This window comes from Coffea eugenioides, chromosome 9 (genome assembly GCF_003713205.1).
Source record: "Coffea eugenioides isolate CCC68of chromosome 9, Ceug_1.0, whole genome shotgun sequence".
Lineage (NCBI taxonomy): Eukaryota > Viridiplantae > Streptophyta > Magnoliopsida > Gentianales > Rubiaceae > Coffea > Coffea eugenioides.
The window spans coordinates 14,288,036-14,432,214 of record NC_040043.1 but is presented as its reverse complement, the minus strand read 5'-3'; the positions used below and the strand labels follow the sequence as shown (position 1 = coordinate 14,432,214).

The following is a 144,179-nucleotide window of genomic DNA, read 5'->3' as shown; positions in this document are numbered from 1 at the left end:
TTGCGACTTTTGCGACAGTTAACACTGGTTTTGGACTTACACTTAGTAAGACCCTAACTTTTCTTCCTTTTTTTTTTTGAAGAGACATCTAGGCATTACAAAAAGAAGGGGGAAAATAGAACATAATTTTCCTTGTCATCAAGCAAAAAATAAAGTAATTTTCTTTGCTATGATAACTTTTAGAAACAAAAAATAGGAAGAGAACAAATTTCTTGAAAAGTAATTATGTGTATCTAAGTAATGGACTATTGGCCTTTAACAAACATAAATTTAATAACAGGTAATTTTCTACTGCAAGTGTTAGTGATGAAAATTTTGCACTAAAAGCCTAAGTCAACTAAGCTCTCCCACATATTGGACAGCTATTTACAGCCACCTTGCTTGATGCCTCAACCTCATCACCTCAACGGCTCAACCAGAACATTTTTTCTTTTCTCCTTTAATATATATTGGCTTTTATTGTACTTGTTTTGTCCATAGACTACAAAAAGTCTTAGAGAAAAATAGAATCAATTATTTCAAGTACTTGTTTATGCCATATTACAATATATATGAATCACTTTTTTCAAAAATATAACAACAAATTATTGGAAATAAATCAAGAAAGTTGCAGATCAGCTTTGGCATAGTATTTGAAATCTGTTTAACAGTACAACCTTTGTGGTCTTAGGGTTGTTGTCTTTATTGGTATTCCTAACACTAAACTAAATGGCTGCTAGGGTTTCGGGCTGCTAGGTTGTGGCTGCTAAGGTTTTGACAGAAGCCATGGCAGCAGAGGCTGCCCTCCCACCTCGAGGGGGGGCACCTTGAATCTTTGTCTCCGTCTTTCAGGAAGAAGGTCTTTTCAGAGTTATTCGCTAACATCGCGCCAATGCAGGTTCATGCAACTACATCGACTCATCGGGGTGAGCCGGCAGTGGTCTTCAAGGCTGCTGATATGATAGCAGTATCATTCCCATTCCGATACACTCTGGTAGGAAAGTTCTCAAAGGGTAGGCTGGTAATGCCAAAGCTACGAAAATTTTTCACTACGTTGGACTTGAAGGATGCGGTTACAGTCGGTCTGTTGGACGGCAGGCATGTCTTGATCACTCTCAAGAACGAGGTAGATTTTGTGGCGACGGCGGGCCGTCTGCCTAGCTCTCGCCAGGACTCACACAAGCAATCTAGCCCAAATCCTTCCAAAGAATGACCTAAGCTATTACAACACCGTTTCCTTCCAAATAGACTGATAACTAAATCCTCATTAACTTCAAAGATAATAGCATTTTTAAGATAGCCAATCGTCGACTCTTAAATACCTCACGCGTTACAAACCAGGCAACAAAAACATACAATCCAAATACATTAGTACAAGCCAAATAACAAATCCAGGGTTTACACTTTTCCAGCTTCAAGCGGCAATCCAACATAAAAGATACAATGTCTAACTCAAACTACATGCATAAAAGTGAAATTAGATTTCAAGTCTTGCTCAAGTGCCAGATCTTGTCAAGGAAAACAAAATAACGTGGGGTGAGTTAAAGCTCAGTGGTGCCCCAAAACATGCAATCAAATAAACAAATAACAAGGATTGATTTCGACTAAAGTACACAAACAGGAAAGCGAATAGCAGCACAAGGTAGGATACAGGGGCTCTCAGGAGCCATTCTCCTCGCTTGATCAAAAGTCATCGTAGTTGACCCTCCGTCAACTCTCACTACTTACGGTCCATGTAGATCTTTTTTCTTTTGCTTAACCCGTCACCAATCATACCCCTGTCCCGGGCCCGAACACCAAATAAGAAAGCGGTAATACTCGAGTATACCCTTTGGATAAACTAGTCGAGAGATTCACTCAACGACGTCACGAAATAAGAAAGCAGTAATACTCGAGTATACCCTTTGGATAAACTAGTCGAGGGATTCACCCAACGACGTCACAACACTTGAGATATTCACGAAAATATTTCACACAAGTCACCACTCGAACGGCTAGTGTGATAAAATACACACTGCTCACTTCGATGGATCAAAAACCACTTTGCAACTATCATATATCGAGTCAAGAAAGCACTGTAACCACATAGTCATAAAACAAGCAGGGACACTCACCAAGAGTGAAGTCACAAGTCAAGCTGGGAATCAAAATCTGCGTCCTCGCTAAATCCTAGAAAACCAAGTTTTAAGAACTATAAGTTTTCTATTCAAGTTCTAGGTTTATAAATATAAAAGATTCTCTAGAATATAAATAGTTTATTTTCTCAAATAATTCGACTATCCACTTAAGGTTAAAATTAGTAAAAGTAGAAAAATGTTTCATATGGCTTTCTTCAAAATACTTTTCTTTCTAAAGGTGCAACTAGAGCTACTTTACTGGAATACGTTATCTTGCCGAGCAAGTTTTCCTCTAGAACAACTAGCCTGGGACAAATTTTAAGGAAAGAAAAGAAAGTAAAACAAGACTTAGGGTCTTAGAAACTAGTGAAATCATTTTCTAAAAATAATAAGGCTAGTTTAAGCTAAAGGATGAAATATCGAGTCGGCAAAGTTTAGAAAATCCCTACACAAGAATTTCTAATGTTAACGTATAATACTAAGTTTTATTGTTCAATATTAGAGCGAAGATATATTTAAATAGTTTGCTTAAAACTTTCTCAAGTTCACAGGACCAAAACGGATTCCTTACGATTCCGATTCACAAGCACGTAATATTTCAGATTTGCCAATATAGCGAACTCACATTTCAAATAGAAATCTCACTAGGGCTTCGTCAATCATTAGCCCTAGGTTTCAACAAATTCATTTCTGATAAAAAATTAAACAAAAGACCAAGGCTTCATCAATCATTAGCTCTTGGTATCCAACATTCTCATATCAGATCACAATTGAACAAAATAAATGCAAAGCCTCCAAGCAATTCCGTCGACTAAACCGCAAGGGTTTTGTCAACCAAGTGGATGTAATAACAAGCAACTCCAGCAGTTAATTTCATCAAAACCGTAATGCTCGTAAAAATTACTCAAATAGCCAAGGGTTTCATCAATCATTAGCCCTTAGCATCCAACAATCATTTCTTATAGCAATATAGCCAATAATTCAACTGTTTAGAATCACTAACAGGTACATGAACACAGGGACAAAATTTGCAACACTATCTTATCCAAGATTTCAACCAAAATCTCATTGTTTGTAACCAAATGCAGATTAAACATTTTCCAGCAATTTTTATTCCAAAATATCCATTCCAATGCCAAGAATTTCATCTCAACATTTTAGTCGTAATAAAAATCAAATTATCAATCGTATCAGAAGTTTCACATCTACGCAGCTTACTAGGCTTAAAACACACATTTCTCATGCATTTCTAAACCGTTATATTCCAAGGAAAATTCCAAATCACAAACCCTGGTCCTTCTAAGTACGTTTCAACCAACCACTTGAACAAATTCACCAAAAATTAAATTCTTGCAAAAACTACTCAAATGGCCAAGAGCTTCGTCAATCATTAGCTCTTGGTATCAAACAAACATTCCTTGCCATAAACAACAGAAATCTAACTCAAGTATAAAAGATAAGTCACGGCTCGCTTACATTCAAATAACTCTAGAAGTTCATACTTTCCTTTCTTTGATAATCAAGAAAAATTCTAGCAAATGTCAATTCAAGATGTCTATTAAATCTCCATCTCTTACTTGCTAAGTGCACTAAACTCTTATCATGCAAAAGAAAATTAGCCAACCACGAACTACTCTTAACGTCCAATACGAGAGTCTTAGCTAAAAATTCGAGAGAAACTAGTTAAATGTTCAACCCAAAACAAGAAGAAAAACCACAGCCAACTTGACTCCCAAATAACTCTAAAATTCAGATTTTTCTTCAATTTTTACTTAACAACATACAAAAGGTGATTAGCAAGCTACAAGTAAATCTTAAACATTCCATATGAAAATCTTAGTTAAAATTCAAAGGAAAACTAATTAAAGGCTCAACCTCTTCTTTCGGCCGCAATTCAGCTTTCTTTTCTTTCTCCTTTTTTTTTATTAAACACGACTCATCTCAGCTTCATGCATGATCAAAATAATTAACTATCAATCAGCTTTGATCCAGTCCAAGTGCAGACATCATAAAAAAATCATCCAACCAGAAATTTCATTCCAACCCACTCGATTGACATGCATGCATCCAGATTTTGTTTTCCTTCAAATTTCTGGTTTACACACTACTAATAAATCTCATGCAGGGCTTAATCATCCAGTATTTAGTTAGCTAAACACGCAACCAAGTGAGAATCAAACACTTTCTAGCAAATTTCATACTAGAATACCCATACAATTCCCAAAACAACTCCATCGGCTAAGCTGGAAGATTAGTTTAGCAGTCCAGCAACTTCCAATTAAATTTTCCAGCCATGCAACCGAATTCCTGGCCATAAAGTTCACATGCAACACCAAATAAAGGCTATCTATCAGATTGGGTCCAAAACTAAGCTCAGATCATCACAAATTAACAAATTAAAACTGAAATTTCCAGCTCAAGCTCTCGGCAACTTCAATTCCTTCTCAATCAGATTTTTTTATGACTTAATCTATCATCTAACCACACAACCACCACATGCAAGCCTATAATCAACATCATCTACCCTTAAACAACTAATCTAGTTCCAGAAATTACCTCAGCTTGGAGTTCACACACACGGCTAGCAGTAGAAATTAATTTCCTCCTTCTCGGCAATCCAGAAATGCAGCCGGCTAGCTCTTCCTCTCCCTTGCTTCAACTTGCGACTAGGATGTAGATAATATGGCCCTCAATCTCTTCACCAGCTCACGGATAGAAGGTAAATGAACAGCTAGTCTCTCTCTTCCCTCTCTAGTTTACGGACAGAAAGAAAGAAAAATAAAAGGCTCGGCTCTTTCTCTCTTGCTCTCTACTCTCAGCTCAGCTCACAGCAGCAAGGAGTAATAGAAGTGAGGTGTTGTGGTAATTTGTAAATGATATAGTGGAGTGTGGGGTAGTGGAATGTATATATATATATTGAGGTGTTTTAAATGGAGCTAAGTCGGTACTAGGAATGGAAGGCAATCCGGCAGAGGTGAAGATGTTTATGTTTTAGAGTTGGCCAATGGGCTTTGGTGGTTGCATGGCAAATCCGAGGTGGTGGAGGGCTAATTTGGTCCTTTCACATCTTATCCGAATTTTCACTTAAGTCATCATTCTTAATCTAATTCCACAATTTACCCCAAATGAAATTTGACTACTTACTAGTATACTATTCTTGCAAAAATTCAATTTTTGAGACTTTTACGTCTTAGGTATGCTAAGTGTACTTGTGATGGTTTTGTCTAAAATATATTGACTTCGTCTAGACGCTAAGGTTCCTGTTAACACCTAATTATTATAAACGCTTAAGATTAGCTATCGGAATACAAAGAATTTATTTTAAGACTATGAAATAATCTACCTCACGAGATGTTAATTTAACTTAACAAAACCAAGTAATTTAATATTTTAGCACAATTATATTATTCGTGACCTAAACATTCTTTGTATTTTAGCACAAATATTTTAGTATAATATTTTACACACTTATTTAAGATCAAGTAAAAATAAAAATGAAGTTTAGTAACAATCTAAAATGCAGGTGCAATACATATATTTTATATATATATTATTTTTGCACAATTATATAATTTGTAACATGAGAATTGTTTTCACGTACTCAATTAAGAACAAGTATAAATAAAGCTAGACTTTATTTAAGAATCAAAATGCAAATGAAATATGCATATAGATGAAGGTATGTATGTAGGCATTTTTTCGAGATTCTCACAGATTTCTTACGGGTTTGGTCTAGAAGTATTTGGTATGTTTGCGGTTGCTCCATGAGAGTCTTTAAATGGACACCAAAGTTCCATGTGGACAGAGAATCCTCTTTGGTTCGTGTTTGGTTTAGGTTGCCTAAGTTACCAATTCACTTGTTTGATAAGCAATGCCTGTTTCATATTGTTTCCTGTCTGGGTACCTCCCCTATTTGTTTGATGTCGCAACAGATTCTTACTCTCGATCGAATGTGGCTAGAGTTTGCGTGGAGGTAGATTTGTTGAAGGCCTTACCGTCAAGGGTGTGGCTAGATATGGGGGATTGAGATGGTTTTTGGCAATCGCTACAACCTAAAAATCTTTCGCAGTATTGTACTCACTGCTATAGGTAGGGACATGGAGAGGGTCAATGTCATGTGAAAAACCCGGAGTTGAGGCAGTCTCAACGGGAGTCACGTCACAAGGATGATTTGGAGCTGCCTAAGCCTGTGCTTGAGTCACAGGGTAAGAGGATGCGTGCAACCTAGGGGAGTCAGTCGCCCAATCCGAAGGCTGCACTAGCGGCTGGGCAAATGGCATCCTCGGGTTTGGAAGGTGGAATGATTGCGGAGATGGGTGGGGCTGTCCCTGAATCGCCTCAGATACCACGGGCTGCCCAGTTGCAGCAGACGTCAGTTCGGCAGTGTGAGGCTAGGGTTGTGGAGTCGGTGGGTCTGGAGGGTGGGGAGCAGCCTGCGGCTGTGGGTGAAGCAATGCTTGGCACTGCTGTTATAGCCCAGCGCACAGCCACAATCCTCCCTACGGCAGTAGTGTATTCTGTCATGCCAACCTGGCTCGTCAAGGAGGCTCCTAGCTGCAGCATTGATGGTGCGGTTGAGGTTGGTGAGCAGCGTTTACCGGCGTGTATCGAAAAAGGAGCGGAGCTGGATGGTTTACTCATGACAGGAATGCTACAGGTGGTTTTACCACTTCCGGAGGCGCAGGAGCAGTCCATCCCTTCTGGAGAGCTAAGAGGGGGAGCTTCAAGGTAGGGCGGAGATGGCATTGGAAGAGGAGCTTCAGCTCGTGAGAAATCACAGGAGCTTGTCCTCCATGACAGGAGGAGGTAATGCTAGTAATGCGGAATCATCGTCGTTGTTGGATATTTTCAACCTGGACCCCATAATCCAGCACGTAAAAACATGATGTGCAGCACCTAGAGGTTTCAATTGTGGCGTCCAAACACAAGATTGAAGGAACGGGCAAAGTTTCCTTCAACCGTTCTTTTACGCTCCAAGAGTAAGTCATTCCAATATTCTTATTTCGCAACTTTGTCAGATGATTAATTTCTTTCTGGAATATACGAGGTGTATCACGCCCTCCTAATTTTCGTCAATTGAAACATCTAATTCGACACCATTCTCTGCCACTGGTGGCTTTGTGTGTGCCTAAATTGCCTGCGACTTCTGCTAATATCCAGTCCATTCGTCTAAGACTTCACATGGACTCGGCCTTGATAAATAGTACTGGCTCAGTATGGGTGTTTTTCTCAAGTGCAGTATCTTGCTCATTTGTGGGTGAGTCGGATCAGCACTTGTCCATAAAAATTAATTCCCAGCTACTACCCTTCCTTATGATATTTTTTTTTGTGCATGCTAAATGTACCGTGGCTGAGCGAGAGGGCCTTTGGGCCGGGTTGCCCAAGGATAAGGAAGCGTCGGAGCCTTGGTTTATTGTAGGGGATTTTAACGTAATTACGGGAGAAGAGGAAAAGAAAGGGGGGTGCCGGTTCGACTTTGTGACAGGTGCCGAACCTGTGCAATAATAATAAATAAAACCTAACTACCACCTGAAGTAGTCAATAATCAATTCTAGTACTGGAGCAGGGACTCTAGGTGTGCAATGGGTTACTTGATTCACCCTGTTCCCGAAGAGTTTGCTTGATCCGATATACTTGAATTAATTATTTAACCGAATTCACTAACTAGTAGACAGTGGCAAGCAGGGTCGTCTTCTCAGGGACTAGCAAGAAATTTGTTCCTTTTCAAGTAAAGATTAAAGGGGGGTTTTTGGGATTAAATGCCAATTAAATAAATAAAATGCAGAAAATAATTAATTCAAAGAAATAATTAGAGAAAATCCAGCCAAGGGTACACTTCAGAAATTGTTCAGACACTGATCATCGATTCACAGATAATTCCAACAGTTATCAATAGACTAGTTATAGTTGTCATGCACGCGATAAACAACCAACCTTTCCTTAATTTTTCGATAGCTAACTATTTTTCTAACCCAAAAACAACCCTAGGTATGATCGTAAGATTTAATTTCTAGCTTGCATTAATAATTAGAAAGGCTCAATCCTAACTAACAAACACGCTATGAGGGTTTGTTTAAGTTAGATCGTATATCCCCCTGACATAAATCCAATTACGCCAGTTGCTACTAAGACAGTGATAACGAACAATTACGGATTCAATTACCCCTACTTAGCAAAATAGCCTATATGCAAATAATTAATTATTGACGCACCAACCAATCAACACACAAGGCCAGAATTATAAAAACAATTAAAAGCAGCGCGAACATATCAAAATATCCAATAAATGAAGAAAATAATTAAAAGCGGTTTAGATCTCACAGTAATTGCCGAACCAATTCGTCAGTGCCCCCTTGACTAGAATTAGAGAATCAATAAATGAAGAAAATAATTAAAAGCGGTTTAGATCTCACAGTAATTGCCGAACCAATTCGTCAGTGCCCCCTTGACTAGAATTAGAGAATTAGCCCTCCATTAATGGAGGACAAACTGCGCGTGTGGATTTGGAAAAAGTTTGCAAACCGATTCTTCCAACTTCGGTCAACAACAGGAGAAAAAAGCAAGGGATTTTATTGCGTCCAATTGTCTCCAAAAATCCAACGTAAAAGAGAGTCTGATGCCCTCTTCCAATTTCGGTCAAAGCCAATTGAAAAGCAAAGCCAAAAGGGTCAATAATGGCGACTCAATTGCTTTCTTTTCCTAATTCCTCGCATACATACGGGAAAGGCTTTTGCTTGATTTCTCAATTCGGTCAATGCAATTGGAAAAGCAATTTTGCAAAGTCAACAATTGGGGCTTGTGTCCCCTTGATTCTTTATCGAGATACGGCAATCCAATTCAAAAGCAAGGGCAAAAGAACGAGAAGAAACCTAAGCTAGAAGGAAAATTCCTTCGCTAAAAAAAAAAAACGACCTCTTGGAGTCTAATACTCCCCTCCTTTTGTTCTTGGTCCCCACTGACATTCAAGGAGGGGATTTTCCCTTATCGGAAATTGGTGTTCAAAAATTAAAACAAGACTCCCCAAAATAAAATAAAATAAAGTCTATTACAATTTAGTTTCTTCAGCTTCTCAAGCGGACCCCACTACTTGAAGTGCCCCACGTACGATGAATCTTCTGAATTTCGATTTTAAGCACTTTTCAGCATCAATTCCTGCAATTAGCACCAAAATCATATCTGAGTAGAATCCACCCAATTAATGAAAATATTTAGTCAAATAATTGTGCAATAATGCCCAAAATACCCCACTAAAATGCACCCTATCAATCTTCCCCACACCTAAACTATGCTTGCCTTCAAGCATAATTAACTCAGAAGTGCAATCAAGATACCAAGCAATTCACAGCAGTTCATACCAAAAATGGCATTCCAAATTCCCCAATAACCTCATCGAAATCAAAATATACCAAAATAAACAATTCTCGCAGTTTAAAGTGCACTCATTTACTCCAAATTGTATAGGATATATATATAAGATGGCTCTCAAATCAACACAATAGAATGATACTACCATAAGCTTGCTCATATATCATATCGCCACCACTTACTTATGAATTTAAATGCAGCAATCGAGGGACTTTGCAAGGTTGTAATGGGGCTAGGGTGAGAAGGTAGGATAAAAAGGGTTCAAAAGGTGTAAAAAATATAAAGAAAATGCTCAGAAATTCATTACACAGATTCTTGCACATTTGAAACTTCACAACACCTCAACAATCGCACAAGTGAAGTAAAAATTGGCTCTCGCCACAACCTTCGACTTCTCTTTTTCTCTTTCATCTATTTCTCCTCTCTTTTTCTTTCTCTTTTTTTTTCTTCTTTTTTTTTCAATAAGTTCCAACACCATAAAAATCAACTCCACTTGTTGATTTCTTGCACTTTTTTTTCTTCTTTTCACATTTTTCATTTTTTTTCTCTTTTTCCTTCTCATATACACATTTAATGCCTCTCAAATAATACTCCAAATTTCTATGTAATGAAATCAAAGCACTTCTTTACACGAGATTCAAAAAGAAAGTCTAAAAAGAGGTTTTACGGCTAAAAACTAGGGTCTCAAGCGAAGAATAAGGGTTAAGGCTCAACTTGGCTCCCTAAGGGTAAATAGACTAAGGGTTAGTTTTTAAGAAAGTTAAAAATAGTTCAATTCTAGGCGCTTTATCATTTTAATGCATTAAACTCATTTAGATGTGGTCTTGACACGTATAAACCGAGCAAGTTCTAGAATGACAAACCATGTGCAATAACCACTCAAACAAACGAAAAGTAGGCCCAAAAATCGCACAAATGGTCAAATTTATGTCAAGTTCAGCATATTCATCAATCAATTCATCATCAAGGAAAGTGAAAAGTCTCATGGAATGAACTTACTACTCATGACCATATCTCAATTGCATTCATCACTGTTTAAAGAAAAGAACTACTAGGGCAAAGAAAATGCACATCAAACAACTAAAAACACCACTAAAGCATAGTTAACCCTCCCCCACACCTAAACCATTCATTGCCCTCAATGGAAGTCGACAAAGATCAAAATAGAGTTATTGGGGCAACGGCACTTCCCTTAACACGGAGGAGGGCAGAGGTAAACTAAGGCCATGGAGGGCACGGTAGGTGGAAACCCACGTGGTGGAGGTATTCGCCAAATTCTGGGTCATTCCGGCCATTTGAAGCTCCATTTGCTCCATACGAGTGTCCATGTGCTACATCTGGAACCGAAGGGCTACAAACTGGCTATCGGCGGAGGAAGACGGTGGAGGTGCCGAAGAGGACGGTCCGGGGGATCCGTGGAAGGACCACCGGCCTCTGAGGCAGTGGATTTGGAAGCCTTGCGCTTCGGAGCAACATATATTGGCCCCGGAGGGGCGAACTGAAAAACACCATTTACCTATTGCACAAGACCCATTTTTTCCAAGCAAACTAAATCTAGGGGTTCCATAGTACATGCTTGATGCAGATTATGATTATTTAAATCCAAAACTCCTAGATTTATGGCTAATTGAGTGATATATGAACCCAGAATTAAAGACTTATTCTTCTTACTCAAGACGGTTTGAAAGTGAGAGGCAAACCAACAACCCAAATTGACCTTAATCTGAGCAACCATGCTCTAAATGAAAAAGAATTCGGCTTTGGTCAGAGTACCCGAGCTGTCCTTTCTACCAGAGAAACTACAAGCCATGAATCTGTGCAAATAGTGGTAGGTAGGGCTTTTGAAAAAAGATGCCTTAGACTGGCTAGAATCATAGTGTTGTCGATCAACCGACAACTCTCTCCAATAGCCAGTATTGTGAGAGAAAAAAGGCTCCGTGTAGTCGCATAAACTGTGCAAATATTCCTCACTCTGAGAGTAGGGAATGTCAATGAACCCAAGGGCTAAATTAAATTCAGTGATAGATTGGGTGAACTCTCGACCCATTAATCTAAACCGCACCACTCCCGGAGTAGTAACAGAAAATTCATCGGGGATATTAAACTCAAAAGTAGCATAAAATTCCCACGTCAATTCAGTAAAAGCAGGTAAAATGATAGCAGCATAACGTGTCCAGCCTATGTCGGCTAACTTTTGAGTGACCTCACCCCTAAGGTTCAGAATATCAAGTGTAGGGCCGTGGATATAGTTACAAGAAATTATCTTCCTTGTGCACGTCGAGGCGTACCGCTCTTTGTCGGCAGCCCGGGTGAAGGTCAAATGACCGCCAAAATGGGCCGGGAAGGAGATATGAACATCCCTACTCTGCCTAAGGCGGGTCCGGGGCCCTCCCGGAGCAGTCGCTGGGGTAGGTCCTCCCAAGGGGACCGTAGGCTGTGGGGTGGAGATGAAAGGTTTGTTCTTACCTTTAGTTTTTAGTTTAGTCATTGGGTATCAGTTAACAGGGCAAAGACAAGGTAATGGTGTTCAAAAGAAAGAAATAGGCAGCCACCAAGCAAAGGGTTCCAAACACAGCTCCCAACCACAGATAATTGCAGAAACGGACAATAAACTCACCCCAAAAATTAAGTAAACATGTAAACAGCAGAATTGTACCCAAATACTACAAATTCAACCCCAAAAATTAATTAATTAATAAACGCAGCAAAACTTTCTCAAAAACTAATTAAACAGGCAACTAGAATTAAAACTTCCCCCAAATATCACTGGTTGAGCACAAAATTTAACAAATAGTCAACAATCAACCACAGATATATCACATCACCCAAACAAGCACAAAATTTCTGTCCTCAGCCAGCAAATCAAAAATCTGGCCTCAGCTAAGAAATTAAAATTTGGCATCAGCTAATAAAGAACTAGTAATTTGGCCTCAGCTAATTAGTGACAGAAAATTAAAGAAGAAATCACCGGAGGTTTGGAATAGGCAGTGGGTGATAGTGGAAGAAGCGCAGGGGACAACGGAGGGGGAGGAAGGTGACGTGCGCGTGTCGCACGCGCTCGGGCAGGATGGCTATGAGCTTGGCGCCTAGTGGGTTGCGTCTGCGTGAGCAGGCTTGCACGTGGTGATGGGTCGCACGTAGGCAAGCGAGCGCGCAGAGGCTGGCGCTGCTGCTGCCACTCGCTGTTCTGGTCGCGCGCAGACTGGCGAGCCCGCTTGTGGTCCCCGTGCTGGGCTAGGCTGGAGAAGGGCGCTGGCCTGCTGGTGAGTGTGCTCAGCTCGCGCTTGGCTGCGCGTGGTGGGCTTGGAGATCGCGCGCAAGGACGGAGCTACGCGTGAGCCTGTGGCTGAGCTCGCGCGTGCGGTCTGCTGAGCTCCACGAGCTGGGCTGCTGCTGGCGCAAGGCGGTCGCGCTGGTGCGCGCCTGCTGCTGCTGCTCGCGTGCTGGGCTGCGCCTGGAAAGGAGCTGGAGTCGTGTGCGATGGGCCAGAGAAGGGCGCGCGGGCTTGCTGGTGTTGGTGCTCTGGCTGCGCGCGAGCTTGCTGGTGGATGACGGAGCGGTAGTGACGATGGAGGGTGGACGAAGGCGGCGGTGGACCTTGGCCGTAGCGTGGTGTGGCGGGCGGATAAGGAGAAAAGAAGGAAGAAGAAAAGGAAAGAAAGGGAAAAAGAAAGAAGAAAAAAGAAAGAAAAAAGAAGAAAAGAGAGAAGAAGAAAAAAAGAACAAGTAGGGCTACGGGCCTTGTAAATTTTTTTTTTATTTTAAAAATAATCTTTCTATTTTTTTATTATTATTATTTCTTCTTTTTTTACATCTATTAAAAAAAGGGTTAATTCCACTTTGTCCCCCCCGAATTTTGGACGATAATCCACTTAAGTTCCTAAACTTCAAAATGGGACACTTAAGTCGCTAAACTTATAAATACCTCTCACTTAAGTCCCTAAACTTATAAAATGGGACACTTAAATCCCTAAACCCTTATAAAATGGGACATTTCGACCACCAACGGCATTCAGGATTTGTTAACAATTTTCCTTAAGTGAGAGGTATTTATAAGTTTAGAGATTTAAGTGTCCCATTTTGAAGTTTAAGGACTTAAGTGGGTAATCGTCCAAAGTTTGGGGGGACAAAGTGGAATTAACCCTTAAAAAAAAACCTTGTTTTTCTTTTAAAAATTTTCTTTTTCTCATTTTTTATATTTTTTTATATTTATTATATTTATTATTAATATATTTTTATTTCTTTTTTTTGAAATGAGGACAATCATGTCTTTTCACACCTCCCTTTACATATATAAATATCAAAGAACCTGTGTCTTAGGCGCAGGCAAGCCTAACTGCCCTCTAGTCTTCTGACCAATTTTCGAAAATTGAGTTCCTTAGGCGTACCCACGCCAGGTGGTCATGCCTAACTACTGTAGAGTCTTCTGACCGTGGACGAGAATTTTCTTCCCTTAAGTGTGACCACCTGGCGTGGGCACGCTTAACTGCTATAGAGTCTTCTGACCATCGCCTTTCAACTCTTTTCCTTAGACGTGACCACTTAGCGTGGGCACGTCTAACTGCTAATTTTTTGCCACAAAACAACAAACTACAAAATGATACCAAAACTTAACAAAAACTTCAAAAATGTACGAAAACTAAAACAAATAGCCTTGGGTTGCCTCCCAAGTAGCGTCTTTCTTTAACGTCTTTGGCTAAACATGGCCGGAACCCTCAAGTGAGATAAATTGGATACTGGAGGTGTACAACTTCTACTTCTTCAACAGAGAATTCTTCATAATAAAGTTTGAGATGATGGCCATTCACTACGAACTTCTTCTCTGTCTTTAAACTTTGGATCTCCACTGCACCATAATGAAACACATTAGAAACGACAAATGGACCAATCCAGCGAGAACGCAACTTACCGGAAAAAAGTTTAAGTCTCGAGTAATACAAGAGGACTTTTTGCCCCACTACAAAAGATTTCCTTGAGACTTGCTGATCATGGAAAATTTTACTCTTTTCCTTGTAGATCGTGGCATTCTTGTATGCCTCATTTCTAATCTCTTCCAATTCTTGTAGTTGCAATTTCCTTTGGACCCCCGCTTCTTCAAGATCCATGTTACACTATTTCACTGTCCAGAACGCCTTGTGTTCAAACTCCACGGGAAGATGACAAGCCTTTCCAAAGACTAGTATGTACAGGAACATCCCAATCGGCGTCTTATACGCGGTGCGGTATGCCCGTAGTGCATCTTTTAATTTTAAACTCCAATCCTTCCTGTCGGGCCGCACCGTCTTCTCCAAGATTGATTTAATCTCCCTGTTTAACATTTCGGCTTGGCCATTTGTTTGCGAGTGATACGGTGCAGACATCTTGTGGAGTACGCCATATTTTCGGAATAGGGCAGTGATAGTCTTGTTGCAAAAGTGTTTCCCTATCACTTACCATAGCTCTTGGCATTCCAAAGCGGACAAAAATATTAGATTTTAAGAACTCTGCAACCACTCTAGAATCGTCAGTACGGGTGGCTTTCGTTTCCACCCACTTAGAGACATAATCAACCGCGAGTAAGATATATAAGAAACCAAAAGATGATGGAAAAGAACCCATAAAATCTAGGGTAAAATACATAAAACCCCCCTGTGTTAAAGGAAATTAACACGAAATTTCCTCATTGTTTAGAAATACCCACTTAACCCCCTCGTGCTTTGGACTTCTTAGGATTTTACCTGCTAACCGGCTGGAAAGCTAGCGAGTGATATTGAAGCGACCTAATGGTCACCTGTGACTAGAAGAAACTCGTTTTCATTCCAATTTTGCCCTCCATATCTCTTACAAATGAAACCCACCATAGTTGTAGTTCTGCAAATGGAAAAAATGGACAGAAAAATACAAAACTAAGACAAAAAAACGTCAGAGTTTGAAAAAAACGCAAGGCTGAATTGGCAAATTTTGAGCACACCAAGTTTGGACTTTGCACAAAAAAAAAAAAGAAAAAAAGAAATGGTGTTAGCAAGCTCCAGATTGAGGTAGTGATTGCTAGAATGGCGGCAGCAACTGTAAGGAAAGAACAACAACTAACTAACTACTTTACCTGCCTCTTAAAAAAAAAAGAGTATTCCTCCTTTCTTCATCCAAATGGCAGTAATGTTGTACTAACCAGAATTACTACCGGTGAAGTAGATTAACAAAATCTCTCGGATACAAGTGGAGACCAATCAATGGCCAGCTTATTCATAAAATGAATGAACAAAGCAAGACGAAGAAGAGACAATTTACAGTAGTTATGGTATCAAAGGAGGAAGAAGAAAGAAAGAAAAAACTAGAGAGCCCTCTCCTCTGCCCGCACCAAAGAGAGTCCCAGTGGGCACTGCAGTGGCCCCCCACCACCACCAAAACAAGAGTAAAGAGACAGACCAATCAGTAGCCCAGCAGGCGGCAGTAAAGAAAGGGGAAAGGGTTGCAGACAGACAGCAATCAGGTTGCTCCGATAGTCCCTCTTGCCTTCCACCCATGGCTGAAAGAAGAAGAAGCAGTGGCAGCAGCAATGAATCATCATCATCATCAGGTGCAGCAGCAGCGACCGTGTGCAGAATACCGGATGACCACCTCTTCTCCATCTTGTTGTGTCTTCCAATAGACTCAATCCTCTACTTTGGTATGACTTGCAGAAGATTGAGGTCTCTTACTCACTTCGACGCTCTCTAGGAATCCATCTGCAGGTGCGACTGGAGTTCAAAATATCCCTTTTTTTTTTTTTCAAATAATACTTCTTTTACCAAATTTCAAAATATCAACAACAATTTACTACGAAAACACCTGTCATCAAACAAATCAACTCCTCTGAAATTTAGGGTTCAAATATGAGATTACCTGGTTAATAGCTATGCGCGATTCGTTGCAACCCTCAGCCGATCTGCACAGAAACGCCGACTCATCTTCACTATAACTCAGACCGATCTGCATAGAAACACCTCTTTCTTAGTTGTAGATTTAGGGTTTCTCTTTCTACACATGAAGTACTCTCAAGATTTACTAATTGCATCTGTACCTTTTCAGATATTATAAATGAGGGTATCTTTGTTATTTCATATTGTTACTGGCTTCCCAGCCGGTTAGCAGGTAAAATCCTAAGAAATTCAAAGTACATGAGGGTTAAGTGGGTGTTTCTAAATAATGATGAAGTTTCGTGTCAATTTCCTTAACCATAGGGGGGTTTTATGTATTTTACCCTTTTTATTCCCCATACATCAAAATTTTCAACAAACAACATGGAGATTTGAAACATTTGGTCCTTACGAAAAATATTTCCCATCCTTTGACACCTATCACAGAATTTGCAAAATAAGTATGCATCTTTAAAAAGAGTGGACCAGTAAAAATCACTCTCCAACACTTTGCGAGCTGTTCGCTTGGCCCAGAATGTCCTCCACATGCAAACAAATGACAGAAATTTAAAATGGAGTAGAATTCACCTGCACTCACACACCTTCTTAGCACTTGATCCGAACAATGTCTCCAAAGGTAGGGGTCGTCCCAAATATAGTACTTGACATCACTCTTTAACTTGTCTCTCCTAACCTTTGGCCAACCTGCATGTAATTGATTAGTCACTAAAAAATTTACTATATCAGCATACCAGGGTGCAGACAAATCAACGGCAAGTAGTTGTTTCTCTGGGAACGCCTCTCTCAATGGTTGCTCCTCCTTATGTGCAAGCAAGCGGCTCAAGTGATCAGCAACGAAGTTCTCTGCCCCACTTTTATCTTTAATCTCCAAGTTGAACTCTTGCAGGAGCAAAATCCATCTAATGAGCCTTGATTTTGCATCTTTCTTCATCATCAAGTACCTTAAGGCTGCATGATCAGAGAAAACTGTTACTTTTGCACCTAACAAATAAGATCTAAATTTTTCTAATGCAAAAATCACAGCTAATAATTCTTTCTCCGTCGTAGAGTAATTGAGTTGAGCTCCATTCGACGCCTTTGATGCATAGTAGATTGCATGTGCTGCCCTGTCAATTCTTTGCCCCAACACCGCTCCCATTGCATAGTCACTCGCGTCACACATTATTTCGAATGGGAGGCTCCAGTCTGGAGGTTGAATGACGGGTGGTGAGGTTAACGATTCCTTCAATTTGTCAAATGCCATCTTGCACTTCTCGATAAAGTCAAATGCTACATCCTTTTGCAACAGCTTGAACAGGGGCGCTCCAATTTTGGAGAAGTCTCTGATGAATCTCCTGTAGAACTCTGCATGACCCATAAAGGAACACACTTCCCGTACACTTACGGGGTAAGGTAAGGCAGAAATAATATTGAACTTTGCTTTATCTACCTCTATACCTCTAGCCGACACTACGTGTCTTAAGACAATATCATGCTCCACCATGAAGTGACATTTTTTCTAATTAATGACTAAATTTGTCTCTATGCATCTTTTCAAAATTAAAGTTAAGTTATCAAGACATTCATCAAAACTATTCCCATACACACTAAAATCATCCATGAATACCTTAATAATCTTTTCTACATATTCGAAAAAGATACTCACCATGCATTTTTGAAACGTCGCTGGAACATTGCAGAGGCCGAGAGGCATCCTCCGGTAGGCAAACGTACCAAAGGGGCTGGTAAATATAATTTTCTCCCGATCCTCTGGTGCTATTGCGATCTGAAAATAACCTGAAAAACCATCAAGAAAACAGTAATAGACATGATCAGCTAACCTCTCTATCATCTGATCAATAAACAGGAGAGGGAAGTGGTCCTTCTTCATCACAGCATTCAGTCGTCGGTAGTCGATACACTGTCGCCATCCTGTGGGTTTTCTCACCGGGACCATCTCGCCTTCCTGATTCTCTTTTACCGTTACTCCCGTCTTTTTCAGGACTACCTGGACCGGACTAACCCATAGACTATCTGAAATGGCGAAAACGATTCCCACTTCCAGGAGTTTAAGTATCTCCTTCTTTACCACTTCCATCATTACTGGGTTTAATCACCGTTACGCCTGTCTTACCGGCTTTGCATCATCCTCAAGTCGGATCCGATACATGCATAAGGAGGGGCTAATTCCCTTAATGTCTGCTATACTCCATCCAATCGCCTCCTTATGATATCGAAGAAGACGAATAAGGTTGTCTTCTTGTCTTGGTGACAGGTGAGCAGATATGATGACTGGTAGCGTCTCATTGTCTCCGAGAAATGCATACTTCAAGTGCTTTGGGAGAGGATTGAACTCCAACTCAGGTGCCTGCACAACAGAAGGAAACAATTTCACCTGAGTTTTTGGTACAAAGAGAGAAGTAAGCTCATACCTTGGAGAAATTGGTGGGAGCGAATGCAGTGCTTCAACTGCTCGGTATAACTCATCATTTATTTCTACATCAAGAGTTGCTCCCAACTCAAGATGTTTGGCCAATGCTACTGCCAGTACATCGTCCCCATCCAATTCAAATGTGTCATGTACAAGGGGTTCAATAACACTCAAAGTAAAAATAGAGTTAGCCTCATCCGGGTATTTCATCGCATCAAAGATATTGAAATTTATAATTTCACCATCAAACTCCATCAACAAAGTACCCTCATTCATATCTATTTTTGTCCTAGCAGTGCTTAAAAATGGTCTACCTAGAAAAATATGTGACAGATTTAATGACCTCTCATCTCTCATATCTAGGACATAGAAATCTGTAGGAAAGACTAACTCACTGACCAGTACTAAAACATCTTCAACTAACCCTTCTAGATAAACGTTGGTACGGTCTGCTAGTTGGATTATAATGCTCGTGCCTTTTAATGGCCCAAGATTAAGGGAGGCATAAATTGTCTTAGGCATAACATTAATTGACGCCCCCAAATCCAATATCGCTTTCCTAATTGGGGTACCTTCTATTTTGCAGGGAATGGTGAACATACCTGGGTCTCCACATTTTGGTGGGAGTTTCCTTTGGAGTATAGCTGACACGTTTTCTCCCATCGCTATCCTTTCGTCATCCCTTAGCTTCCTTTTGTGGGTGCATAAATCTTTCAAAAACTTTGCATACTTCGGTATCTGCTTGATTGCATCCAGCAAGGGGATGTTGATCTCCACTTTTCGAAACACATCCAAAAGTTCTTTTTCCTTCTCAACCTTCTTTGTTTTTTCCAACCTGCAAGGAAAAGGAGGTAAGTTAGATTTAATAAGGGGTGGAGGAGTGAATGGTACCTTAGGATCCTCGTGAATGCGTCCTTCTTCTTCAATTTCTTTTTCTATCTCCTCCTCACTTTTGCTTTCGAATTTTTCACTATAGGTCTCTCCAGTTCCTTGCCACTCCTCAGTGTCATGGCACTTACATTTCTGAGATTTACCTCGGGTTGCGATGGTAATTTTTCATAAATGTGGGACTCCAGGTGATTGATGGCAGTTGCCATTTGGCTCATTCGAGCCTCCATATCTTTCATGTCTGCTCTGGTGTCCTACTAGAACTGAGTAGTCCTCATGGTTAAGACTCTAGTTTCTTGCTGGAGTTGAACCATATTCGTGATCAATGATCTGGTCTCCTGCTGGAGCTGTCTAGTCTCTTGCTGGATCTGAGTAGTAGTTGTGGTCAGACTCTTGACAATATCCTCCAAAGAGCTTCTTGAGTTGGAGGGTGAAGGTTGAGGCTTTGGTTACCATAGTTGCTGAAACCCTGGTGGACGATTTGAGAGTGAATTTTGTGGCCTATTCTCATAACTGAAATTGGAATAGTCTCTCCAACCGGGGTTGTACGTGTTAGAGTACGGGTCATACTGCCTACGGGATGCGGGCACGCTTTCGGCCATGTTCACCTGTTCTGCCCCATCCTCTTGCAAAAGGGGACATGTGTCCGTACATTAGTCCATGCTTGTGCAGATTCTACAGACATTCGCTCACTGCACGTTCCCCATGGCTAATTGCCTAACAACCGACGTCAACTCTGACAGCTGCTGCTGAAGGGATGACATCTCTATCTCGTTGACCCTACGGGTGGGGTTGCTCTCACAGAAGCCAAATTGCTACGAATTTTCTGCCATTGACTCAATAAGCTCCCATACTTTCTTTGGCATCTTATTTGCCAGTGCCCTTCCACTTGTAGCGTTAATGATATTCCTGTCAGTTGACTAGAGTCCTTCATAGAAGTACTGGATCAACAGTTGTTCACTGATTTGATGCTACTGGTATCTAATGCATAACTTGTTGAATCTTTCCCAATAGTCATACAAGAACTCCCCGGGATGCTATTTAATGTTGCATATCTCCTTTCTCAAACTTGCAACTCGGGATGCGGGGAAGAATTTTTCTAGAAATTTCTTTTTCAATTGTGCCCATGTGGTGATACTACCTGCAGGTAGGTAGTATAGCCAATCTTTTGCTGCATCCTTGAGAGAGAAGGGAAATGCTCTAAGTCTAATTTGCTCCTCAGTGACCCCAGGAGATTTCATGCTAGAGCAAACCACTTCGAACTCCTTGACGTGTTTGTGGGGTTCTTCACCAGAGAGACCATGGAATGAGGGTAAGAGGTGAATCAACCCCGATTTCAGCTCGAATGAGGTATTCTCAGCCAGAGTTGGGAATGTAATGCACAAAAGCTGGTGAGTCAACTCCGGGGTAGCCAGCTCCCTTAATGTTTGGGTGTTGGTCATGCTAAATTCGTCTTCTACTGACTCGTTTGCAGTAAATAATTACCCTTCTTTTCGTCTCTTGGTCTTTTGTCTTCGCCTACGTGCTGCCTTCTCAATCTCAGGTCGTATGTCAATTCACCTGTGCGAGAAGAACGGGGCATAAACTAGCAAAAATACCAAGAAAAATAAAATAAAATAAAATAAAACTGAATTAAAAAAAGAAACAAATAATTCAAACGCCACTCCCCAGTAGCGGCGCAAAAAATTGACAGGTGTCGAACCTATGCAATAATAATAAATAAAACCTAACTACCACCTGAAACAGTCAATAATCAATTCTAGTACTGAAGCAAGGACTCTGGGTGTGCAATGGGTTACTTGATTCACCATATTCCCGAAGAATTTGCTTGATCCGATATACTTGAATTAATTATTTAACCGAATTCACTAACTAGTAGATAGTGGCAAGCATGGTCATCTCCTCAGGGACTAGCAAGAAATTTGTTCCTTTTCAAGTAAAGATCAAATGGGGGTTTTTGGGATTAAATGCCAATTAAATATATAAAATGCAGAAAATAATTAATTCAAAGAAATAATTAGAGAAACTCCAGCCAAGGGTACACTTCAGAAATGGTTCAGACACTGATCATCAATTCACAGATAATTCCAACTGTTATCAATAGACTAGTTATAGTTGTCATGCACGCGATAAACAACCAACCTTTCCTTAATTTCTCGATAGCTAAGGTACGACCGTTAACTATTTCTCTAACCCAAAAATAACCCTAAGTACGACTGTAGAATTTAATTTCTAGCTTGCATTAATAATTAGAAAGGCCCAATCCTAACTAACAAATACGCTACGAGGGTTTGTTTAAATTAGATCGTATATCCCCCTGACATAAATCCAATTACGCCAATTGCTACTAAGACAGTGATAATGAACAATTACGGACTCAATTACCCCTATTTAGCAAAATAGCCTATATGAATAATTAATTATTGCGCACTAACCAATCACATACAAGGCTATAGCAATTAAAAGCAGGGAACATATAAATATCAATAAATGAAGAAAAATAATTAAAAGCGGTTTAGATCTCATAGTAATTGCCGAACCAATTCGTCAGTGCCCCCTTGACTAGAATTAGAGAATTACCCCTCCATTAATGGAGGACAAACTGCGTGTGTGGATTTGGAAAAAGTTTGCGAACCGATTCTTCCAACTTCGGTCAACAACAGGAGGAAAAAGCAAGGGATTTTATTGCGTCCAATTGTCTCCAAAAATCCAACGTAAAAGAGAGTCTGATGCCCTCTTCCAATTTCGGTCAAAGCCAATTGAAAAGCAAAGCCAAAAGGGTCAATAATGGCGGCTCAATTGCTTTCTTCTCCTAATTGCTCACAAACATACGGGAAAGGCTTTTGCTTGATTTCTCAATTCGGTCAATGTAATTGGAAAAGCAGTTTTGCAAAGTCAACAATTGGGGCTTGTGTCCCCTTGATTCTTTACAGAGATACGGCAACCCAATTCAAAAGCAAGGGCAAAAGAACGAGAAGAAACCTAAGCTAGACGAAAAATTCCTTCGCTAAAAAAAAACCGACCTCTTGGAGTCTAATACTCCCATTCTTTTATTCTTGGTCCCCACCGACATTCAAGGAGGGGATTTTCCCTTATTGGAAATTGGTGTTCAAAAATTAAAACAAGACTCCCCAAAATAAAATAAAATAAAGTCTATTACAATTTAGTTTCTTCAGCTTCTCAAGCGGACCCCACTGCTTGAAGTGCCCCACGTACGACGAATCTTCTGTATTTCGATTTTAAGCACTTTTCAGCATCAATTCCTGCAATTAGCACCAAAATCATATTTGAGTAGAATCCACCCAATTAATAAAAATATTTAGTCAAATAATTGTGCAATAATGCCCAAAATACCCCACTAAAATGCACCCTATCACCTTGGGAAGGGGTTGAGTTGCTATCGTTTATGTCCATGGTTGGGGTGGTGGATACGGGCTTCTCGGGGTCCAACTTTACGTGGTGCAATAATAGACAAGGTCAGGCACGCATTTGAAAACACTTAGATCGGCTGCTCAGTGACCGGTAGGCAGTGGAGATGGGTATAAATTTTAGGGTCCAACATTTGAGTAGGGCTCCTTCTGATCATGCTCCCTTGCTACTGTCTACAGTCCCTCGATTGGATAATTCCTCCAAACCATTTCATTTTTTAAACTATTGGACTACGCATGAGTCTTTCCTGAATGTAGTTCAGCTGAACTGGCATGTGGAGTTTGTGGGGGACCTCCTGTATGTGTTGGCAGCTAAATTGTGCCGAGTTAAAAAGGCTCTTAAGGCATGGTTGAGGGAGTCTTTTGGGGATATTTTTGAGAAGGTGAAGAAGGCGGAGGAGGAAGTGGCACATGCAGAAATTTGTTTCGATGAGGATCCTTTAGAGCTGCACCAGATTCGATTAAATGAGAGACGGGCATTGCTAACCCATGCGCAGGTGCACGAAGATATGTTTTGGAGCCAAAAAGCCAGGGCGGCATGGTTGAACGATGGGGATAAGAATACCAGATTCTTTCATGCGTGTGTGTCTGAACGGAGAAGGAAGTCTATGATCCATCAGATAAGATCGCAATGCGGGGAGTGGCTGGAAAGGGAGGACGACATCTCTAAGGGGACAGTATCCTTTTTTCAACAACTGTTCTCGGATCAATCAGGGTTGAGCTCCATTCCAGTGTCGGATGTGATTCCAAAACTGCTATCTGATCGGGATAACCTTGAGTTGGAACGGCATCCCTCTCTGGAGGAGATTAAGGACGTGGTGTTTTCATTGGATCCCGACAGTGCTGCTGGTCCTGATGGATTTTCAAGGAGGTTTTTTACCTTTACATGGGAGGTTGTTGGGAAAGATGTTTTTGACGCGCTAGGTAGCTTTTTTCTGGATCGGAGCTGCCAAGGAGCATAACGGCTACTTCTATTGTCCTCATTCCCAAGGTGGGCTTTTCTTAGGATTTCTCGCAATATCGACCAATTAGTCTGTGTACATTTGTGAATAAGATTATTTCTAAACAGCTTGCGAAGAGATTGACTGATGAGAACATGAAGATTTGGATTCCCTTCAAATTCAAGGAAATTCAATTGATGATTGATGGTGCAATCGGGTTCAAGAATCATTGAAGATTTGTCATGTTTATTTCTTGTTATTTATTTAAGTAAGTTTCCAGCAATACTTGTTAGTTAGTCTTGAGTTATTAAGCGAAATAAAGGCTAAGGTCATGTTGACCATAGTTAAGCCAATTGAGTCAGTTAGTTTCCTATTCTAATTGAATTAAAGTTTTAGGAAAGTAGTTAATTGCTTCCAAATTTATTTTGGAAGTTATGTCAAGTCAAATAAGAAAGCTTGTATTGTTTCCAATTTCTTGTAAGGCTATAAATAGCCAACTTTATTTAACTATTCAGGCAGATGATATTGAAAATGAATTAAAAAAAAGAGAGTTGTCTCCTTTTATGGAGTTTCTTGAAAGAACTTGAGTTTTTTCTTGAACAGTATCAAGTATTTAGCTTGGATACTTGTGGTGTTCAAGGCAAGATAGTTATTGTTTCCATAATCAGGTCAAGATAGATCCTTCCGCTGCCTGATCAACTTGGTTTTTCAAGACAGGTTCTTGCTGGGTCGTTCGTATCATCTGGTATCAGAGATTCGGCTCTTGATTCAGGTTAATATCCTTTTCTTTTCTTTTTTTCTATTTATTTTTCTACCAAAATCCTAGCCGCCTTTTGATTTAAAAGAAACAAAAAAATAAATTTTGATTCTTATTTTCTTGATTTTATCATTTGAGTCTAACCTATCCTATGATTGATCGAGGTTGGAATTTTTTAGTGTGATTACGTTCTTGAAAACAGGTTTTTAAGGGTTTAACTCCCATTAAATTTCTTCCAAGTGAAGTCGTAACCTTGTGTTGAGTCGTCAAAAGCAAAAAAAAAAAAAAAAAAATTTCGGAACTGTTCACGGCAATACTATTCATCGGCACTGTTCATGACTGTTGCAGTACTGTTCATCCGAAATTTTATTTTTTTACCTTGTGTTTGTTTCTTGATATTTTGAAAACCCTAAAAATCATCTTCTTAAATCCTGAAGTGCGGCTACCTTATTTTCTTGAATTGGCAAGTTAGACAAACAAAAAAAGGAAAAAAAAAAAAGGCAGCCTTGCCTTGAATGGTTTCCAAATCTTGATTGATATCTTGATTGATTTCCAAATCTTAATTGATTGCCAAATCTTGATTGATTTCCAAATATTGGTTTACTTCCAAATTCTAGCCAAGTACAATTGGGTGAAGATATTCTTGGCAAATGGATCATGCAATGGTTCGTGTTCATAATCAAGTTGAGTTGGCGACATGGTTCTTGGATTGCATTTATCAAGACATTCTCCGAGTTACTCCTTTATAAGCAAGCACTCGATTTGAGAATAACTCGTCTTTCAAAAGGAGGGGAATGATGAGAACATGAAAATTTGGATTCCCTTCAAATTCAAGGAAATTCAATTGATGATTGATGGTGCAATCGGGGTCAAGAATCATTGAAAATTTGTCATGCTTATTTCTTGTTTTTATTTAAGTAAGTTTCTAGCAATACTTGTTAGTTAGTCTTGAGTTATTAAGGGAAATAAAGGCTAAGGTCATGTTGACCATAGTTAAGCCAATTGAGTCAGTTAGTTTCCTATTCTAATTGAATTAGAGTTTTAGGAAAGTAGTTAATTGCTTCCAAATTTATTTAGGAAGTTGTGTCAAGTCAAATAAGGAAGCTTGTATTGTTTCCAATTTAGATTAGGGTTTTGAGTCTTGTAAGGCTATAAATAGCCAACTTTATTTAACTATTCAGGCACATGATATTGAAGATGAATTAATAAAAAGAGAGTTGTCTCCTTTTATGGAGTTCCTTGATGGAACTTGAGTTTCTTCTTGAACAGTATCAAGTATTTAGCTTGGATACTTGTGGTGTTCAAGGCAAGATGATCACATCATCTTATTCTTTCAAGCCAATAACCAATCCACTAGGTTTTTAGAGACGGGTTCTCTTTAGGTCTAGCAAGGTAGTTATTATTCCATAACCAATAACCAATCCACTAGGTTTTGAGAGACGGGTTCTCTTTAGGTCTAGTAAGGTAGTTATTGTTTCCATAACCTGGTCAAATAGATCCTTCCGCTGCCTGATCAACTTGGTTCTTCAAGACAGTTCTTGCTGGGTCGTTTCGTATCATCGGGTACAGAGATTCGGCTTCTTGATTCAGTTAATATTCCTTTTTCTTTTCTTTTTTTCTATATTTTTCTACCAAAATCCTAGCCGCTTTTGATTAAAAGAAACAAAAATAAATTTTGATTTTTGTTTTCTTGATTTTATCACTTGAGTCTAACTTACCCTGTGATTGATCGAGGTTGAAATTTTTTGGTGTGATTACGTTCTTGAAAACAGGTTTTTCAAGGGTTTAACTCCCATTAAATTTCTTCCAAGTGAAGTCGTAACCTTGTGTTGAGTCATCAAAAGCAAAAAAAAAAAAAATTTCGGAACTGTTCACGGCAATACTATTCATCGGCACTGTTCATGACTGTTGCAGTACTGTTCATCCGAAATTTTATTTTTTTACCTTGTGTTTGTTTCTTGATATTTTGAAAACCCTAAAAATCATCTTCTTAAATCCTGAAGTGCGGCTACCTTATTTTCTTGAATTGGCAAGTTAGACAAACAAAAAAAGGAAAAAAAAAAAAGGCAGCCTTGCCTTGAATGGTTTCCAAATCTTGATTGATATCTTGATTGATTTCCAAATCTTAATTGATTGCCAAATCTTGATTGATTTCCAAATATTGGTTTACTTCCAAATTCTAGCCAAGTACAATTGGGTGAAGATATTCTTGGCAAATGGATCATGCAATGGTTCGTGTTCATAATCAAGTTGAGTTGGCGACATGGTTCTTGGATTGCATTTATCAAGACATTCTCCGAGTTACTCCTTTATAAGCAAGCACTCGATTTGAGAATAACTCGTCTTTCAAAAGGAGGGGAATGATGAGAACATGAAAATTTGGATTCCCTTCAAATTCAAGGAAATTCAATTGATGATTGATGGTGCAATCGGGGTCAAGAATCATTGAAAATTTGTCATGCTTATTTCTTGTTTTTATTTAAGTAAGTTTCTAGCAATACTTGTTAGTTAGTCTTGAGTTATTAAGGGAAATAAAGGCTAAGGTCATGTTGACCATAGTTAAGCCAATTGAGTCAGTTAGTTTCCTATTCTAATTGAATTAGAGTTTTAGGAAAGTAGTTAATTGCTTCCAAATTTATTTAGGAAGTTGTGTCAAGTCAAATAAGGAAGCTTGTATTGTTTCCAATTTAGATTAGGGTTTTGAGTCTTGTAAGGCTATAAATAGCCAATTTTATTTAACTATTCAGGTAGATGATATTGAAGATGAATTAAAAAAAGAGAGTTGTCTCCTTTTATGGAGTTTCTTGATAGAACTTGAGTTTTTTCTTGAACAGTATCAAGTATTTAGTTTGGATACTTGTGGTGTTCAAGGCAAGATGATCACATCATCTTATTCTTTCAAGCCAATAACCAATCCACTAGGTTTCTAGAGACGGGTTCTCTTTAGATCTAGTAAGGTAGTTATTGTTCCATGCCAATAACCAATTCACTAGGTTTCTAGAGACGGGTTCTCTTTAGGCCTAGTAAGATAGTTATTGTTTCCATAACCTGGTCAAGATAGATCCTTCCGCTGCCTGATCAACTTGGTTCTTCAAGACAGGTTCTTGCTGGGTCGTTCGTATCATCTGGTATCAGAGATTCGGCTCTTGATTCAGGTTAATATCCTTTTCTTTTCTTTTTTTCTATTTATTTTTCTACCAAAATCCTAGCCGCCTTTTGATTTAAAAGAAACAAAAAAATAAATTTTGATTCTTATTTTCTTGATTTTATCATTTGAGTCTAACCTATCCTATGATTGATCGAGGTTGGAATTTTTTAGTGTGATTACGTTTTTGAAAACAGGTTTTTCAAGGGTTTAACTCCCATTAAATTTCTTCCAAGTGAAGTCGTAACCTTGTGTTGAGTCGTCAAAAGCAAAAAAAAAAAAAAAAAATTTCGGAACTGTTCACGGCAATACTATTCATCGGCACTGTTCATGACTGTTGCAGTACTGTTCATCCGAAATTTTATTTTTTTACCTTGTGTTTGTTTCTTGATATTTTGAAAACCCTAAAAATCATCTTCTTAAATCCTGAAGTGCGGCTACCTTATTTTCTTGAATTGGCAAGTTAGACAAACAAAAAAAGGAAAAAAAAAAAAGGCAGCCTTGCCTTGAATGGTTTCCAAATCTTGATTGATATCTTGATTGATTTCCAAATCTTAATTGATTGCCAAATCTTGATTGATTTCCAAATATTGGTTTACTTCCAAATTCTAGCCAAGTACAATTGGGTGAAGATATTCTTGGCAAATGGATCATGCAATGGTTCGTGTTCATAATCAAGTTGAGTTGGCGACATGGTTCTTGGATTGCATTTATCAAGACATTCTCCGAGTTACTCCTTTATAAGCAAGCACTCGATTTGAGAATAACTCGTCTTTCAAAAGGAGGGGAATGATGAGAACATGAAAATTTGGATTCCCTTCAAATTCAAGGAAATTCAATTGATGATTGATGGTGCAATCGGGGTCAAGAATCATTGAAAATTTGTCATGCTTATTTCTTGTTTTTATTTAAGTAAGTTTCTAGCAATACTTGTTAGTTAGTCTTGAGTTATTAAGGGAAATAAAGGCTAAGGTCATGTTGACCATAGTTAAGCCAATTGAGTCAGTTAGTTTCCTATTCTAATTGAATTAGAGTTTTAGGAAAGTAGTTAATTGCTTCCAAATTTATTTAGGAAGTTGTGTCAAGTCAAATAAGGAAACTTGTATTGTTTCCAATTTAGATTAGGGTTTTGAGTCTTGTAAGGCTATAAATAGCCAACTTTATTTAACTATTCAGGCAGATGATATTGAAGATGAATTAAAAAAAGAGAGTTGTCTCCTTTTATGGAATTTCTTGATAGAACTTGAGTTTTTTCTTGAACAGTATCAAGTATTTAGTTTGGATACTTGTGGTGTTCAAGGCAAGATGATCACATCATCTTATTCTTTCAAACCAATAACCAATCCACTAGGTTTCTAGAGACGGGTTCTCTTTAGGTCTAACAAGGTAGTTATTGTTCCATGCCAATAACCAATCCACTAGGTTTCTAGAGACGGGTTCTCTTTAGATCTAGTAAGGTAGTTATTGTTTCCATAACCTGGTCAAGATAGATCCTTCCGCTGCCTAATCAACTTGGTTATTCAAGACAGGTTCTTGCTGGGTCGAGTTCGTATCATTGGCGAGATAGCCAGAACGGATTTGTTCAGGGTCGACAACTTTCTGATAACTTTTTGTTGGCCCAAGAGCTAGTTTCCGACATTCAGAGGCCAAATAGATGAGGTAATTTGGTCCTTAAGTTAGATATGGAAAAGGCCTATAATAGGGTATCCTGGAATTTTCTGATGCAAGTGATACGTAAATTTGGTTTCGGAGAGAGGTGGATTGATATGATGTGGCGACTAGTGGCTAATGTGTGGTTTTCAGTGATTATTAATGGGACACCGAAAGGGTTCTTCACATCCTCCAGGGGGCTGCGCCAAGGGGACCCCATATCACTAGCTCTGTTTATTTTAGGGGCGGAGATTTTATCTCGGTCACTGAATACTTTGTTGGAAGATAGGCGGTTTGTGCTGTTTAAGGTTTCCAGAGGCTGCCCTAACATTTCTCATCTCGCTTACGCAGATGATGTAATGATTTTCAATAGCGAGTTGAAGAGTTCTTTAACGATGGTCATGAACTCTATGGAAGCATACTATAAAGTGTCGGGACAACAGGTGAACCTATAGAAAAGTTGTTTTTGGTGCATCGAAGGCTTAATGCAGCACAAAAGCGTATCATCTCTCAGGTTACGTGATGTGTGCACGAGTCTCGGCCCACGCAATGACCCAGTCCGAGTTCCATTGGGCCCAGTCACACGTGCACGGGCCAAGCTCTTCAAAGAATCACTTCAAACCCTGGTTCGAGTCGTCCAAGACCAACATGGAGTTCACAAAGATATTGAGGGCTTAGAGAGAGACAATCAAGCCATTTGCACCATGATCCAAGCCCACGAAGACTCAAGTGGGCCTTTAAGATGACCGGCCCTATAGGGCCTTAGCCTTAGTATTTGATAGATTGGATTAATTTGTCTTCATAGCTCATTGGGCCGGCCCATCTTGGACACCAAGATGGCCGAACTCCTTGCCATTGTTTCCTTAGGTTTTCTTAGTCACTTTAGCCTATAAATAGGCTTGCTTTGTAAGGTTTTAGGGTAGTCGTTTTATCAATAAAATTGGTTTAATTTGTTCCTTCTTCGAAGAAGAGAGTTCGAGCACTTTAACTTGCTTTGGCAAGGGTTATTGAGCAATCTTGCGTCCTGTCCTCGATTGTTCATCCGACCTATTCCCCCGGAGTATTCACCTTCATCGGAGTGTCGTCTACCACCTAAATCAAATCGTGTCGTCCGTTTGATTCTAAGTCCCGCAAGCCAAGCGTTGGACAACCTTGCTAGATTCTTGGGCAAACGTGCTACGTGTCTCGAAACAAGTTGATCGAGGAACGTATCAGTTGGTATCAGAGCTTGGGTAGAGGTATCTTCCGTTATATCCGTAGTTTTGTCTTAGTTTTCCTTATTTCCGCTGCACTTGTCTCAAAAAAAAAAAAATTTTCTGGTCACTGTTTGTTGTTGAAGTCGAGTCCAAATCTGTCCGTTTGTGCCGTATTAACAAAAAAAAAAAAAATCTGTTCGTTAGCTTTGTTGCTGTGTTGTGCCGTTTTCTTTCTTTTGTTGTCAAAAATTCTGGTCGTGTAGTTGCGTTTGGTTGCATCAATTCTGGTCGGTATTGTGTTCACCAAATCTGTTCGACACTTGTTGTTTGAGTCGTTTGTTCCTTCAATTCTGCCGCGGTTGTGTTGTCATGATTTGATGTCCAATTCTGTCCAAAGTGGTCGTTATTGTTGCTAGCCTAATCTGACCAGGTTTTGTGCTTTTAATTGCATTAATTCTGCCAGCTTTGGGTCATAGCCGAATCTGAAAAAAAAAAAAAAAAAAAAACGGCTAGGGTTTCCCAATTTCGCGGCTAGGGTTTTTCTTTGTTGTCAAATCTGCCCAAGTAGTTATTGTTATCCAAGTTGTGTGCTTAGCTGGCCTAAACTGATTTGGGATACAAAAACTTGTTGGGTTGGTGAATCTTGAAGAAAATCTACAAGGTTTCTATGGTTCTTGAAGTTCTTGACCGCTATCTTGAAATTCTTGAAAGTCTTGGAGAACCTTGTTAGTTTGAGGAAGTTGGGTGGTGCATTCTTGCGTGTTGAGGACTGACCTTATTTCTGGGATTTTTACTCATTCGGACAAGAACTTGTGTTGTCTTTAAGTCAAAAAAAAAAAATAGAAACGCAAGAGAAAAGAGAAAAAAAAAAAATTCCGACAACAAGAAACAAAGAAGGAAGCCGTATCATTATTGTCAAACCTGTCTTGTTACTTCTTGTTCCAACCCAAACCAGAAAATTACAGCAAGAGAAAAGAAAAGAATTCAAAAGTTTTGGCCAACCTCTTCTTGGAAATCTTGATCACCTTGGATCTTGATCACTTGTGTCACCTTTTGGGTTTCTTGAGGGTCTTGATTATCTTGGGGATTGAAGACTTGCACTTTCCTTCGTATAAAGAGTTTTTTGTAAGATCTTGCATCCATACGAGGCTTCCTTGGTTTTGGAGTGAATTTCTTGGGAGATTCTTGAGTAACAATACTTGCTTTACCTTGGGAGTCCATTGGAGCCGAATTGCTTGAGCAACAAGAACCAAACCTGTCTTGTAGGAGAGAGGGCCGAATTGCTTGTTTCTTGGAATAGAGAGAGAGCCGAATTGCTTGGGCAAGTTGCGGCTGTGAGAGAGGGAGTTTTATAGGAAGGTTAGCCAACTTAGGGAAGGATTTGAGAAGGCAGAAATCTGGAAATTTTTGAAGGCCAATTCGGTTGAAAACCGAGCTACCAAATCCGGCTTGTGTAGTTGTGAAGTGTGCGGCTGTGAGAGGGGGATTTTAGGGCAAGACTAACCGACCTTGGGTTGGGTTTAAGAGGTGAATTTCTGGAAGTTTGCGGGTAAGAGAGAGGAGGAACCGAATCTATTGTGGAGAAGGATTAGGAAGTTGCTTAAGAAAGATCCTCAAGGGAGTTTCCAACTCTAACTTGTTTTCCATTTTGGTTTAGGAGACTAAGCCAACAAACTTGGATAACTCTTGGACACTTCTCTATATTTTCTCCTCCATTTTAGGATATTCTCCTATATTCTCTCATCCACTTTAGGAAACCACTCCTACATCTTAGGATTCTTGGAGTTTCCTTTCTTGACATTAATTCCAAATCTGTCCACCGTCCCCAAGCCTTCCAAAACCGTCCTTTCCTTCACAAAATTTCATCCACTTGCATCCTTCACTCTTGTTTACTCTTGTGGGAAAAGTTGGTGACAAATTGTTGGACTCGAGCAACATTTCTCAACTACTTAAACCAACAGGTAAGGTACTTGGCAAGTTTTATAGAGCGACTTGAGCACTATACACGAGAGAGAAAGATACACTCAGGGAGTGAAGTGAGGATTATATTTGCACTTTCTTTGCTTGTTACTAACCTTTGAAGGGGCATCAAGCGAGACATGGAGCAACAAGCAACCACCGATCACTCCTTGTTGTTCGCCGCAATGAAGAATGAGCTAAGGCGAATCAGTGAACAACAAATGGAGACGTTACACACTCGTTTTGACGAGTTGTCCAGGAGTCTTACACGAGGCTCTCGTTCTAGATCCCACAATCGGAGTAACCACAGCACCAAAGAGGCAAATGGCGAAGACTACTCCGCTAGTGAGGATGAGGGGCGACCCGAGAGGTCTACAAGGGACACGCCCAAGAACGAACTCAAGGGGCTTAAGATTCAAGTCCCCGCATTCAAAGGCAAAAGTGACCCTGAAGCTTACTTGGAGTGGGAAGGCCGTATCGAGATGGTCTTCGACTGCTACGACTACAGTGAGGAACAAAAGGTTAAGGTTGCCACCGTGGAGTTCACCGACTACACACTAGTCTGGTGGGACCAAGTAAGGACCAATAGGAGGAGGATGGGAGAGCCACGTGTCCGGACTTGGCGCGAACTCAAGGCACTGCTGCTCAAGCGATTTGTTCCTAGCTATTACAATCGCGATCTCCAGTCTAAGCTTCAAACTCTCACGCAAGGCAACATGAGTGTGGAGGACTACTACAAAGAAATTGAGATGGCCATGATGAGGGCCAACATTCAAGAAGACAATGAGGCCACGATGGCTCGGTTTCTTAGAGGTCTCAATCCTGACCTTCAAGAAGCCTTGGAGCTCCAACATTACTTGGACATGCACGACCTTCTAGAACTCGCTATTAAGGCCGAGCGGGGGAAGAAACTAAGACGCGGAGTACGTACGTTCCAAACTTCTAACACCACTTCATGGAGGGGCAACCAACCACGAAGGGCGACCCACGAAGTTGGAAATGCGGCAGCACCAACCTCTTCTAACCGAATCCAAGGTAACACCTCTAACCGCCATTCCTATTCTACCCCTAACAAGGTTTCCGATGCATCCAGGTCCACTTCAAAGGCACCGCATGAGACTCCTAAGACTAGGAGTAGGGACATCAAGTGCTTCAAGTGCCAAGGGTTTGGACATATTCAATCTCAGTGCCCAAACCAACGGGTCATGCTCATCACTCACAATGGCGAAATCGTGTCTGATGATGACGAATGTGAGGAGATGCCCGAACTGGTCGAAGACGACTGCCTGGAAGAAGAGCTGGGGAGGCTTGCTCGCCTACACGAGGAGAAGTAGGTTGCTTGGTGGCACGGCGAGTGCTAACCGCCCGCGTTAAGGAGGACGAGCAGCTACAACGCGAAAACCTTTTCTACACCCGCTGTAAGATAGGCGACAAGGTGTGTAGTCTCATCATCGACGGTGGGAGTTGCACGAACGTGGCCAGTTTGCTCATGGTTGAGAGTCTAGGACTCACCACTACCAGGCATCCAAATCCTTACCGCCTCCAATGGCTAAGTGAGGATGGTGAGGTACGAGTCTTCAAACAGGTACGCATTCCCTTTTCAATTGGTACTTACACTGATGAAATCATGTGCGACGTAGTACCAATGCATGCTACACATATCATTTTGGGAAGGCCTTGGCAATTTGACAAACACATCATATTCGATGGAAGAGCAAATAAGTACACACTTTTGCACGATGGCAAACGTAAGGTCCTTACACCTCTCACACCTACACAAGTTTATGAGGACCAACTACTATTGCAAAGGGAGTGTGAACAAGACCGTCAAAGGAGGAAACTAAAGGCGGTCGACCCTGGTAAAGGCTCCACGTCTACGAGTGAGCCATCAACCAAGGGTCAAGGGAGCACACCTAGGGGTATACATGACAAATCACCTACCGCACCTATCACTAGGAAGCACAACATGATTATTAAGGCTAAAGATGTTAGAAAAGTGGTGAACTCTAATCAGCCTATACTTCTCATGATTTGCAAGCATGTGCTCTTGGATGTTGTTGAGCTCGACAAGACGTTGCCTGCGAGCATAGTTGCTCTTTTGCAAGAATTTGAGGATGTTTTCCCTGACGAGATCCCTGATGGCTTACCACCCATTCGGGGAATTGAACACCAAATCGACCTCATTCCTGGAGCACCATTGCCCAACAAACCTGCTTACCGCATGGGCCCTGAGGAGACCAAGGAGCTTCAAAGGCAAGTTGATGGCCTCTTAGGTAAGGGTTGGGTAAAGGAAAGTCTAAGTCCTTGCGCTGTGCCTGTGATACTTGTTCCCAAAAAGGACGGTACTTGGCGCATGTGCACTGACTGTCGGGCTGTGAATGCTATCACTGTGAAATATCGTCATCTCATTCCTAGACTTGATGATATGCTTGATGAACTCGATGGGGCCATTATTTTCACTAAAATTGACTTAAGGAGTGGCTATCATCAAATTAGGATGAAAGAAGGTGATGAGTGGAAAACAGCCTTCAAAACCAAACATGGTCTCTATGAGTGGCTAGTCATGCCTTTTGGCTTGACTAATGCTCCTAGCACCTTCATGCGACTAATGAACCATGTTTTGAGGCATTTTATTGGCAAGTTTGTCATTGTTTACTTTGATGACATCCTGATCTATAGTCGTAGTGAGCATGAGCACTTAGAGCATGTGAGATTAGTTCTTGAGACACTTCGCCAGGCAAGTCTATACGCCAACCTCAAGAAGTGCACCTTTTGTACTAACGAGCTTGTGTTTTTAGGCTATGTGGTAAGTTCGCAGGGCATCAAGGTGGACAAATCCAAGATTGAGGCCATCGAGCAATGGCCAACTCCCACATCCGTCCCTGACGTGCGCAGCTTTCTTGGATTGGCGGGCTTTTACCGGCGCTTTGTCAAAGATTTTAGCACCATTGCCGCCCCGTTGACCGCCGTGACAAAGAAGAATGACAAGTTCCACTGGGGAGAACCACAAGAACAAGCATTTCTCGCCCTCAAGGACACACTCACACGTGCACCTGTGTTAGCATTACCAAATTTTCACAAGACTTTTGAAATTGAATGTGATGCTTCTGGTGTAGGTATTGGAGCGGTCCTCATGCAAGACACGAGGCCTTGTGCCTTTTTTAGTGAGAAACTGGGAGGAGCTGCATTAAACTACCCCACGTACGACAAGGAGTTGTACGCATTAGTGAGGGCCTTGGAGACTTGGCAACACTATCTTCGCCCTCGGGAGTTCGTGATACACACTGATCACGAGTCATTGAAGTACCTCAAGGGACAACCCAAGTTAAGCAAGCGACATGCCAAATGGGTAAGCTTCATTGACACCTTTTCGTATGTCATTAAGTATAAGACTGGCAAAACGAATGTAGTGGCTGATGCATTATCACGTAGACATTCGTTGCTTGCCCTTCTGGATGCCAAGTTACTAGGGTTCGAAATGGTTAAGGAACTCTACACAAATGATCATGACTTTGGTGATATCTATGTTGCTTGTGTTAAGAACCCGCATGGAAAATACTTCTTGCATGATGGATTTCTATTCCATGTAGATAAACTGTGTGTACCTAATTCTTCCATTCGTGATCTTTTGATTCGAGAGGCACATAGTGGTGGTCTCATGGGCCACTTTGGCATCACCAAGACTCTGGCCATGTTGCAAGAGCACTTTTACTGGCCTCATATGCGTAGAGATGTTGAACGCATGGTTGGTAGATGTGCTACTTGTCACAAGGCAAAGTCTAAGACAAATCCATATGGCTTGTATACCCCATTACCTATCCCTCACCATCCTTGGGTTGATTTGTCTATGGACTTTGTATTAGGATTGCCTAGATCAACAAGGGGTAATGACTCCATCTTTGTTGTGGTTGATAGATTCTCTAAGATGGCTCATTTTATTCCTTGCCACAAAACTGACGATGCATCTCATATTGCTAATCTGTTCTTCAAAGAAATTGTCCGTCTGCATGGCCTGCCTAAAACTATTGTCAGTGATAGAGATGTGAAATTCTTGAGTTACTTTTGGAAGACTTTGTGGTCCAAACTGGGCACTAGGTTATTATTCTCCACCACTAGTCATCCACAAAGCGATGGACAAACTGAAGTTGTCAATCGCACACTTGGCACTCTACTTCGGGCCTTGATTAAAAAGAATCTTAAGACTTGGGAAGAGTGCCTCCCTCATGTTGAATTCGCCTACAATCGAACTGTGCATAGTGCCACACAATACTCCCCCTTTGAGATTGTTTATGGCTTCAACCCCGTCACCCTCCTTGATTTGGTGCCCTTACCTTCCTCTGAGCACACAAGCTTAGATGGGAAAAAGAAAGCTGATTCTGTGCGCAGGTTACATGAGGCCGTGCGAGCAAACATTGAGAAGCGTACGCAGCAATACATCCAGCAAGCCAACAAGCACCGTCGCAAGATGATTTTTGAGCCTGGAGATTGGGTTTGGCTACACTTGAGGGAAGAGCGATTTCCCAAGCAACGTCAAAGCAAATTGTCCCCAAGAGGTGATGGACCATTTCGGGTACTCCAAAGAGTCAATGAGGATCCAGATTTGAGGGCAAATCCTTCTCAAGAGGAGGGGACTGATGTGTGCACGAGTCTCGGCCCACGCAATGACCCAGTCCGAGTTCCATTGGGCCCAGTCACACGTGCACGGGCCAAGCTCTTCAAAGAATCACTCCAAGCCCTGGTTCGAGTCGTCCAAGACCAACATGGAGTTCACAAAGATATTGAGGGCTTAGAGAGAGACAATCAAGCCATTTGCACCATGATCCAAGCCCACGAAGACTCAAGTGGGCCTTCAAGAGGACCGGCCCTATAGGGCCTTAGCCTTAGTATTTGATAGATTGGATTAATTTGTCTTCATAGCTCATTGGGCCGGCCCATCTTGGACACCAAGATGGCCGAACTCCTTGCCATTGTTTCCTTAGGTTTTCTTAGTCACTTTAGCCTATAAATAGGCTTGCTTTGTAAGGTTTTAGGGTAGTCGTTTTATCAATAAAATTGGTTTAATTCGTTCCTTCTTCGAAGAAGAGAGTTCGAGCACTTTAACTTGTTTTGGCAAGGGTTATTGAGCAATATTGCGTCCTGTCCTCGATTGTTCATCCGACCTATTCCCCTGGAGTATTCACCTTCATCGGAATGTCGTGTACCACCTAAATCAAATCGTGTCGTCCGTTTGATTCTAGGTCCCGCAATCCAAGCGTTGGACAACCTCGCTAGATCCTTGGGCAAACATGCTACGTGTCTCGAAACAAGTTGATCGAGGAACGTATCATTACGGGTTTCAAAGAGAAGTCTTTCCCATTAAGTTTCTTGGTTGTCCGTTCTATGTCGGAAGGGGTAAGATGGCCTACTTCTCTAGAATTGCAGAGTTAGTGTCCAAGCAGGTGTTTGCGTGGAGAAGTAAGTTGTTATCTTATGGTGGGAACTTGACTCTTATTAAGAGTGTTCTTGCATCTATACCAATTCATATATTGGCTATTGCGACTCCCACGAAGGGTTTCTTTCGAAGTCTGGAAAAGATCTTTGGAGGATTCCTATGGGGTAGTTCAGACTACGGTTTACGGTTACATTGGATAAAATGGAGCACCCTTTGTAAGCCGGTAGAGGAGGGTGGCATGGGGATACAGTCGTTAGAGTCGGTCCATGATGCTTTTTCAATGAAATTATGGTGGTCATTCCGACAAAATGTGTCCTTATGGGCACGATTCATACAGGGGAAATATTTGCGTGGGGGTCATCCTTGTGAAGCTGGACAAGTTTGGGGGCAATCCCCCATATGGTGAAGGATGGTGATGGTCAAAGACCTAGCGGAACAGCATATTAGATGGGTCTTGAGGAATGGGGAAGTGGATTACTGGCACGAAATTTGGATGGGGTTTGGGCCTGTGTGCGATAAAGTGGAGTTTTTTGGGGTGCATTCAGTGGCGAGTTTTGTTGTCCAAGGCTGGTGGAGCATAAATCTGTTACAGCAATAGCTGCCGCGAGTCATTGTGTCGAAAATATTACTTATTCCTTCTCCTGTATCCCGATGGTCGGATCACATGGTGTGGGACTTAAGCTCCTCAGGTTCGTTTACAGTTTCTTCGGCTTATCAGGTGGTGAGCCAACCTGCACCCATGTCATTCTTTTTGGCAAATACATGGCATTCGCTGATTCCTGCGAAAGTTTCCTTCTTTATGCTATGTTTGCTAGAGTCCCGACTACCAGTTATAGATATTCTTTACCATTTTCAAGTACAGGGTCCATCTCACTGTTGGTGTTGTAAAGAGCCGGGGGTAGAGAGTCTAGACCATATTTTTTGCACTGGAGAGATCCCATCACTGGTTTGGCAGTCTTTTGAAGGGGTTGACGAAGGCCTCAGCCCAGCTTATATGGTGCGACATGTGCTGGCGAAATGGTGGTTACGGATTACAACGAAATCCGCCTTGAAGCTTATCTATCAAATTCTTCCTTGCCTAGTGTGTTGGCACCTATGGAGGGCTAGGAACTCGGTGCTATTCAAAGGCAAAAGGGTGACGGCGGAAGGTATTCACTGGTGTATTCTCAGGAAGCTGGGAGAGATTTTGTGTGGCCGATTCCCCAGTCTTGCTTCTGGTGGTTTGTCTTGGTATTCTCTTCTTGATTTAGTAGCCCAGAGGGATAAACCTAGTAGGATTTCCAAGTAGAAATGGAGCGGGTCGCCGTTCATGATCCCAAAGTTGAATGTGAATGGTTGCTATTGGGACAACCCGGGAAGGGCAGGCGAGAGTGGTATTCTAAGGGATCCATCGGGGCATTTTATTTTTGCTTTTGCTAACGTTGTTGATGTAGCTAAAAGTTTGCAGGCAGACCTGAAGGCAGTGATTGAGAGGGTGAGGCTTTGTGTACAACAAGGTTTTGCGGACGTGCACGTGGAGTCAGATTCTTGGCTTGTGGTTCGAATGTTCCATGACGAGGTGGGGATACCTTTGTGGCTAATGCGTGACTTTGAGGAGCTTTTAGCTTTGCGCCATCATGTGTGTATCATGACGCATTGTTTTCGAGAGGCAAACAAGTCTGCTGTTTGTCTTGCTAGGGTTGGCATTACCTCGGGCATCAACCGGGTATTCGAGTCGTTGGATCAACTTCCCCTAGAGGTTTGAAGTGAGGTTACTTTGGAACGCGTAGGTACCCTTCTATTAGGATTGAATAGTGCTCGTCATAATAGTGCAATAGCTCTTTGTACTCCGCCATTTACGTATAAGCAATAAAAGGGAATTTTTATTAAAAAAAAAATCAAGAAAGTTGCACATTGAAACAAGAGGGAAAAAGAGCGCATACCTATATGTATGATACAATTTTACGCCTTGCTTAAGTATTTGGACAACTTAAATATTGATGAATAGTGGAACAAATTAATTTACACATTTAATCGGATAATTGGATTAGCGTATATGTATTGCTTGACCATAAATACACATATACCCATTGTTTCATTTTTATGTTTGTAGGTGTATATGTTATTGTGTAGTTTGCTTTTCGTTTATGGAATCAATGATTGTCATACACAAAAATTAAAAGTATAATTAGTTGCATACTGCCCTAGAAAAATAGTATTTTCTTTTTGTTGTATAAAAGATTACAAGGTATAACACGTCAATTTTTTTGACCTTCAAGACAAAATTAAAGATTTCATATTTCCTAATCTAAAAATGTATCAAATTATTGAATAACAATTGATACTCGATCATTTAGGTTGAGAAATTTCAGTCAAATTCAAGGGATACTTTTCATTTGATTGTTTTAGGATATCATAAATGAGGAGCATTTTGTGGCTGACAATCGGTATACAACTAAAAAATTGTCGAATATTTAACTAATAGTCCACAAGAAGAAGAAAAGGGAAAAGATTTTGAAAAAGAAAAAGTGCACAATATGTTTATGGGAAAAATGTACAGACCTTCTCAATAAAAGTATTCCAAAAAGATGTATTAAAGAAAAAAAGAAAGGAATGAAGTATATGTTGGAGAAAGCAAGATATATGTAAAAGATGAAATATTGTTTGCTAGCATATATATAAAAGTAGTTTTCAGCCAATTCAAGTTCCAATATAACTTAAAAAGTATGGTGAATAAATTGTTCAAAAAAACTTGGTGTATTTATTACGGACGGCATTTATTATGCCTAAGTTAGATGTACTATTATAATCTGTAGTACTTTGGCATGCAATTATATGAGGTTGATTTTTTTTTATCACAAAAGTGCAATTCTGTAAACATCAAGGAAAGTCTCATATCTAACTGTGTTTTGTCTAATTGCTATAATTCTTATTAAATTTGTTGTATTTTACTTGAGGAGCTATTCAGAATCATATTTTTAATTACACCAAAATTGTATAAATTTACAAAAAAAAAATCTTATAAGTATTACATACCCTAATATAACCCAGCAAAATTCAACTAGGCCTGCCCTTCTGGCAACATATTTCTGCAATCTTCTACGTTTCTGGAGCTCTCATCTGCAAATACCAAGTAACTTACATTTTGTTACACTATCTTGATTCTAAATGAGCAAGGGTTGTACTAGTACAAAACATAAATAGAATTCGAAAAAAACTAAGTGATAAAAGGTGAAAATATTGTGAAACATTCAGTATTAGCCCTATATGAAAATTTTACTCTATGTTCTATACTTGAATCACTTTTTCCATGGTTCTTGCAAAATATTGACAGTAGCATGCAAACCAAAAAAAAATCTGAAACTGTAAAAAAAAAAGAAAAAAGAAGGGTTAAATTATGTTGTGGAACTGTGGAAAAGAATATTGAGTATTCACAGAAGCATGCAATTCCATGCAACTCTACTCCCACCTCAAAAAAAAAATGTCATACAAGTAACAGCCACCTTTTTTTTCGGTCGCAATACAATTAATTTTTCACAAGGGCTGCCAAGGTCACCTTCAACAGTAGTATTTTGATTGAGCTGTGGCATTATTGATCTGAGTCTATAACAAGATATGACCAAGTAAAATCTATATTGGCCATGTATGACAAATCCGAAAATCCAACTATATTGCCAAACTTTTAATGATCATTATCCATTTCCTCACACTGGGAAAATTGTGGATATGTATACAGCCCCCTAAAAGTGAAAGCAACCCTTATTTGTTATACTATCCTATGATCCAGGAAAGGTGTCTAGTCCAAGACTTTAATCGTATTGGGATAAGAGGTGGGGAAGAATAGTGTTGAGAGGTCACCATTAGAAAAGCCCTGTCAATAAAGCATAGCCCGAGAGGTCACTCAAAAAAAAAAAAACTGAGAGGTTGGAGATTTTTGTGCAGTGAAGCACCTGTTTCTTTGTCGTTGAAGGTAACTAATGAAATCATGATGTATAAATCATACGTGGAAGAGATTAATGTGGGCTCCAATATTCTCTACTTCAAAAATTTTTATTCTATTCCTATATTAGTTAATTAGTATCCTAATGTACCCTTCAAAGCAATTAGTAATTTAGTGTTCCTACATTATGTTGCTTGACAAGTCGACTCTAGGTAGAACAACTTTTGCTCATACGGACTTCTCGAATGAATTATTAAATCAGCTAAGATACATCGAAATGTACTTTAATTCAATTTTTTTTTCTTTTGTTGCTAAATGGATCATCGTTTTATTTCTTCTTTTTTACATGACAGTGAAGTGTTCCTCTATTTTTTTTTTCTTTCCATATCAGTTTCACGTACAAAAAAAAAACACAATCCAATAAGAATATGTAAATAACGGAAATAGTTGGGCAAATTCAAAGTGCTTTCAATACAAGTATTGAATTCTTACTAGTTGAGCCACAATACCTTGGTAGACATTTATTTGTGTGACTTATCTCCTACATCAGAAATTTTGCAAAGCTTCTTGTCCTTTGGAGGCCATAAATATAGAAGGTTTTAGCAAGATTGAGTAGACAAAACCCCGAGATAAGCTAGTTGGGGCTTTGGATCATAGAGCCTTCTGTATTTCTTTGCGCTTTCTTTTTGTCTTGTGCTTCCTTGTATTAGTGCTTATATGTCTAAAATTACTTTTCTGTAATTTTATCTGTAATTTTATTTTTAATAGTTTATATGAAATTTATCCTAAACTTCATAAAATATTCTAATTTTAATGTTATTTTTTTTATTGTTTTACATATTTATGCCTGACATAATTCACCCCTTCAAAAGTAACAATTCAGTAACCAAAGGAATGGAAGGAAGCCAAAGAAGAAGAAGAAGAAAATATGAAGAATTTTTCAATATTTACAAGTTGATCGACAAGTTATTCTTAAAAGGTATTTATCATGTTGAAGTGTTTTTGTGCGTGTGTCCAAATGAAATTAGTTATTTACTCAAAATTTTCAATTATTAGAATAACAGGGTGGGGAAACAAATGAAGACGAAATGATTTTAGAGAATTTTTTTTCTAATTTTTCCCAGTAAGGAATGAGTGGATTTAAGGAGCGAAGAGATGATAGGAGAATTAAAATTCAGGACCTCTAATTTTTGGGATCTCAACTTCAGCCATTAAACTAAAGAACTACCATTATGTGAAAACCACCATCTTCATCATGAGTCATGAAGTAGACATTAATTCTTTTGCTATCAATCAACATTTGAAATTGATCATCATCTTTATACACCCTTAGTTACTAGTATTATCTACAAAGAAATATGAATAAATTACATTTTACCCTTCTGTAGTTTGGCACTTTACCACATAATCCACTTACGATTTTAAAATTTATATATAACCCCCGCATGATCGAGAATATAAGTGTACACATATACACTACTCTTAAACCTTTTTTAAGTGTAAAATATGTTATTCATGTCCAAACACTAGAATTCAATTCACTGGCCAAAAGTCAATTGAACTTTTGTTTTCAGTTCCTTTTTTTTTCAAGCTTTAATTTCAGATAGACATGACTGTATTTCTAAGTTTTGATGCAAGATATCATTCATTTTGGTCTATTTGTTTTGGTTGACTAAAAATAATTCTTGATCATGGGGGGATTATTTATAAGTTTCTAACTTTTAATCGCAGTCACAATTGCAAGTAATCTCAATCGCGGTCACATTTGCAGCGGTTGCTGTAGAATCCATTACTCACATGGACTGCCGACATCTCTTCGGCCAGCCTCGTTTAATTTCAGCTGTAGCATTCAGTCCTCTGGGTCTACATAGCCAAGTAAATCTTCACTATGGCTACCTATTACAAATCCAAATATCTCTATCAGCATTCCCAAACTTTTGATCATTATAGATTTCCACACACTAGGAAAATAGTGAAATTGTATACAGGTGACTAAAAGTGAAAGCAACCCTTTACCCGTCTTAGTGGAAAATACATTTAATTATTATAATATATTTAGGCTATCATTCTGGTGATTATATACACGTATACATATACATACATACATACTCTGGTCGAAGACTTTCGCCTTTAGAGATAATTAGAAAGAACAAGAAAATTATTTAGAGGCATAAGCGTAGAGCTGGAAAATGTTAATACTACTTTTTGTAAGATTCAACATGCAAAGTTTTATGGCTGTTTACTCATGAATAATTTTTTTTGTGCAATATTTATCCATTAAATTATGTTATTACTTGCTGCTTGAAGTTGAATGTTGAATTTTCTAATCAGTTAATCCAATTGGCATTCTTGAAATTTATGACATACGGCTTAATTGTTTCCACTTAGTTTCCTAGTAAACTATTTCAAACTAGATTAATAGCATGACCTCATTTATTTGCACTTTATTTTAGTACCCATTCTCAATTTTCACCATAAAGCTTATATAGTATTTGTCTAGTCATAAGCACTTGTTGAATTCTAATCATTGTGGTCGGGCACATAATTTTTTAGAAACAAAAAATATCAAGTTAAAACCATAGTTATTAAACCCGGTCCGAAGAGGAACCTGGCGAAAGAGGTGGGTGAACGGGTTACTGGTTTAACTAGTGGGTGAGTGGTTCAACCGGTGGGTCACTAAATATATTTAAATATTATGTTTCACAATTTTTGATATGGTTAAAACTATAATAAATTATGCCATAGTAAATGCTCAATTAGTCTAATTTATTATAGAATCATTAATTCTTGTAAGAATTAACAAAACCTAAATTCAATTAGTAATTCATCAAATTTCAAGTATAAAATTTTATCTTTGTGTAATTATCTAGTTTATTTATGAATTTTAAGTGCAAAAGATTATTTATGAATTGTATGATATGTTATTTTTTAAATACATTTCATAATTGATAGAGTTTGGGGAATAATAAAATTTATTAAAGATTCCAAATGAATTCTGTTTTGAAGAAATAAAATAAGAATAAAAGTCTAATATATAATATAAGAAAGACTAAACAATCAACAAATGAGCTGTTGGTATAGTGGTGATTTCATTGACTAATATACATAAGGTTGTTCGAACCATTGCTCTAGTATCTTTCAAAAATTTTTAACATGTAAACCGGGTTCCCTACAAAACCGGACGGTTCATCAGGTTGATCGGTTGAACTGTCCGGTTGAATGGTCCGGTCTGTTGACAAGTCAACGGTTCACTTGCAGAAACGATCCAATTAATAACCCAACCCAGCTTAATGACCGGTTCATCAGGTTGACCGGTCGAACCATCGGGCCGGACCGAGTTCAATAACTATGGTTAAAACAATTAAAATAGGATAATCAGCTAACAACAACAGATATGCCTACAATTTGCAACTCTTTTAATTTTATATTATGTTATGTGAATCGAAAGTGCTTTGTCAGTTTCCAGACATTAAACATAACTCAAAAACTTCTTTATTACATCATGCATATTAAAATTGTTAACAGGAGATTTTTTTACTATGACATGAAAAATAAGATAAATATATGCTTTCAAGCATATAAGATATGTCAAACATTTCCATATGCAGCTTTTAAATACAAAAAATTCTTCATACAAAAGCATCTTAGGCTATAATTGTATTTAATTTGTAACAAATTCAAAATTGAGCTATAGCACTTTTCAAACCTTACTGTCTACGCCAAGATGACGAACTCAATCATAGTATGTTTTCGTATTAATTTACTATTATGGCTAAACTTAGGCATTGTTTGGATTGAAAGAATGAAGGGAAAGGAAATGAAAGACACCAATAAAAAGGAAAGGAAAGGAGAGTAGAAGAAAACTATTTCTATCTATTTTGTTTGGATTGAACATGGAACCAAAAAAAAAAAAGAAAATGCCAAATTTTTGTTTGAATTGATGGGGAAAAAAAGAAAAGATCAAGTGTTAGTTAACTAAAAATGATGAAAAGAATAATCTTTTAACAAAATTTAAATTATTTTATGAAATTTGATTTTCTACCTCTCCATTTTTACCCACATTTAAATGAAAACTATAACTTGACAAAATAATTAGATAATTTTCCTCCCTTTTGACAGAGTCGAGCCTGTACAATAATAAACACCTGCTCAAATAAAGTATAAATTTTGTATACAGTAGTAAGCAGGGTCGAATCCACAGAGATTGGAGATAATTCGTTCCTTTTCAAGTTAGGAAAATTTATGGGGATTTTGGAAAATTAAGAGACTAAAAGAAAGTGATATATCAAAGCAATAAAAATACGAGAAATAAGTAATGGAAAAAGCTCTAGCCAAAGATACACCTCAGAAGTGGTTCAGGCAACTGATCATTGATTCAAATATAATTCCAATATTCATTAATAAATAGGTTTTTAATTGCCGATACGATTTGACAATCAGTTTCTCCATACTGTTTCGATAGTCAAGGTATGACCATTGACTATTTCTCTAATTCAGAAATAACCCTAGGTACGACCATAGAATTTAATTTCCTAATTACATTAAAAATTAGAGAATCCCTGTTCTAATTAATAAACACGTTACGAGGGTTTATTTAAATTAGCCTATATGTTTCCCTAACACAAATCCAATTATGTCAATTGCTATCGGGATGAGAGTAATCAAACAATTATGAATTCAACCATCCCAATTAGCAAATAGATTACGTAAATAATTAAATATCGCGCAACTATTCAATCATACACAATTATCATAGCCACGAAAAGTAGAAAACATACAAATATCAACGAATGAAAGAAGCAATTAAAATAATTTAGATCTCACAGTTATTGTTGAATCAAATCTTCAGTTGTTCCTTGACTAGAAGAAGGAAATTTAGCTACTCTTTATTGAAAATAACCCACGTAATTTCATTGACAAAAGTTGTGCGAGCCTTCAACAATGGAAAAATAATGAAAAGAAAACAAAAGGAAGGAAAACAAAAGGAAGGAACGACGCTTTTCTTTTGCCTTCCAGGCCTACCGCCCAGTCTTTTTGCTTCCTTCAAGTATTAATCATGCAGGATGCCGGCCTTTTCTCTTCCTATTTTCTAGTTTTCTAAGGAAAACAAACTCCTAATTGAAAAAGGAAACATTCTAAAGAGATAATACTTAATTGTTTCCTAATTCAACTCTACAACTAACAAAGATAATTAAAGTCTTCCAAATTCACCAAAGATGTCCATATTTGACTCGAACTAGGAAATCTCCATGCGCGATAAATTCTCGAGTCTTCTGGACTTGAATATAGGTCTCGAACGTACCACCACCAAATTAGCTGAAAATTGCCCCTTTTAATCATGTTTTGGTTATTTTCCTACAATTAGCACTATTAACCAAATATAAGTAGAATCTATGAATTAAAACAATATTTGGTAAAGTAAAAGAGGAAAATAATTATAAAATTGATGATAAAAATGCAACCTATAAATTTCCCCCATACCTAAACCATGCTTGTTCTCAAGCATGAGAACAACAAATCAAGCAATCAAAATCAAACAATGGCTATTGCTCAAATCTTCTATTGTCAAGATACAATTAAAATACATGTCAGGTATTGGTGGTTAATCTCTGAGAAATATCTCTCTAGTTAGATTTCAAGATCAAAAACTTTTTCAATTTATGACTAACTAATCTAAGAATATAAAATATTCAACCAGCATTTTTTAACAAACGATTCAACTATTAAGCAAAATCTTGACATTAAAATTTATGGATCAGCAGGCTAACAATTCATTCAAACACTTTCACATTTTTCACCATTAGCACATATTTTTTTCTTTTCTAGAATATCCCCACACTTGAGTTTTTTTTTTTTAGGGGGAATGCTTTGTCTTTAGTCATTTAATCGTTTTGATGCGAATTCCGATATTTGTCAAATAAAAGAGTCCGGTTACTTAGCTCTCATTATTTAAAAACCACATACTCATAGTTATTGTCGTTTTTTGACGTGAAAATCAACACTTTTGGTGAAAACCTCCGGTTACTAGGCAACGATACTAACCGAGTATAGCCAAATACTGTTCATAAATAAGCATCAAATTAAAATTAAAGATCACACAAATCCGCTTCGTTTCTTAAACATGGAGAATTAAGATTAATAGTTAACTAATTTGCACAAAAAAATACTAGATAAATATTTACAATACTTAGAGAAGTTAACCAAAAAGTACAAAAGTCATAAAATCTCAAATATTTGCCAAAAAGATACCTTTAGATTTAACCATGTCATACTTAACACCTTAGAGTATAAAATCTTAGCAATAGAAAAATTTGAAACATCTAACCATCGTTTATCAGGAACAACCACAAATATGCACAAAGATAGGCAAAAATTGAATAAAATTCTAAAAAAATCGAACAAAAAATTCTAACAAAAATGCCTATGTTGCACTTTTTCAATATACTACTCCCCCCACACCTAAATATTACATTGTCCTCAATGTAAAAGATAAAGAATCAAAAGGTGAAATAAAAAGGACAGCAAAACTTCCCTGAGAATTGAGGGGCTTCATGGACAGTTACAGGTGATGGGCAAATGACTGTGGAGCTTGACGTATGTTGATGGTTGGTGGCGGTGGAGTTCAAATGGAAAGAATGGAAGAAAGAAAGAAAGAAGAAAGAAAAAGAAAAGAGAAAGAAAGAAAGAAAAAGAAAAGGAAAAAGAAAGGAAAAGGAAGAGAAAAGAAAGGGAAAAAAAATTATTTTTTGGACCACTGCGTTAGACATGAGCACGCCTAACTGCCTTTAAGTCTTCTGACCAACCCTCGAAAATTAAGTTCCTTAAGCGTGACCATATGACGTGGGCACGCCTAACTATTAGAGAGTCTTCTGCCCGCAAACGAAAATTGCCTCTCTTAGGCATGCCTAATTGGCGTGGGCATGCTTAACTATCCTCGAGTCTTTTGATGGTGGAGTTTATTTGTGCATTTACCACTTGCCCTTTAGACACGGGCGCATCATGTCGGGAGGAAGTCTGCTAATCATTAACAACAAAAAATTAAACCACCAAATATGAAAAATCTGAGAGAAACATATTGAAACACATAAAAAAAACATTTAACAAACAACTAAAAAATGGATTGGGTTGTCTCCCAATAAGCGCCTTTCTTTAATATTTTTGACTAGACATTACCATGTTTATTCACGGAGGATAAAATCGTGTAACTCGTTTCAATGCTTCATCTTCTATGTAAGCCTGATAACCCTCATAAATCGAGTAACCATTGTGCACATGAGGTAAGGTCTTCCATGGACTAGTAGATGACGCCAAACAAATCAACAATAATTTTAATTCTTCACTCACTCCTCTATCACGAGCACTTATTGGTTCGAGATATTTTGCCATCGCAACTCTTAACTTATTCCTGTCATGAAATTCAAAATCTTCTGGTATAATAAAGTCTATCTCACTAACAGGAATTAAAGAATAAGAGTCAGGAGAATATTGATTAAGGAATGGAGGAGATGTCACTGCATTTAGAGGTTGTTCATTGGATTCATTCACTTGAACGATTTGATGTTGGGGTCTCATTTCTTGCACTTCAATTCCCTTTTTAACTAAATCTTTAGATCCTTCTTCTTGGGACTCTTGCAAGTCCATGTCACTTGTTAGGATAATTGCGTCCTCATCTTTCTTAAGGTCGATAGTGGTCTGTAAGGGTAATTCTTCATAAATTGGAGAAATCAATTTGCTCAGTGTAGATGCCAATTCACGTCCTCCATCTTCCATCTCTTTTTAAATTTGATCCTAACGCTTATCCTTCAAAACCGTAGGCCCTTTAATTTCTTTTCCACTTCTGAGGGTCATGGCACCACGTTCTTTGGGTTAACTTCAAACTGAGATGGAAGTCTTGCTTTCTCTTGAGACTCCAAGCGATGTAGTGTAGAGACCATCTGATTCAACTATTTTTCTATGTTTCTTATGCTCGTGTCCGTCCTTTGTTGGTATTGAATGGCATTTTACTGGAGTTGCATGGTGTTGGCAACCAATGTCTTGACCATATCCTCCAAAGACATGTCTGCATTTGATGAATGAGATTGAGATTTGGAGGGGTACTGCGGCTGAAAACCTTGCTGCTTATTGGAAAAAGAATTTTGCTGTTTGTTGCCTCCATAGTTGAAATTTGGATGGTCTCTCCAATTCGGATTATACGTGTTGGAGTAAGGGTCATACTGCCTACGAGGCACAGGCACGTTGCCAACCATGTTTGCTTGTTCAACCCCTTCATCTTGTAACACTGGGCACTAATCTGTGGGATGATTCATGTCCTTACAAATACCACATGCTTTGGCCTGCTGCAAATTCCCTGCAGCCAACTGTTGAATAGCCGAAGTTAATTCAAATATTTGTTGCTGAATTAATGAGACATTTACCTCATTTACTCGACGAGTATGGATATCCTTCCTTGTGCCAAATTGTTGAGAATTTTTTGTCATCTTTTCTATCAATTCCCAAGTATCTTAGGAGGTCTTATTCATCAAAACACCTCCACTGGCAGCATCTATAAGACTTCTATTTGTATATAGCAATCCTTCATAGAAATATTGAATCAGGAGCTGCTCGCTATAGTACACAGTTTTTTGAATCTCTTCCAGTAGTCATAGAGAGACTCTCCCAGATGCTGAGTAATGCCACATATTTCCTTCCTTAGACTGGCGGCTCTAGACTCAGGGAAATATTTTTCCAAAAATTTCTTCTTTAACTGGTCTCAGGTTGTTATACTACCTGGCGGTAGATAATACAACCAATCTTTTGCTGCGTCCTTGAGGGAAAAGGGAAATGTTCGTATTTTTATCTGCTTCTCAGTAATCTCGGGGGGCTTCATACTTGTACATACTACATCAAAATCCTGCAAGTGCTTGTAGGGTTCCTCACCTGAAAAATCATGAAAAAAAGGTAAAAGGTGAATTAGACCAGAATTTATTTCAAAAGGGGTATTATCATCTAAATTTGGAAAGGTAATGCATAATAACTGCTGATTTAACTTTGGAGCAGCCAACTCCCTTAAAGTTTGAGTATTAGCCATAACAATGTTTTCTTGATCAAAATCATCGAGATGGCACTATGCGCAGTCTTCTCTATCTCAGGATCGAAAATTAATTTACCTGTATAAGAGGAACGGGGCATAAAATCGAGAAAGTGAAGAAGAAAAAAATAGAAATTCAAAAATAAAATGAATTAAAAAAAATAAATTAACTAACGCCAGTCCCCGGCAACGGCGCCAAAAATTGACAGGTGTCGAGCCTGTATAATAATAAATACTTGCTCAAATAAAGTATAAATTTTGTATATAGTAGTAAACAGGGTCGAATTCACAGGGACTGGGGATAATTCGTTCCTTTTCAAGTTAGGAAAATTTATGGGGATTTTGGAAAATTTAAGAGACTAAGAGAAAGTGATATATCAAAGCAATAAAAATGCGAGAAATAAGTAATGGAAAAATCTCTAGCCAAGGATACACTTCAAAAGTGGTTCAGGCAACTGATCATTGATTCAAATAAAATTCCAACATTTATTAATAAATAGATTTTTAATTGCCAATACGATCTGACAATCAGTTTCTCCGTATTGTTTTGATAATCAAGGTACGACCATTGACTATTTCTCTAATTCAAAAATAACCCTAGGTACGATCATAGTATTTAATTTCCTAATTGTATTAAAAATTAGAGAAACCCTGTTCTAATTAATAAATATACTACGAGGGTTTATTTAAATTAGCCTATATGTTTCCCTAACACAAACTCAATTGTGTCAGTTGCTACCGGGATGAGAGTAATCAAACAATTACGGATTCAACTACCCCAATTAGCAAATAAATTACGTGAATAATTAAATATTGCGCAACTATTCAATCATACACAATAATCATAGCCACGAAAAGTAGAAAACATATAAATATCAACGAATGAAAGAAGCAATTAAAATAATTTAGATCTCACAGTTATTGTTGAACCAAATCTTCAGTTGTTCCTTGACTAGAATAAGAAAATTTAGCTACTCTTTACTGAAAATAACCCATGTAATTTCATTGACAAAAGTTGCGCGAGCCTTCAACAATGGAAAAATAACGAAAAGAAAACAAAAGGAAGGAACGACGCTTTTCTTTTGCCTTCCAGGCCTGCCGCCCAGTCTTTTTGCTTCCTCCAAGTATTAATCATGCGGGATGCCGGCCTTTTCTCTTCCTATTTTCTAGTTTTCCAAGGAAAACAACTCCTAATTGAAAAAGGAAATATTCTAAAGAGATAATATTTAATTGTTTCCTAATTCAACTCTACAATTAACAAAGATAATTAAAGTCTTCCAAATTCACCAAAGATATCCATATTTGACTCGAACTAGGAAATCTCCATGCGCAACAAATTCCCGAGTTTTCTGGACTTGAATGTAGGTCTCGAACGTATCACCACCAAATTAGCTGAAAATTGCCCCTTTTAATCATGTTTTGCTTATTTTCCTACAATTAGCACCATTAACCAAATATAAGTAGAATCCATCAATTAAAATAATATTTGGTAAACTAAAAGAGGAAAATAATTATAAAATTGATGATAAAAATGCAACCTATCACCTTTCCCTCCCTATCATTTTCTTTCCCTCCTCAAAAATTAATCCAAACAAGAAAAATTAAATCCCTCCAATTACTTTTCTTCCCTTTCCCTCTGATGCTCTCAATCCAAATTATGCCTTAAGAAAACTTATACTGTCAAGAACCATTTCCAGATGGGGTCACTAGGGAGGTAGAGATTTTATACAGTCAACAGAGAGTGAAGCAAACTATTTCTTAGTCTTTGATGGTAACTGATGAATTTTTATTATAAATTGGCCTATCATTTGTTGACTAAACGATACGTGAACCGAATTGATGTGGGCTTCAATATTCTCTTGCGTAATCGAGTTTTATTTTGTTAAGTTTGTTACTATAGTTCATGTACGTCCTGCCATTAGTGCGGAATTTCTATGATATAAATCAAATCGTATTGTCGATTTCCAGTAATTTTATTAATGAAATTCACTTGTTATCTAACAAAAAAAAGTGAAATCAACAGATTAACAAAGAAGTTATGTATACCACTCTTTGCAACTTGCAAATTCCAAAAACTTTGAAATTACACCAGCATTTTACACACAGAGAGAAGGCCCGCCCAGCGATCCATAATTGAATTTTCTATTATTCTTTTGCTGCTAAGAAGATCTTTAATTTAGTTCTTCTTCTTACATGATAGTCAAGCGATAATTATGTCAATTTTCAGTACGTACATTGATTCAAACATTTTAACAATTTTCTATGACTCCTAAATTAACAATAACAATATTTGTAAAACTGAACTTGAAATTCAGGCTTACTATTATTGAGATTTGGAAGTATAATAACAATAAAACATACATCTTTTTAGCTGAGGTATGCAATATTGATTGCAGTAGTCCAAATTTGTAAATCATACATTACTAGATAAGTTTTGGAAATACTTATTTCTTCGTAGAGATATGTTTCAACAAGAAATAGCACTAGAAAATGACACTTTTCATTTTATATCTATGTTGATGCGTCTTTATTTGATAAGAAATGTTAAAAGGTTTCTTCTCTTGCCAACTTTCAAGAAATCTGTATGATATCTATAAAACTGTGAGAACAGTCCCAATTTGGCTTGTGATTTCTTCTTAAGATATATGCAAGAAAACGTGTTCACATTAGTAGCCATTTATGATAAGTTGAAAAAATGAAGGGTGCTCTCACCATTTAATTCGCAAAGTCAAAATAATAAAACCAGAATGCCAAGGACGATCATCAACTTGCTTGTATACTTTAGAGCGTTAGTTTGAAATTTCGTAGTCCAATGGTGGGAGGTATTATATCTATATTTGCTTACTTTTCCTCTAGTTTTTGGGGTCCCATTGAGTTTTGTGGACACTTCTAACACATATCAGATAGCAAATGTCTTTACGATAAAATTGTCTAGAATTTAGGGATCAGATGAATGTAATTAAAAACTGAATACATATTCCTATACCCTTGTGCTTATAGCTGGAATTTGGACGAAGAAATATATTTGAAGCAATAGCACCTGCACAAAGAAATTCGGAATCCCATCATGGTTGACTGTATTCTTCTCAACTCTTGCTTCTGTTTAGATGCCTCAGTTTATGGTAAAAAAAAAGTTTTCTTTCTTATTACATCAAAACCAGTTAACACTAATTGGATCAAGGGTCTCACAAGTTGAGTTATGTTTATATCAAATCAATTCATATAATTCTTATTACTTTTTGGCGTAAACTCATACAACTTAGATATAAATTTGAATTTATAAAGTCATATAACTAAATTGGCGATTATACCAAAAGTGTATGTATTTACATTAAATGTAATGTGAATTACACAAATGTAGTATGAAAACTCAACTTATGAGGGGCCTAAACCACACTAATCCAATATCCAATATAAAAAGCCAGCCCGGAGCAAAGCAAAGATCCAAAATCCTTCATAAATAAAAATATTTGTTCGTTAATAATGCTTTGAAGTTTCAACTATCAAATATTTCATTAATCATTAGCAATGTGTATTATGCACTAAGATGATTTGCTGTGCTACAGATTCATTGCTCTCTTTTGATTTGGTTAGTTAATATGATGGTCTCTTGTTCCAAATTGAATTTCCAAGCCTTAATAAAGATATAAAAGTATTAGGCAAAGTGCTTAGCGGGAAATATATGAGGTTCATTAGATCAATTAACTTAAATATAAGCAAAGACTAGAGAACATGTATGCCCATTAAATTTTTTTTTTCATCTAGAATGTACGACTATATAAGTGGGAAGAGTATACAGATTTTGAAATTTGTCATTTTGGAAAAGTAGCTAGACATTAATTTGTAAAAGAATAAAAATCCAAGATAAGATTTCAAATATGAAAGGAAAAGTAAACTTTAACGATCGCAACCACTCTCTAAGTAGTGGCTTTCTCTCTCTAGTTTGAGATTCTCTCCCCAAGGTGGGAGCTTTCCAATACCCAAAAGTTCAAACTTTCAAAAAAAACCATTTTCGTTCTCAATTTCAGCAAAAATCATCACCAACCCATATCGTTGATCCAAGAACATTAAACACATTAACCACAATCTGGTGTCTTCATATTTAATACACTAGCTTCATATCTGAGATCTTCGTATTTAACCAAGACATTAATGAAGAGGTGCAGAAGGAGAAGGAGTTCCCCTGAAAGGCCAAGTGGCAGAGATGATGCACAACCAGAATCAGTAAAGTTGCCCACCACAAATGCGTATCTTAGCAAGACAGAAATGCAGGCGTGGAAGTATGAAGGAAGCAAAGACCACTAGATACGCGGTAAACATACCAGTTTACAGCGTTTATGGCCCATAAACAGTGTGTGGTTCTCATGAGCTAAGACCTTCTTAAACTCTATATCCGTGCAAGCTCTCTGTGTTTTCTTCTGTTTTTTCATTTTTCATATTTTTCTGCTTTTCTAAAATCATTCTCTGTCCTATTTTTTCTAGAAGTATTTGGGTTGTTTCTTGAATGCTTTTAAGGTTGCACTGCCTTATACTGTTTTGCTGTCTTAATTAGCATTCATCTCAGGAGTGCATAGATCTGTTACATTTGGTTGTGATTGACGAAAGAATCCCCCAAGTATTCAGACTGCAAGTCATGGAGGACAATTTGGCAAAGATAGTTCAAAGGTTTGCTTTGTCATTGTCAGAAATGCAGGGAGCTGAATTAGATGTTAAGGATGCTGACAATGGAATACTGGAATGCCAAAACAGTTTAATTGGAAGGATCAAAGGTGAAAAAATAGCAAATTTCACAGGGGTCAAAAAGTTTGTAACTGCAGCATGGGGATATCCAAAGGGATTAAGAACAACTTAGCTTAGACCAAATCTGTTTCAATTCCTCATTCCAAAAGAGGAAGAAAGGGAAAAAATCTTAAATGGAGGACCATGGATTATGGATAACCAGATTCTGGTACTTAGAACATGGAAAGCAGGGATTGAAGAGGATGAATCAGCTTTCAATTTAGCTCCACTGTAGGTACAAGTGTGGAACTTGCCTATACATTGGATAGCCAAGAAAGTAGGAAGGAAAATAGGGGGTATATTTACAAAAGTGAAGGAGGTAATAATCCCCCAAGGGGGAGGAAAAGAAGGGAAACATCTGAAACTATGGGTTATAGTGGACTTGAACCAACCTCTTCCCAAAGGAACAGCTGTGAAATTGGATAGAGGATACAAATGGTTACAGTTTAAATATGAAAGATGTCCGGACTTCTGCTACCATTGTGGAATGATTGGACATAGTGAGGGAAGCTGTAAGACACAAATAATATTAAGCAAAGGACAAAGTGAGAACCAATATGGTCCTTGGATGAGAGCAGGAGGAGGAAAATTGTCACCACAAAAGGAAAATAGCAGCTCTCATAGCAAAGCTAATGACAGACAACACTAGTTTTACAAGAATGGAGAATTCATCCCTAAATTCCAAACCCCCATATTACCACAGAAGGAACTGATAAGGAATTGGAAGGCAACAAGTAATATGGAGCAAACCTGGGAAGGAGATAGGAATCAGGAACCCACCACATCAAAGATACTACCAGAGAGAGACAGTGTAAAAAAAGTAGGAAAAGATCAGGAGGTGGTGAGAGGACAGTTGGGATGGGAGCTGGAGGGTGATGAGAGAAAGATACCTACTTCAAACAACAATAACATGGAACAATTGATGAACACAGCAACCAGTGAAATCATTGACAAACAAGACAGCAATAAGAGATTCCAACAATGATTTGCTAGCAGGGAACAAAAGAAAAGAATCTGAATACATGCAAGTTGACTCAGATACACAAGAGACTGTCGAAGCACAGAAATCAAAAGGTGCAGGAAGGAACAAACGAGGGCCCAAAATTCAATACAGGAAAAGACAGCCTTTAAAGGACATCACAGAACAACAGAATAAGCCACAAGACCTGGGAAAAAGGAAATTTCATTTGAGGGATGAAGAAACGGAAGAGGTCACAGAAGAGGAACAGACAAGAAAAAATACAAGAGTTGAGAGTGCAACTGACTAGAGTGGTTTACAAGAGGAAGGGATGGGGATCAGCCTTAATTGGTCCCCCAATCATCCATGAAGGTAATGGTGTGGAACTATCAAGGAGCAGGGAGTCTCTTGACAGTTCCCCAGCTGAGGGAGTTCAACAAACTCCTCTCCCTTGATATGATTATGATGAGTGAAACCAAAAACAAGGAAACCATGATGCACAAAATACAAAAAAAGCTGGGAATGGAGAACTGCTATGTGGTTGATGCAGTGAATAGAGCAGGTGGAATGGCATTATTCTGGACAAATGCAGTTAAAATAAAAGAACTGCAGCATACTGATTTCACCATGGAAGCATTAATAGAAGATGAAGAAACAAGGGTCAACTGGTGGATAATAGCAATCTATGCCAGCTGTGAAAGACAAGTGAGGAAACAACAGTGGAACACAATAATAAAGAGGAAAAGAATCTAGGTGAGAAAGTGATAATCATAGGGGATTTCAATGACATAAGGTGTAAGGAGGAAAAGTGGGGAGGAAGGGACAGAGAAGAATGGACTTTTAGACACTTCAGAGATTTCATTAGAAGGAACAATCTGGTAGACATAGGATTTGAAGGAGTGCCTTGGACATGGAGGAACAGCTGGGATGAAGAACTGGAAATAAAAGAAAGGATAGACAGAGGATTATGCTCCCCCGAGTGGTTAGAGGTGTTTAACAATGCAAAATGCACATATGTTGAAAACTGGGCATTAGATCATAGTATTCTATTACTAGACACCTGCCCAGCAAACAGAGGGAGGAAAAAACGATTTTTCTTTGACAAAAGATGGGTGCAATATGAGGAAGGATTCCAGGTGATCAAAGAGGCTTCGAAAGCACCAAGTGAAGGATCCAGAATGTACAAGGTTACAAAGAGAATCATAAACTGCAGGATAAGTCTATTGAAATGGCACAAAAACAAGATAGGCAATACAAAGCAAAAGATAGAAGCGATCAAAGGCAAGCTAGAAGGAAAAAGAAGGCAGGAGAGAAAAATATCAAAAGAAGAAGTAGGGGCCCTGAAAAAACAATTGAAAGTTGCATACCAGGAAGAAGAAAAATTCTGGAGTCAAAAAGCAAGATTGCAATGGTTGAGAGAAAGTGATAAGAACTCTAAATACTTTCATGCAGTGGTAAATGGAAGAAGAAGAGCAAACAAAATGAACCAACTGCAGAAAGTAGATGGGAGTTGGACAAAATCAGAAGAAGAAGTGGGGCAGGGAATAGCTAAGTGCTACAGACATTTGTTCACTGCCTCAAAAACAACAAGAAGGAAGGACAGCATTCATGAGATACTTGAGGGGATTCCAACAAAAATCACAGACCAAATGAACAGAATCTTAGTCAGACCTGTGAATGAAAATGAAATTAAGAAAGCTATATTTTCAATGAATCCCAATAAAGCTCCAGGAAATGATGGTAAGTCACCTCTTTTTACCAAACTTATTGGGACATCATTAAAAATGACATTGTTGAGGCAGTTCAAGCTTTTTTCCATTCAAGTCACATGCTCAAATCCATAAACCACACTATTGTTTCCTTGATTCCTAAAATCCCCATTCCCACTGGCTTAATGCACTATAGACCCATTAGTTTGTGCTCTGTTCTATACAAAATCATTTCCAAAATCCTAGTGAATAGACTCAAACCTGTGTTAGATAAATGCATAAGCAAAAATCAGTCTGCTTTTATGGCAAATAGACAGATTCTGGATAATGTAATCCTAGCTCATGAGCTCCTACATAATCTGAAAAACAAAAGGAAAGGACATATGGGATGTATGGCTGTTAAATTGGATATGTCTAAAACCTATGATAGGGTCGAATGGGATTACTTGAAGGCAATGATGGACAGAATGGGATTTTGTGATACTTGGATAAACTGGATAATGAATTGCATCACTACTGTGTCTTATTATTTCAGTGTTAATAGAGAAGCAAGAGAGTTTGTTAAACCAGAAAGAGGACCAAGGCAAGGCAACCCTCTGTCACCAGACCTTTTCCTCATCTGCTCAGAAGGCTTCTCAAGTCTACTCAGAAGTGCAGAGGCAAACCAAAAAATGACAGGAATGAGGTTCAGCAAAAATCGACCTGCACTAACCCATCTTTTTTTGCAGATGACTCACTGATATTGAGCAAGGCAGATCAACAGGAGGCCAAAAAGCTGAAGGAAATTTTAAAAAAATATGAGGCAGCCTCAGGTCAGCTAATCAACTTAGAGAAATCTTCAGTGTTCTTCAGCAAAAACACTGATCAAAGAACAATGGAAGCAATAAAGGAGGATTTGGGAGAGATCCAGGCAGTGAGTCAAGGGAAATATCTGGGATTGCCAATGATCATCACAAAGACCAAAGAGCAGATTTTTGGATTCATAAAGGACAAAATCAGCAAGAAGATGGATGACTAGAAAACAAAATTACTAAGTCCTGCTGGCAAGGAAACTTTACTGAAGGCAGTGACAATGGCTATTCCAACTTATGCCATGTCTTGCTACAAACTACCAAAGAAGCTATGTAGGGAAATCTGCTCCATGATGGCAAGATGTTGGTGGGGACAAAATGACAAAAAAAAATAAGCAACACTGGATAGCATGGGAAAAATTCACAAAAAACAAGGAAGAAGGTGGACTGGGATTCAAGGATCTTCAACTGTTCAACAAAGCTTTGCTTGCAAAACAAGTTTGGAGAATAATGACACGACCAAATCTCTTGGTAAGCAAGGTACTGAAGGAGAAATACTTTCCAGAAGGATCAATACTAGAAGGCAAAACCCCAAAGAATGCATCCTGGATTTGGCAAAGTCTAATGAGTGCTAGAGAGGTCATTGAAGATGGCTACAAAAAAAAGAGTTGGGAATGGAAAAGGAACTAATACTTGGAAAGACAAATGGATTGACAATAATAGAGGTGGAAGGATAAGGACACAAAGACCAAAGGACAGTGACTTGCAAAAAGTCTCACAACTCATGGTTCAACACAGATAGAACAGAAATTTGATATACAAAGTGTTCAACATGGATGATGCAGAACACATACTGAGCATCCCAATAAGTCTATTTGATCGGGAAGACAGCATGATATGGAAGCACAACAGCAATGGCCAATACACAGTGGCAAATTTATACAAAATTCTGCAGCAAAAGGAAAGGGAAAAGAAGGCAAAAAGGAGCAAAGAGGAGGGGTGCAGTTATCGACAATCAGATAAAGAACTATGGAAAGCACTATGGAAAATGCCTATTAAACACAAAATGAAAATTTTTGTGTGGAAATGCATCAACAATGGGTTACCAGTCAAGACTCAAATCTTCAACAGAACTCGAAAAGGAGATCCTATATGCTGCAAGTGTGGAGAGAGTATGGAGACCATTGAGCATGTACTATTGCAATGCAATAAAGCAAAGGAAATCTGGAAATTTGCTTTGGTACAATGGGATGGATTACAAGACCAATCTGGATGCTTTAAACAATGGTGGAATATGATGATGAATGCAAGAACTAGGAATGAAGATGAAGACCATATAGCCTTAACAATTCATGTGCTATGGCAGATTTGGAAAGCAAGAAACGCAAGAATTTTCAACTCCTCACAATAGGAGCTGTTTAAAGTGAGTGAAAAAGCAACTGAGGAATGGAAGGAACACATGGAAGCAAATCAACACAAACAGAGAAAGAGTACAACAGAAACAAGAAGGCAATTTGGAAATGAACAAATGGAACAAATAGATGTTGAGACTGTAATTCTGAAGCTTGCAGTCCAACACTAGAAGGAAGCCAAATCTTTTGGTATTGGCATCACAGCACTGAATGCTGCAAACCAAGGGATGGCAGCTTGGTCATTAAGAGAGAGACTGACAAGAAACAAAGACCAAGACATGGCAGAGGCAGTGAGATTATACATGATCAAGGCAGCAGGGAAAGGATGGGAGAAAATCAATATACGGTTTGTGATACGTTGCAATTTTATCATTTATTTTATTATTAATTTCCCCTATTACCTGACTTGATATGGATTAATTATTAGATTCTACTCACTTTTGGCAATTTGCATTTATTTCAGGGATTTGATCGAAAACACCATAACAAGTGCCAATTTAGCAATCATCAGGAAAGAGCTCGAGTAGCAGGCATCCAGGGGCATTTTTGGAACAAGAAGACACGACCTTTTTTGGTAATTTACGGAAGACAGCATAAAAGAGGAAAATGAACGAAGGGCTGGAACTTCTTCTTCCTCTCGGAGGGGAGGGGGGGAGCCGCCGCACGGTAGCCAGGCATTAGATAGAAAGAAGAAATAGAGTAGAGAACTGGTAGGAGTACTTTAGATTAGCCTTTGACTTTTCCTTTCTAGCTTTTGGTAGTGGAGACTTTTAGTAGTTGTTGCTTCCTTCGTGAATGCATTGGATGATTCTTTTTTCTTTGCTTTTTGCTTTTTGACTTTTCTTTGGTTCTTAGTAATTTCTTTTCCTTCTACGTATGTCAACTCTGAATCCTTCTTCGTATCACTACTTCGGACGAATTGAGTTTTCCCAATTTCAAAGGACAATGGCCGCTGCTTTCTCTTCAATTTTCTGTAGATTTTGTTCATCAAATATGAACTAATTTCCTCACTCTAGTCAAGAAACAACGGATGTTTTGGGTCGTCTAAAAATTGTGAGATCGATTTAATTTAATCTTTTTCTTTTATTTATTAATATTCGCATAATCCTTGATTGCTATACTTATGGTTATTTAATTAATTGATTATCTTGGATTCGGATGATTAGTTAATTTAGTAATCTATTGTCAATTAGGCAATTTAAATCCGTAATTGTTTAATTGCCTAGAAATAGTGGCAACTGGCACGATTAGGTTTGTGTCAGGGGGATACGCGGGCTAACCTGAAATAACCCTGATAGTGCGTTATTTGGTTAGAATAGGGCTGCTCTAATACGTAAGGCAATTGGAAAATTAAATCCTACGGGCGTACCTAAGATTATTTTCCAATTAGAATAGTGATTAACAGGCGTACTTTGATCACCGACACAGTAAGGAGGGGTTGACTGTCATCGCTTGTTTGGCAGTTATAACCTATTTATTAGTAAATAATTGGAATTGGCTTTGCATCGATGATCAATTAGGTGAACCGTTGCTGAAGTTATTTCTTGGCTAGATCATTAGTTATCATTCATTTGACTTTAGTAATTTGTTATTTAATTTTTAATTGTTTCTTAGATTTTATTTGAATTTCTTTGATTGTCATCTTCTACACAAAAACACCCCCTTTGTTACTGTGGATTTGAAAAGAAACAGTTACACCCAATACTTGTGAATTCGACCATGCTTACCACTATCTACAGAAATTAACTTTAGTTGAGCAAGTTTTTATTATTGCACTGGCTGATAACCTGTCAATTTTTGGCGCCGTTGCCGGGGATTGGTGCCTGATTAATTTGTTTCTTTTTGAATTCATCTTGTTTTCATTTTTTGAATTTATTTTTCTCTTTTTTTATATAGTTTATGGCTGCTAACATTCCGTATTTTGATGATAGACTGGAATTTATTCCTGAATGGGGTTATGAGACTCATGTTTTTCCTATTGATCAATTAGCTGTTGCAAATTGTGAAACTTATTTTGCTTCAGGTTATTCAACCGACATATGTCCCGCATTTCAAGATAACATAAATGCTCCAATTGATACTTTTGGAGATTTTTCACCTCAATATCAAACGTGGTATGACCCTTATTCAAACGGGTATGATCAATGATGGGGGATGATTCCAATTTTAATTATGCGACCAGGCCAATGGGTTTTCAACAGCAAGAGTCTCAACAACTATCATCCATGTTAGGTATGTCTTTTCAGGAAATGATTGAATTATTCGCTATTAATACATATCGATTTCATTAGGAGACACAAGCGAGCATTAGTAACCTAGCGGATCAAGTGCATCTATTGACATCCAAGATAACGCAATTAGCTTCTCACATGTGTGAAGAATTGCCCTCACAGACCAACATCAACCTTGAAGAAGATGAGAATGCAATTATCCGGCCAAATGATATGGAACTGCAAGAGTATCAAGAAAACGGATCTAAAGATGCAGTTGAAAAGGAAGGTGAAGTGCAAGAAATGAGACCGCAAAATCAATTCGTCCAAGTGAATGAATCCAGTGTACAATCTCCAAATACGGTGACATCTTCTCCATTCCTTAATCAATATTTTCCTGACTCATATTCTTCAACTCCTATTACTGAGATTGATTTTATTATACCAGAAAATTTTAAATTTCATGACAGGAATAAGTTAAGAGTGGCAATGGCAAAATATTTAGAACCGATAAATGCGTGTGATGGAGGAGTGAGTGGAGAATTCAGATCATTGTTGACTTGTTTGGCGCCATCTATTAGTCCATGGAAGACCGTAACTCGTGTATTCAAGGATTACTCTACTTACGAGGGCTATCAGGATTACATAGAGAATGAAGCACTGAAACGAGTCACAAGATTTTATCCTCCCTGAACAAACATGACAATGTCTAACCAAAGACATTAAAGAAAGGCACTCATTGGGAGGCAACCCAATTTCTTTTAGTTGCTTGTTCGGTTTTGTTTGTTAGTTTAAATATGTTTTCCTTGGATTTGACTGCTTTTTTGTTTCAATTTTCGTTTTTGATGATTCATAGGCATCCCTCTGACATGACGCGCCCGCGTCAACTGGGCGCGTGACACAGTGCGATTTCCTGGTGCTTAGTAAAAAGGGTTTCGATTCCCTTGACGTGCCCGCATCGAGTCCCATGAAGAGCTCATGGTCAGATTTGTCAAAAGGGTTTCGATCCCCTTGACGTGTCCGCGTCAAGTCCCATGAAGAGCTCATGGTCAGATTTGTCGAAGGGGTTCTTGTCCTCATGACGTGCCCGCGTCAAGTAACTTGGAAAGCTCCTCATTCCGTGCCTTCTTGACGTGCCCGCGTCACGTTCGTGGGAAAGGTAAGTATTCAAGACTTGAGAAAAATTTTCAATTTCCTGTTAATTTCTAATTTTGAATTTCAAAAATAAATTTTATTAATAATAATAACAAAAAAATTAAAACAATTTTAAATTAAAAAAAACTAAAAAATTAAAAAAAAACTATTTCTTTTTCTTTTTCCTTTTCTTTCTTTCTTTTTCTTTCTTTCTTCCTTTTTCTTTCCTTCTTCTCCCTTGTTTCACTTTCTCTTGGCCAAAACCCACAAGCAACTGCCGCCGCTCTCCTCTCCTCCCTAGCCTCGCGCGCCTTTCTCTTCCTCTCTTGCTCTCCTTCTCCACCGCACCATCGACGACGCGCACAGCTGTAGCCCCACTCTCTCGCGCGCTGCTCATTGTACTCCAGGCCGCCGCCGCTGTACGCTGCTCCACACATTTGCCTCTCTTTTCCCTAGCACGCAGTCGAGTTCCCCGTCATAGCCAGCTTGTGAGCGCGCGCCGCCACCCTTCCTCGTTCCCTTGCTCTCTCACCATGCCGCAACCGCTGCTCGTAGCCCACAGACGGCCACCACCATGTGCCGCCAACCCTCCATCTCCCTCACGCGTAGCGTCAACCACGCTCCACCAGCTCTCACCATCTGCCTAATTTTGACAGGTGGAGGTATTGTATTTTTCCTGCCGTTAATTAATCCTCTGGGACATCAATTTCTAAAATATCGTTCGTTAATTGTTGTTGCCCTTTTCTTACTTGGTTGCCCTATACTGCACTGGTGGGGTTGATTTGTTTGATTTCCCATCTGTTATTTGGGAATTATTTGGGAGTTATGTGCAAATTGATTGCCATTTTGGTTTCCTCTAAATGCTAGTATTGTTTGGTGTTGGTTGGGATTTCTCAGTAGTTTGGATTGACTGGTTGATTTGTTGATTACCTGTGCGTGCTCCAGTGGTACTGGTTGTGGTAGTTTGCATATAATTTATTACTCCTCTGTGATTGGCTACCTAATTGACCGCTGGGCATCTGTGACTGAGTTGTTCTTGTCCAATTGAAGAATTTGTTGAGATTTTGGGTGGACAGAGTTTTGCATTTGCTGGTTGAATTGAGTTGAGATGTCTCAGAACTTGGCCGCATACTTCTATCACATCGGTTTCACTCCACTATTCCCTCCTATCCCTTAGCCATTCAACAGGGAAGTTTCATTGTTCTCTTCGTTTTAATTACTTTATTACCTCCATTGAGGATAATGTAGGATTTAGGTGTGCGGGGAGAGCAGTTATGGTGCTAGTGTCTTTAATTTTGAGTTTTTAGATTTTTTTTTGTTTTTAGATGTTTTTTTTCTTTATTTTTAATTTATTATTTGTCCACCTCTCGTTCATTTTCTTTCTTTCTTTTTAGTGATTAGCTCGTAAGTGCATGCCAAGATTTGATGTTGGTTTGTTGACTCTAATTCTGCTATTGCCAAGTTTTAATACTAAAAGTGCATCAAGTTAATGTAGTTGAGTCCAAGAACATCGCTTTAGTGAATATCGGTGATTGTTTTACTCTTATAATTTTTGGTTAACTTTCCTAGGTACTGGGAATGATTGTTGGCATTTTCATGTGAATTGGTCCAGTGATTAACTTTAGTTCTCCATGTTTGGAAAAAATGAGGCTAGCTATTTTTTCTTTGTGATATTGTGAGATATTGTGTTATCTGATTATGAAATAAAGTTGACTGTACTCCGCTATTTGGTACTACTGAGTAACCGGGGGTCTTCACCTAAAGTGTCGATTCTCGAATCAAAAAGTAATAATTTCTATGAGTACGTGGTCGTATAGCGATAGGAGCTAAGTAACCGAGCTCCTTCATCTGGCAAATGTTGGAGTTCGGGTCAAAAGGCTCCGATGGCTAGAGACTAAGTCTTTTGTGCTATTGAAAAAAAAAAGAAAAAAAATAATAGATAAATAAATAATGAAAAAAAGAAGTGAAAGTTGTGTTAGTGTGTGATAAAAATCAGCTTGCCAATTTGTGGATTTAATGTTGAGATTTTGGTTAATAACTGGACCATATGCTGATAAATGTTGTGTGTCATTCCTTTTTCTTAGATTGGTTAACCTAGAATTGAAGGAATTTCTGGTTTAGAAACTAACCGGGGTGATGTTTCTTGGGTATTGATCACTGATGCTTGATATATATTTTTTTTGGTATCTTGGCAATATGGTAGACGGAGCAATGACCATTGTCAAATATTGGTACTTGTTTGCTGTTCTCATGCTTGAAGGCAAGCATGGTTTAGGTGTGGGGTGAATTGATAGGTTGTAATTTTATCATTTATTTTATTATTAATTTCCCCTATTACCTGACTTGATGTGGATTAATTGTTAGATTCTACTCAATTTTGGCAATTTGCATTTATTTTAGGGATTTGATCGAAAACACCATAACAAGTGCCAATTTAGCAATCATCAGGAAAGAGCTCGAGTAGCAGGCGTCCAGGGGCATTTTTGGAACAAGAAGACGCGACCCTTTTTGGTAATTTACGGATGACAACATAAAAGAGGAAAAGGAACGAAGGACTGGAACTTCTTCTTTCTCTCGGGGGCGGGAGCCGTCGCACGGTGGCCAGGCATTAGATAGAAAGAAGAAATAGAGTAGAGAACTGGTAGGAGTACTTTAGATTAGCCTTTGACTTTTTAGCTTTTGACTTTTAGATTAGCCTTTGACTTTTCCTTTTTAGTTTTGGGTAGTGGAGACTTTTAGTAATTGTTGCTTCCTTCGTGAATGCATTGGATGATTCTTTTTTCTTTGCTTTTTGCTCTTTGACTTTTCTTTGGTTCTTAGTAATTTCTTTTCCTTCTACGTATGTCAATTCTGAATCCTTCTTCGTATCACTACTTTGGACGAATTGAGTTTTCCCAATTTCAAAAGACAATGGCCGCTGCTTTCTCTTCAATTTCCTGTAGATTTTATTCATCAAATATGAACTAATTTCCTCACTCTAGTCAAGAAACAACGAATGCTTTGAGTCGCCTAAAAATTGTGAGATCGATTTAATTTAATCTTTTTCTTTTATTTATTGATATTCGCATATTTCTTGATTGCTATGCTTATGGTTATTTAATTAATTGATTGTCTTGGATCCGGATAATTAGTTAATTTAGTAATCTATTGTCAATTAGGGCATTTAAATCCATAATTATTTAATTGCCTTGAAATAGTGGCAACTGGCATGATTAGGTTTGTGTCAGGGAGATACGCGGGCTAATCTGAAATAACCCTGGTAGTGCATTATTTGGTTAGAATAGGCCTCCTCTAATACGTAAGGCAATTGGGAAATTAAATCCTACGGGCGTACCTAGAATTATTTCCTAATTAGAGCAGTGATTAACGGACGTACCTTGATCACCGACACAGTAAGCAGGGGTTGACTGTCATCGCTTGTTTGGCAGTTATAACCTATTTATTAGTAAATCATTGGAATTGGCTTTGCATCGATGATCAATTAGGTGAACCGTTGCTGAAGTTATTTCTTGGCTAGATCATTAGTTATCATTCATTTGACTTTAGTAACTTGTTATTTAATTTTTAATAGTTTCTTAGATTTTATTTAAATTTCTTTGATTGTCCTCTTCTGCACAAAAACATCCCCTTTGTTACTGTGGGTTTGAAAACAAACAGTTACACCCAATCCCTGTGGATTCGACCCTGCTTACCACTATCTACAGAAATTAACTTTAGTTGAGCAGGTTTTTATTATTGCACAGGCTGACAACTTGTCAGTTTGAGAACAGGAAGATGACGAACCAATTTCAAACCGGGAAAGGTGGTAGCATAGAGATAGCTACTATTATGGAGGATATCCAGAAAATGACCTTATGGTTTCGAATGTGCTCTTTTGTGAGTTTGAATGAGGATACTGATAGCCTATGCTACAGTTTGAGCAAAAGTGCTCTTTTGAATTTTTGTGACATGGAATGGAACTACGCCACTCCATAGTGCTAAATGCACTTTTGTAAAGATAGGAGCCCTTGCTCCAAAATTGTATAGTTTTGTGATGATATAAAATTTCTATCGCTTCGGAAAAAAAAAAAAAAGAAAAGTAAACTTTAACACTATCTTAAAACTTGTCTCCCTAAGAATAGTATAATTCAAAACAAAATTGTGAAAATCTAACTAGAATGTCAACTAACGATTTGGAATTTTACTTTGACATATTCATGGTCAAATGGTGGGAGGTTTGACTTTATCTTACAACCTTTTCTTTTCAAACTGGAGATATTATACCTCCAATAGATAGCATTCCTACTAGTCTAAGTATGGTGCAAAAGAATCAGATTTCCATTGTCTACAGAGCCACCAAACAGCTGCAGTTATTTAGCATTCCATAGTTTCATCAGCATAAATACAAAGGGCACAAATACTAGAGACCCATGCTTTCAATCTACCTTTGGTGTTTAATCTTCGTTTGCACAGCAACCATAAAATAAAACTAAACCAAGGGACAAATCCGTGTCCCAAAACCAGCTCGTGCCACTCGATAGGAACTTTAGTTCCCCTTAGTGCTTTGATTGCGGAGTTGACAACAAAAATACCTGCAGATTGGGTAATTCACCCATATGATCAATCCTACGAATACCAGGGAGGAATTGCATAGGGTTATCCCTCTTCATGGCGCTAACTTCGTAAGTGTAGTGCCTGCCAATATGCCATTTGCAGGATCCTTTCCGTAATACAAGCAGCAATTGTGTCACACTTTGTGAGAACAAATGATTCCAGGAGCTTCTCAGTAAAATGCAGGTATAGGGGGCCAAGAGGGTGCCAGAAATCTGCATTAATAGTAGTGTTTAATGCATTAGATAATGTATGAGTATTCGCTGGATGGTGCATCATTGAATGGGTTAAAAAGCAGTCATAATACTGATTATGTTCTTGTAGAATAATAATGGATGATTGTAAGTATACCAAAGTCAAAGAATCTGCAAAGAAATGAAAGGTTGCGAAAGAAAAGGAGGTTGGAAATCGTGGATGCCGTGAAGTTGTCCAGGGCAAGAGAAAGATGAATCTTGAACAAGAAAGTTCACAAGCGAGTAAGAAGTCATGTAACAATCCTTGGCCTCCAATGAATGAGGCCGAAAGCTCGCTAGTAACAACTCAGGCAAGCGGACCTATGGAATTGCCTAATTTGGTTAATTGTGACTATGATGGAGATACAAGACTGCTACAAACATATACAAGTTTATTGCTGGATGATGGTGTACAGTCAATGACGTGTTGAAATGGTGATTATTTGGGATCAGTCATCCAAGAAGAAGCTCCTTCATCCTATACTGAAAAACATTGGTTCAATTCGACCATTGATGGAATGGAGAATTCAGAACATATATGCGAAAATCTTGAAAATTCGGAACAGCCCTTTGAAGTGCAAGTTTGTGAACAGTCATCATCATCATCAGTTGATTGTGATGGCCAGATGATGACCACATGTCAAGAAGGGCAAGTGGCGGAGAACAACTTGTCAGATTCAATCACTTGGAGGATATTTTGCGATCCATTGAAAGAGGGAACAAAGACAAATTTGGAAGATTGCCATTACCACCAGATGAATGGTTGCATGTAGCCGTCCCATGTAGTTGATTAGCGCTAAGATTGCGAACTTCTAGAGGCAAAGTTGATGTCTTGTGACTTATTTGTTCTTTTGTGGTTTGTGGTTTCATTCTTGAACATTAGATGTAGCATATTTTTATCTTTTACAGATAAATGAAGTTATTTCTATCTACACTCACTTGTCCAAGCTTTTCTTGTCATATTCATGTTTTTTCCTCATTATGAACTGCTCGAAGTAGGAGTATGATAAACTTAAGAGAAATAAAAGGAAATTAAATAGCCCTTTGGAATTTTTTTTTTTGACTCGCTTGTTCAAGCTTTTCTTGTCATATTCATGCTTTGGAATTTAAACGAGAATGCTTTTTTTTATTTCTAGATTTCCTCCGCAGATCGCAATCGTTTTGCTTGTTTGTTTATTTACTTTGCTTGCTGCTTTTGCTTGTTCATAATTTTGATTTTTTTTTTCTGAATTCGTCTTCTTAAGATTGAAATATATGAATTTGGGTACTTTATATTTTGTCTAAAATAGCTTTAGCAGATCAAAGTCTACTATGCTGGGCGTTTTAAGGCAAAAAGTCGCTTCTGATGCTCCTTCTGCTTTGGTATTTAAACTTCAATTTTTGCATGTGTGTTTAGATACCTGCATTCATTTATGCTTGAAGGCAGAAATTTATTTTTTGAGTAAGAATACTGATCTCCTTTGTGTTTTTTGCGGACCAGATTAAGAATGCATAATCAAGAACTGACAAATGTGCCTATTAACAAGTCAATTAGTAGTGCCTATGGTGATTGGTCTTGCGATTCCAAAATTTAGATTTTCCTTGTACTTTAATTGATGCTTTAGGTTGATTTTCTTACAAATCTAGTATTATTTTGGAACTGCACTTGGTGTACGTTAGAGTTACAAGTATTAGTATGTATACTTACCCCAAAAAACAAGTATTGTTATGTATATATGCTTCAGAACAAATAATGTGCCTCTTGATATGATATGTTGATTCATGAATACATTAAATAGTTTTTAGGGTTGTAATTGATCTTAGAGGTGTAAATTACCCATGATTTCACGAAATATAACCAAATTTTTGGTTCCACAATTTGTTTATAACAAATGCTTTTAAAGAATGTTTGTCCAGTATTCTTATAAGTATTTTGATTAATCTTATATACACTAATAGTGTATATATTTTTACCCTTAAATGAGTGTCAAAGTTTTTGCCATTTCATTTTTATCCCCATATGATTTTTTCCATTTTCTTAAACTTAGTCCTAACTTGACTAGCACTGTTACGAAGAAATTTGCCAAATTGAGTGATATAAATTACCAAATTTGCCAAAAGTGGAATGTGAAATTCCTCCAAAATTGATGGAAGGAAAAGAAATAATCAAGACTTCAATAATGGAAAGGGAAGCAAGAATAACGCTAGGCAAGACGGCATGGATTTCAATTGTTTTTTTTTTCCAGCGTTCAATTCCCCTGGAATCTCAATATTTGGATTGTAGGTTTTTTAAGAGAAAATTTTTACATTTTTCTTGAACACATTTTTTAATTATTTTATTATTTTATATATATTAAATTATTATAATATATTTTTTTACAAAAATTTTAAAAAAATAACAATCTAAACGCAATTGCAGCACTAGTGCTTAGCAAGCTTGAAACAACCCTCTCGAATTAAGGTGTGATCATTTTGACCAAAAAAAAAATTAAGGTGTGATAATGCTGCACGTCATCTACGATTTTTCAGATTCCTACTTCTTCTATATTTTGACAAACGGCATGTCTGTGTCTAGCAAGAAGTGTGATCGTGCTGTACGGCATCAACAATTTTTTAATTCCTACAACTTCAATACTTTGACGGGATAATTTTAAAAAACCTCCCTTGAGATTTTGATAATTTTACTCTGCTCTCCTCAATTTTAAATAATTATGCTTACCTCCCTTGACATAATAAAGTACTTATAATGACCTTCACTTAATAGACAATTTACAGTATAATACAATATATTTGTAAAACCAAAAAAAAAATCATATTTATCTATGTCTTGGCTAGCTCCACTCTTCTCTTTTCTAATTATTATACTGTCATATCCTCTCTTTTTTTCTTCAGTTTTATAGATATTACCAAATTGAAATTGTAAAATTAATAGTTCAATTGAAATGAAAAGACTCGGAGTCATAGAGAAAAAAAATAATGAAATTAATGATTGAAACAGGTTGGAGGATCAAAGATGAAAAATTTACCATATATTTTTTTTCTGTGGCAAGCATTGATGATCCTTTGGATAGTTGCTTTGATTTGGAACTAGAGTTTTTACTTAGGTGGTTGTTATGAATTGGGATGGTGGATTTGTGCAGAGTGTGAAAGAAAAGGATCGAGTATACTGTATTTTTCTTTTTTACTTTTGTATTAAAGGGTAATTTAGGATTTTTGAAAAAAAATCTAGTTTATTGGACTTATATTATTATATAAACAATAAAAATAAGGAGTGATATGTAATTTTTAAAATTAAAGAGAGCTCTTGCAATTATGAAAAATGTTAAGGAAGGTTCATGAAATTATCCCATACTTTGACAAAAGACATGTCAATGTCCGGCAAGACGTGTTATAATGCTGCACGCATCAATGATTTTTCACATCCCTACGACTTCAAGACTTTGACAAAAGACATGTCTGTGTCTGGCAAGAAGTGACATAATATAATAAAGAGCAAATTTTCCAAATAGTCCTTCAATTTTTTAACTAATTCACATTTGGTCCTTTAACTTAAAAATGAGATAGAATGATCCTTCAACAAAATTTTTTAGACCAAATTGGTTCTTACCAGTGGTTTTTAGACCAAAAAGTTGGATCAAAGTGGTGATGAGATTTGAATTTTCTTACCAGTTCCGTCACATAGGGACCAATTAAGCCTAAAAAATTTCGTTGGACGGCCATTATGTCCCATTCTTAAGATGAAGGATCAAATATGAATTAGTAAAAAATTTGAATGACTATTTGGGGGACTTACTCCATAATAAAATTGAAAAGCTGGGATGTTTGGAAAATATTTAGAGGCTTGTAGCAAAGTGTGTTAATGGGAAAAAAATGATTTGATGGGCATACCCATGAGATAATCTTGACCTATTGAACTTGAAGAGGACACGGCTGCTGTGGAAATTATAAGTTCAAAGACAATTCGTGGTTTCTGAGCTACAGCAATGAGTGATATGGAACATCTGTTGGGGTTTTTGATAATTATGTAGTATTCTTAAACTTCTAAAAATATCACTTACCTCTCTCATTTGAAGTCAACATCAAAGTCACCAATATTTTTACCCTCAATGCTATAGGTTTATTCTGGAAAAATACTTTCCAACCAAAAGAATTGGCATGATTTTCTTCTTTTGCTTTTTTTTTTTTTTTGAATTTTGGCCTGTTTTAATGAAAATGTCGCATATATTAGTCCCAATTCAGGAGCTTATATTTTTTAGTGTAATTCTTTTATGCCAGTTTACCAACCACATTCCCCGCATTAATTTCACTGCCTTCATATTATTGGAAGAGGTTGTACTTTCACTATCGAAGTAGAGCCTGTTTTTGGGTTTTTTTCCTCCGCTCTCAATTTTTTTTCTTAGTTTTGGCTCTCAAAAATTTCTGGTTCTGGCCTTGCAATTAGAACCACTAGTGACCAATCTAGTTTTCTCTATTTCTTGACTTTATATTTTAGAATATGTTCATCAATGTTTCAATTCTTTTCATCTCAACTCTCTTCATACACATTTCGAGCAACATAAGTGTCCGTTCCGATTTCAACAATAATTTGCTTAATAGTTGTTATATATTGTTATATTTAGTTGCATTACAATAACAAACACTACACAAAATTTTCTTGGATTTTAAATCTTTTATTAATACTAATAAGGATTTTGGATAAGGAAGGAACAAGACAACTGAAAGGGCAATTTTGAAAAAAAATATGCTCATTTTACTTAAATGAATCATTTAATCTTACTTTGCTCCTAGTTAGGGGTGGTAGATGAATCGAGTTACTCGCAAGGAATTTAGTCAAAGCTCTACTCGAACTCGAGTTTGACTGATACTCGAGTCAATTATTGAATCGAATTCAAGCATCTAGGTAATTGTTAAATTACCTAAAAACCTATATTTTTAGAAAAAATTGTCTTACCACTCGAGCTGGAATTTGATCTTAATTTGCTTCTTGAGCACCTTTATCTTTCACATGAGCCGAACTTGACCTTCAAAGTTGATGAGCTTAAACTGAGTTTGAGCTCAAGTAATGTCTTCAAGCTCATCGAGCTCTAGCTTGAATACATTCTGTACTTGAGTTTGACTCCGTTCATTGCCATTCCTATCCTAGTCATTGAACATGTTACAAAAGAATTTATTTTGGGGAGGTTAATGAGATTTTCAAAAGTTTAGAAGTTCCAAGCGGTATTCACAAACACCTTAGGGAAGGTTTTCGAAATTATCCGAAGAATCAATTCAAAGCCAATTAATGGATGTGGCACAGATTAACCTTATCAATCATGACCGTGTGCATAAAGCCCCCACTGGAGATCGGCATTCAAACACCCAGTGGAGTTCATTGCCATGCTAACTTATTTCAGCCCTGATGGAGACTTGGCTGCCCTTAGCCTTGGCATGGGTTGTTGCATTGGCTTTTCTCTCAAAAGTATCCACTCGCAAACGCCTAAAGCTAAATCATCCACCAGGACCAAAACCATGGCCTATTGTTGGCAACTTGAAACTCCTAGGTTCAATCCCACATCAATCCTTACACTTGCTGTCCCAGAAATATGGAGAAATCATGCAACTAAAATTTGGTTCCAGCCCTGTTGTAGTAGCTTCATCCCCTGAAATGGCAAAAGAATTCTTGCAAACACATGACAACATCTTCGCTTCTCGGCCTACAACTGCTGCTGGCAAATACACTAGCTATAACTGCTCCGATTTGACATGGGCACCTTATGGTCCATTCTGGCGACAAGCTCGTAAACTTTATCTTACCCAAATATTTAATCCAAAGCGACTTGACTCCTTCGAGAGCATACGCATTGAAGAAAGGCGTGCTTTCATTTCTAGCTTGTATGCTCTCTCAGGAAAGCCAGTAGTTATGAGAGATCATCTAACACGTCTTACCCTCTCCACTGCAAGCCAGATGGTCTTGAGTAACAAGTACTTTGCACAATCTGAAGGGGAGAGATCTCTACCTACCTTTGAAGAATTCCAAGAGATGATAGATACTTGGTGTTTGCTGAGTGGTGTGTTCAATATTGGGGATTGGATACCATGGCTCGACAGATTTGACCTCCAAGGTTATGTAAAGCAAATGAAAGAACTTCACAAGAAATTTGATAGATTCCATAACCATGTGCTTGATGATCACCAGGCCAGGAGGAAAACAGAGAAAGATTTTATCCCTAAGGACATGGTTGACATTCTATTGCAATACGCTGAAGATCCAGATCTCCAGGTTAAACTCACCAGAGATCAGATAAAAGGGCTAATTCAGGTGCTCTTTCTTCTCATTGTTTAATCAAATTCCTAGGTCTCTTTGCCTCTTTAAGTTACTGAATCTCAAAGCCAGCAGTCTTGCTTAGTATAATGTGCCATTAAAGATAACTGTCTCCTTTCTTCTAATTAAGAGTTTTTTATTTCCTTTCTAGATTAATAGTATTACAATATTTGATCATAGAGGCACTAACTTTTCCAATATGTCATGTTCAGGACTAACTTTACCAATGTGTTGCTGACCAGAACGTTCTATTAAAGATAACTGTCTTCACCCTCCAAAAAAAAAAGATAATTGTCTTCTTTCATCCTTCTGATTAAGAGGGCTTTGTTAAATTTTCCAAGATTCCAATAGGAGATTTTTTAATACAACTATGATATAGACGCATAACATTTATAAAACTAATCTCTGAAAAACAAACTATTAACTAGATTCATATTGATTCATTGCTATTTGAATCCTTTAAATCTTAGGATGGTCTTTCAAATCAACATGTATTGGTTTATCCTTAAAGAGGGTTCTTCAATTTCTCTCTGGTATCTGAGATATAAGAACTATTTTGCAATACCAAAGTATACGACATAAAAATGCATGTGATCCGGGGAGTATAACTATAATATAAATAACTTTTCTATTATCTTTTAGTATTTCTATTTTGATCCATCATTCAAATAGAAATTATTCATAAGTCTCTATACATAGCCAATATCTTATGAAATACATTAAAATCTAAATTATAATTAATTACTTAATTGGATTTAATCTAATTTGACAGTTTGCAATACATAATTATTCACATATATAAGTCTAGCTTTGGATCTAGGATCCAACAGTTTTTTTCCTTCCAATCTGTTGTAAATCATGATACTTCACCAATATTTAATCATGGCAGGACTAACTTTACCATTATTTGATCATGGCCAGGACTTGCTGGTTGGTGGTACCGAAACCTCAGCTCTTACAGTAGAATGGGCATTGAATGAACTTCTCAAACATCCACGTCTCATTCGAAAGGCAACCGAAGAGCTTGACAGAGTGATAGGGAGAGATAAGTGGGTGGAAGAGGCTGATTTCTCAAAACTGCCTTTTCTAGAGGCGATCATAAAGGAAACTTTTAGGTTACATCCACTGGCAACGCTACTTTCGCCCCGTTATGCCCTCGAGGATTGCACTGTTGCTGGTTATAACATTGCTAAAGGAACAACGGTGTTTATAAACACATGGAGTATAGGGAGGAACTCAAAGTATTGGGATTCTCCTGAAGAATTCATTCCAGGGAGGTTTTTGGAGAAGGATATTGACATGAAGGGACAAAACTTTGTGTTACTGCCCTTTGGCTCAGGTCGGAGGATGTGCCCAGGCTATAACCTTGGAATCAAACTTATTCGATCAATGTTGGCAAACTTGTTGCATGGATTCAACTGGAAATTGCCTCATGGCATGAAACCAGAGGAAATTTGCATGGAAGAACACTACGGACTCACAACTCATCCAAGGATTCCACTTGCTATGATCCCAGAACCACGTTTGCCGGTCAATCTCTATTAGCAAGTATTGATTTAAGGCAAAATTGAAATATATTCCTACTCTGCATCAATCAAAGGTTAAACTTAATCTCCCCTCTCCAATTGTATCATGCCCTTTTGATCACTTAGCTCAATTTAGGTGAGAGCTTGGGAGTTGGGACAGTATATTTGAACTAAGGAAACTTTGAAGAGACGATACTCCTTTTGGTGATTTCTATTGTGAAATAATACAAAAGTCACAATCATGCTGGTTTTCTTTTCTTTCTTGAAATTGCTTTTGGTGAATTCTATATTGTGAAATAAAAGAGAAGTCACAATATATTTTTTTTGCTAAATAAACAAAAGTCAAAATATCGCAATTATGACGTGTGGAAGAATTGACATGGAAATATTGAAGACTGCAGAGAGAGGGGGAAAAACTGGCTCTTTTGTTAGCAAAGAAAATAGGTACGCAACGGAATTAAATATAGCATCTCAAAAATTTGATGAACAAACAAGGAGGCCCTCAATTAGAGCCACAAGTCTTTTCAAGTTCTCGAGAACAAAAGATAACATTCACGAAAGCAGAGTTGGCGCAACTTACTGGACCAGAGAAGGAGCAAAACTAACCTTGTGCAATGACCAACTTTATGATTGGTTCGCACCAGGCCTGTAAAAAAGACAAAACAAATCTGACTTCTTGACTTCATACTACTAACACATGTTTCAATAAGGCAATGCTAACTATGAACCCAATTCCTATGCAACTTCAAGAATCTAACCAAACAGATTGAACAGAGACACCCAATTTAAGTAAAACTAGGGGTGTCGAGGTTAATTAAGTAGCTCATGAGTTTGCTCTGTCAAAGTTCTAAAACTTTTCATTGGTCAAGTTTAAGCTCGAATTCGAGTAGTTCAAGCTACTTGACGAGTCGAGTACGACTTTAATATATGAAACTCGAAAGCTCGTCAAAGTTAATCGAATTCAATTGAGCTTCATGCACACATATATTAATTCTTTTTATATATATTCTAAAAATGTACGAGTTGGCATTGGTTTTGGGCTAAATATAATTAAGTGAATATGAATACATCTCAAATTAAATTCAATTAGAAAATGAGTTAAATTATCTTACCACAACATTGCATGAAAAAAATAAAAAATTGTTGTACCATAAAAGTTTTACTGCATGGATGACAGGTGTCGAGCCTGTGCAATAATAAAAATAGAACCTAATTACCACTAAAAGCAGTCAATAATTAATCCTAGGTACTGGAGCAGGGACTCTAGGTGTGCAATAGGTTACTTGATTCACTCTGTTCCCGAAGAGTTTGCTTAACCCGATATACCAAAATTAATTAATTGACAAAAACTACTAAATAGTAGACAGTGGCAAGCAGGGTTGTCTCCTCAAGGACTGGGGATATTTGTCTCTTGAAATTCCAATTGGTAAAGGGGGATTTTATCAGAATGAAACTAAAAACAATTAAGCAATTCAACTAAAAATAATTAATTAACTAGCACGAATATAGCAGGAATTAAATCAAGACTAGATAAATTCTAGCCAAGGATACAACTATTCAGACACAGTCCACTTACTCGATCATGATTAATAGGCTAGTTATAATCGCTGACGAACTCTAACGATCAATTTTTCCTCAATTTATTGATAACCAAGGTACGACCATTGATTACTCCTAACCAGAAAATACTCCTAGGTACGACCGTAGGAATTAATTTCCCAATTCCATTAAGATCTAGAAAAACCTAACCCCAATAACACGCTACGAGGGTTATTTAAATTAGATTGCACGTTCTCCTAGTGTGTAAACACGTCAGTTGCCACTAATATTAATCAATCAAACAATTACGGATTTAATTGACTAATTTGACAGGAGATTAATAAGTCACATTGAACATCGGGCCCTTGACATCCAATTAACAAAATAATCCCATGGAAATTCAAATAGGCAACTTGCAAATATTAACAAATTAAGAAACGCGTGAAAACTAATTAGATCTCACAGATATTTGGGACTGCGCCGTCGAGTTGATCCTTGACTAGATGAAAGGCTTAGCCACGCCGCATAAATAAATCTCCACACAAATTAATTGACTATAAAAGCATCGCGTTTGTCACTAGAAAGCAAGAGGTAAAAGCTATTTTTCTAGTATGGAATTACATCGAACAGAAGGCACGCATGCCAAGTAGAAGAAAAGAAACTAAAACTCTTGCTTAAGAGATGTCCCTGGCCTCTGTACCTTTTTTTTCTTTTCAAAGCCAAAAGGAAATAACTAATGCTATCTCCTAGTGATCCCCACGCAATTGAGAGTCAAAGGGCCAAAGAGTTGGAGCTCTGCTGAAGTCCTTGTCTTTAGTTTCCTCTTCATAAGAAAACTCCTAGTCAGTAGCTTTTCTAATCAGCAAAAGAAATGCAATCCGTCTGTGGCACCATGTGGGCTAGGTCTGTGGCTTGTTTGAAGTCTCAATTGTCTCCAAAAAATCTCTCCTTTTTTGTAATTTTCTGCTCCATTCCCTGAAATTGAGTCTAAATACCAAATATAAGTAAATATTAATAATTAAAATAATATTTGGCAAGGACAAAGGGAAAAATTAACAATAAAATTACTAACAATTAACACCTTATCAATGGATTGAAGCACAAATTAGATTGCTCTTTTTAAGATAATTTGCGCATATGAAGTATTATCCGATGCAATAGGTTTTTGCATTTCGCTTCTAACTTGTTTTTGATTGCCGTTTATCCTAATATACCAATAGGTTAGACAAAAACTTAACACAATACTGTTTTTACTTCAAATGAAATTTATACTATATATAAAGGGAGAGTAGTGATAGTTGGTATAAAGATTTTCTGTCATTTTTATGAACTTTCAATTTTACCCCTTAGAAAAACTAATTTTTTGTCCTAATTACTTGATCACATTTGCCAACATGGCTGCTCGTAACTACACTAAATATTCCAGCTACCAAATTATCTATTTTTTAATTGAAGGAAAATTACTTATAAATTGAAGTTTGTTAATGAAAAATTCTTTTAAAATTTATTTGTGCAAAAATAAAATTTGTGAATTTATAAAAATAATAATTATCTCTAAATTGCACACATACTCGGTGTGCCTTTAACACTAGTACATATAACATATCTAAAACTAGTTTAGTATTAGTAGAATATAGTAGAAGAATCTCCTTATCAAGAGTAAGAAATATAGGTGTGACAATAATGTAAGATATCTGTTGTTTGAACATTTATTTATAGGTAGAATATTATATGAGTACAACCTTGACAATTGACATTAAATCTAATGACAATACAAAATTTTAGTTTGAAAATACTATTGCTTGTAATGCCATGTATAACGGTCAAATTATTATAAAAATAACATTAGAAAGGTTTCTCATTTTTGTTATCAAATTTGCAATTGAAAATCATTGAATAATAATTGTAATTTTTTTTGTTAAATTACTCCAACAATACCCCCTTTTATTTTAATAACAAATAAGTGGGGGACGTGAAACCATTTAATTTTACATAACATTTTCTTAGAGTTCTATATAGTCCCTTCCTCAACTTTCATTTAATTTTTTCCAATTCACTCATCTAGTAGCTAAAGGTGTGCACCTAAATCAAATTCTTACTTTTTAGATCTACCTACTACTGTCCTAACACACTACTAATCGATTCAATACCCTACTATTGCAATACTAAAACGACTCAATGATGTCCTAACACATCGTTCTTGGGCTGATCCTGTGAGATTTTAGTGCTTCTGTGATTTTTGTGGTTCGGCGTTATAATCACTGATGGCCGACTTTTCTGTTCATTCTTCGATAGTAAAGTGCTGGGCAGTTACTGACCAACAAATGCTCTGATGAAGAAGAGTTTGTACTTTGTAGCATTAAAAAATTGAGAACGGATAAATTGTACTTGTTGGCCCGATGGATACGAAATCTTGTGGCACGTCTATTCTTCACTAAAGTTATTAGAATTGGGCCACAGATTTACATGAATCTTCCTCCATCTTCTCTGTTAATTACGGCTTTTTCAAATTGAGTTTGTAATTTTCAAGTTGAGCTTTTTATCTTCTTCAGCAAATAGCATCCAATTTAAGGTACTTAAGTTTTGGCCTTTACTCATTTGACTTTATGTTATGACCTTCTGTCTGATACGTTGTCGGGAAAATGGGGCCTCGCAAGTTCCATTTCATACAAGTTGGTGTAAATTAATAATTTGCTTTCAACTTACATCAAATTATCTTTAATTTACACTAAATGATAATAATTAACTTATACCAAACGGTACTTAATTTACACCAAATAATAACAAATCAACATACATTGAATTTAACTTATTTACATTAAACTTGACCTGATTTATACGAAAATCTTATTAATTTATACCAGAGCTCAATTTGTGTGAAATTGTACGAAACATAAATTGCGAATCCCCAGATCCTGTTGTAGGATATTCCTCAAGATGATTGCCTTGAGTTTTTTCTTGTTAATTTTTAGTGTTTTTTAATAGCTGTTTTTAAAATGTACGTGATGTGTTTTTAAGGTGTATTTTGGATAGATAATCAGTGAGCCCGTGCTATCTCCTTTGACGGTGATGCGAACGGCCTCATCTGCATTAGACGAAAGAAGAAAAATTAGATACATCCAACTTTATCTGTATCTCATATCGACGATCCTTTTTTCATGGACTTATCACAAAAGGAGTTGACAGGAACAATTTTAGATTGTTTGGCCTACATGCCTTCCTTAAGAACAATGTAAGTATGTTTTTTTAAATCTTTATACATAAAAATCTTAATTAATCAATCAAAACTCAATCAGAGGTTAAAACAACCTCAAAATACATCCCAACTCCCATGGCATTCAACAAGAACTGCCTAGCTAATAGGCATACATACACAAACAACAAAGTAACAAAAAAGCTAGGTACCTATAATTAGTTAATTAACCAACTATCTTTAAAGTAGTTGGCCACTAGGGTGCAGGTCAAGGGATCGAATCCCTTAACTTGCATTCATTTTCAAGATTTTGAGAAATTTTACAAGCGGGTGCAAAGGCACTCGTTTGGTCCGATGATAGTTTAGTCCCTTCCAGGTTCTCTCTTGACCCATTTAGTCATTTTCAGGATTTTCAGAAATTTTACAAGCGGGTGCAAAGGCACTCGTTTGGTCCGATGATAGTTTAATCCCTTCCAGGTTCTCCCTTGACCCATTTAGGCCCACCCTCTCCCTCCTAATATAGAGTAGGAGTAAATATAGAATAGAAACTATTGTGTCAATAGAAAAAAAAATATGATTAGTTAATAACACACTGCAAAATAAAAAAAAAAAACAATAGAGGTTCTAAAAGTTCCCTAGGGTTCTATGTATTTGAATTCAGTTGTTAAACTTTTAATCATCATCATCAGCACCATTAGCAGACGGACGTCAATCTTTAGATTGAAATGGCATGATTAAACACCAATTTCTCAATGTTAATGAGGCTGATATCCTAGACATAGTCCTTACATGTTCATGATTATCTAGAATAATGTGCTTCTCAAAATGTGTAACTTATGATCAGCCAGTGAGCATTTAATCATAAATCGGTTTATAGGCGCTTATGGCAAGAAATAGAAGTTTATGTACAAAATTGTTATCAACTAAGCTGATGCTGCAAACTGTTGAAAACAGTACTACTTAATAGATTGACTTTTTAATTTACAACTGTTTTAATTTACTTTTTTTTTTTTTTGTGTCCTCCCACCCCTTTCCATACCCAATTGTTAGGTTTAGAATACAAACTCTGAACTTAATGTATTTAAACGGTCGGAACATGCAATACATATATGGCCGTTGATGATATAAGTAAAACCGATTCAGGTCTGATCCTTGTATACTGGTCTATGGCCTATCTTGGATCTGGAAATATGGATCGGATCTGGACTTGGAACCGGTGGTCCATTGATAGCCTTATGCCCATGTCTGCAAAAATCCTATTCATACGTACACAGAGTCCCTGATTTCTTCGATCAAAAGCCACGGGGCCCCGTGCTTTAAGATGAATAGGCCGCCATGGATCTTCACTGGCAAATTGTTTTCCTTGTTTTTTGAAAAAAATTGCTTGGAGTATAATAAAGTTTAATTTCGTGAAAAGTTTGTTTAGGATTTGATTATAGACCGTTGATAATATTTTACTATAAATTAATATTTCGATTTAATCATATATGAATTTGAGACATAGATGAAAAGTAAGGACTCTTGTGATTTCTTAAAAATTTCGTTTACGTTGTATTTGTGATTCATACTATTGGTCATGTAATTACTGTCCTTTGTAGAATTTACAATTTATAAGAACTTAATCATGAATATGTTCCAAAAAAATCACACTACTGAAGCACAACCTGAATTATATATAAACAAGCTATAAAAGTGTATTTAGGTAGTAGATTAATTGAACAAAACTACAAAACTACTGCACTATTTAAAATGGTTGTTTTTGACAAATTTCAATCCATGATCATTAGCACAATCAACCATAAGAATCCCCAAATTGACTTCACTTCTAATAACTTTAGACATGTTATTTTTTTAGTTGTTGTCAATCATTTCTCGAGATGTGATGTCCCTTGGATTTGTCGACCTCGTGCGACGTCGGCGTCAGTTAAGAATGCTTGGTTGTCTTCCGGTAGGAAATTTTGCTTTTGCTTGGTTGTCATATCCCTTTACTATTGCTTCCCTTTCTGCCAAGACGCCTTCGAGTTCTAGTCGTGATTGTTTTTTTTTTGTCGAAACGATAGGAAATTTCATTATCAAAAGACTATAATACAAGTACGAGCAACGGCTCGAAGTAACTGCACAAAAAGTGTTCAGCGAACACTGAGGAAATTTCTTTCCTCATCCACAATTATGCTTAAAGCATCTGCACTCAGTAGTCTACTGTTTAACATATTTTCCTCTCTTTCCAAACCAAAAGAGCACATACAAAACAGTCTCTTTAGACTTAGAATATCCTCCAGCAATGTAGCCATCTTGCTATCTGATGGTCGTTGCTGTGTGAGCTGTTTCCATAGTTCTTTGTTGCAGAAATTGAGACGTACCTCTCTCCACTGCTGCTGTACAGCTTTGCACAGAACCAATTTTAATGCCAGAGCTTCGTCTAAGATGTTGCTCCCCAAACTTCTCTCTGTCAGCATCCAATCTGCAATTTTAGTGTTTGCTGCATTCTTTGTTGTGACTCCTATGCCAAAGGCGTTCTGCCCTTGTTTCTTAGCTGTTGCCACTTGTATGATTAAGGCCCCTTCATTTCCATTGCTCTGTCCTTGGTGAACGTTGGTATGAACTGTTTCTTCTGTACTCTTTTTATCCCCCTGCTGATGTTCTACCCCTTGTTCCATCCATTCTTTGTGCGCACGTTCTACTATTCTCAAAGGTGCTAATCTAATTGAGTTCTCATATTCCCTCTTGTTTCTATCTTTCCATACCTGCCATAATATATTTGCTGTCAGGCCAATATGCTCCTTCCCTTCCTGTCTAGTTCTTGCTTCTGTAATTCTCATCCACCATCTCTTAAAATCACCCCTCTGATCATTTGCTCCATCCCACTGAATGGGGGCTGATTTCCATACTTCCAGTGCATGTGGACAGTTGAGTAACAAATGTTCTATGGTTTCTGGAGCCTCGCCACAGGTTGAGCAGATAGGGTCACCTACTCCTGTTCGCTTTCTCACAGCCTCCCTGACTGGTACTGCTCTTTTAATACACTTCCAGATGAAGTGCTTGATTTTATGCTTAATGTTGAGCTTCCATAACATATTCCACATCTGAACCATTTTCTGGCTTCCTTCTGAGATGCTTGTTTCAGCTCCCTCCTGGTTGCACCTTCTTCTGCTCATGCATTTCTCCATCAACAATTTGTATCCTGAGTCGACTGTGTATTCCCCTCCAGCTTTTGGTTTCCAGTAGAAGCTATCTTCCCTCCCTGATAAGCTTAGAGGGATGCGGAGAATCTGCTCAGCATCTTCTTTGTTGAAATATCTGAAGATAACATTCCTGTTCCATCTCTGCTGGCAGATTAGCTCATCAACCATCTTTAGCTCACAGTTACTTGTTCTGCATGTTGAAAGCTTCCCCGTGGGCGTCTCTGGTAACCATTTATGATCCCAGATTTTCGTGTTCCTACCATTTCCAATTCTCCTAATCAGTCCTTCCTCTATTAAGCTCCTTGCTCCCAGTAAGCCTTGCCAAATCCATGATGCATTTTTAGGGAGAGTGCATTGTAGTATGGATTCCTGAGGGAAATACTTGGATTTTAAAACCTTACTGACCAGAAGATTTGGGCTGGTTAATATCCTCCATAACTGCTTACCCAGAAGTGCTTTGTTGAAGGCTTCCAGATCCTTGAACCCAAGGCCGCCTATGTTCTTGTGTACTACCATTTTGTCCCAAGAGATCCAGTGCATGTTGTTCCTTCCCTCCGATCCACCCCACCAGAAATTGGACATCATGGTGCTAATGTCTTTGTAGAGTGATCTGGGCAGCTTAAAACAGGACATAACATACGTAGGCATGGCCATTGCAACTGCCTTCAACATGACCTCTTTTCCAGCTAAGCTCAGAAATTTATTCTTCCAATTTTGAAGCTTGCACTTGATGTTTTCTCTAATAAAACCAAAAATCTGATTCTTTGTTCTGGAAATCACCATAGGAAGACCCAAATACTTTCCTTGCTTAGCTTCCACCATCCCTGACAAGGGTTTATTTTACGTATTTTTAGTGTGTTTTATTAGTTAATTTTGGTTTGATTATTTAGTTTTATAACTAAAATAACTAAGGTTTTGGTAAAAAACTACATTTTATGTTAAAGTGGCTAAACATTGCATTTTATGGATTTTTATGGTAAAAACTTCATATTTTGTAGGTTTCATGATTCAATCATCAAATGAAGTGCATTGAGAAGATATTTGGATGATTGAAGATGGATTAAAGTGGGGAAAATAAAATATGAAGTGTAAAAGGAAGAAATGCAATTTGAGGACAAAAATCAAGAAAAGTCAGCTTTGACAACTCAGACACATTTTCGTATTTTGACTATATCTGGAGCTACACAGATCGGATCAAGGTGATCTTGGTACCATTTTGAAGCTAAGAGATATATCTACATTTGGTATGAAGACATCAAAGTCCGGTTCAGCCGTTTTCATAGTCCAAAAGTTGAAATACCGAAATTCAAGTCAGCTGTCCAAAGTGGAAAACAGAGTTCCGACCAGTGTTTAGTATTTTGATCATATCTCAGTCTGTAAAGCTCAGATTTGGATGATTCTTGAAGCATTAGAAAGCTAACTCAAAGATCTACAACTTTGGTGTTTTGCACAAAAGCCAGTTCGGCCTGCATCATGGAGAAAATTGCAGTTGAAGTAAGGACAAAGTGAAAACGCGAGTGCACAAAACGCGAGTTGTAGACGCGTTTTGTAAAGGCGCGTTTTCTGGCCGAAATTCTGCAATTTGCTCAGTCAATTCTCTTGTGTTCATACCACTTTCCAACTATAAGTTGCAAGAGAATTCGGTGCACATGCTTCAGAAGACAAAAGGGCAGACAAGGTGGCTTATTTTCAAGTCAAAAACATTTGTTATTGACTATCCTAACAAAGTTGAGATTTGGGAATCAAAATGTGGAATTTGACTTGGAAAAATGGAGCTCTTAAGCAGTTTATATGCAGAGACATTTTGGGTGGTCTGAGAGAGGGGGGAAATATACGAGAGAGCTTGAAGAGTGCAGAAATGTAGTTCTTCCATTTCCTTAGTGTAGGATAGTGTAGTAAGTGTAGTTCATCCATTCTTGTATAATGGCTAGATTAGGATGAAAATGGAGATGAAGAAAGAGAAGTTGAAGCTCAAGTGACATGGGTTATCTCTTCTCCAACTCTTTACCTTTTGTATTGGATTCTTAAATATAGTTAATATACAAGTTCTGGAATTTATGTTATTTATGTGTCTTTAAAGTTTATGCCTTGGGTTTGGTTGAACTTTCTATGATTGTTAGTGTTTATCATTTGGCTATTTAACTGCTATGATTTGAGCAAGTTATTTAGCACTTTAGCTCTTTAAATCATGATTAATCTGGTACCATTAATTGTGATTATCTAAGGTGTTATTTCTGCAATGAAAATTGAGATTTAACATTAGTTCAAGAAGTGCTAAACATAGGGAGTACACTCACGAGAGTAGAGGTGCACCTATGTGGTTTTTAGTGATTCATTTCATGTAATTTCACTGAAGAAATGAACTTGTAGCTAATTTCATAACCATGAGAATAGGTATGGATTAGTTATAAGTATAATTGATTCACTACGAATGTAGGATTCAAATGCATAAGGAAATTACACCATAATTAGCCTAGATGTAGTATTCAATGATCCAAATATAACACTTGCATGAGTAGTTAGGGATACCACAACCTAAGGAGCTTTTATTTGTTAATTTCTTGTATAAGTGCAGTAGGTTAAATTTCTTATCATTAATTGATAGTCTAAATAATAAAGAAACTTTAGTAATACCGGTAATTGTTCACTCTTCCCTGTGGGATCGACCCGATATATACCCTAAACTACTAGTTGATCTGTATACTTGCAGTGAACGGGTGTAATTCGGTATTTTTTAGCTTGCACGTATGTAAAATACCCGTCAAGTTTTTGGCGCCGTTGCCGGGGAAGATTTGGCAATATCGGTGTGAAGAGCAACTTTATTAGTTTAGACATAATATTAGTTATAGTGTGAATGTTATTTTCTGTTATTTTTGTGTTTTATTTGTGTATGTGTTTCATTACCTATTTTTCTTACTAATTTTGCTTTTGAGGTTGTTTAAAAGCAATTTTAGGTGATGAGAAGAGTAGGACAATTTGGAGGACAATGCTTGAGAAATGGAAGATTGGCAATGGATGGTTATCAAGTGCAAAGCTCCTTCAACAGAGGTAACCAAGAAATTACTGAAGGTATGTCTTTTGAAGATGGTATGCTACAAGTTCAAATGGACAAAATTGTGCAGGAAATTGAACAAAGGAGGAATGCAAATGTTTTTAATTCTTATCATATGATTTGTGACTTGTGTGGAGATTATCATGCTACTAATACATGTATACAAGTACAAAATGTGGATTATTATGATGAATTAGAGCATTACAATCCTTGTTTTGATCAATATAGTGCTAATTGGAACAATTCTCCTGTGTATGGTTGGGATAATCAATGTACTTATAATAATTCCTCATATTTTTACGATTACCAACCTGAAAGTGTCCAATATAAATCAAAACCATCTTGGGAGTTGGCAATTGAAATGGTAGCTAATGATTCTAAGCCATCTTGGGAATTAGCTATAGAAAAATTAGCTAATGTGACTTTCGACCGTTTTGATAGGATTGAGGAAAGGATAGATGAATTGGCTTCTCACTTTGGTAGAATACAAGATCAATTACATGTATTGTGTGAAGTTATTTCTTCTAATAATTTGCAAAATGATCCTAGCATGAATGGTGGGAATGTTGTATGTGAAAATGGGTTACATTTTGATGAAAATGATGAATTTCAATTGTGTTTCAATGAGCAAATGTCCATTTCACATGATAATATCTTTGGAACTAACTTTGAATCTCAAGAGGTAAGTTTTAATGACTCATTTTTCACCCCTCTTGAGGAGTGCAGTGAAAGTATAGGTTCTAAGGGTATTGCTGCCCAAGATACTCTCATGACATCCCTGTTGGTAAGTTCTCAAGTGGTGTATTTTCAAGGTAATATTCATGAAACACTTGGAATAGGTAAACCACTTCCATCTCTCACATCATTAGAACATGTGGCTTTTTCTATTAAGTCACCTTTTAATGATCCACCACGGCCTAAAATGGTGGATTATTCGCTAACAAAGCCTCCTTGAAAAAATGAGGTGAAATAGTCAAGCTATTGACTTTAAAGAAGCGCTTATTGGGAGGCAACCCAATGTTTGTTTAAGTTTATGTTATTTTGGGGTGATTTTATGTTTAAAGTATATGTTTGAGTTATTTTGTTATTTTTCATTTGTAGGTATTGGAAATGGAAGCAAAAGTGACCAAATGAGGTGAAAAAGGCGAAATTTGATCAAGGAACTCAACCCCTCAATTTGAGTAATTGTTGTTTTTGATTTGTTAGAAGGGGTTAAAATGCATATTTTGATCATTTTACATGTGCATGCATTGAGAATTTTAGCAAACAAATGATCTATGATGCATTTTGAGTGATTGGGGTACAAATGGTAATTTTTCAAAATTGGCTTTCTGCAAAAATTTCGCAGAAGAAAACGCACTTGGGCTGAAAACGCGCCTTATAATCGCGTTTTCCATAATCGCGTTTTCAATTCTGCGCCTATACTGAAGAAAACGCGCCTCAAAACGCGACAGAAAGTCGCGTTTTCTAACAAGTCGCGTTTTCCAGCCTGATCAAAAATTGAAAACGCGCCTTCAAATACGCGACTCCAAGTCGCGTTTTATAACACAGTCGCGTTTTCGATCCTGCAAGATATGTGAAGAAACGCGACTTCACAAAACGCGGCTTGGTGGCGCGTTTTGATGAGTCGCGTTTTCGGAGGAAAAAAAAAAAATTTGCAGATTCCTTGATTCTCTTTTTTCTTCTTTTCGTCATATATATTTTCTTGTACCTTGAGTTGCTTATTGTATTTTTTTTATAGGTACATCACTAAAACAAGGGCTTGAAGTTACGGATCGCCGTTTTGATGTCTTAAGCCTTTGTTATCACTTTTGTTTCTCATTTTCCATTTTTAGGTTTACATCACTAATGGTTATTCAATGGAACTTATGAAGCGTTGGAGATAAACGGACAATGGATTTTGAAGCTTCATATTCAATCACATCATAGGGGAGTATTACTTTCTTTATCTTGATTTTCCTTTTTACACATTGAGGACAATGTGTATGTTAAGTGTGGGGGGAGAATTGAGATTATATATATTGTATGTGATTGAATTATTAGTTGCAAATATTGGACTTGTGTTAAAATTCAAAATTTTTCTAAAATCTTGTCCAAAATTGCAAACTTGCCCCAAAAAAAAAATTTCATATTTTTTCAATTTTATCCAAGGGGTAACAAGTTTCATACCATTAGTAGTTCAAATTCCTTCTACATTTGAGATAAATATATGTGATTTGGAAACTTCTTTTCTCATTTAACTTGGAAATGACTATTATGTGATTATAATTTTTGCATTTGTAGGAAAGTATATCTTTTAAAGTGGAGAAAATTATGCCTATATTTTTTTGCATATTTGATGAAATTTCTTCTCTTTATTGGATTTTATAAGTTAAGTGATAAATATGGTCAATAATTGCAATACTCTTCTCATGATTATGCTTTCGAGGGAATGTTATTATCTTTACTTTAAAAAAAATGAAAAAAAAATGAAGAAACAAAAGAAAAAGACAAAAATAGAATAAGATTTGTTCTACTCCAATGATTCTTGTACTTAGTAACCGGGAGTCTTCATCTACAAATGTCGACTTTCGCGTAAAACGGTACTTGAATTAAGAGTATGCAAAGCAACTTGAGTATGTGAAGTGTTGAGTAACCGGTGATCTTCATCTAAAAATGTCGATCCTCGCGTCAAAAGGCATTCTCACGTCTTAAGTAATATTTAGATATGTAATATTAATAAATATCTTTTTAAACAGAATTAAAAGATGATCATGAGTTTAGGAAGCATTATTATTGACTATATGAGTTACTTACTTGTAAGATTGGGTAAGGATGAAAAATTGATTTGAATTTGTTATAATAACGGTATAATTGGCTCTCCTTTACTTGATATTATGAGTACTTGAACTTAATTGAATAATTGCATAATGGTTATTTACTTTGTTTTGAGGAAATGAAGTTGAAATGCTACATATGTTTATTTTCAAATTTTGGATCATTGTTGGTTTGTATTTTTATTGCTTGAGGACAAGCAATGGTTCAAGTGTGGGGGTATTTGACAAGGGTTTATTTTACGTATTTTTAGTGTGTTTTATTAGTTAATTTTGGTTTGATTATTTAGTTTTATAACTAAAATAACTAAGGTTTTGGTAAAAAACTACATTTTATGTTAAAGTGGCTAAACATTGCATTTTATGGATTTTTATGGTAAAAACTTCATATTTTGTAGGTTTAATGATTCAATCATCAAATGAAGTGCATTGAGAAGATATTTGGATGATTGAAGATGGATTAAAGTGGGGAAAATAAAATATGAAGTGTAAAAGGAAGAAATGCAATTTGAGGACAAAAATCAAGAAAAGTCAGCTTTGACAACTCAGACACATTTTCGTATTTTGACTATATCTGGAGCTACACAGATCGGATCAAGGTGATCTTGGTACCATTTTGAAGCTAAGAGATATATCTACATTTGGTATGAAGACATCAAAGTCCGGTTCAGCCGTTTTCATAGTCCAAAAGTTGAAATACCGAAATTCAAGTCAGCTGTCCAAAGTGGAAAACAGAGTTCCGACCAGTGTTTAGTATTTTGATCATATCTCAGTCTGTAAAGCTCAGATTTGGATGATTCTTGAAGCATTAGAAAGCTAACTCAAAGATCTACAACTTTGGTGTTTTGCACAAAAGCCAGTTCGGCCTGCATCATGGAGAAAATTGCAGTTGAAGTAAGGACAAAGTGAAAACGCGAGTGCACAAAACGCGAGTTGTAGACGCGTTTTGTAAAGGCGCGTTTTCTGGCCGAAATTCTGCAATTTGCTCAGTCAATTCTCTTGTGTTCATACCACTTTCCAACTATAAGTTGCAAGAGAATTCGGTGCACATGCTTCAGAAGACAAAAGGGCAGACAAGGTGGCTTATTTTCAAGTCAAAAACATTTGTTATTGACTATCCTAACAAAGTTGAGATTTGGGAATCAAAATGTGGAATTTGACTTGGAAAAATGGAGCTCTTAAGCAGTTTATATGCAGAGACATTTTGGGTGGTCTGAGAAAAAGGGAAATATACGGGAGAAGCTTGAAGAGTGCAGAAATGTAGTTCTTCCATTTCCTTAGTGTAGGATAGTGTAGTAAGTGTAGTTCATCCATTCTTGTATAATGGCTAGATTAGGATGAAAATGGAGATGAAGAAAGAGAAGTTGAAGCTCAAGTGACATGGGTTATCTCTTCTCCAACTCTTTACCTTTTGTATTGGATTCTTAAATATAGTTAATATACAAGTTCTGGAATTTATGTTATTTATGTGTCTTTAAAGTTTATGCCTTGGGTTTGGTTGAACTTTCTATGATTGTTAGTGTTTATCATTTGGCTATTTAACTGCTATGATTTGAGCAAGTTATTTAGCACTTTAGCTCTTTAAATCATGATTAATCTGGTACCATTAATTGTGATTATCTAAGGTGTTATTTCTGCAATGAAAATTGAGATTTAACATTAGTTCAAGAAGTGCTAAACATAGGGAGTACACTCACGAGAGTAGAGGTGCACCTATGTGGTTTTTAGTGATTCATTTCATGTAATTTCACTGAAGAAATGAACTTGTAGCTAATTTCATGAGAATAGGTATGGATTAGTTATAAGTATAATTGATTCACTACGAAAGTAGGATTCAAATGCATTAGGAAATTACACCATAATTAGCCTAGATGTAGTATTCAATGATCCAAATATAACACTTGCATGAGTAGTTAGGGATACCACAACCTAAGGAGCTTTTATTTGTTAATTTCTTGTATAAGTGCAGTAGGTTAAATTTCTTATCATTAATTGATAGTCTAAATAATAAAGAAACTTTAGTAATACCGGTAATTGTTCACTCTTCCCTGTGGGATCGACCCGATATATACCCTAAACTACTAGTTGATCTGTATACTTGCAGTGAACGGGTGTAATTCGGTATTTTTTAGCTTGCACGTATGTAAAATACCCGTCAATCCCTCCCAAGGCTTGGCAGATCACTCCTCTTTGTACATCTTCCAGATTTTTACTAAAGAAAACTGCAGATTTGTCAAAGTTGATCAGCTGTCCTGAGGCTGCTTCATAGACTTTAAGGACTTTCATTATTTCAGCCGCCTCTTCCTTATTTGCTTTACAAAAGATGAGCGAATCATCAGCAAAGAAAAGATGGGTAAGTTGAGGACCTTGCCTGCTGATTTTCAAGCCCGTGATCCTCTTGCTTTCTTCAGCTTGCCTTAACAGATTGGAGAATCCCTCAGAACATATTAAGAACAGGTATGGTGACAATGGATCTCCTTGACGAATACCTCTCCCTGGTGAGACAAAACCTTTCACTTCTCCATTACAATTGAAGGAATAATTGACTGTTGTTAGGCAACCAGTTATCCATTCAATCCATTTGGTACAGAAACCCATTTTGCTCATCATTGCCAGCAAAAAATGCCACTCCACCCTATCATAAGCTTTTGCCATGTCAAGCTTAACAGCCATGTATCCATCTTTCCCTTGTCTTTTGTTTTTCAGGTAATGCATGTATTCATGAGCAATCATTACATTATCTAGGATTTGTCTTCCTGGGATAAAGGCTGATTGAGTCTTGCTAATGCACTTGTGCAGGACTACCTTTAGTCTATTAGCCAAGATTTTTGAAATGATTTTGTAAAGCACACTACAAAGACTGATAGGCCTGAAATGCTTTAAACTAATAGGATTCTGGATTTTGGGGATAAGGGATATAACTGTATGGTTGATGGATTTAAGCATGAAGCCTGAAGTGAAGAAACCTTGGATCGCTGGGATAATGTCTTTTTTGATGATGCTCCAAAATCTCTGGAAAAATAGAGGAGTCATCCCATCTTGTCCTGGAGATTTTTCGAAATTCATGGAAAAAAGAGCATCATGAATTTCTTTTTCCTCAACTACCTTAGTCAGATTATTATTCATGTCCTGAGTTATGGAGTTAGGAATTCCATTTAGAATTTCAGACATGTCACCTCTCCCACCACTACTAAAAAGATCCTTAAAGTAATCAGAAATTTCCTTCACAACCTCATCCTCGTTACTAGTCCAAGAACTATCATTTCGCTGCAAGTTTCTGATTCTATTGTTCACTCTTCTACCCTTGACATAGGTGTGAAAAAACTTGGTATTTTTATCCCCCTCCCTAAGCCAACTAATTCTCGATTTTTGTCTCCAAAAGTGCTCTTCCTCCTTATATGCAGTGCTCAGCTTATCTTTGATGTCATTCAGATTTTGCCTCCTGTTAGCAGACTCCGAAATCCTGGCTTCCTCCAGCTCTTTCTTCAGATCATGAATTTTGCTCCTTGAGTTGGCTTGGAAAGAATTCCTCCATTTCAAGAGTTCAATTCTGCAATTTCTGATCTTTTTTGTAACTTTGAACATCCTAGAGCCTTGCTCCTCTATTTTCCATGCATTCTCAATCACTTGTTGCACCCCATCCCTTTGTAGCCACCTCTTGTCAAAATAAAACATTTTCTTGTGCCTGTCAGTTGCAGGTATGGTGTCTATCATCAGCATGGAGTGATCAGAAGCCAAAGTGGTCAAGTGCTGGCATCCTGCCTTCTCAAAAACTTGGAACCAACCCACACTACAAAGGCCCCTATCAAGCCTTTGCCTAATTTCTCCTTCATCATTCCAATGGTTACTCCACGTCCAAGGTTGACCATCGTAGCCAATATCGACTAGATTGTTCTGGTCGATGAATTCTTTGAAATTCCTAAAGCTGCTCTCCTCTCTTACTGCACCTCCCCACTTTTCTTCATTAGACAGGATGTCATTGAAGTCCCCAGCTATTAGAAACCTGTCTCCCCAAAGCCTTTTCCTTCTATTGATCACCCTCCATTGTTCCCTCCTAATCATCTGATCACAGCTAGCATATAAGCCAACAAACCACCAGATACTGTTACTGTCACTGTCTTCAATTTTAGCCTCTATCGTGAAAGCAGTAGTGTTCACTTCTAAGATGTTAGTGCCCTTAGACCAAAACATAGCCATGCCACCTGCTCTAATCATAGCTTCGACCACTGCAGAATGTTGTGCTTCGACCATAGCTTCTAAGATGTTGTGCTTGGTTGTATTGTAATGGGAAATTTTGGATAACAAATCACCTCACAGGATACCACTAATCACTTGACCTGAAAATTGGAGGTTTTGCCATTTAAGTCGATTTTCTGGGTTTAACTCCCCATGTCTAGAGACACCTTTTTTGTGATAATTTCCTTTTGATTAATCCATACATAATATTGAACGTTCATGTTAATCGATTGTCGAAACTTCTAATTTGCTAATATTTGCTGCTTTTTTCCAATATCTGCAAACAAAATATGATCACTTTTATTTTTTTTATATGATAATAGTCATACCGTGATCATCATTTAGTTGGGAAAGAATATGTTGAATATTACAAAGGAGAAAGTAGAAATGAAAAATGAAAAATTCGAGACCTCTTACTTTATTAAAAAAAAAAAACTATGATCATTATTTAGAACGGCAATGTCAACATCCTTTGTTGTATCCGGTAATTGCTGCTTCGTTTCAAGCAAAACTATCAGTATCTGCCGTTTGTAATTTTATGATATCGTAATTGTAAAGAAATTTCATTCTTCTCTTTCCAATTGTCCATGGATTTTCTATGGAAGCAGTGGCTCCGGCGACTTTTCTATCAGGGTTCCGTAGACGATGGTGTATCTTAGACCGCAGAGTCTCCATTCAATCAGGAACCAGTGGGCCCCATGCTTTTAGCTGGATGGGCCTGGATTTTCTCAGCCGGGGCCCAGCAAAAGTTGTAAATGGACCTACCGTAGACCCGACCGCGCAAGAAATTTTTAATCTTCTTGGGTCTCTCGAGTTGACTCCAGAACAAGTCAACAAGTCAACGGACGATCGGTATACTCTGGACCTGAGGTCCGAAACAGCAAAACAATATGAAATTAAACATATGCTGGCATAAAATATTTCCAAATAAGATTTAAATGAGTTTTTTTTTCACTTTAATTTATCAGAATTTATTAATAATTGCGGTCTATTTTTAACTATTTCATTAAATCTAGCTGTCGAAAGAAAAAAACGTTTGGATATATGCTGCAGCTTAATACATGAAAATTTTGTTTGGGATTGATTGCACCTTTACTAAATTAAGTTTTACTAGAGTTGTAAGTTGTTGACTAACTAAGGTTTTCTAGAATTTATAACTTCTGAGAAATTATACTTTCTTCTCGCTATTAGGTTCAGTCTTAAGTCTAGCAATTAGGGGTGGGAAGGGTGTGGACAGGAGTAGAAGGTATAAAAAAAAGCTATAGTCATGACTTTGTCCCAAAAAAAATCAAATTGCTGAATCTCAATTTGAACGATATATTTACAATTTATTGCCAAGATGTATTCGGGTATTAAATTAATTGAATGAAAGAATCGTTCTGTTTGAAATGGTTTTTTTTTTAGGGAATTTTTAAAAACGTTTAGTATAGCCACATTATTGGAAGAGTGTATGTATGTAAGATAAGAAATTATTAAAGGACGTAATTAAAAGGTTTTCATAAATGATCCTTCCAAACAAAAACAGTTTTCCATTTGCTTTAACGTATTAGTTTAACCTGCGAATTTCCTCTCAGATAAATGATGAACAAGCTTAAGCTGGACAAAATTTTCTTCTAGTTTATGCAGGAAAGTTAAAATTCTAAGACATGAACATGGTCAAGGGATCTCCTTTTCTGCCTCAGCTTGTTCAAACTTAAAAACTGGTCATGACAGACTCAAATTCGTATACAAAAAGCTATTCAACGATTAGAGGAAGAATATTTTGGTAGTAGTACTCAAAGGTTGTATTCAGAAACTCTTGCGGAATTGCTTCTCCTGAAATGTTTCCAAATTCCAGGTTTAAATAAGACAAGAAATTGCGGTCCAGATATTTGATGCAAACCAAAACACATGATGGAAAACGTTTGATTTACGTTTATAGAAAAACAACCCTGTATTGACCGTAACATAGGAGTAGAACAAGTCGAGGGTTAGGTTTTACAACACATATTTAGATTTTCTTTTTTTTTCCCCCTTACCAGAGCATAATATAATGGGAACTTACAACTATAACACAATTGGCTACAGGTTCGGCATGTTCACGAGTTCACAAAACGTCGCCATTTTGGCTTCAGCAATGGTGTGGATTTTCTTACTTTCTTGGGTAATATGTTTTTCTCGTATGCAAGTCCATGCTGCAGGAGAAGGCAAAAGGCCGCTGATTTCCATGAATGGTCACGAAGGGAACTTATACCAGGCAGATCCAGTAAGTCCTTTGATATATATATACATATATATATATATATTCTTAGCAGCTATCCTTCATCTCCAAGCATTGTCAGGCACTATTCTTAGCGACATCTAAATAATTTATTGTACGTCTATTTAGTGATTCCACTATATGCCATTTCGTTTCCGCTGAGATACTTCTGTCAAGAATTTTAGGCCTTTGTACGTTAATTTTGGTCTTGCACTGTAAGTCCGGAGAACTACACCGACGGTACACACACAGGCACAGACAGATATATTCAAGAGCTCGTTTGGATGGGTGTTTTTGAGAATATTTTTTATAGAACTTTAACTCTAGATATGTGTTTTATAAAACCATTTGATATGGTGCTTTAAAAATGTTTTCAAGTGTTTTTGGGAATGATTTTAAAACTGATGATTAGCGCCATCCTCTTCTCACCTCTACCCTGCCCTCCGATCTCCACTCTTTCTCTCCCCCCGCTTCTTTTCTCCACCTCTGGCCACCCTCGCATTCCATCCCCTCACCCCTCCTATTTTCCACCCTTCCTTGTCACCTCTAAAAAAAAAAACCATCAAATCACCCCTACCAGATTGCATAGATCTTTCATGTGGCCATATCATAAAGGGACGAGGGCGCAAGGGAAAGAGGGAGTGTGGTACTTATATTTAGAGATTTAATTAAACCCGAATTATGAGTAGCAAAGAATGATTGCAACATTCATTTTCTGAGGGCTTGGGGACAAAGCCATTAAGGGTTTGTTTCGATGTGTTTCAACTTGTAAAAAAGTATTTGATTGTTCATAAACATATTCTCTAACCACCTTTTGATTTCACATATATCATATCACAAAAATGTTACGGTATTTCAACAAATCTCCTATCCAAACACACTCATTGTTTCTAATTTCGGTTGAATAGATAAGTCCAAATGCACAGATTTGTCGATGACTTGATTGATTTTTGTCTGCAGGTTTCATCAGTATCGACTGTGGCATAGAAAATGGTAACGATTATACTGACAGCGAAACTGGAATTAGTTATACATCAGATGCGCAATATGTTGAAAGCGGAGTAAACATGAAAATATCTGATTTATTCTTGTCTCAAACTCAAAATTATCAAAAGCTGCTGTCAACTGTTAGAAGTTTTCCTGAAGGAAACAGCAGTTGCTACACGCTAAAACCAACAGCAAATGGCGGAGGCAACAAGTACTTGATTAGAGCATTCTTCATGTATGGAAATTATGATTTGAAAAGTCAACCACCACTTTTCAAACTCTATCTTAATGCAAATGAGTGGGATGAAGTAAAACTGGACAATGCATCTCAGATTCTGATCAAAGAAGTCATACATAATCCTCCTACAGATTATATACACGTCTGTCTTGTCAATGTTGGCTCCGGAACACCTATTATTTCAGCACTTGAGATAAGAGAGTTGAGGAACACCATCTATGATACTATGTATAATGATTCGCTAATCCTCTACAGAAGGTTAGATGAAGGCGCAAGTTCAACGATTAGCAACAAATTCCAGAGGTAAATAAGGTCTATATATGAGTAAGAATATTATTAATTATTTGAATATTGTTCTTTGCATTTTAGACGGAATTAATTTGGTTTTCCAATTCTTCATTTTCAGGACTGCTTGTCTATTATTATTTTTTTCTGTCGTTTGGAATCTTCAGTGTTCAAAACCACACTAAGCTCAGGTGCCTGTTTATTCAAGGGCAAAAAATAGTCGAATCTTTCTCATTATCTTTTAATCCTGGATACCTCTTCAATTTTCTTTTTTCGAATTCGGGATTTTAAGGCTATTGCACAAGGTTCAATTACATACGAAGTTAACTTTAAGTTGAAACCCAGACCCCTCAAATCACTCCTAAATCCCCCTCATTTTTTTTCCCAATAACAAGACATGAGCAAAACAAGATAACTTTCCCATTAACGTGAAAAAATAGATTCCTAGTATTTACTACAAGAGGCGCCTAGTTTAGTTGTTAAACAGTGTTTTGAATTTCAGATAGAATTGGCTGATTCAATTGATTGAACCATGAACAGTCAATTGCCCCGTCAAAGCCTTCTCAATGAGCTGGTCAAACTTAGTTAAAAACTGGATTTGACCTGAGAAGATCAGGAAAACATCTGAAAAATTGGTTTCTTCAAACTTAGTTAAAATTGGTAACTTTCCTTCTTGTTTTCTAATTTTACATTTTTTTTGTTGAAGCTTTCCTTAATTATTCTTGACTCGAGTTTGATACTCAAAATTTTTGTGGCATTTAGGTTTGACATTTGAATAATTTGGACAACTAATTCTTTCACGAACTTTTTCGAGTTACAATCTTAGTTTCTAAATTTTGTTAATTAAGTCTTATGAATTTAGTAGTAAGATGTTATACTTTTGTTGTGCATGAATTCCTAAAATTTCTTTCAGGTACCGGGATGATTTCTATGATCGTATATGGGAAGTCCCTGACTACCGGCCTGATTGGGAACCAATTAACACAACTTCTTACATTACTGAAGAATATCTTGACAACGCCTATAAACCTTCACCAATCGTCATGAGCACTGCAGTCACGCCTGCGCATGGAAGTTCGTTGGTGCTGTCTCAAAATGTTGATCGCAACCAACAATTCTACTTGTACATGCATTTCCTCGAGGTGGAAGATCTCCCATCGACTCAAATCAGGAAGTTTGCCATATATGTGAACAATAAAATCTGGTCCGACCCTGTTGTTCCAGACAGTGGTCCAGATACCATCTACAGCACATACTCTCGGGGTGGTGCTGATACCCTACTGTTCTCAATCAATATGACAAATGATTCTACACTTCCTCCAATTCTCAATGCCGTAGAGTTCTATATCCGCAAGAAATTCCCTATCTTGCCCACAAATCAAAGTGACGGTACGCTTCAATCTAAAGCCGTATTTTTTATTTGATACTTCATACTCAATGATACAAATTATTGGGAGATCTTTGCTAATTACAACAGTTCGTTCAATTATACTTAACCAAAAAAACAATTGAAAATATGAAAATGTAATCATTAAAATGAAGAATTTTCGTAGGGTTTCTATTAAATGCTTTACAGCCCTGAATTATATACATTAATTTTGTTCTTGGTTGATTTCAGGATTGTCCCTTTCTCATAGCGATTTATCGTGTATAATTTTGTGTAATTTTATATAAAATCAAGATACAGATTCATCGGCGTTGTGACCTTTTATACGCTATCTTCTTTCTTTCTTTTTCTTTTTTTTTTGCATGATGTGTACATACGATGAATCCTTCTATAGGAGCTGTAAAATTTTTTTCCCTCTAACTTTTTTTTTCCCCGACAAACTCTAGTTGACGCCATGATCAGCATTAGGTCAACGTATGGTGTAAAGAAAAATTGGCAAGGAGATCCATGTGTACCCGAGGAACTTAGGTGGGATGGACTAGACTGCAGCACCAATGATCAGGGTTTATACAGAATCATTTCAATGTCAGCTTCTGTTTCTACAACAAACTTCATTTTTTGTAATTGAATGTGAAGATGACTGCGTCCTTTTCTGCTATTTAACCATGTTGACGGAACTGAATTAAAGCAGGAACCTATCCTTCAGTGGGTTAGCCGATGAAATCACATTCTCATTGTCTAAACTTGATTCACTACAAAGCTTGTAAGTATATCTACTGCCATATGTCATATTTCATACATTTATTTATTTTTTTAAAATAAAAATGGCCAATTGCTTTTGCCACTTTTCTGAAACAATAATTGTGGGCATTTTCTCTTTTCGTCAAATTTCATACCGTTGTAAGTAAATTGTGAACTGCTAGAAAGAGTATATTGGAGAAATTTTTATTTTTTTAAAGTATTGGAGAAAGTTCTTGTTCCATCAAGACAATTATTTCGGAAGTGCAAAAGAAGATTCCAGTCAGGAAAAAAAAAAGTTAAAAGGTCTAGATTGGAGTTAACCTGATTATAAGCTAACTACTAGAAATGGTACTAGTACAACTACTATTGGAGATTTGGAGTCACAAATACAAATAATTGTTTCGTTTATGCAATGAATTCTTTTGCAAATAATCATGTAAGTTATACCTATTTCCTATGTTAAACAAGGGTTCCCAGTTGGCTGCAGGAAGAAAACTTCTTATATTTGCATTCTAGAGTTGGACATTTTATGCATCTGAATTAGACTACAGAAGAAAAATTAGGTATATCGTACTTCTATCTCATATCGACAATCATTATTCAGGGACATGTCTCACAATGACTTGACAGGAACAATTCCAGATTTTTTGGCCTACATGCCTTCCTTAAGAACAATGTAAGTTCCTACACGATTTGCCTCGAGAAAAAATTGTAGTTTTGATCCCTAATGTTTGGCCCGAATGTTTAGTTCAAAATAAATCTGATCCCCAAAATTTGTGATTTTAGTTAGATTTAGGACAATTATCAGAAATAGAATAACGACTAACGGTCATCATCAAATTGTTATTAATCAACAACTTTGACTTTGCACTTTTGGTCTCAAATATTTTGACTTTGAATCATCATATTTTCCTAAATTTTAAATAGTGATATTAAGAGTTTTAGCATGAGTTGTAATTAAACTTCTTTTTCTTCTTTTTATTTTTATTTTTATTTCATTTATTCATGCTAATAATATATCATATGTTTCTTTTCTTTTGCATAGTTAGTCTTAAATTTGGTATAATATATATATTATTATTTCTCAGTATTAATAATTAATTGATAATGAGTTTTATTATTTTTATTTCTAATGATAATTACAAACTTAATTAAATATCCCTTTCAAATATAAGGAATGTGCTGATCTTTTTTTAGGCCATTTAATAGGTTATCAGTTGAATTTAAAATAAAGTAGGCATCTCATATATATTATATTAAACATTAAATGATTATCACAATATATAAATATAAATTCTTTAAAACTACAATATTAGAACGTTAAATTTTAATTGGAAGGATAGACAACAAAAGATGAAATATAGTTTTCTTAAGGTAAGTACCAATGTGAAGTAATTTTTTAAATTCTTTAAAAAAATCTTTTATTTTTTGTTGTCTTTCCTACCAATTAAAATTTAACATTCCAATATTGTAGTTTTAAAGCATTTATTTTAATATCTATGCACCTTAATAATCATGTAGTTGTTCATATAATGTGTATAAAATGGCAACTTAATTTCAAACTCAATTGATAATCTATTAAAATGCCAAAAAAAGATCAACTTAGTTTACAAAAAAGTATATAGTCTTTATATTTTGAAGGGATATTTAATTAAGTTTTTAATTATCATTAGAAATTCAATTAATTATTAATAATGAAATAATATACATATATTATACCAACTTTAAGACTATGCAAAAGAAAAATATATAATATATTATTAGCATAAATAAATAAAAAAATTAAAAAAAGAAGAAAAAGAAGCTTTATGTTTTAAATTGTCATTATTTAAACTTTATGGTTCAAAAATATATTTTAGGTTACTCTGTGTAAAAGAATAAATTTCAATTTCTTCTGTAGAGAAGGATGGGGGACAGGAAAGGAAGAAACAGAAGTTGTTAAGGTGTGTTTTTCTCTTATCTTGCAGTAACTTATCTGGAAACAAGCTGGAAGGCTCAGTTCCTGCACTTCTTCTTGATAAAATGAACAACGGGGCATTGGCAGTCAGGTATTTTAAATTCTAGACCCTTTTTCTTTTTGTTCTATTCCAGAGGATGACTTATTTAACTACACATTGGTTGAATAGAAGGAAAGTTATATGGGAAAGTGAGATAAAGAAAAGTGAAAATGAGTTTCCTATATAAGTTTGGTTACGAAGAAAAATATTGAGAGAATATAAGAAGTTAATGACAGTTAATAGCAGTTATTAAAACTTTCGTGAGTTATTTTCCTGAAAGCCCTGCAAATTTTGTAGGACACAAAGTGCAGGAAAATGCAAGAAAAAGTTTCAATATTCCTGCTATGAAGAAAAAAATAACTAACTTTCATTCATTTCTTCACACTTTTCCGATAAACAAACACTATATTTCACTTTTATTTGAGACATAGCATCCCATAATGTTTTTAGATTGTATCAATGAGTCAGATTTGCCAATAGATCGATCTAATTAAATTCAAGTGGGAGGAAATTGGAATTGTATACCCAGATAATGCCAGAAAGAGACAAAAATTACATGTATGTAATTTTTGCTCATTTGTTTTTTGGTTAAAATGTAATTTTTGTTCTTTTTCTTTTCAGTTAAAAAATTTTTTTTTTTTGTTCCTTTTGTGCAAGTTTGGATGGAAACCCGGATCTTTGTTTATCAGGCCCTTGCAAGAAGAAGAAGTCTCATAAGCAGAGACTGATCGTTAGCATCGTTTTACCGACCATATCATGTCTTCTTGGCATAGTAATCGGGGTAGCGATTTTCAAGCACAGAATAAAAGCCGCCTCAACGAAGGGTACTCCTTGATATCTCAACTTTTCAAAATTGCACTACTACTCCTTTCAAAAGCATAATATTTTTGTTTGACATACAATTTTATAAAATTCGAGGGTTCAAAACATAGCCAATTGCAATGACAGGAGTGATTCGAGATCTTTGTTAACTTAAACATCGGAACACTGATGTAGTACAAGAAATGCCCATGAGTCTATGAGGAATTTGGTTGTAGGGGTATGAAATTGAAATGGGATGGTTATTTTATCAATTATTGTGTTTGGAAAGACAAAAGAGGCCTTTTTACCCTCTGGTCCAATTGTTGAAAACGTATCAATCTTTTTTTGGGTCGCTGCAATAAGTCCTAATGTACTAAATTTTGAGTTAGAGCACCCTTAGGCCAAAAAAGTTCATTAGAACACCTTCTTGATTTATTGCAAAGCAGGAATTTGTGCCTAACCTACAGCCAAAAAAGTAACTTCAACGGATGTTTACAAAAAAAGGACCGGGGAGGGGGGGGGGTTTGCTGTAAGAGAATAATAGAAAGATTTTAATAATTTGCAATTTTTTTATACACATGAAGTAACTTTGTTTATTGTAATTTAAATTGTTACATATACTGCTAGAACCTAAATATTCATTCATGTTGGAAACTAATTAATATTCATTCATGAGAAAATGAATTATTGCATATCTTGTATTTATTAAAGGGATAATTTCAGAAACCTCCCTTGAGGTTTCTTGCTATTTCACTTAGTCCCCTTGGTGTTTTAAAAATTACACTTACCTCCTTTGATTTCACACTTTGGTAACCAAACTTTAAAATAGAGTAAAAAGTTTAATGAATACTCTAAAATGCCCTTATCTTGCAAAGTTCAATTTGTTCTTCTAAACAAAAAGAGTATCAAGTTTTCATGCTAATATTTGTTATTTAATAATCAACTATAACAATAAATCTTTTGCTATAATAGGGTATATTTCATAGTGTTTTACTGGGAATATAAATTCTTTTTAAGATAGAGAGTGCTTTTTTGTTTCTTTTAAAGTTTATGGATATTTTTTAAATGAAAATTTATGGACCAGTTTAATGGTGGAACTATCATAATTTGGTAGTGATTTTGGGCCATTTGTTTTTAATCATTGTTGACTTACCCTTGATTTTGCTACCAAAAAAATTGGAGAATGTTAAAAGTCATCAAAAAAATATTACTAGTTTAACATAATTTGAATAGATATTGGGGACAACATTGATAATTCTTCTATACTTCTAATGAAATATAAGAGAAATGAATAAGAGGGAAAATGGTAAAAAAATATAAAATCCTCAGTATTAAGGTTAGTATTGCATAAACATGGCAACAAGAGAGTTTTATTAAAAATATTAAGGTTAGTATTGTCATTTTAAATGGACAAGGGAGGTACATGTAATTTTTGAAACCTTAGAGGAGCCAAGTGAAATTATTAGAAACCTCAGGGGAGGTTTCTAAAATTATCCCTTAATTAAATACTAATGCATACTTCAAGGTTTATCATCATTGTAAAAATCTAGTTACTATTTCAATAGAAAATCTATTCATGTTTTGGAATTTGCTACAGTGTTTTGACGAGTATTCTTACATTATAGTAAAAGCATGTGTATTAGTTCTAAATAGTTTGTATGATATTTGAACACTTAGAATAAATTAATTATCTAAAAGTGATATTAATGAATACATAAGAATACCATTAATATTTTTTCTTAAATTATTCATAGTTGCACAACTTCACAATTAACCAAAAAAAAAAATACCGTGCTAAGGCACAGGCTAATATACTATTAAATATTATGGTTTTTATAAAACTTTAAATTAATCTTTTATACATTGTTAGTGTACAAATTTTTTTACACTAACATGTATAGATACATGCCACATGTTCAAAAAGTGAATTTTAAATTTGTACAGAAAAAATGCAATATATATTTAAATCCACTAGCGTGAATTCTTACTTTGACAATGTATAAAAAAAAAAAATCCAAAATCTTTGCCATTTGGTGGAGTTGGAAAAGAAAACATTTTGATGACGTCTAAAATTTGCCCCCATTAGGTACTTGTGATGAACTAAAGAAAGAACAAGGAGAGGGCGGTACTATCGTTGAACTAAAGAAAGAGCAACTATTGAAGACCAAAAGTACAATGTTCAAGTGCTCTGAGATAATTGAAATTACCAACACCTTTCGGATAGTTATTGGAAGGGGAGGTTCTGGAATAGTTTATCTTGGATGCTTGGAAGATGGCAGCAATTTTGCCGTAAAAATGCTGTCTTCTTCATCAGCAACCCGTGGACAAAAGCAGTTTCAATCAGAGGTAATCAAGACAATTTGGCACTATCTACCCATTTTACCTATAGGGATAATTTCAGGAGCCTCTACCAGGTTTCAAACAATTTCATTGCTATCCCTCAAGATTTCAAAAATATCACCAACCTCGCTTTTTTTTTTTTCGAAACGATAATTGATTGTATTGCTTGACAAATGATATACAAGTGCGAGCAAGGGCTCGATTGAACTTTACAAGCGGCATATTTACCACTAAGGAAACCAATGTTCCTCATCAAAAATCATGCCCAAGGCATGAATGCTAAGCTTGTAGCTTAAATGAGTCTTATCTTTTCTAACTAGGCAAAAGGAGCACATATGAAACAATTGGCTTAATTGAAGAATGTCATCCACAACAGTCGCTAATCTAATCTCACTTACTCTGTTTGTGCGAATATTGTTAAGGATTTGTGGGTTTTGCACTTGGAATTGCACTTCCCTGGCTTGCGTTGTGGCTGTCTTACACATTGCCAGCTTCAGTGCAATTGCTTCATCCACCAGAATTGATCCTGAACTTCTTGCTCGTAGCGCCCATCCTCGGTGTGGTCCTTGATCTCCTTGATTCAGGCTGATTCCAATGCCAAAGGCGTGGTTGGATATATCTGATGTTACCCCAATCCGTACTTCCAGTATCCCATATTCTGAAGCTGACTGCGAACTGTGTTGCTGTAGAGCTATTGTTTCGTCTGTGCTCATCCTAGATTCCTTAGTATCTAATTCCACCATTTCTAACCATTCCTGATGCGCCTTCTGAATTGTCTTCCAAGGCTGTTTTTTTTTTTCCATTAAATTCCTCCTCATTCCTAGCTTTCCATATCTGCCATAGAATATGGACAGACAACGAAATATGTTGCCCACCTTCTGGTCTATTCCTGGCTTCTGAGATTGATGTCCACCAGTTGCGGAAATTCCCTTGTTGCTCCATCATTCCTTCCCATTGGATAGGGGCTAGCTTCCATATCAGTTTTGCCTCCCTGCAGTTCAAAAGGGTATGCTCTAATGTTTCCCTATCTTCTCCACATCTATTGCAAATGGGGTCTCCAACTTTGATTCTGCCATGTATAAGATCTCTCACTGGAAGCGCATCATTGAGACATTTCCATAGGAAGATTTTCTGTTTATGCTTCACTTTCAATTTCCACACTTCCTTCCATAGCTTTTGTGTTTGATCCTCCCAACTAGTAGATCCCTCCACCTGGTTTCTGCTGTGCTTACTTCCTTCTTGCCGCACCTGTAGCTTATACCCTGAATTAACGGTATAGTTTCCATCTGTCCCGTATATCCAGAAATGACTATCTTCCTTCCCTGATAAGCTTATTGGTATGGCCAAAATCCTTTCAGCATCTTGTCGATTGAAATTTTTGAAAACCAGATTCGTATTCCATGACTTTTGGCAGATCAGCTCATGAACTTTTTGAAGTCCATTGTCCATATGTCTTCTGGTCGTGACTTTCCCATTTATATTACCCGGGATCCAGCAATCATCCCAGATATTGGTGTTGTTTCCATTGCCAATCCTTCTTCTTGTTCCTTGTTCCACCAATTCTCTAGCTCCCATAAGGCTCCTCCATATCCAAGATGCAGTATTGGGGACTTTGCACCTAAATATGGAAGTCCTTGGGAAATATTTAGCCTTCAAAACTTGGCTGACTAGGAGAATAGGTTGCGTTATCAGTCTCCAAACCTGCTTGCCTAGAAGTGCTGCATTAAATGCCATCAAATCTTTAAAGCCTAATCCTCCCATGTTCTTACTCCGAGTGAGCTTCCTCCAAGAGCACCAGTGTACCTTATTCTTTCCATTGGCCTCTCCCCACCAGTAGTTTGACATTAGTGAGCTGAGTTCCTTACATAATCTGGATGGGAGCCTAAAACAGGACATGGTATACGTCGGCATGGCTAAGGCTACTGACTTAAGCATAATTTCCTTACCTGCTGTACTTAAGAACCTGTTTTTCCACTTGCTCATTCTCTGTTGTATATTTGATTTGACAAAGCCAAAAATCTGCTGCTTTGATCTTGATACCACCATTGGTAATCCGAGATACTTGCCTTGAGTAACACTTTGCATATTCCCCATAACTTGACAAATCTCATGCTTCAGATTTAGCCTCACATTCTTACTGAATTGTATAGAAGACTTATCCAGATTTATCAGTTGTCCAGACCCTTTGGCATACACCTGCAGCACCCTCATTAATTCCGTAGCCTGATCCTTATTTGCTTTGCAAAAGATCAAAGAGTCGTCTGCAAAGAAGAGGTGTGTTATACTAGGACCCTGTCTACTTATCTTCATCCCAGAAATTTTTCTGGTTTGTGCAGCCTGCCGAATGAGGTTGGAAAATCCTTCAGAACAAAGGAGAAACAGATAAGGGGATAGGGGATCCCCTTGTCTAATACCTCTTGTGGGTATCACATACTCTTTCACCTCCCCATTAATATTGAAGGAGTAAGATACAGTTCTTACACACTCCATAATCCAGTTTATCCATCTGTACTGAAACCCCATCTTTTGCATAATGGCCTCAAGAAAACTCCATTCCACACGGTCGTAGGCTTTGGACATGTCCAACTTCACTGCCATAAACCCATCCTTACCTTGTCTCTTGTTATTTAGATAATGCAAATACTCATGAGAGACTAAGATGTTATCTATAATTTGCCTACCGGGGATGAATACAGATTGGTTTTTGCAAATGCAGCAATGTAAAACACCTTTGAGCCTATTTGCAAGAATTTTAGCAATGACTTTATAAATGGTAGTGCAAAGACTAATTGGTCTTAACTGATTCAAAGATGTGTGATTAAGCACTTTGGGGATGAGAGTAATCACCGTATGGTTAACACTTTTCAAGAGGTGGCCTGTATGAAAAAAGGTTTGGATTGCATTTACCACTTCTTTCTTGATGGTAGTCCAGAATTTTTGGAAAAAAAGTGGTGACATACCATCAACCCCAGGAGATTTATCTGGGTTCATAGAGAAAATTTCAGCTTTTATTTCTTCTTCCAAAACTGGTTTCATCAGATTTCCATTGAGTTCATCAGTGATAGTATGGGGTATACCATCCAGTACCTCAGTTAAGTCCCCGACGTCATTACTGTTGAACAGATTCCTATAGTATTCTGCAATCTCCTTGCTCACTGCATGCTCACTCTCAGTCCAAGTACCATCCTCTCGCTGAAGTTTGTTCAGTCTATTTCTCTTTCTCCTACCTTGTACCGAGGCATGGAAAAATTTCGTGTTCTTGTCACCCTCCCTAAGCCATTGTATCCGCGATTTTTGAAGCCAGTACAACTCTTCCTCTTTGTAGGCTTCCTTTAACTGTTTTTTTAGAGAATCCTTACAATCCTTGCTGGTGCTACCTAGAGAAGACTTCAGATCACTCAACTGGTTTTTTATCTGCTCAGTTTTCACTCTTGCATTTGCTTGGAAGTTATTCCTCCATTGTAGTAGAGCTACTCGGCAGTTTTTGAGCTTCTTAACCACTTGAAACATCCTAGATCCATCCATTTCCTGCTCCCAAGCCGACTTGATTACCTCCCCTATATCCTCTCTTTTAAGCCACCTCTTATCAAAGTAGAATCTCTTCTTCCTCTTACCAAGATTCATCTTAGTATCGAACAAAAGAATGCTGTGATCAGACGCATATGAGTCAATATGAGTACACTGAATTTTCTCATACACCTTTGACCAGGAGTAGCTACAAAAACCTCTATCCAGTCTCTGTTTGATTTCTCCTTCTTGATCCCAATTGTTACACCAAGTCCAAGGATGTCCAACAAACCCAATATCCATCAACTGATTCCCATTAATGAATTGCTTGAAGTCTTGAAAGCTGCTTTCCTGTCGACTATTTCCTCCCCATTTTTCTTCATTAGATACAATATCATTAAAGTCTCCTGCTATCATCCATTTTTCTCCCCACAATCTCTTCCTCCTTTCTATAACTTCCCACTGTTGTTTTCTGAACTGATCATCACAACTTGCATAGATGCCTACAAACCACCAATCAGTGTTCACTTCCGGGTCCTCCACATGCGCTTCTATGGTAAAAACAGTCCTCAAAACCTCTATAATATTCACCTCATCTTTCCAAAGAAGAGCCAATCCTCCTGCCTTATTCATTGCCTCCACCACGACCATTTCATCAAATCTTAAAATGTTTTTCACTTTTTCCATGTATTTTGTTCTATTCTTGGTCTCACTTAAAAACACCATACTTGGGGAGAAGAGGTTATTAACCTCTCTCAGCTGGGGAATTGTCAAGGGGCTCCCCACTCCTTGACAATTCCACACCTGAACTCTCATTTGGATCCTGGGGTCCTATAAGGGATGGACCCTTCCCCCTCAGCCCCTAGTTTATTTCGTTTCATCTCATGTCCTTCCTCCTCAACGTTATCCATATCCACATCCACTTCTGTACTTTTCCTCTTGCCTTGGTATTTAATATTCCCCAGGTTGATACTAATTCCTTTTAGATCCTGTCTTCTATTGCTAGGTGATCTTAAAGGCTTTTGAACCCTTCGAAGCTGCTTCCTAATTCCCTTTTGCTTTGTAGCCATGCTCACCTGATCAACCTGTGTAAGTAACAGGCCATTATTTGCCACCTCCAAAGCTGGTTGTTGAAATTGCTGAACCCCTTGCTCCCTCAGTATATGCTCAAGACCGCTATCTACCATCATAGAAGTCCTCCCACCCTGTTCGTTACCACCCTTTACTTCCCCTGCGTGGGTTATATCCCCACCAGAATTGGGTATTAGAACTTCAGTTTCCTCAACACCCTCCATGTTTGAAACAGATACTGAATTGGAGGTTGTTGCCTCCACTACCTCCCTCTGATCAGTTGGTTGTTCATCCCGCTGGCTTCCTCCCAATTCTGGGACTGTCTCTCTCTCACACTCCTCTTCCGCTCCTCTGGAACCATCATGTACTTGTGTCCCTGGACATTCTTTCTCTATCCATTCCCCATTCTGATAACTCCAGTGGCTCCTTTGGGGGTTAAAAACCACCCCTGTATGTTTTTTCTGAGCAGACATCATCCCATTTGCATGCCCTGCCCTCATCCAATTCCCCTATTGATTATCCCTTTTACCTTCCCTCCCACTCACACCCATTCCACAAGATCTCTCACTGTGCCCTATTCTGCCACACCTATAGCAAAAGTCCGGACATCTCTTGTATTTAAACTGAACCCATTTTGCTACCCCTGCCACTTTGATGGTTGTCCCTCGCAGCAGAGGTTGAGTAATATCCACTACTGTAGCTAGCTTGAGGTGCCTTCCTTCCTTTCCCCCAGTTTGTGGTATAATGACGTCTCTTACCAGGTGGAAAACAGAACCTATTTTCTTCCCCACCTCCTTTGAGATATAGTGAACTGGAAGATTCCAGACTTGCACCCAAAGTGGTGCTAAATTAAAGGCCTTTTCATCATCTTCAATCCCCTCATACCATTTGTTCAGAACCAGTAATTGGTTATCCAATATCCACGGGCCTCCCTGAGCTATTCTATCCCTATCTTCTTCTTTTGGTACAATAAATTGGAACAAATTTGGACCCAACTCAGCCACAGTCAAATCCCTTGGATACCCCCATGCTGCTGTGACAAAGTTCTTCACACCCGTGTAATTAGCTATCTTCTCCCCCATTATTTTCCCTAACAAACTGCTTTAACACTCCTTGATACCTAAAGTTAGCTCCTCGCTCCCCATCTCTGTGACTTGCAGCTCCTTGTTCGAGAGATTAAAACTTTGCAGAATATCCACAATGTCTTCAGCCATTAGGCTTAAATGAGGTACTGCCAGTATAAGTCTCACACCCACACTGACCTCAAAGGAAACCCGATGAACCCACTAAGGGAAAAGAAAAAAATATGCTTTTCTCTAGGTAAATGTTAGAATGGTAGGCAACAAAGAAACAGAGCAATATGCACCTAACACTAATGCACCTACTATACCAGACAAGATAGGAAATGAGAATGGCAGTGAGTTTACCTGTCGGAAACAAAACCACTCCCTTGGAACTTCGTCTTAGCCGGTAGATCTGTTACCTCATAGTAGTACAGCTTGAAAGGGTCTCCATGATCTCAAACAGCGATTCTAGGAATTCTGCTCTTAGTAAAGACTTCTTCAGCTCCAATTACAATGAAAGGGATCCGACCGAAATGCACTTAGAACAATGTATTTAACGCTAAAACCTTGTCTGAAAGATACAAAGATTGAATCTTTTGGGACTGTCGGAACTTTTGGAAGCTCCCACAAAAGGAAGAGTTGCTCTCTTTTTTAGAGAGAGAAAGTGCCCCTACACGCGAAGGGAAAAGTTTTCTATCACCAACCTCGCTTGAAACCTATTTCCTTGTAAAAATTTACCAAATTAAAAAAAAGCAACAAAAAAAATGATTTTAGGTGTGAGAAGATCATTTGATTTCAAAGTGCTCCTCACCTATAATAATAGTTAATTTAATTATTCAATCTAAGTTATTGTTTCATTTATAAGGCCGTTACACATGATTAACGAAAAAATTTCATCATTTGCAATCAAAAGTAACAAATTTTGTATCAAAATTTTTGACTTACCTTAAGATTCTTGTTATCATCATGGTATTAAGAAGAGACAATGGAAAACCAAATTCTCCTCACATCCAATTTTTTATGATCTTTAAGAACATAAAAAAAGCTAGTCTAGCATTTGACCCCTTTTCTAATGCCAAATTAATTTTAAACATAATAAAATTATGGGTAATTTTGTTTTTAAATGGCTTAATTATTTTTAATCAAATTATGGTTAATAGTTTGTAAACGGCTTAATTCTTTTTCATGTTTGAATCCTTTTATTTATTATGCACATCAAATATGATTCATTTTATTTGTCAAGTAAATTAATTAAAAAAAGCCCCCCTATATTGGTTCTCTTTTTATATAGCAAATTAGTTGTTTTTTTAATTTCAAATTATGGTTAATTTAATTAGCAAATTTTTTAATTGTTTCGCTCCTCAAAGATGTGTAAAACATCTTAAATTGTAAGGATAGCAGAGTCATTTCACTATTAATGATATAAGCATTGGGTCTCAAATTGCTGATATGAGAGGTAAGTGATATTTTTAAAACCTCAAAAGAGGGCAATGAAATTGTCAGAATCCTCAAGGAAGGTTTTTCAAATTATCCCTTACCTATATCGAATGGTAAATAATCATCGGTTGTGAAATAGGTATTCTAGAAGTTTTGTGAAAATTTTTCTAAGATTCCCAAATTAAATACATGTTTTAATTATATTTTTATTTTACATGCATCACATTTAAAAAGTATTACGGAAATGTAGTTTTCAAAAAATACGTTTAGAAAAAGTAATCTAAAAGATATGTCCACAATTATACTGGTTTTGCAAACATTTTCTATGAGGCAAAATTATTAGTACATAATTAGATTTTGGATTTTTGGAAATTTCTCGTGCTTGTGATTTATATTCCTTAGGTTAGCCCGTTCAGAGGAAGATTGTACTAGAGGACATATAAATCAAAGTCAGAATTGCTACTACTCATTTTTCTAACGGACTTTGTTATATCATTGAGGAAGGTGGAAATCTTGATCAAGATTCATCACACAAACTTGGTATCATTTGTCGGATATTGCGCTGAAGGAAGAGCGCGCTATGGCTCTAATCTGTGAGTATATGGCGAACGGAAATTTAAGACAACATTTATCAGGTATTTTAACCTCTATGTACATGCTTCCTACTTTTTTTTTTTTTTATATAAAATATAACTTTTTATTCCATGAAATCTAAACGAATGCAAAAAAAATACAACAAACATGTCACAAATACGGTTAATCTAAAAAATCATTAAATTTAATAAATTTTTAGAAAATAACAAAGATTACATTGTGAAACTCCAACCGATCAAATAAATCATGAGCAGCCCAATGAAGCTCTATGCAAGTTAAGACCATCAAAACTGTTGTTTAACTGGTTCAAATTCAAAGTCGATGTTGAGATCAGATGAAATGAAGGAATCCCATATTTGACATATAGGTGTGAAAAACTCTTAGATCTGTTAAAGAAATAACAAAAAACTAACAAAACTCCATAATATTTTAGGAAAGAAGAAAACTCTCATTAGGAAACCCTATGAGAGAGCAAAACTCACACTAGAAAACATTAGGAGAAAGAAAACTCTCACTAAGATACTTTGAAAGAGACTTTATTGAATATAAAAAAAAAAAAAAGGCAAAGAGAGGCAGACCTTGGCTTGAAACCAAGATCTTGCTCCATGGAGGAAAAAACTATTTGAAGTCTTTGCAAAGATAAGGTAGAGAAATTTTGGTTATGTTCATGCTTACTTCAAAACCAATGGACCTTTCAGAAATTAGAAAAATTTTATAAGAGCGTTTATAGTTGTCCATATCATCTAAAAGATAAAAACAAATACTATAAAAGTTTTGATTATGAAATTCGAGTGAGGAGAAATAAGAAAAACTTAAAGTGGTAAAAAAAAAAAGAAAATGTACTGGTAAACAAAAAAAAAAAAAACTAATAAAAACCGATTAGTTTGACTTTTGTTCGATTTTCCCTGGTTAAACCCAGTGAAATGCTATCTTCATTTTTTTTTAAAGAAAGTTTGGATCAAACAGCTCACTAGCTCCCCTTTCAACCAATTGAATTGGGTGGTGCAATTTAAATTTTAATTCACTGCTTTTACCAATGGAAAAGACTACTTGGGGTCAAAATTACTAGAATATTTCTTAGAAAAAAATACATAGAATATTTTGGAAAAATTGCTGCATCTAATGTCTGAAAACCTAACCGAACCGTTTGTTTTGACCAATCGAATCGTGAACCGGCCATGTCTTCGATCTGGTTCAATGATTAATCCAAAGACTTCGATTGTACTGGTCAAACTCGTTAGGTTCAACCAGATTGCACTAATTTTTTTTTATTTTTAAAATAAATATTTCGGCTTAATTCAAAAGTTTTAATACTAAAACAAATTAAAAAATTACTAAACCTTTGAACTAGGATTGAATTGGTCATACCGATTGAACTACAAACTAGAAGTTCTTTTGCTTCACTTCCAAGTCCAAATTTAAAAGCACTGGCTACATCATGGACTATAAGTTGTACTAAGCAACAATACGACGTAAGCAACAGTCATAAATTAAAAGATAACTGGCCTTAATTTTAGGGGTTCTATATTTGTGTCTATCATTTAGAAATGTTGTGATTTTACGTTGCTTTTTATTGGTAAACTCTTCTTTCACATTCTTTTTGATAAGGAGTAATTCCATTTGTATGCTTGAATCTATTGATATATTAACAATTGTGTGATGTCCATCCACAACATGAGGCATGTGCTAGTTGTTATTTAAAGATTTTTTGGGTTAAGGTATTAATCAAGTACTCAATTTCAATCCAAAGTATATCATTCAAGTGTACGTGTGAAAGAAAAAGATGTTTAGGTACTAAAGTATCACAAGCAATAATTTAGGGTGCCAACTGTCAATCCCTATAATTTAAGAGCACAATTGGTTTAAACTCTTTACTATTCACTATTTTTTATACTAAAACAAATTAAAAAATTACTAAACCTTTGAACTAGGATTGAATTGGTCATACCGATTGAACTACAAACTAGAAGTTCTTTTGCTTCACTTCCAAGTCCAAATTTAAAAGCACTGGCTACATCATGGACTATAAGTTGTACTAAGCAACAATACGACGTAAGCAACAGTCATAAATTAAAAGATAACTGGCCTTAATTTTAGGGGTTCTATATTTGTGTCTATCATTTAGAAATGTTGTGATTTTACGTTGCTTTTTATTGGTAAACTCTTCTTTCACATTCTTTTTGATAAGGAGTAATTCCATTTGTATGCTTGAATTTATTGATGTATTAACAATTGTGTGATGTCCATCCACAACATGAGGCATGTGCTAGTTGTTATTTAAAGATTTTTTGGGTTAAGGTATTAATCAAGTACTCAATTTCAATCCAAAGTATATCATTCAAGTGTACGTGTGAAAGAAAAAGATGTTTAGGTACTAAAGTATCACAAGCAATAATTTAGGGTGCCAACTGTCAATCCCTATAATTTAAGAGCACAATTGGTTTAAACTCTTTACTATTCACTATTTTTGATCTTGTGTGTGAAGATTATACATAGAGGAATGTGGCTGGTAAGTTTCTTCACTTATTGATTCTTATTTGAATGACTTTCTTTGAGCACAGGGAAAAATCTTAACCCTTTAAGCTGGAAAGAGAGAGTTCATATTGCATTAGATGCTGCACAAGGTGATTTTCAACTCAGTCCATTCTTTTCTCTTTTGGGATTTCAGGGAATTATTAAGTGATAATGAAGTCAATACATGGTAATGACCACAAAGTTTCATCTCAGGTTTGGAGTATTTACACAATGGATGCAATCCTCCAATATCCATAGAGACTTGAAAAGTGCCAATATACTATTGAACCAAAAATTGCAGGCTAAGCTTGCTGATTTTGGCTTATCTCGAATTTTTTCAAGTGAAAGTGACACTCATGTAACAACAGCAGTGGCTGGAACAGCTGGTTACCTAGATCCAGAGTATGTATTCAATATGAAGTTAAATTTTTCTATTTTCCTAAGCTGCCATTCTATAAAGGTTTCTCAAATCATTGCAATCCTTTTCCTAATTGATATATACAGCGTTAAGTATACAACTGGAATAGTTGTTTACAACTTAGGATGAAAATATTTTGAGCATGTGGACACAATGTACGAGTCTTCTATAAATTATGCTTGGTGAACTTTGCTACAAACTAAATATTCATTTACAAGAAAAAGTTCTAATTCTACTTCTTTTGTATTTAATTAAAGACAAAGATGCAGTTTTCGATTTCAATGCCAAAGAATATTTGTTGCATATTTATTGCAGCATTTAATGAGCCTTACCACATTATAATATATCTATGCATAAAAGTTTCAAAAAAATTAAGTACGATAGTTGAACATTTAGAATTTAAGAAATTTTTTAAACAATATGAAAAAAGATGTAAGCATATTATAATATTTTTTAGAGGCTCATAAATTGTGTTTTCCATTCTCAAAATATTTTCGTCCTAAGTTGTAAAAAAATATTCAGTAAAACTATATATTCTTATTCAAGTTTATAATCTAGATTTTATGATGAATATTAGTTTGTACTGTGTTTGACTGTTCGCCCCTTCTCTAAACCAAAATCCGGGTTCCATCCCTACCAAACTATCTAAGAATTTTTTTTTTCAAGATTTCGTATCCTTCATAGTAAAACTATAGATTATGTGCATTGGTGTCCTTTAATGACATCTAAATTGGCTTTCAGATATAACTACACCTTCAAGTTCAATGAGAAAAGTGATGTTTACAGCCTCGGCATCGTTTTATTGGAACTGAACACTGGAAAACCAGCCATCATAAAGGGCACCGATGATGTCAATATTCACATTGTTGAATGGGTGAACAAAAGGGTAGAAAGGGGAGACATTCATGAAATTATGGATCCAAAACTGAAAGGAAAGTTCCACATAAACTCGGCCTGGAAGTTTTTGGAGGCCGCCATGACGTGTACAATGGCAATGGCTAGTCAGAGGATGAGTGGCATGGAGTTACTTGTTGAACTAAAGCAGTGTTTGGCAATAGAGCTATCTGAAGAGATAGCATCAAGGGCTGCAGATTTTCCGCAGGATGATGGCCTTGAGATAGACACCGCTCCAAGTGCAAGATAGGTCATTCATGATCATTGCTTCTCTACCTCTTTCTGCTATGAGATTGGTGGTGCAGCCCAGTTGCTATGTACGTCTGAGAGAAGAGATTGCATATTCAAACATTTCATTTGTGTTAAATTTCTTATATTCTCTACCTCTTTCTGTTTTGTATTTTATATTTGATAAATTTCATGCCATTAGAAGAATATGTTAACATTATAATCTAAATAATTTTGATAGTCCCTGATAGGGTAAAAGACAATTTCCTAATTAATTCACTCGATTATGCATCAAGTGAATGTAAAAGTCACTCACCCTCCTTACATAGTAGTCCCTTGATCAGCTTCATTGATTGGGAAAAACTGGAATTTTGCAACCCACTCACAATATCTTCCAAGGCTTTAGTTGCTATCAATCTCAAAAGAGAGTTTAAACACCCTGCAAATTCTTAATGTTTTCTTTCGACTGCTTATAAGTTTTAGGAATTAATTGAATCTAATTAGTTTGAGTTTTTTCTTCCTAAACTTTTTTTTGTTGTCTACATTTATATCCTTATTATCATCACTTAATTTCTCGTCCTTTTTTAATGCTTATGCATAATGATTAGCTAATCAATTGTTAAATTACTTTTGTTACCAGTTTTCGATAAGATGATTGTTTAGTTGTTTAAATGAAAATTAGCCACTTCTTTAGTCATGCATACTAATGCAGTTTTACTTGCTAAAATGTGCATCTAAGAGGAATTAACACTAGACGTTCCTTTTTCCCCCTCAAACATGAAACTTGGCCTAAAGCTTACTAGATCTAAAACCTATGAACCGAATATATTGAAGCAGAAAAATATGGGATGTCACACTTGATAAACATTTTTCAGACATCAAACAAGAGCACAAAAATTCACCAATCTAGGAAACCTAGGCTCTATGTTTGGGCACACTTCTTTGTGGTAGAAACTCTATTACTCATTGAGGACTCTACTTTAAGAGAAAAAAAAAAGGACAAAAAATATCAGCAGCCACTAAACTATTCGTCAGATCATGTTTTGGCCATCAAATTATTTTTCGTCAGTAATTGGCCACTAAATAATTTAATCAATAAACCCGTGACCATTTGATCTATAATTGCTTTTAATCTGTAAAATTAGTAGTACACGTGGCAAAATGCAAGGGCAATTTTATCCAACAACTATGTGACCCTGTTCTCCCCTTAATTTACTCAATTGGAAGCCCTAAATCTTCAATCACAAATCGAAGAAGCCGAAAAAGAAGACGAAGAATGCTAGGCACTCTCCTAAACCCATAACAAGAGGAGATGTTATAACAAGAGGATTTAGTCTTGGAATGTAAATTGTAGGATGAGGGATGTTGCTTTTGGGAATGGTATGATCCAACAACATATGAAAGATCAACTCAATGATCGTGGGAACCATTGGAAAGACAACCAAAATTTAGAAGCCAGGAATCAAGCTCCGGACTTCATACATGAAATTGGTTGGCTCCTCCGTAGAAGTAAGTTGAAATTTAGATTGGGTCTACAAGATTCCAACTTGGATACATTTCCCTTCCAGCGACTCAGATGGCCTATAGAGTTCTCAGTCGAACATGACTGGTGTACAGTGGTCAAGATGCTTTTGAATGTTCTGGTCAACAAAGTCATGGGTGAAGAAAAACGCTCTTCAATTGAAAATGCATTGCTGGAAAATGGGTTGCTCCATAGAGCTGTTCGGCAAAATTGTAGGTCCATGGTTGAAGTCCTCCTAAGATACCATCCAGATGCAGAACTGAAAAAATTAAGTCCAATCTGCTATGTACTTAGACCGATGTCAGGGCTTGACTCCTCTGTACATAGCAGCCGGATGCGATGGAGTTGAGCAAGTGCTGGATACATTAACTGATGATCTTGGACTGGTACGGCCCTTCTTAATATGTATATTGTTATTAGTGGAACATCACTTTTGGAAATGGAAAAATACTGCTCAGATCCCCCAGTGGAAAAATACGACCCTTGCTAATATCTTTGATTTGTGTTTGAAGATTTGAGACTCCTAATTGAGTCCCTATTTTTCCTCCACATAATGTTCCATTCGGTGATTGTTTGAGGAAAGAAATTCAGGGGAGAATAGGATCGCGTAGTTGTTAGACAAAATTGCCCCTGCGTTTGGTCACGTGTACAGCTAATTTCACAGATTAAAAATAATTATCGATCAAATGGTCACGGGTTTACTGATTAAGTTGTTTAGTGGTCAATTATTGACGAAAAATAGTTTGATAGCCAAAACATGATCTGACGAATAGTTTAGTGGCCGTTGAGATTTTTTGCCAAAAAAAAAGGTTAAATGTCACCCAAGTTGTAGAAATGTTTAATAAATGCCTTTTTTCTTTCGAAGAAAAGTCTAATGCAATCTCAGAAGAAAAAACTGATGATATTTTACTTAAGCCCAATGTCTCTTGAATGTTATATTGTTGTTGGATAGGTTTTCATTTGCAATTTTTTTATTGCATCACAAATAGTTTTTCAATCACATTTTTATCTTACTAATCACATTTATATTTCACATATATCACATTGATAGTGAGACAATTGTGCATGTTATTTGATGGTATTTGGTCTCAATTTTGGCCACTTATTATGCAAAGTAATAGGTTTCTGCTCATAATTGGTATTTGTGTCAGTTGCAGGCGATTGGTGTCAAAAGTGGTGAAAAGAGACCAAATTCCAGAAGACTATTCATTCTTGAGCGTGCCCACGCCAGAGACCGCAGAATTACGTCCAAAAGATGGACCGCGAGACTTATCCCTGGAAGCTGCAGCTATTCTTGGGAGACGTGTTTTGAAGCTGCGTGGGATTAGGAAACATCTTCAGAAAATACCTTTGGCAACAACTCAAGGAGAAAAATAAGGAAGTTATCATTTATAGAAACAAACTCTTGAAACTATCCTTTATAGAAACAAACTCTCGATTGGTAAAGGGTGGCGGGGAGACTTTAAATAGGACAGCAATAGACTAGGAGTTTTTATCTTTGATCTTGGATCTTTTTCCTTTTTTCCCTCTAAACGGGAGTTAGAGACTCTTTAGCCGTTGTATTCTTTTTCATCAACAAAAGTACATTAAAGCCTAGGATTGCATCATCGTTATGAGGCAAGGCTAGGTTCCTTTACTTAGTTGAGAAATAATCAAGGTCCGGTGCACAGATAATTGTGAGATCTTTCTAATTGTTCTGCGTGATTTTAAATTCTGCATTCGTGAGTATTTAATTATTTCTTGTTTTAATAGCCTATTGTTGTTTGGATCTATTGGATTAATGTGATCAGTTATTCAATTGTCTGAATAGTATACTGCCAATTAGGACAGGGGTGCGTATCACTTGATTGTCTTAAAATTAGTGGCAAACGGCACAATTTCATTGCCTTGCAAGCAGTCTAATCTGTGTCGTCGGAATAGTTAATCTAGTTTAAATGAACTCGCATGTGTATTTGTTAACTAGAATTAGGTCTCTCTAATTTCTAAAATTGTGAATAGATTAAATCCTTCAAGCGTCTCTGGGGTTATCTATTTTACAAGGGAATAGTTTAAGAGCGTCTCTGAACCATCATATAATTGAGAGATTGATAGTTTGGCGGTTGCTGAATTGCTAGAACTAATTTATTTACGAACGTATAAACTATTCCAGGGATCTGTGATCAATTGCATGAGCCGATGCCGAAATTATCTCCTTGACTAAGTTGTCTCAATTAATTGTTTATTATATTCTTTAACTACTGCACTTTCTTGCGATTGAAAACTCAGTACTCTTACATCTTTAATTTGTTCTTCTTGTCTTCCTTTCTAAAATTTTCCAAATTCTCTGTGTTTAGATAAATCTACTAGTTCCTTAAGGAGATGACCCTACTCACTACTATACTCGTTCAGAATCTAAAGATGCAGTTGAAAAAGGAATTGAAGTACAAGAAATGGAACCCCAATATCAAATTGTTCAAGTGAATGAATCCAGTGAACAATCTCCAAATGCGGTGACATCTCAATGCGGTGACATCTCTCCCATTCATTAATCAATATTCTCCTGACTCTTATTCTTTAATTCCTGTTAGTGAGATTGACTTTATTATAGCAGAAGATTTTGAATTTCATGACAGGAATAAGTTAAGTGTCACGATGACAAAATATCTCGAACTAATAAGTGCTCGTGATGGAGGAGTGAGTGAAGAATTAAAGTCATCACTTGTTTGTTTGGCACCATCTACAAATTCATGGAAGACCGTACCTTGTGTACTCAATGATTATTCTATTTACGAGAGTTATCAGCACTATACAAAGGATGAAGCATTGAAATGAACCACAAGATTTTATCCGCCGTGAATAAACAGGGCAATGTCTAGCCAAAGACGTTAAAGAGAGGCGCTGTTTGAGAGGTAACCCAAGGACTAAACTCTTTGTTATTGTTATCTTTCATTATTATTATTATTATTATTATTATTATTATTATGTCTCATTCCCAGTGCTTTATTGGTGTTAGGCAGAAGACTGTGGCTTCCTAGGTGTGCCCACGCTTTGCAGGGTTGCTCCAGAAAGCTGTCGACAAACTGGTGAACAGAAGATTTTAGCTTCCAACCCGTGCCCACGCTTCATAGAAAATTTCATGGGTGCTGTTACAAAGAATGGACAGCCGACTTATGCTTCTTAAGTGTGGTAATGCCTCTCAACCAAGTGCCGCCGCCCAGGCCGCCGCTGCTCGCCATTGCTGCCTCACACTCTCTCGACGTCCATCCCCTCTGCATCCTATGTACTTGGAGATTTTTAGTTCCGCGCCTTGGCGGATGTCCTTCGCGAGTTGGATGAATAAGTTGATCATTTGGATAACCGTCTCACAACCTTGCAATTTCATTCTTCTATTCAGACACAAAATCTAGCAGCCTTCTTTGCCCATGTTGGATTTCAGCCACCTCATTCTCTTCCCCTATAGTGCTTTCGCGGCGTCCTTTCAGCATTCAGGGAAGTTCTAGCTCCTTTCTACTTGGTTTCTATTTTCTTTGCTACATTGAGGACAATGTAGGATTCATATGTTGGGGGGAGTAGTTGAAAATTGCTAGAATTTGATGCTATGATGATCATTGCAATTACTCTACAAGCATGAGCAGTGATATTATGTGGTTAAATGTCTTGTCTTCTTAATAATGGAATTGAATGAAGAAATTTGCAAGATTTGGCTCTTAATATCCTGTTGTGAGCTGTCGAGCCAATAAGCGTTGCATTGATAACTGTTCTATTTTCTTTCATTGAATGATATCACACATGATTTGATTGTTCTAGAACTTGCTTTGTTATGCATATCAAGATCACATTCCTGAATTTGATGCATTAGAATGATAAGGGCACTTAGGCTAACCATTTTTGCTTTCTAAAGACCAACCTTGATCAGATCTCCCCTAGTTGACCATGGTTAAGTCTAGACCTTTTCTTTGTTTAATAACTCATTTTGTCACTCCTAAACCCCTTGTGTTCGAACCCTCTTTGTTTCTACCCTATGTCAAAGGAATGCCTTGATTTCAGTGCATGATGATTTCAAATTAGGTTGAAAGGGGATGATTAAAGTTAGCGAGTGTGTCTATATCCCCATGTAGTTGGGCGTATTTGAAACAAAAAAAAGAAAGCGAAAAAAAGGAGCACACCAAGAAAAAAAAGGGAAAAAAAAGAAAAACAAAAGAGAAAACAAAAGAAAGAAGAAAAAAAAGAGGTATGAAGTGCTAATTGTCAATATGTGATCTGTTGAGATGATTGGGTGAATCCCTTGGTTGTGCTGACACTTGCTAATTTTTGAAAAAATTTATGGGAATGCTTTGGAAAGATCAATGGAATGAAGAAGGAAATTGGCATTCATGTAGTGGGTCAATGGTATTGCCTTTGACATAATGAGTTTAAATTACCTGTTTGATCCAACCCGTACCTGAACCCATTTACAACCCGTATCAAGACCCTTTGATTTTTGCATTAAATTTGATTACAGTGGTGGCGATGTGATATATTAGCAAGCATATGATAACATCATTTTATTGTGTGGTGAGAGTGACCTTTTGTGTTTCATGTCAGTGTGGTGAGTAGTCATATACCATTCTATAAGAGAGGGTTAAGTCTTGCAATTTCTGAATTTGATGACATTGTTAGGAGGATAGGACACTTGTGCTCGCATGTTGGACTGCTACATGTGTGTAGCTGTAATTGTATCTCTGACTTTTGAAATGTTTGAGGACAAGCATTGTCTTGGTGTGGGGGGATTTGATAGTGAGACAATTGTACATGTTATTTGATGGTATTTGATCTCAATTTTGGCCACTTATTATGCAAAGTAATGGGTTTCTGCTCATAATTGGTATTTGTATCAATTGCAGGCGATTGGTGTCAAAAGTGGTGAAAAGAGGCCAAATTCCAGAAGACTATCCATTCTTGAGCGTGCCCATGCTAGAGACCGCAGAATTACGTCCAAAAGACAGACCGCGAGACTTATCCCTGGAAGCTGCCGCTATTCTTGGGAGACGTATTTTGAAGCTGCGTGGGATTAGGAAACATTTTCAGAGAATACCTTTGGCAACAACTCAAGGATGAAAATAAGGAAGCTATCATTTATAGAAACAAACTCTCGAAGCTATCCTTTATAGAAACAAATTCTCAATTGGTAAAGAGTAGCGGTGAGACTTTAAATAGGATAGCAATAGACTAGGCGTTTTTATCTTTGATCTTGGATCTTTTCCCCTTTTCCCTCTAAACAGGAGTTAGAGACTCTTTAGCCGCTGTATTCTTTTTCATCAACAAAAGTACATTAAAGCCTGGGATTGCATCATCGTTATGAGGCAAGGCTAGGTTCCTTTACTTAGTTGAGAAATAATCAAGGTCTGGTGCACGGACAATTGTGAGATCTTTTTAATTGTTCTGCGTGATTTTAAATTCTGCATTTGTGAGTATTTAATTATTCCTTGTTTTAATAGCCTATTGTTGCCAACACTCTTCACACCAATCAACTTTTAGTATGAAAGTCAAAATTGGTGATTTAATTAATTCTGTTGAATTTTGTGTAGTGCGTACTACAAATGAATGCACGATCTTTGTATGAATTGATTTGTTGGTTGAACAACCTATCACCATTTTCCTGAGAATTAAGTACGTACGAAATTCAAAATTAGTGTATTTTTTTACATAATTTATAAATAGCATTATAAAAAATAAATATATATCAAGAAATTTTACATTCCTTTGTAATTCTCTGATATAAGAAGCATCACAACCAAATACGAATCGTGCATGTCTGTCTTATAGATTAAGATGCATGTTACCACTGGAATCTCTTATTTATATGTTAATATTGTACCTATTTGACAAATAAAATGTTATATACAATACAGAAAATATGTTGAAATTAAAAGTATATGAAATTAATTACCTAACAACAGTGTTGACCACATCATTACAATGCAGACCAAAGTGACAAAGAATATGATAATGACAATCTTTTTGTGATAAGAAACATTAACTCTTTTGGCCTAAAGGTACAGAAACTGTCATCATGACAATATCAAATACTATACATAGTTATTGAACTCCAAGAATCCAAACTAAGTCGCAAACAATCTGAAAATGTAAATTTTCTATCGTAAGAAATTTCTCATAGCAAATTCCATCATTTTTGTATCTGGAGGGAACTTGGTTTCATCAAAAGTCAAATACCAATACTTGTGCCATAGGGAAAAAGATGACATAAAAACAGTGATGGACATCTATTGCTCTGACCATAAAATAAATTTTTATACTTACTGTTGCGTAATAAGTTGTTATTGAATCATGAGAAAATGAGTCTAAAATGATGACCTATTACCTAACATTTCACTTCTATTTAAAGATGAAAGGCAATCATAGCAATAATCAATCGAAAATATTACATTATTGGGAATAATATTTAGAAAAACAATGGAAATGCAAATGTTTAAAGAATAAACAGTACCAGAATTTCTAATTTGATGCGAACGACGTTTTAATCGGTGTAGTTGGGATTTTGTCCTTGGAATTTGATGTGAGATTTCTCTTTTGTCAACGCAAAGTTGCTGAAACTTTTCGAACTACTGTGTGAAATCGTTACGGTGTACGTTTCGTTTTCTAAACAAATGTTTCCTCCTTTACAATCTTGCGAGTTTGAAATTTAGCTGTCGTTAAAATGCTTGTAGGCGGGCATGTTCCATAGTGAAATTAGGTTAAGGGTTAAAATGGATATCATAAAAATGTTGAAGGAGAAAATAAGTTCTTGGAAAAAAATGCAAGAAAGTTCTCTTAATTGGAGTGAGCACGCAAGAAAGTTGAATGAGCGTGCTATGTTTTGGAGAACTTTTAATTGGAGTGGAATTCTTAAATTGAAAGACTCTTAATTGGAGTGAAAAAGTGGGGGAAATGGAGGGAAAATATGAGCATGATTATAGGATTTTTAGGAGCGGTTATAGGATTAGTTAAGAGATAAACATCTTAAATTGGAGAACTCTTAATTGGAGTGGGAAAACGTGGGGAAAATGTGAGCATGATTATAAGATTTGTAATATAGTCAATAACTTGATAGTATACTCAAATCACCGATGAGGTAAAGTTTGCCTAAATAATTTTTATAGTGTCCTATTTCCTTGCAAAAAAAAAAACACTAAATAGTCCTAATTGCCATTGCAAGTCACAGCAACGTGCCAGTGGCATCTAGTTCTAATTTTTTTTTGGGTCAAAATCTAGTCCTAATTGGTTCTACTGTTTCTTGATCATGTTATATGCTTCCAAATTCTAGTTAGCGTGTAATAATTGATAATGGCTTATTCTATTCTTTCATGGTATTGGACAGGTGCAAACCACACCAGAAGTGTGATAAATTTACTATAAACTCCTAATATTATCTCCCATAATTTTTGTATACTTTTTAAAAAATTTAAACTTTTGTCAACAATAGACTGGTCACGCAAATAAAAAAAAGGGACTCGTCACACATCTTATTGTTTGCCTGAAAGAACTCAATTTAGCAAATTTTTTAGAATAATGGTGAAAAAAATCATAACAATGGAGGAACCTGGGTTTGTTTCTTTTTTTTTTTGGGATTTGAAACAGCCCTATTCATTTTTTAAAAAATAAATTAATTGGCCATCTTACGTTCATTAAGAAAGGGAAATTTTTTTTTGCCACTGCACATGGATGTCCGACCATCCTAAAGGAAAAGAAAAAACAATTATTCCATTCTTGCGACTTTTTTAGGGTTAAATATAGTAAGCCCCTTAACTTTACATTTAATTGCACTTTACCCCCTCAACTTTACATTTAGTTACATATTCGTGATTTTTTTGAAACGTGATTGTAATTTGTAAAGTTCATTTGTAGGTGTGGTTATAGGATTAGTTTAGTGATAAATATTTCTTAATTATAAAAATGTAAAATTGTATTAAAATAGCATACGAATAAGCATTTGTATTTAATTGAGGAGTAAAAAGGATTTAAAATATAAAAACAAACTATAAACGGTTTATGAAGTAGATAATGGAAATTTTTTAAATTTTAAATTTGACTGGTGATAGGGTTGGTTATAACCCACTACTTTTTGTGTATTAAAATAAATACAAAAATCTAGAAAAAAAATGAGAAGTTTGGAAGTCATTGAGAGGCTCTCTCCTAAAAACCCACTCTGCAATACATATAGATATAGATTTGTATAGATGATCTATAAGAGTAACGACTTCATATATTGTGAAGCCAAGCGATTTGATCACAGATCTCAACTTTGCTTTTACTAGTGTTATAAGATAGCATCCAAGAATTGGAAATTTTAAATATAATTATCACATTTTGAAAGTTGGGCTCATGAAATCAAGTAGATGCAGAGGTGTGATGTCTTGGAGCAGTGATCCGCAAGCTTGTCTATGCCTGGCGAGAAGTGACATAATAAAATTGAAAAGCTGGGATGTGTGGAAAAAATTTAAAAGCTTTTAGCAATGTTTATCAATGGGAAAAAGTGATTTGATGGGCATACTCGTTAGATAATCTTGACGTAATGAAGTTGAAGAGGACACTACTGCTATGAAAATTAAATTGGGAAAACCGTTCAAAAAATTTCTTGCATTTTGCCAAATAAATTTTTTCATCATTCACTTTTAAAATGTTAATTTTACATCCTTACAAATTCAAATAAAAAAAAAACTTGATTCTAATCTAGGGTTTTGACTACTTTCATCATGTAACTCTTATGTGATTATTTTTTAGGGGCAAAAAGATTAGTTACTATTTGTAGTTAAATAAATAACCCAATTTATATTTATTTTTTTCTCTAAAAATGTGGAGTCTGATCTAAATTATATTTATTTTTTCTTCTAAAAAATTAAGATCTGACCCAATTCATATTCATTCTTGCCCCTAAACAAATGGGCTGATTTCTTAAATTATTAAAAAATTCGGTAAAATCTAGTAAGTGGTGGATTTGTTCTTTATTTAAGGGTACCTATATAGTCATACCTCATGTACTACATGTGGCACCCAAATAATTTTTTCTAATTTTAAATGTTTTTAAAATGTTACTTTATTTTTTTAATTTTCAAAATAGGGGCCACACGTACTATATTACAAAAAAAAATTACAAACATGGGGGCCGTGGTTATTTAATTAAGTGCAGTTTGGTTTGCATATATATATATATATATATATATGTTTGTTTGGATTGTGTTTTATTTGGAATATTTTTACTGTAACACTTTTTGTGATGTGATGTGTGTGAGATAAAAAGGTAATTGGGAAGATAAAAAGGTGTATTGGAAATTGTAATGATGATGTAAGCATATAGTGCAAGTCCAAGCGAGGATGACAACACACCGTGGAGAGCCTGCGGTGGTCTTCAGTGCGGCTGAAATAGCAGCGATTGCTGCTCCATTCCGCTACACTTTGGTTGGGAAGTTCTCTAAGGGGCGGTCGCTGCTGCCTGACCTGAGGAAATTCTTGTCGACTCTTGATTTGAAGGATACGGCGACTGTGGGATTGTTAGATGCTAGGCATGTGTTGCTGAAATTTCAGTGTGAAACAGACTTCCTTCGCGTTTGGGGACGAAATTTGTGGTACGTGAATGGATGCCCCATGAGGGTTTTTAAGTGGACATCTAAGTTCCATGTGGACAGAGAGTCTTCCCTTGTTCCCGTTTGGTTTAGATTGCCCAAACTCCCAATTCACTTATTTGCTAAGCCATGTCTATTTCATCTTGTCTCCTGCTTGGGTACGCCGCTTTTCGTGGATGCGGCTACGTCTTCGTTTTCGCGACCGAATGTGGCACGGGTATGTGTTGAGGTGGATCTGCTCAAATCGATTCCATCGAGGGTGTGGGTTGATATGGGAGATGGGGATGGCTTTTGGCAGGCTCTTATCCCTGAGAACCTTCCTAGTTATTGCAGCCACTGCTATCGTCAAGGGCATGGCGAGGATCAGTGCCGTGTGAAGCACCCTGATCTGCGCTTGCCCAAGACGCAGGGGGGTCTGGTCGCAGGGGAGATGGGCGCAAAGGTTCGCTCCTCACAGGCTAACACGCAGGGTATAGAGGGTGAGGAGCGAAGGGTGGTGAGTGAAGGCGCTGCGGTGCAGGCTGGTGTGACGCAGAATTCAGGCGGGGATATTTTTTTCTCGTAGGTTAATACCCTGGGTATAGAGGGTGAGGAGCGAAGGGTGGTGATTGAAGGAGACGGGGTGCAATCTGGTGCGACACAGAATTCGGGTAAGAGCCAATCCGAGGGGGCACGGCACGTTGACACCCAGAATACTGCTGTGGGAGATGCGTCGTGCTTACTGAACCAGCTTGGAGGATCTACGGTTGCGCTCGTGGAGAAGGGGATAGAGGTTGCTGCTGATGCCATTCTTCACGCTATGTCTGACTGCGTGATTGGCGAACCAGAGGAAGTGCTGGAAGGGACTGCTAATACTGGAGAGTTGGTGCTGGGGGAGCTGAATGTGGCAGTTGGCCCGGGCATGGTGGAGCCCATACGCACCAAAGAGGGGGCTGTTGTGCCAGGGGAGAGCTGCAAGGAAGAAGCTGTCAAGGATGGACGACAAACAGAAGCTGCCGAAACTGTTGCAAAAGCAAAGTCCGTTGCTGATGATGAAAGGGAGGGACCATTCGATCAATTTGCAGTCCATGCCCACGGGAATGATTGTGAGGGGTCCCATATTTTAGTGGAGCAAATATTGAGAGATGGTCAGCAGCAAATGGCCGACAATACTTCATTGAGAAATCAAAATGCTGACAATTCTAATTGGAATAAAAGTGAGGGGTCCCAAGCTTTTGAGGAGCAGAATTTGGGAGATGATAATCATCAAAAGGTCAACACCGCTGAGCCCAAAATTCTTTATGGTGCCTTGCATGGGGTTGAGGATGTACCGCCCCTTGTGGTTACGAGTACAAGTACAAGAACAGAAACGAAAACAACAATGCCTCAAGATCCAGTGCCACAATTCAAAGATGTGTTCGAAGAGATTAAATGGGAAAAATTACATGGTACAGTTCCCCGACCACATCAAATTCCTTTTATTCGTTCAAGTATAACATGCAATGACAACAAAAATGAAGAAGAAGACGACGATTCACATCGCGAAAATCACAAAGATCAAGACCAATGCCTAGTTCAAGAGCAATTTACCCAAGTGATTTCAAAGAAAGCGAGAAAACAACTTTCAAAAAAAGGTAAAACAATGCAAACACGTCAAGATCTCAAACCAAATCCCCATGCTCACTCGCAGTCACACAAATGTGGGGCACCTTCGTGTGGATAATTTCTTTGGATTGATCTGTTATGTCTTTAAAATTCCTTCATATGCGCGTTTTATTTTTTATCATTAGATGTTTCTTTTCCTTTAACAGAGGTCAGGTTTGGCCCTCTTTAATTTGATGTACTCTTTTTCGGTTATAAATAAAAAAAAAATTATCATAAAAAAAAAAATTGGGGAAATAAAACACAATCCAAACAAACCTCCGGTGCTTTAGTTTCTGCCTTGTCCCTTTTGATGATGCATCATACCAAACTTCAGTACACATCTTTTTCTTTTCTTTCTTTTTTTTCCTTTATCCCAAAAAAAAAGTGATCAAATTTTAAACAAATAATCCTTTTTGTTTCATTTTTCTGGAAACTAATTAATTGTATGATCAATATAATCGTACTAGCTACTGTTAAATTAATGTTTTAGCTTTACTTGCTGTTTGATTAACAAATGGCAGCAAATTAAGGCATCAACTGGGTGAGGTACGAAGAGGATCAGTGGATTTGGTCATTTGTTTTGCAATATATATTAAAATATAAAGGCGGCTGCCGCAACTATTCAGGTACGTGCATAAACGCGGGATGAAAAAAAATGTGGAAAACAATGAAATTATTGTGAATGGGTAAATTAAAAGCAAATCCTGCCCCCAAGAAATAATTCAAAGCCACTGCATGTGGCCCCTACAGATTAACCTTATCAAACTTGACCATGTCTATAAAACCCCCACTGGAGTTCATTGCCATACCCTAACTTGCTATTCAGCCCTGATGGAAAGCACTTGGCTACTCTTAGCCTTGGCATGGCTGGTTGCATTGGCTTTTCTCCAATGTTTTCAAACCCGGACCGGACCGGCCAGTTTGACCGGTTCGACCGCGAACCGGACATGTGTCCGGTCCGGTCCATAGCTTATGTTGACTTGGATAAAAAACCGGTCAAACTCGTAAAAAACCGTTCAAACCTTCAAAACCGGATCGGACCGTGAACCGCGGTTTTCCAATTTTTGAGTCAAAATTGACAAAATTTTCAATTTTGACCGGACCCTAATCTTCACTTCACTTCAGTCTTCCTCTTCGCCGCAGTTCGCACTTCGCTTCGCGGCTTCAGTCGTCCTGGGTTCCTCTCTGGCTCTCTCTGCAATTGCCGAAAATTGCCTTGCCTGCCGTTTCTATTTCCTTCTCCAAACTCCAATTTGATCCATAGCAATCAGCAAAAAGGAAGCACCGAGGTCCGAAGCTTGCAGTTTATATTGCAGTATCAGCAATATGCAGTATCAGCAGTATGACGATGAGGAGGACTGGGTGTTGTTTGGCTGCGGCTGAGAATCCAGTCGGTGGCCTTAACGATGTCGCCGCCGGCGGCCTTTACAGCTTCAGGCTTCAGCAGCCAGAGAGTTGAGGAACCCCATGCTCACCAGTTGCTTCATCCTTACGTGCATCTTTTCTCCCTTCCTCTAGCGCCAACTCTCATCAAGGAATTGGAATTTGGCACTTTCCGGAAAGCTGAAATATCAATAGCCCACCCCACTTTTTAACTTTCCCATCTTGCTTCATCTTACGTTGGTCACATTCAAAAAAGTTGCCCTTCTTCTTCATGTTATTACACTAGTCACCCATAGTCACCATAAGGGTTAATTCTAATTAAACCCCCCACCCCCTCAAAAAATGTTTCTTTTTCACATGAATGTCTAATTGAATCAATTCACCTCTTGTGCTATTATAAAGTTTTCAATCAGGTACAATTGGTTGGATAGCCCAATTTCAGCTTGAGTTTGGCATGTGCATTACATATATACTAATACATTTATACTGAATTACCAATTACACTTTTACTAATTATACATTTATTCTATTTAGCCCAAGTAGGCACCGATGAGGGGGGAATGTTTGGGCAACGGGATGAGGCACTCCACCCCCCCGGTTGCCATTCCTAGTGGTGATGGAGATGGGGTTTTTTTATTTTTTTTCTCAATACACCAAAATTTCCCTGTTGCAATTGCAGTAAATTCTAAAACAATTACAGTATTGTGGTTCAGTATTTATATCTTATTCTATGCATAGGTCTAGGTGTGTGTGTCTATATATATATTTATTTATTTATTGAACCGTTCCGACCGGTTGAACCTCGACCCTTTCATCTCACCGGTTCGATTGACGGTCCGGGTTTGAAAACATTGCTTTTCTCTCAAAAGCATTCACTCACAAACGCCTCAAGCTAAATCATCCACCTGGACCAAAACCATGGCCTATTATTGGCAACCTAAACCTCCTCGGTTCAATCCCACACCAATCCTTGCACTTGTTGTCCCAGAAATCTCTGTTTTCAAACTCGGACCGGACCGGCCGGTCGAACCGGGAACCGGCCAGGTAGCCGGTCCGAGTCACATTAAAAAACCGGAAATTTAAAACTCGGTCAAAGCCGGTCAGAAACCGGGTTTGACCGGGAAAAACCCGGTTTTTCCGGTTCAACAGTAATTTTTTTTAAAAAAATTCAAACTTTTTAATATTATGTTTTGACCCCCTAAATTGTTAAAACTTATTGATATACCTCAAATATTTGATACTTTATAAATATTGTCCTAAAATTTGATGTTATTTTTCAATTAAATTCATAATTTTAATTCTAAACTTGTTAATATTTATTAAATAATATAAATTGCTACTTGATTGTTCTAATTTCTTTGTATTTTCTTGTTAAATATATTTGAAACATCAAATATATATGGATATACCTTTATTAATATCAATATATTATTAGATATTATATATATAATATTTTAATTTTTAAATAATTTTTATTTATGACGTCATCCGGTTCGACCCCTATCGACCCCCGGTCGAACCCATTGACCCCTGACCCCTGACCTCGGCCGAGTCGCTATCCGGTCCGGTTCTGAAAACATAGCCAGAAATATGGAGAAATCATGCAACTAAAACTTGGTTCCAGCCCTGTTGTAGTAGCTTCATCCCCTGAAATGGCAAAAGAATTCTTGCAAACGCATGACAACATTTTCGCCTCTCGGCCTACAACTGCTGCTGCCAAATACACTAGCTACAACTGCTCCGGCATGTTATGGGCACCATATGGTCCACACTGGCGACAAGTTCGTAAAATTGGTCTAACCCAAATATTAAGTCCAAAACGACTTGACTCCTACGAGAGCATACGCATTAAGGAAAGGCATGCTTTCATGTCTCGTTTGTATGCTCTCTCAGGAAAGCCAGTAGTTTTGAGAGATCATCTAATCCGTTTTACACTCTCCGCTGCAAGCCAAATGGTTTTGAGTAACAAGTACTTTGCCCAATCTGAAGGGGATGGATCTGTAGTTACCTTTGAAGAACTCCAAGAGATGATAGATACCTGGTTTTTGCTGGGTGGTGTGTTCAATATTGGGGATTGGATTCCGTGGCTCGACAGATTTGACCTCCAAGGTTACGTAAAGCAAATGAAAGAACTTTACAAGAAATTGATAGATTCCATAACCATGTGCTTGATGATCATCGGGCCAGGAGGAAAACGGAGAAAGATTTTATCCCTAAGGACATGGTGGACATTCTATTGCAACATACTGAAGATCCTGATCTCCAGGTTAAACTCACCGGAGATCAGATGAAAGGGCTAATTCTGGTGCTATTTCTTCTCATTGTTTAATCAAATTTCCAGATCTCTTTACCTCTTTAACTTACTGAATCTTAACGCTAGCACTTTAGCTTAGTACAATGTGCCATTAAACATAACTGTCTTTTTTATTCTGATTAAGAGGTTTTTTGCCTTCAATATGTTGTCAAGCATGATACTTCATCAGCATTTGATCATGGCAGGACTAACTTTACCAATATTTGATCATGTCCAGGACTTGCTTGTTGGTGGTACCGATACCTCGGCGTCCACAGTAGAATGGGCAATGAATGAACTTCTCAAACATCCACATCTCATTGAAAAGGCAACCGAAGAGCTTGATAGTGTGATAGGGAGAGATAAGTGGGTGGAAGAGGCTGATTTCTCAAAGCTACCTTTTCTAGGGGCGATCATAAAGGAAACTTTTAGGTTACATCCACTGGCAACGCTGCTTGCACCCCATTATGCCCTTGAGGATTGCACTGTAGCCGGTTATCACATTGCTAAAGGAACAACGGTGTTTATAAACACATGGAGTATGGGGAGGAACTCAAAGTATTGGGATTCTCCTGACGAATTCATTCCAGAGAGGTTTTTGGGGAAGGATATTGACGTCAAGGGACATAACTTTGAGCTGTTGCCCTTTAGCTCAGGTCGGAGGATGTGCCCAGGCTATGTCCTTGCACTCAAACTTGTTGGAACAATGTTGGCCAACTTGCTGCATGGATTCAACTGGAAATTGCCTCATGGCATGAAACCAGAAGAAATTTGCACGGAAGAACTCTATGGTATCTCAACTCATCCAAGGATTTCACTTGCTATGATCCCAGAACCACGTTTGCCGGTCAATCTCTATTAGCGTGTACGATTCTAGGGAAAATTGAAATATGTTCCTACTCTGTATATGTAAACTGTTAAACTCATTCTCCGCTCTCCTATTATATCATTTAGCTCATTTTAGGTGAGAGCTTAGGAGTCGAGACAGTATAATTGGCCTAAATAAATAAACTTTAACGGGACAATATGTTCCTTTTGGTAATTTCCATTGTGAAATAAAATAAAAGTCACACTCAAGTTTTTTCTTTCTTTCTTTCTTTAAATTGCTTTTGGTGAATTCTGTTGTGAAATAAAACAAAATGTCACAATCAAGTTTATTTTTTATTTTTTTGCTAGAAAACAAACAGGCAAAATATCGCAATAATGACATATGGAAAAATTGACATGGAAATAATGAAGATTGCACAGAGTAGAAACTGACTCTCCCTTGTTAGCAAAGAAAATAGGTATGCAACGGAAATAGGTATCTCAAAAATTTGAGAAACAAACAAGGCACTCAACCAGGGCCTCAAATCTGTTTAAATTCTGGATAACAAAAGTAACATTTACGAAAGCAGAGTTGACAGGCAAATTTATGATTGGTTTGTACACCCTAATCATACAAGACCTATAAATAAGACAAAACAAGTCTGAGTCACGAGTCAGAATGAATACCCTCAAGCTAGGAAGATATTCGGCCTAGATGGAAATGAAGATCCTAATTATTCTTTTTCTGGGCATATCAGTTTTGCCCTCTCACCCACGTATATTCATTCTTGGGCTTTAAACCGGATCATAGAGCCCGAAATTTCGGTCAACTTACACGCGAAGAAACTTGGAGAACTCGTCTCCAATGCCATCATCCCCCATAATCCTTATTCCAAGGCTCTTTGATAATATATTTTATCTTTAGAAAAAATATTTATATTTCTTTCGTTGAGGGTAAATCTTTATATCTAATTCATCAAATTTCATAACTTTGATATGTTGAAAGGCATCATATCTATTTAAATTTTCAAAGTCTGGTCCAGTCGAAATAATCTTGAGCATCAAAATATGTTTGAGACCATATGTAGGATTATTTTGATAAATATACTTTTACTCCTTTTTGAATCTACCGAGGGAGTCTGGAAAGTTCAGAAAAAGTAGGAATAGTTATATAGGTAATATTGATTACTCTAAAATTGTACCATTTTTGAATTTCTTTGAAGCGTCTAAAGGAGAAAGGATGCATTGGTATTGGGTTTGTTCGGGTACAAATTTTTTTCTCAAATAATATTTTGTTTATGATATAAATATATCTTTTAACCATCTTTTTTATGTTTTTAACTACCTTTTTATTACATACGCATTACACCACAAAAAATGTTATAATATTTTTTCAAATAATCTTTTATCCAAAGATGATCAACGTGATCTGTAAAATCTATTGGAGATGGTTTCTTTGATGTATCCCTTTGACAATCTTGCTAATCTATTGGACAAAACCTACGGCACTTTTGTTTCATAGTAAACTTAAAAATTAAATTTTAAACTTAAAAATTGATCAACAAGAATACTCCATGGGCACTCCATTCCAGCGCCTCGCGCAGGGATCTGGTCAAGTAGTACTAATAAAGTCTTTAGTAATCAACTCAAGCTACTTAGGTTGATAGTAATATCTCCCTAAATTGTTTTTATTGTCGAAATTATTTCTTTGTTATCTTTACACAATTCTTTGAGCTTTTTTAAGTGCTCTAACTTCCATATTGGTTAGTTAATAATTTTTTTTCGGGCAAAAGGGAAATTTTCTTTTATTGATCTGTGAATTGTAACTTTACAAAGGAAACAAAATCCTACTACATCACAATATCTATTGTAATATCTACACTATACAAAAACAGACAGAACAAACAACCAAATTCCAGTAGTTTAATCCACCAAACAGTCTTGATCCAAGCACCACTCAAGCATCAGTTGCCAATTTGTCTTGGTCCTTGGAGAAATCACTTTGATCACATTTTCCACAAATTTGACAATTCCTGCCGACGAATCCCGAAATATCCTGCTCTTCCTTTCTTGCCAAATATGCCAGACAGTGATTGATAAAACAAGTCGCCTTAGTGTTGACACAAAAGAACTAGAAATTGTTAGGATACTTTCATTGTTATTTTTCTAAAAGATCCATGTTTAATTCTTTACTCGCAATTGAGCCCTTTCTATCATAATGAGTACCAATGCAATTAATATTACGAAAATGTTCGCTATACTTCACTATATTTATTTATTTATTTTTTACTAACCCCAAAAATGAAACTTCGTCTGTAAAAAACTTGGAGACTTGTGTTTGCTAGCGTAGTGTAGCAATTGTGGAGAGCAAGAAACCAGGTTATTTTTCAGCAAGCATCGGTATCTGCTCTTAGCATAATTTCTGCTGTCCAAATCTTACTTTTCAACGAAGACATACCAAATCTATGAAATTTTTGATAACTAGAACCCCACTAAATGAACAAATATCTCCACGTATCATCTTATTCGCCAATCAACAAATTTCTTTCTGTGATTTTTGTGTTACCATTGCTGCTCGACAAATTTTTTCTGGCTTGTACGCCCAGCATTGGCCGCCACCAGGTGATGCACCATGTTTGGCCATAAGTTAAGGATAAATCTTATATACACTGACAGTGTATACGCTATCATCGTTCGAAACATGACATGTGTACAAAAGTTGAATTTCAAATTCAAAATTTGCATCGTTGTTATTCATTTAATGCTGATAATGTATACACTGTCAGTGTAAGAAAGATTAATCTATAAGGAATGGTAGTCGAATTTTGTAAGAAGGAGACTAAACAAGAAATAAGTTGAGAAAGGTAAGGAGACGGAGGGGAGGGAAGGGATGGATGGGAAGGGGTGACAACTACAAGGGGTTTAAAAAGAGTGGAGTGATAATAATGTTTTTTATAACCATTTCACTTTTTAATTTTTCATAGTAATATGTTTAAAATGGGTGGGTAATCAAAATTATACCCAATTTGATTAAAAAAAATTATACCCAATTTAGTGATATATATATATATATATATATATATAACCGCTAAATTTAGGGAACGAGTATTTATACTCATTAACTCATTCGTAGAGGCTTTAAAAATCAATATGTAGAGTTATAATTGAACTTAAAAGTCACCTGCCAAACACTTCCTTATTTCTAAGAGTTGCACATTAGCTTTCATCATAGGAGAATAAAGATTCCACATTCAACGAAAATTTTTTTTTAAAAAAATCCATGTGAAATATGAGAATATCTTCTAAAGTGTAGAAATCCATTAAATAAGGAAAAAATCGTTCAAAACATCATTTACATTTTTGTTAAATGAATTTTTCGACTTTCATTTTTATAATAATAACTTTACATCCCTTACAGAATCAAGTGAGTAAAATTTGGTCCCAACTTAGGTTTTCATTTACTTTTTATCTTATATCCATCACGTGATTCACATATGATTATTTTTTTTGGGCAAAAAGATTCTATTTGTAGTTAAATAAATGATTTGATTCATATTTATTTTTATCCCTAAAAAAGTAGAATCTAACCTGAACCATATTCTTTTTTTTTTTTTTACCAAAAAGTGGAACCCGATCTTTTTATATATAAAAAATGACTACATATAGGTTACGTGGTGATTTCATGCTAAAAAGTAATCGCAAACTTAGTTTGGAATCAAGTTTTATCGACTTTTTTTTGGTCAAATGTTCCACTTTTTTATTAACTAAATAAAATAAAGATACCAAGATTTTGAGGAGGAGCCAAACCTGACCTCAAGAGCTCTTGAAATTATCGACTAAACTTTATAAGGGATGTAAAATTAATATTTTAGAAATGAAGAATAAAAAATTATTTAACAAAATGTGACGTATGTTTTAAACGATTTTCCCATCAAATAACTATAAGTACGTACTATACTTTTCCAACTTGTAATAGAAATTTTGTTACACATGAAGATTGACTCTTCTTCAAAGAAAAGTGAAGTGACACCGGGATACATTTTTTACTTTGTAGACATGTCCAATGAATGTCTCGGTTCCTTCTAAGACGAAAACCGAAGATATTTTACTCAAGTGCAATGTCTTGTAAATATCATTGTCAGGAAGAAGACATTTACTGAAGTTCTGATGTTGAATGCTGAAATGTGTAAGAAGCAAACTTTTTTTTTTTTTTTTGCACAACGAAAGATAAGATGCAAGTAAAAGTGTCCGAGAAAATGATTTTGATAGTCCCTGATAGGGTAAAAGACAATTTCCTAATTAATTCACTCGATTGTGTATCAAGTGTATGTAAAAGTCGCTCACCCTCCTTACATAGTAGTCCCTTGATCACCTTCATTGATTGGGAAAAACTGGAATTTTGTAATCCACTCACGATAACTTCCAAAGCTTGAGTCCCTATGAGTCACAAAAGAGGGTTTTAGCTCCCTGCAAATTCTTATTGTTTTCTTTCGACTGCTTATAAGTTTCAGGAATTAATTCAAGCTAATTAGTTTGAGTTATTTCTTCCTAACCTGTTTTATTGTCTACATTAATTTCCTTATCATCACTTAATTCCTTGTCCTTTTTTAATGCTTTAGCTTGCATAATGATCAGTTAATCAATTATTAAATTACTTTTGTTATCAGTTTTCAATAAAATGATTGTGTGCCGAGAAGGCCTTGATTTAGTAGTTAAGGTTGAGACTTCAGAGTTTAGAGGTTCAGGAATCTAATCCCCCTATCCAGTCTCTACTTCTTAAATCTCACTCTAAGATGATTATGTAGTTGTTTATACTTGCTAAAATGTGCATCTAAGAGGAATTAACACAAGGCGTTCTCATTCTTGTTTTTTCTCCCCCATCTGAAACTTGGCCTAAAGCTTACCAAATTTAAAACTTATGAACTTAATATATTGAAGCTGAAAATATGGGATGCCACACTTGATAAATGTCTTTCAAATGTCAAACAAGAACATAAAAATTCACCAATCTAGGAACCCTAGGCTCCCTTTGCTTGAGCCTCCTTCTTTGTGGTAGAAACTACTCATGGATTGGAGGACTCTACTTCAAAAGAAAAAAAAAGGGTAAAATGTCACTCGAGCACATTTTGTAGAAATGTTTAATAAACGTCTTATTTCTTTCAAAGAAAAGTCCAATGCCTTCTAAGAAGAAAAAACTGATGATATTTTCCTCAAATCCAATGTCTCTTGAGTATTATTTTGTTGTTTGGATGAGTTTTTATTTACAAATTTTTTTATTACATCAAAAACAACTTTTTAATCACATTTTTATCTTATATATTATATTTATATTTCACATATATCACATTATCAAAAGTACGACATTGTCATTCTAAGATTTTCTATTCAAATAATCTCCTATCCTAACAGACTAGATATTTTAGTAAAATTCCAATGCCAAATGTTGACATGTGTCCATGGACAAAACTTTTGTTATTTTAAACGAACAAATAATGAAATGTTGGAAAAAGTATGCCAGGTAGTATGGTTGTTTCAATTATGCTAGGTGGTGTAGTAGAACAATTTAATGTAGACATACCTCATTTGCTTTTGTGTTAGTTTCACTCATGCTTCTATTCTATATCTTTAATGAAATAAATGGGAAACAAACAACTTCCTGATTATTTACCCTAATCTTGTAACAGAGACTCTGTTACTACTTATTAGGGAGCAAAAACTCGAAAGAGCCTACCAATTAGAGAACCCAATATGTATGTCGAGAATCAAATGTTGATCCAAAAGTTTAAGTTGTTAAGTCTCGGGTCATTATTTACATATTAAATACTCTTTCTCCATCTCTCAAACCAAGATGGGATATAATTCCCTACTCATGAATCTAATGTCACATACTAATGAGACAAACTTGCTAATCAAATGGCTGGGGTTTGGACAAAACCAACAGCAATCTTACCCCTACAAGTTATAAACTAAAAAAAAAAATTGTAAAATTTCAAAATTCTCAAAAAGAAAACCCCACGTGGCATGGGGGTGAGTCCTAATAGTACTAATGAAGTCTTACTAATGAACTCAAGCTACTTAGGTCGGTAGTAACTTCTCCCTAAATTTTTTTTATTATCAAAATTATTTCCATGTTTAATTCTTTACTTGCAATATATTAAGCCCTTTCTATCATAATGAATACCAACGCAATGATACTTACTCAAATGCGCATTATACTTCACTATATATATATATATATATATATATTCAAAAATGAAACTTCATCTGTAAACATGATGAATATAAAATTATATACTTAAAAGTGGAAGCCATGTCACACTTTTTTGTTTTTTTTGGCAAACCCCATGTTCTTAGAGGGGATGCAGTGTCACACTTGATGCATTAAACATTTTTCAAACATTGAAATTGGTGAAGAGCATAAAAGATTCATGAATGTATCCTTGTTTGGAAAGCCAGTTTTCAATAAAAAAAAATTCTACATTTTTCATGAACATATTTTCCATCACCTTTTTACATCACCTTTTCATCACCTTTTTATAATTCTTATGAATTTCATCTAGATTACAAGACTTGTCCCAAAAAACAACAAAAAAATAATGGCAGCAGGAAATACTGAACTGCAGAATTAATTGAGAAGTCGAAAAGACTAACTTTGAGTTGTACTCGACAGGCTAAAAGAAAAAAAATTATTTGCAACAAAGAACTACAGTACAATAGCTCTTTACCTTCTAATGATCATTTTGAACTAGCAAAAGCAGCTTTCTTTCCTTCATAGCAACACCGCGAGTCACTGGAAATCCGGCTTTACAGCTCCTCTCGAAAACTCAAGCTCATTCTGGTCAAGACCTACTATTCATTGTCAAGTTAATGATAGGGTATAATTTTATATGAATAATCACGTGCATGTTAAGCCCTTAATATGAAAGGGAATTACCTAACTTGATTGTGTTTTTTGTTTTAGGAGGATTTGATGCAAATGGGCTTGGAATTGCACGTGAAACTTGAACATGATGATGAAAGCCACCTAACTTGCCTAAACATGTGGAAGATTGAACTTGAAGAAGAATGAACGCAAGTCGTGCGTGACATGCAAGCTCAGAGTGGGAAAACGAATTGTGAAGAAATGTTGCTCAACTTGTCACCGGACATCCTCTGAAAATTGAAGATTTGGAATTCATGGAATGTTCGGTGCCGGACTTGGTCGAAAATCGCGCAAACTCGCTTTTCTTCAGTTTTAACAAACCTATTCCTTCTAGGATTCAACAGGAATTTTAGGAAACTATACATAGGAGTACTTGGGGCATTTTCTGGGGAGGAAGCACTTAGCTAAACATTAGTTCTAAGATTTTTCTTTAAGATTCAAGAATCAAACTAGGAAATTAAGGCGCGGGATTTAGAGTATCATTAATTAGGAAGTTCTACATGCTCTTTATTCTAAGTCTTGTATTTTTCAACATTGAATTAATATTTACTCAATGATAAACTAATTTATATCTACGGTTAGGGTTTTGTGAAAGAGTATTGATTATTTATGTTGGTTAAATTCTTAACTTTTGCCTTGATTTATGTGTTTGGATTTAATTACATATTTATATTTGACATAGACATACTCTCAGGGATCATAGACATGCTTTTAGGGTTTACAGTGAACTGGAGAAGGGATATGTAACTGTATACTCATTACAACAAAAATGACCTTTCCTGACATGCTTATAAGGACACTTGCTGGTTTGTGCCATTATAGTAAACATATCATGACACTTATTAATAAATTCAATAATATGTACTATAATTTTTTTATTTTATCATGATATACAAATAATAATGTGCCTTTAGGCTACCTATGATGACACTCTGGAAACTGTGAGATGAACCAAAAAAAAAATCGAAAAAACACAGAAAACGACATCGTTTTATTTTGGCTCCAAAACACTTGCTGAAGTACTGTGAAGTTTCATTTTGCCGGCAAAAGGACTTGGTGAAAATTTTCTTCTTCTCATCTCTCTCACCTCTCAGCATACAAGCTATCTCGGCCAGTCCAGAATGTTGGTAGCAATCGAAGCTATCTCCGCAAACAACCATCTTCATCTTTTCTAACCTCAACTTTAAATCCCTCGGCTAAGACATCTGGAAGGACAGGCAGGAAGTAAAAGCTGAAGAACGGAGCTCTACATTGGGAAAGCGGGAAGATACTTCAGGTGCGCATATCTTGTTCCAAAATTGAAGTGGTAAACACAATGAAGCTGTTGCCCATAACCTGTTCGATAAAATGTCAATTCCCCCCTGTTTTTCATTTCTTTCTGTGAATCTCTTTTAATGTTAATATATGAAACTTAGTTGTAATTGAAGCTCTGTTTAGACTATGAATAGAAATCGACTTGGAAGCTCTTTGATGAAGATCAAAATAGCAATGGGGTGACTGGAATGACCTTTTTGCAAGACAAGTGCAAAAGTTTAAGAAATAGGTTGATGAAAATTAATATTTAAAGACTTAATTAATGGACTTCTTGTTGAACTGCACATTGGTCATAGATGACATAGCACCCTTACTAATTTGGCCAAAATGTGGTATACCCAGCTAGTAAAACTAAAGTTTGAAAGATGGATTGAAGGAAATACTCGAAAGATTGAATCAAGAAGAAACTTTTGGAGAAGAATGAAACTTTGGATGCTTTGGAAAGGTAGGGAAAGAGAGGGATTTACAGGGGAAAAGGAGGTGAAGGAGTGCAACTACCCCAACGAACTTTTAATTGTGATGGCGCGTAGGCATTGAATTTGCCAGACAAGAAAATAGCAGGATTTCGTGTAAAACTGTATTGTATTTTTTAGTCTTTTTTCTTTTTTTTTCTTCCCCTATCCATTTTCTTGTCGAACTTCCACCCCTCCCAGTTCAGGTTGACATAGCACCCTTACGGGTTCTGTTTTTTTTCTCAATTTAGTCCTGTTTCTAGATCAATTAGCTGAACAGTCATAGCAACTTAAAAGAATCCTGGGACCAAAAAAAGATTATGAGTATAAAATAAAAAGCTAGATAGATTCTCTTCTTTCTTTCACATTTCACTGTCTCTCTGTGGTGAATGCTTTTTCTTCATAAATATCTGCTGGTCTAACCGTGTCATAAACCTGTGCTTTTTCTATCAATCATTTTTTCCAATTACCTATGCCGTAAGTTGCATGCCTTTCTAAAGAGAGGACTTATAAAATTAATCACTACACACCAGAGATGTACCTATACTTTGATGGAAATTTAGTAAGATTCTTGAATTTCACCTTTAGTCTTCATGCTCATGTGTTTGTTTAACCTTTGACATTTCAGATTGAAGTTAGGAATTTTGCGAAGACGCGAGTGCAGGAGTTGGTACGAAGGGCTTTGTTCTGGTATTAGATAAATAAAATTTCTATCCGCTTGCTTGCAAATTCTGTTTTTACAGATTGTTGAGAAATTT

At 36.7% G+C, this 144,179-nt stretch overlaps 2 protein-coding genes, 1 long non-coding RNA gene and 2 pseudogenes across 3 annotated transcripts; 4 read left to right on the top strand and 1 right to left on the bottom strand.

The window, feature by feature from the left end:
- The first annotated feature begins 23,190 nt into the window (after window positions 1-23,190).
- On the top strand, window positions 23,191-24,045 carry LOC113782270. Its single transcript, XM_027328166.1, has 2 exons — window positions 23,191-23,194; window positions 23,342-24,045. Exons 1-2 carry the CDS (start codon window positions 23,191-23,193, stop codon window positions 24,043-24,045), a joined length of 708 nt encoding a protein of 235 aa, XP_027183967.1.
- Window positions 24,046-68,439: 44,394 nt separating this feature from the next.
- LOC113783766 lies at window positions 68,440-69,447 on the bottom strand. Its single transcript, XR_003469968.1, has 2 exons — window positions 69,083-69,447; window positions 68,440-68,946 (listed from the first exon to the last, which is right to left on the bottom strand). It is a non-coding gene; the product is annotated as an uncharacterized LOC113783766 (long non-coding RNA).
- A 4,873-nt stretch (window positions 69,448-74,320) lies between these two features.
- LOC113783342 (flavonoid 3'-monooxygenase-like) lies at window positions 74,321-77,028 on the top strand. Its single transcript, XM_027329446.1, has 2 exons — window positions 74,321-75,241; window positions 76,166-77,028. The coding sequence occupies exons 1-2, from the start codon at window positions 74,342-74,344 to the stop codon at window positions 76,787-76,789; spliced, it is 1,524 nt and encodes a 507-aa protein (XP_027185247.1). The 5' UTR covers window positions 74,321-74,341; the 3' UTR covers window positions 76,790-77,028.
- A 19,789-nt stretch (window positions 77,029-96,817) lies between these two features.
- LOC113782269 lies at window positions 96,818-117,603 on the top strand (annotated as a pseudogene).
- Window positions 117,604-131,081: 13,478 nt separating this feature from the next.
- Window positions 131,082-134,941, top strand: LOC113782268 (annotated as a pseudogene).
- Window positions 134,942-144,179: the final 9,238 nt, after the last annotated feature.

Bases quoted from the DNA above. Each gene is read 5' to 3' on its own strand.
- LOC113783342 (XM_027329446.1), top strand. From the start codon at position 74,342: ATGGAGACTTGGCTGCCCTTAGCCTTGGCATGGGTTGTTGCATTGGCT. The intron at 75,242-76,165 runs GTGCTCTTTCTT...GATCATGGCCAG, and splicing joins AGATAAAAGGGCTAATTCAG to GACTTGCTGGTTGGTGGTAC.